General features: G+C 40.6%; 19 protein-coding genes and 1 non-coding gene across 26 annotated transcripts in view; 12 read left to right on the top strand and 8 right to left on the bottom strand.

Moving 5' to 3' along the window:
* LOC116259846 (RHOMBOID-like protein 2) overlaps window positions 1-2,317 on the bottom strand; it is a 4,610-nt gene extending 2,293 nt beyond the window's left edge. Inside the window, exons 1-2 of the mRNA XM_031637796.2 lie at window positions 1,940-2,317; window positions 499-662 (exon numbers count right to left, since the gene is read on the bottom strand). Coding sequence (XP_031493656.1) covers window positions 499-662; window positions 1,940-2,241 — 466 coding nt within the window. The 5' untranslated portion in view covers window positions 2,242-2,317. The remainder of the gene's footprint in view (window positions 1-498; window positions 663-1,939) is intronic.
* A 2,429-nt stretch (window positions 2,318-4,746) lies between these two features.
* On the bottom strand, window positions 4,747-8,450 carry LOC116259902 (60S ribosomal protein L24). Its single transcript, XM_031637890.2, has 5 exons — window positions 8,304-8,450; window positions 6,533-6,608; window positions 5,474-5,575; window positions 5,187-5,335; window positions 4,747-5,036 (listed from the first exon to the last, which is right to left on the bottom strand). The coding sequence occupies exons 1-5, from the start codon at window positions 8,312-8,314 to the stop codon at window positions 4,880-4,882; spliced, it is 495 nt and encodes a 164-aa protein (XP_031493750.1). The 5' UTR covers window positions 8,315-8,450; the 3' UTR covers window positions 4,747-4,879.
* A 9,622-nt stretch (window positions 8,451-18,072) lies between these two features.
* On the bottom strand, window positions 18,073-24,208 carry LOC116260372 (homeobox-leucine zipper protein ANTHOCYANINLESS 2-like). The gene is made up of 9 exons (XM_031638675.2): window positions 23,312-24,208; window positions 22,934-23,211; window positions 22,716-22,833; window positions 21,939-22,601; window positions 21,518-21,619; window positions 21,209-21,421; window positions 20,090-20,264; window positions 19,607-19,974; window positions 18,073-19,195 (listed from the first exon to the last, which is right to left on the bottom strand). The coding sequence occupies exons 1-9, from the start codon at window positions 23,477-23,479 to the stop codon at window positions 18,827-18,829; spliced, it is 2,454 nt and encodes an 817-aa protein (XP_031494535.1). The 5' UTR covers window positions 23,480-24,208; the 3' UTR covers window positions 18,073-18,826.
* A 12,637-nt stretch (window positions 24,209-36,845) lies between these two features.
* Window positions 36,846-39,899, bottom strand: LOC116261232 (protein ROOT PRIMORDIUM DEFECTIVE 1). The gene has a single exon (XM_031639899.2). The coding sequence runs from the start codon at window positions 39,511-39,513 to the stop codon at window positions 38,032-38,034; it is 1,482 nt and encodes a 493-aa protein (XP_031495759.1). The 5' UTR covers window positions 39,514-39,899; the 3' UTR covers window positions 36,846-38,031.
* Window positions 39,900-46,763: 6,864 nt separating this feature from the next.
* LOC116260306 (E3 ubiquitin-protein ligase XBAT33) lies at window positions 46,764-52,833 on the top strand. Its single transcript, XM_031638542.2, has 10 exons — window positions 46,764-47,833; window positions 47,945-48,004; window positions 48,605-48,676; window positions 48,812-48,987; window positions 49,347-49,507; window positions 49,600-49,658; window positions 49,804-49,850; window positions 49,944-50,087; window positions 51,161-51,252; window positions 52,040-52,833. Exons 1-10 carry the CDS (start codon window positions 47,657-47,659, stop codon window positions 52,579-52,581), a joined length of 1,530 nt encoding a protein of 509 aa, XP_031494402.1. The 5' UTR covers window positions 46,764-47,656; the 3' UTR covers window positions 52,582-52,833.
* Window positions 52,834-53,681: 848 nt separating this feature from the next.
* On the top strand, window positions 53,682-57,111 carry LOC116260308 (replication factor C subunit 2). The gene is made up of 7 exons (XM_031638543.2): window positions 53,682-53,974; window positions 54,595-54,701; window positions 54,783-54,884; window positions 55,071-55,266; window positions 56,249-56,377; window positions 56,463-56,657; window positions 56,746-57,111. The coding sequence occupies exons 1-7, from the start codon at window positions 53,840-53,842 to the stop codon at window positions 56,854-56,856; spliced, it is 975 nt and encodes a 324-aa protein (XP_031494403.1). The 5' UTR covers window positions 53,682-53,839; the 3' UTR covers window positions 56,857-57,111.
* Window positions 57,112-60,684: 3,573 nt separating this feature from the next.
* On the top strand, window positions 60,685-66,842 carry LOC116260373 (E3 ubiquitin-protein ligase At1g12760-like). Its single transcript, XM_031638676.2, has 5 exons — window positions 60,685-61,593; window positions 65,379-65,498; window positions 65,589-65,721; window positions 65,959-66,123; window positions 66,299-66,842. Exons 1-5 carry the CDS (start codon window positions 61,046-61,048, stop codon window positions 66,470-66,472), a joined length of 1,140 nt encoding a protein of 379 aa, XP_031494536.1. The 5' UTR covers window positions 60,685-61,045; the 3' UTR covers window positions 66,473-66,842.
* Window positions 66,843-68,729: 1,887 nt separating this feature from the next.
* On the top strand, window positions 68,730-70,002 carry LOC116261325 (TPD1 protein homolog 1-like). Of its 2 annotated transcripts, XM_031640029.2 has the most exons (3): window positions 68,730-68,847; window positions 68,944-68,994; window positions 69,522-70,002. In XM_031640029.2, the coding sequence occupies exons 1-3, from the start codon at window positions 68,751-68,753 to the stop codon at window positions 69,848-69,850; spliced, it is 477 nt and encodes a 158-aa protein (XP_031495889.2). In that variant the 5' UTR covers window positions 68,730-68,750; the 3' UTR covers window positions 69,851-70,002. The 2 variants fall into 2 exon arrangements, with proteins under 2 accessions (XP_031495889.2, XP_049935663.1); XM_050079706.1 differs by lacking the exon at window positions 68,944-68,994 and having other exon boundaries at window positions 68,747-68,847.
* A 3,190-nt stretch (window positions 70,003-73,192) lies between these two features.
* Window positions 73,193-73,979, top strand: LOC116261121 (BON1-associated protein 2-like). The gene has a single exon (XM_031639743.2). It carries the CDS (start codon window positions 73,303-73,305, stop codon window positions 73,819-73,821), a length of 519 nt encoding a protein of 172 aa, XP_031495603.1. The 5' UTR covers window positions 73,193-73,302; the 3' UTR covers window positions 73,822-73,979.
* Window positions 73,980-77,701: 3,722 nt separating this feature from the next.
* On the top strand, window positions 77,702-78,040 carry LOC116260689 (vacuolar iron transporter homolog 3-like). The gene has a single exon (XM_031639127.1). The coding sequence runs from the start codon at window positions 77,702-77,704 to the stop codon at window positions 78,038-78,040; it is 339 nt and encodes a 112-aa protein (XP_031494987.1).
* Window positions 78,041-78,640: 600 nt separating this feature from the next.
* Window positions 78,641-79,451, bottom strand: LOC116260128 (BON1-associated protein 2-like). The gene has a single exon (XM_031638222.2). It carries the CDS (start codon window positions 79,317-79,319, stop codon window positions 78,798-78,800), a length of 522 nt encoding a protein of 173 aa, XP_031494082.1. The 5' UTR covers window positions 79,320-79,451; the 3' UTR covers window positions 78,641-78,797.
* A 1,768-nt stretch (window positions 79,452-81,219) lies between these two features.
* On the top strand, window positions 81,220-81,861 carry LOC116260688 (BON1-associated protein 2-like). The gene has a single exon (XM_031639126.1). It carries the CDS (start codon window positions 81,220-81,222, stop codon window positions 81,859-81,861), a length of 642 nt encoding a protein of 213 aa, XP_031494986.1.
* A 981-nt stretch (window positions 81,862-82,842) lies between these two features.
* On the bottom strand, window positions 82,843-85,114 carry LOC116260127 (heat stress transcription factor B-2b-like). Its single transcript, XM_031638221.2, has 3 exons — window positions 84,623-85,114; window positions 84,043-84,369; window positions 82,843-83,954 (listed from the first exon to the last, which is right to left on the bottom strand). The coding sequence occupies exons 2-3, from the start codon at window positions 84,310-84,312 to the stop codon at window positions 83,247-83,249; spliced, it is 978 nt and encodes a 325-aa protein (XP_031494081.1). The 5' UTR covers window positions 84,313-84,369; window positions 84,623-85,114; the 3' UTR covers window positions 82,843-83,246.
* Window positions 85,115-87,025: 1,911 nt separating this feature from the next.
* LOC116261291 (cell division protein FtsY homolog, chloroplastic) lies at window positions 87,026-92,599 on the top strand. The gene is made up of 11 exons (XM_031639988.2): window positions 87,026-87,473; window positions 87,607-87,711; window positions 87,847-87,920; window positions 88,017-88,075; window positions 88,190-88,227; window positions 88,927-89,047; window positions 89,214-89,282; window positions 89,390-89,472; window positions 89,944-90,012; window positions 92,044-92,106; window positions 92,221-92,599. The coding sequence occupies exons 1-11, from the start codon at window positions 87,120-87,122 to the stop codon at window positions 92,332-92,334; spliced, it is 1,149 nt and encodes a 382-aa protein (XP_031495848.1). The 5' UTR covers window positions 87,026-87,119; the 3' UTR covers window positions 92,335-92,599.
* Window positions 92,600-93,024: 425 nt separating this feature from the next.
* Window positions 93,025-93,968, bottom strand: LOC116261060 (uncharacterized). The gene has a single exon (XM_031639663.2). The coding sequence runs from the start codon at window positions 93,878-93,880 to the stop codon at window positions 93,290-93,292; it is 591 nt and encodes a 196-aa protein (XP_031495523.1). The 5' UTR covers window positions 93,881-93,968; the 3' UTR covers window positions 93,025-93,289.
* Window positions 93,969-94,399: 431 nt separating this feature from the next.
* On the top strand, window positions 94,400-94,472 carry TRNAA-AGC (transfer RNA alanine (anticodon AGC)). Its single transcript has one exon. It is a non-coding gene; the product is annotated as a tRNA-Ala (tRNA).
* Window positions 94,473-96,273: 1,801 nt separating this feature from the next.
* Window positions 96,274-101,936, bottom strand: LOC116261356 (protein phosphatase inhibitor 2-like). Of its 3 annotated transcripts, XM_031640080.2 has the most exons (6): window positions 101,412-101,936; window positions 100,521-100,728; window positions 100,291-100,400; window positions 100,018-100,191; window positions 96,654-96,907; window positions 96,274-96,501 (listed from the first exon to the last, which is right to left on the bottom strand). In XM_031640080.2, coding segments are annotated over exons 2-6 (636 nt in total). In that variant the 5' UTR covers window positions 100,523-100,728; window positions 101,412-101,936; the 3' UTR covers window positions 96,274-96,405. The 3 variants fall into 3 exon arrangements, with proteins under 3 accessions (XP_031495940.1, XP_031495937.1, XP_031495941.1); XM_031640077.2 differs by lacking the exon at window positions 100,521-100,728 and having other exon boundaries at window positions 101,412-101,935; XM_031640081.2 differs by lacking the exon at window positions 100,521-100,728 and having other exon boundaries at window positions 101,417-101,932.
* Window positions 101,937-102,802: 866 nt separating this feature from the next.
* Window positions 102,803-105,941, top strand: LOC116260023 (60S ribosomal protein L10a-like). Its single transcript, XM_031638084.2, has 4 exons — window positions 102,803-102,962; window positions 104,413-104,632; window positions 104,769-105,140; window positions 105,566-105,941. Exons 1-4 carry the CDS (start codon window positions 102,958-102,960, stop codon window positions 105,617-105,619), a joined length of 651 nt encoding a protein of 216 aa, XP_031493944.1. The 5' UTR covers window positions 102,803-102,957; the 3' UTR covers window positions 105,620-105,941.
* A 3,324-nt stretch (window positions 105,942-109,265) lies between these two features.
* On the top strand, window positions 109,266-111,894 carry LOC116261580 (short-chain dehydrogenase TIC 32 B, chloroplastic-like). Of its 2 annotated transcripts, XM_031640409.2 has the most exons (8): window positions 109,739-109,874; window positions 110,000-110,231; window positions 110,335-110,414; window positions 110,516-110,672; window positions 110,782-110,881; window positions 110,948-111,035; window positions 111,146-111,192; window positions 111,285-111,886. In XM_031640409.2, the coding sequence occupies exons 1-8, from the start codon at window positions 109,748-109,750 to the stop codon at window positions 111,477-111,479; spliced, it is 1,026 nt and encodes a 341-aa protein (XP_031496269.1). In that variant the 5' UTR covers window positions 109,739-109,747; the 3' UTR covers window positions 111,480-111,886. The 2 variants fall into 2 exon arrangements, with proteins under 2 accessions (XP_031496270.1, XP_031496269.1); XM_031640410.2 differs by lacking the exon at window positions 111,146-111,192 and having other exon boundaries at window positions 109,266-109,874; window positions 111,285-111,894.
* A 1,493-nt stretch (window positions 111,895-113,387) lies between these two features.
* LOC116259858 (uncharacterized) lies at window positions 113,388-120,775 on the top strand. 3 transcript variants are annotated; one of them, XM_031637817.2, is made up of 13 exons: window positions 113,388-113,583; window positions 113,691-113,959; window positions 115,211-115,284; window positions 115,944-116,038; window positions 116,155-116,252; window positions 116,772-116,855; window positions 117,233-117,313; window positions 117,438-117,542; window positions 117,639-117,734; window positions 118,591-118,670; window positions 119,466-119,554; window positions 119,767-120,127; window positions 120,244-120,775. In XM_031637817.2, the coding sequence occupies exons 1-12, from the start codon at window positions 113,397-113,399 to the stop codon at window positions 120,090-120,092; spliced, it is 1,584 nt and encodes a 527-aa protein (XP_031493677.1). In that variant the 5' UTR covers window positions 113,388-113,396; the 3' UTR covers window positions 120,093-120,127; window positions 120,244-120,775. The 3 variants fall into 3 exon arrangements, with proteins under 3 accessions (XP_031493677.1, XP_031493675.1, XP_031493678.1); XM_031637815.2 differs by having other exon boundaries at window positions 119,767-120,775; XM_031637818.2 differs by having other exon boundaries at window positions 113,445-113,583; window positions 113,696-113,959; window positions 119,767-120,775.
* Window positions 120,776-123,576: the final 2,801 nt, after the last annotated feature.

The raw sequence follows: 123,576 nt of genomic DNA, 5'->3' as shown, positions 1-123,576 counted from the left end.
CTCTAATAAAGGAACAATGGATACTGAAAAGGACAGAATCTAAGCCCACGTGGACATGATGCAGAATTATGTGAGCGTGAACTGCCTATCCATTTGCAAGCTCAGAGAAAAGAAGAAGAAGAAGAAAAAAACCTAAGAACCATCAATGGACATTTCAGAATTCAAGGGGTTCAGGGGTTTGGATGCCGTCAAATTCTCAGTCAAGTTGCCTTTGCTCCAGCAGGTTAGATACAGCATAAGGTTGACAGCGTAACCAATGCATCTGCTTGTAGCATACAAAATATCACCAAGAGAAAAAAAAAAAATGAAAACTTATTCCCATTGTGGGAAACAAATAACATTAGGCTCCAGTTACTAGTTGTCTAATGCCGTGCTTCCTGTAAGTATTTGAAAGAAAAAGATACCGGTTGAACTCATTTAATGCACATATTCTTTTATGTGAAAAAACTAACTGATGCAATTGAACAAGATGGTTTAAGCTTGAAAAAGAGAACTTACTGAAGCCAAATTGCTGTTCTAGGCGGATACCAATGAAAAGAAGGCTCAACATATTTGCAATCAAATGGATGAGACCAGCATGCAACCAGATACAACTGCAAAGCCTCCACCCTTGGTGCTGATGGACCACTTTATTCCAATCAAGAGCTCCTAGTTTCAACAACCTGAAATGATTTCCAAGCCCATTTTTACACAAATCCATCTCACGAATCAAAAGATGTTTCTGGACAGAGATCAGCATGCCTCAAACCCATCTCATCAACGTTAAAAAAAAATGCCAACTTTCAGTCATTGAGCAACCAAGGGAGGCACTAATTTTCAAATATGACAATACTAGTTGAAAGATGGAACTCTGACACAGAGGGGTTGCTCATTTTGATTATCATCACGTCTCCATACAGACAAGTCATATTCTAAACTTAAATAAAATTTCTTGATAAAAAAAATCTAATACAGCATCTGGAAAAAGTGTATGAAAGATAATATTCAAACGTCAACAACTGCACTTTCATGTCCAGCATGATTCATAATTTCATACAGAAAGGGGCTCCCAGAACAGCGCATGGGAGGCTAATCTGACAAAAGTTTCTAGTTTAAACGTTGGCAAGCAGAAGAACACATTTCAAAATTTTTCTCTAATCCTCGAAAAAATACATATTTTCTAGAATAATGCAATAAAAAAAAATAACGAGGCAAAAGGTTGAACAGAAAAGAACAATCCACAAACTAGTGCGCCCTCGAAATAAAACTACAGATAGCCAGCAAACTCTGATGTCATCAAGCACATCAGTTTCACTTTTTTATTCAATAGGAATTTTTCTTCAGTGTTAAATTAGCCGCATCTATGACATCAGCAATTGAACATTTCAAGCCATGTAACGAACAGGAGGATCCACCTGCTCCTTTCCCACCAACCGAAATCTGCCCTTGTAGAATTCTAATCCAACCCTTGCCATAAGTCTATACAACCAATAACGACGTTCTGAAGGATTTACGCAAACAAAAATTGAGTACAAGAAATGCTACTATCACTAAAATTCAACATTTGAACACACAGAAGACGTAATTTCACCAAAAACTCAAAACGAAAAAAGGAAACTGAGCAAGACAAATTCTGTTCTTAAAAAAAAAAAGGTACACCATTAAATACTAATCTGACAACCTAACATCGCAACACGCACAGCCTAGCATAGTAGAAGTACCAACCTCCAAAATAGCATCAATTGACTACCTAAAAGAGTTGTGACACGAACTAGAAACAATTTAATCTGTTCATCAATAAATTCACAATAAAAAAGCAGAGTAATAGAGAAACAGAATACGTACGCGTACATAGAACTGACTGAAAGAAGAATTTTTACTTTAGATCAACAACTCTTAGTGAAATTTCACGGCCGACGAGGACAAGCAACCAAAAAGAGTCTTTAAGAAAAGAACTTACGTCGAGGAGGATGGTCCGAGGAGGGGGTTCTCCCTGAGCGGCTGGAACGAGAACGGACCAAGGAAGGAGGCGACGCAGCCGCCATTCTTGTGATGCTTCTTGGGGCAGTTGTTAATAAGCATAACCACGATGAACACTGCGATGTTGACGACAACGATCACGGGAATCAGCCACGACGTCCACTTCCTCTCCCTTTCCGACCCGTTCGTGTAGTAGAAGGCGTAGCCACCGCCCCTTTCGCCCTTATGGAGAGGGCGGTGACTTCCCGTGCTACTGTTGCTCTCGACGTCCACGTTCCTCATCTCTCTCCCTCTGTTCCCGCTCTCTCTCTCTCTGCTCGAGGTTCTTCCTCCCTCTGTGTTTGCGTGAGTTCATGCGACAGTATGTTTATAGGAAAAGGAAATTCCAATTCGGTGACCACCTTTTCATCTTAATATCAAATATAAGCTCACGTTCTTGACTTTTCTGAACTGTCAGATTACATTTTGAAGTGAAAAAAAAAATGACTATTACATCTTATTTTATAAAGAATGGAAAACTATTTTCAAAATTCAAAGGCCCTTTGTAAGTAGAAGGGTTTCCACATTATGCCGCCAACATCTAACCTGCTCCCCTTTATGAACAATCGAGGAGAAAGATGATAAAAACAAACCTTGTCGGCTGGAATAGTTACTTTGTTTTGTGAAATATCTTATTCTCTCCGTCTGTCTTAAAAAAAAAAATGTTGTTGAGACCGTTCGTTTTTAGCTGCTCTGATGGGGATCGCCGGGTAAAGGAAGAGGAAAAGATGACAGTAGCACTTTGGTTTTCCGACGACGACGGGCGTGCGTGTATGGGACGCAGATATGACATGCTTCCACCGTCGTCATGTACCTTTTCTTCCATTCTAGTAAGGATTAACACAGAAAATATAAGCATGGAATGGAAAGACCTAGCACAATCTAATGAAACTATTAAATTTTATTTAGACTTTAAAATTAGGACTCTGACTTTGGGAACAATAACATTATATTATTGTTTTATGTATTTACCTCAATTTTATAAGCTACTGTTTTCAAATAAACCATACAAATTTGATTCATACATTTGTTTTTGCGCTATCTTTTCATTATAAAAGGTTGGAAAACAGCACACATAACTTTGGAACGGCATATACATATATGTACATGTTTGATTGGGAGTTGATGAAGTAAGCCCATTTGAACTCTTTTCACCTACTCTCAATAATAGACGACGTCTCGGCTTTTGACCCTTTCAGGGAATGAATGCGTGTTTGAAGGTTTCAACGTAAATGGACATTTCAACAGTTAGTCGCTTTCAGGAAGAATGCTTCTTACGCACTTCATTATGGCGTCTTCAACAAACGCGCTGTTTGATTTTTTTTTTTTTTCCTTAGCGTTTGCCTCTCCGCTTTCTTTTCGCGCATCGTTACTTTGTGCAGAGCGGTTCTGATTTTGAGAAATTTGTCAATTTCTACTGTATCGCCGATTCGGCTTCTAATGCGTTTTGCTGTCCGGAACCGGATCCGTTTACTGGCCTGTATTTAGTTCTATCTCCATCTGTAGAGGAGCCGGAACAACTTGACCTTTCCTTCAAGAAGAGGGAGAATCAATCCGCAGCAATATCTTTATTGCTGGCATCGATAAGAAGTTGAGAAAATTCCCGGATCAATAGAGGTACCCATCTCTATCACCATGTTTAGACTGATTAACTACTTTCTCCACGAAGAAATTTTGTGTGAGCAAGCTGGGACGATGGTTTTCATAGCTACTCTTTGGATTTTAAGTGAGAAAAAAATGATCGGATTGGATTGGCAAAGAGAAAAAATGATCGGACTAGATTGGAAGTGAGAAAAAAATGGTCGAAACTTGGTTTTCTAATTTAGGTTTCAGTTTAAAAATAAAAAAAAGTAACAGTTTCATAAATCCGTTGACACAGGCTGTGTGATCTTTTACAAATCGACTGGTGATTATTTCTTCGCTTGACCACCACTTAATCGTGTATCTGTGTGCGTTTTTGCACGCATATGTGTGTGTGTGTGTGTGAGGCAGGTTTGCAAATTTTTCAAACGTTGCCTACAAAACAAGTTTACTTTGTCAAAAGTTTTTTTTTTCCTTTTCTAACAAAAACCAGGGCACGGAGATTTATCAAATTTAGAATTTGCAAGTGAACACACTTGTGTACAACTATAACATCATATTGAGTGTACTGGCGTTCTTATCCTTCTTCCCCTGAGGGAATACTCGACATGTGACACAATCAGGACTCTGAATAAACCAGTATGCGAATATACATGAAACAGATGAATAAGGAAGGCTTCTTTCCTTAACATGTGACACAATCTGGACTCTCTGAATAAACACTGCAAATATATATAAAACAGATTAATAACGAAGGCTTCTTTTCCTACCAGTCAGGAACACGCACGCAAAGAAAAAGCTTCATTTTTCGAAAATCATCGCCTCATCTTCGACCATCAAGAACACCAAGCGTCCTTTAAAACGCCTGCTATTTACAGATGACGTTGAAAACAACAAATTCCCTGTAGAAAATGCAGGGCTTCATGCTATGTCGGCATCTGATAAAGGCGGGAATTAGAGGCGGCCGAAAATTTGTAGGTAATATCTGGAACATTTGTGTTCCTTGACCATCGAGGGAAACAAAAACGAAGAACATTTGCTATTTCGCGCAATCAAACAAGGGAAAGCAAAAACCTAGAGAGATTGAAAGCTCGATAAAATCTCACCAAAACCAAGAGAAAAATAGAAGACAAATCAAGGGTATTGCCACAAGGCAACCAAAAAACAGAAAAAAAGAACATTCCGTTAGGTTTAAAGTTTTAAACAAAGTGTGCTTGGATTCTACCAAAAGCATCTACTACATTCTTTTCTCTTTTATACCAAAATCCAGATGACGCATCACTACAGTCATGTAATCGCCTCAGCGCTTCCCACCACCACCACCGAGTTTTGGGCCTTTAGGTACAGCACCCTTGGGTACGCCACCCTTCGGCTGCGACTTCTGTGTCTTGGCCATCACCTCCGCTTTCTTTGCCTTCTTCTCATCCTTAGTTTTCTTAATCCTCTCCTTTATCTCGCTGCATAGAATTTTACGTGAATGTTAGAGACGTCGAGAATGTTTTTTTCACCTTAAGGGAAGACGCAAAGGATGCATCCTCAAAAGAAGAATAGCACGTAATCAAATGGTAAATTAAAACATGAAAGTAGAATGGCAGCAAATGATATACCGGAGAGCGGCTTCTCTGGCAGCATCTCGAACTTCAGCTTTCTCAGTTCTTTTCTTTTGAATGACTTCAAGGGTGGCACCTACAATTGATCGAGAGTACGACTTTTTGGTGGTACGTCTCCTCTTTTTAACAGCCTCTGCGTGCATGTCCTACAAGGTAATAAAGACCAGGATTAGGTAACCAACTGGATTCAATCATGATTAAAAGAAAAAATAACAAAAAGGACGTTACATAAGACGCATTAGAAAACAATTTTGCTAGCAACAAGATATAGGAGATTCAACTACCTTCTTATGTTGTTTCCTGTACATAGCAGTCCAGGTAAGCTTTGATGGTTTCAGACGGTTGTGGAAGTACCTCTTGCATTTTGAATTGGCAAAAAGGAAAACCTGCGAGAAACGCCCAACAAGTAAAGACCTAGCATGCATCCTGAAATCCTGTATGTATTACGAGATGTATAGGTCCAACCGATGTCATTGCTAATCACCAAAGTGATGACGACCATATCCGCTAAATTGGTGTTATGTACAGACTAGAGTACACAGTACCAAGATCTAAGGAGTAAGGGCCGACCAGTTTAACACAGAGATCCCACAAATTCGATATATCCCAGACTCTTATGGAACCAATTTGAGTTGTTCAGCAATACAATGAGACAAGTGTTTGTATAAGGTGACGAGATACTTTTATGACATAAATAAGACCCAAAAAACCCGAGCTAATAGGGAGAAAAAAAAAAAGTGCCACCGACGCACAAAAGCCAACCCAAACCAAAAGGTAAATAACAAGATTAAAACCAGCAAGACAATGATACTCCCATAATGACAAAAAAGAAAGACTGTATCCAGGATGTCAATGATGACTAACACATGAATTATATTTTTTCTTTTCACTCCTTCAGCCTAACAAGGCATTACTAAATGGGATGCATCATGGCTTCATTCATATGTTAAAGATGACAGTTAAAAATTAAAATCACCGTCACAACCATCGTTTTCAATTTTTCTTGGGTATTAATCAACAAGTTTGTTTTTCTCAGAGAAATAGGGGATTCAAAAACCTCAAGAATTTTATTGAAGACACTGCTGATAGTGTAAAACAGACAACAACACGATATATTCATTTTGAATTTTTTTTTAAAATATCAACAATTCTGCTTTGCCTATGTTTTTATTTTTTAGGGAAAAAAACTGATATTTGCGACAACAGTTAATATACAGCAGAAATAATGCAGTTGACAACAAATCATGAAAAGCAATTGCCTGTAATATGAGAGAGCAAACAGTTACAACACAATTTTTGCATGTTCTAATGCATATCCAGCTTCTAGCAAGCAGTTACATTACCTGCGAATCAGAACGTATAAATCGGATACCCTTGCCCGGATATATCTTGGCACCACTGAACCGACACAGCTCAGTCCTGCAGTAAAAGGCAATAACAAGTGAAATTCCAGACAAAGTCAATCACGAGTCAAAGTTTTTGATATAAAAGTTCATATTTAATAACAATCCAGTATCTAAAGAATACCATGGCAGTGATTCCAGCACACAACATAGTGATGTGCGAAAAAAGCATAATGCAGACACATTAAACGATTCTGTGGGCAAAAATTCAAGCCAAGACAATGAATACACAAGTAAATGACACAAGAAAGCATTCTCCAAATTAAAGCAAAACAAAGAAAACATTCCTGAATCTGGGCATCTGTAACGACCATAAAAAATGTGTTTTATTTATTAATATGCTTCTCATGGAAAAATATCTAGCATTTACAGCATCAGACTTTGTGGTAGCCACATTTTAACTCATTCAGACAGGAAATATGCAAGTCAAAGTACAATGCTCAAATGAACAGTCACAGTTTAGCTCATTTGGATGATTTACCAGTCTCATCAATGTCTATTACCTTGGTATGCAGCCATGCAGGAAAGTACCAAACACAAAAATAGGAAGTAAGATTCAGATTAAACACACAAGAACTGCGATGGAATCGATATGCAGCCTTAGGCTACGACCCCAAACATCATGCTTGAAAGAATTCCACGGACATGAAAAATTTAACAACTTCACATTCCTAATCCTGGCACGGAATCAAAGCTAAAGTTGAGATGCAAAATGATTACCTACTACTTTACAGTTGTTTTATCATCATCGTGCTACTAAATGTGGTTACACATCAACATGAGAAAGCCGTGGTTATACATCAAAATGAGAAAACCTTAGGATAATGAGCCAATTATTTGTTCTTCTCTTTCATAAGTTAAATGTTAGCAAAATATAAGAGATCTAACCACCTTTGCAACAAAGCCCGACGCCACGATGGGTTTTTATTTTTATACCTTCCTGACTCTCGTTTTCCCCATACTGGACCATTGAATTCCAGTTATGGTGCTTAAAAATAAATTGATGGGGAGGGCAGGAAAGACCTCAAGGATCATAAAACTACAGTGAGGAGGACAATATGGGTGGCTAGAGCAACTTGTTTGCACACAAAACCTCATGCACTACTTCGATCCCAAGATAGGTTTGAAGAACCAGAAAAGCAGTACGCGACTATGCATTTGTACTCTAGAAGCAATCCAAATGCCAGATAACTCTATAACAACTCCACAGAAGAATAACCGAGAGCTTCAAACTTTCTTAGTACGAAGAACAGGCTGACGATTCCTTCTTCTCAAATACTAGAAGCGCCCAGTTCAACAGCTCAAGCAAACGAAAAGTGTAATCCCATAAACGTATCAGATCCAAAAACTCGGCCCTCCTCATCTGCTGAACGCATTAAAAAAACAATACATGTAACGACGATAATCGCCATCTTCAATATCCAACGGCTCCATAAAACATCTCAGATCAAAAAATCACGATTCGGACGACAAATAAAGCCATTGAGCACAAGGCAGGCACAAACAAGGTTCGGCACATTCTCATTCATGCAAATTCTCCCCAAATATCCGGACAACCAATCAATTTTCAACAGGACAAACCCAAAATGGAAGCCAATTGAGAAGAAAGATACTAAATACTACGGTGAATTACACAAACAACAATCAAGAAAAAAGAAGACATAGCAAATAAGCAAAACTGAGGAGGATTAAAAGGCGAGAAAAGACTTACTTGAGAACCATGGCCGCTCTCTGTGCCTCTCTTCCTCTCTCACTTTGTGCAAAGAGCCGCGGAAATGGGGAAGAGGAAAAGGATTACGACCAGAGGCAGCCACTCCAACCCTAACCCTAGTAGAAAAGCCAAGGCCGATGGACGTTTATGCCCTTCATCTTCTCGGAACAACAGGCCAATGCAGCATTCTGTCGGATCAAAGCGGGCCGACCCGATTGAAATCCATATCCAAAGATCTGGAATGAAATTCATAACAAAACCAAGCATTTGAGGATAAGGCTCCCTTCGTTTCGGATCCGACTCAAACATGTCACAGAGCTGAAGATATTACCAGGATGTTCAACTGTCTATTGATTTGATATGATCTTAAGGTCCTTAGATTTAGAGATGTATGGATTTATGATCGATCACTTTGGTGTTGGTCCGTGTATGATACTAAATACAGATCTTATGTCATATTTGAGATCTCTAGCTTGATAAACCACGAATCCTGGTGTGGATTTCTGACCAAATTCGCAAAGCAAACCGATATCCAATGAATGAATTGAAGATCTTTTAATGGTCAAACACGACCTATCTTCAGTTTAAAAAATTCTTGATGACCTGCTTAATGAACTTAAGAGGTAATCGTTGATGACGAGCAGAATCAGTGTTTCTGCTTATTTAACCGCAACAATGTCATGTATGTATGGCTAATTGAATTGATAAATGAAGAACAGTCAATTATCTGAAACGAAACTTTCGATCTTTGGAGATATTGCCACAGTAGAGCTTATATTAGCCAGTCATGAAGCGGGGCCTTTTGTTGGCAGCTCAAAATGGATTATCGACACGGCGCTAAAATAAGGTATAATATGCTTTTATTATTTATGTAATTAGGGGTGGAGTTAGAAATTTTTATCGCATGGGCCAAACTATAGTTTCAAAATTTAATAAAGGCCGAAATAAAAAATTTTATATATATATTAAACTAAATTTTTTTAGATTTACATATAAATTTTTAAAGTTTTTAAAATATGATAAGGCCGCCGCCCCTTTCCTCCACCCTTGTATGTAACCTAGCCAGGATATTGTTCACTGGCGCCCAGAGTGTGCCAATGCATCAAAACCTAGTGGCATCACATGTCCTGAATGACACAAACACTCTCACAAGTGAAACGCGGTGGCCGGCGCCATGGAAGGCACCTCTTCGATGGCGCAATGCTCCTCCCATGCCATTGAATATCATAAATCATGCAGTGGAGAGAGATCAAGGTTTAATTTCTTAGAATTAGAAGTCGACATTAGTATTATGTGAAGATTAAAGGAAAAACAGAAGAAACGCTCAAGTTAACGTGGTTCGGTTCAAGGAGAACCTACATCCACGAAGAATAAAATGATTTTTCTATTCAACCACACCCACTCTTACACGACTTGGGGTTTCCTTCCACAATACAACTATTTATAACAGATTTAGGATAAGAGGAATTAATTCTAAATTCCTTGGTATCTAAAACGTTTCTCTTGAAATCTAAAACGTCTTTCTTGATTTGTGAAACGTTTTTTCTTAGTTCCCAAGATGTCTTCATCCAAGATGTCTTCATTCTTTGCCTCTTCGTATTCTCCAATTTGCTTCTCCCCAAATCTGTGTAGCTCGAGATGATGATTCATCTCATCAAGTCTTTTACTCCCCATCAAACTGTGCCGACTGTTGAGGCCCAGTTTGCTCCTTAAGGTATGAAATTGAATCCTCGTTAGAGGCTTTGTGAAAATATCTGCAATTTGATGTTTTGAGGGAACAAATTTGGTGATCAAAGATCCTTCAGCTACCTTTTCTCTGATATAATGATAATCCACTTGAATATGTTTGGATCTGTTGTAAAAAATAGGATTGATGGTCATGTGTAACGCACTGCTATTGTCACAGTGAAGCACTGGTAGACTATTTAAATGAACTCCAAGATCTCTGAGAACAAAGGAGATCTAGGTTAACTCTGCAGCAGTGGATGCCATGGCTCTGTATTCTGCCTCTGTGCTTGATCTAGCGACTGTGCTCTGTTTTTTTTGCACTCCATGTAATACAATTATTTCCCAAAAAGGTACAAAAACCTGTAGTCGACCTTCTTGTCTCGTGACAGCCAACCCAATCAGCATCACAAAAAACATATAAGTCTAGAGAACTTTGAGCCATGATTCTCAGACCTGTCTCAAGAGTACCTTTTACATATCGGAGGATACGCTTCACCATTTCATAATGCTGAACCATAGGACTATGCATATGTTGGCTCACATAATTGACACTAAATGATAGTTGTGGCCTTGTTATGGTCAAATATTGTAAGGCACCAACTAAACTTCTGTAATGAGTTGGGTCTGAATAAGATTCATAAGAAGCTTCTTGAACTTTTTCAATCATGGGTGTAACGGCAGGCTTGGAATTATACATATTTGCTCGGTCAAGTAAATCCTTCGCATACTTTGTTTGTGAAAGAAAAAGTCCTTCATGAGTAGAATGAACTTCAATGCCTAAAAAATAATGTAATCGCCCAAGATCCTTGATGGCAAAGGTACTTGCAAGCTGCTTGGTGAATTGATCCAGCAATCGAGAGTTACTCTCCGTGAGGATCATGTCATCTACATAGATGAGAAGCACAATGATATCATGTTGATGCTTATAGATGAAAAGAGATGGATCGGCAGTGCTGGAAAAGAAACCATATTGCAAAAGAAAAGAGCTTAGCTTATCAAACCAGGCTCGAGAGGCTTGTCGAAGACCATAAAGTGCTTTTCGCAGACGACATACATGATTAGGAAAATGCCGATCTTCAAAACCCGGTGGTTGTTGCATGAAAATTGTCTCCTTAACTTGACCATGAAGAAAGACATTCTTCACATCGAGTTGGCGTATGCTCCATTGTCTAACAGTAGCAATAGAAAGAATAATTCTGATGCTACCAGGTTTCACAACAGGAGAAAAAGTTTCGACAAAATCAATTCCCTCAAATTGAGAGAATCCACGTGCAACTAAGCGAGCTTTCAGTCGCTCAAGAGTTCCATCAGCTTGCAGCTTTGCCTTGTAAACCCATTTTGATCCAACGATATTCATGTGTGATTGATGTGGTACTAGATCCCAAGTGTGATTCTCATGTAGTGCAGATATTTCTTCCTGCGTAGCGACCTTCCAACCTGGATGATTCAGCGCTTCTTTAATGTTTTTCGGCTCCTTGGGTATAGAAGCATATGTGGAAATATCATGAAGGTTAGCATATTTTGGGTTAGGCTTTGATATTCCAATCATGCTTCGAGTAATGATAGTGCGCTGCAATGGAATTTCAGGTTGTGGTGAGGCAATAATGGTAGGCCTGGCATCATTATTTTCTTATACTTCTTGTGACAAGGGATTTGCCATGTCATGAGATTCCATCTGCGGAACCTGCATATCCTGAAATTGTTCATGCGTGAGTTCACTAGTGTCATTTCGAGAATCTAAAACTGAAGTATCCATTTCTTGACTGGTATCAATATCATCATCGATAAGTGAAGTAAATTCTCCCTCAAATTGTTCTTGTCGATGAAGGCAAGTTGGATCCTTAAAAGGAAAATTTTCTTCATCAAACACAAGATGCAGTGACATGTATATTTGCCCGTTGGTGGATGAAGACATCTGTAACCCTTGAATTGTGTGTTATATCCAAGAAAAATGCATGGTAATGTTTTTGGATCAAATTTTGTTTCTTGATATCCACCTAGATAAGGAAAACATCGACAACCAAAAACTCTCAAAGATGCATAGTTTGGATGCTTTCCAAAAAACCAGAAAATAAGGAGAATCCATATTTAAACTCGATGATGGCAACCTATTTATCAAAAAAACGGCAGTGGAAAAAGCTTCTACCCAAAAATGTTTTGGTGTATTGGAATGAAACATCATCGTCAGCCCAAGTTCTGTCACATTTCTATGCTTTCGTTCAGCCGTGCCGTTTTACTCGGGTGTTTTGGGACATGACGTTTGTCGTTTTATTTCCATTTGATCAAGATAATGAATGAATTTTTGACTGCTATACTCTTCACCACCATTAGATTGAAAGATTTTTAATTTTTTGTCAAATTGTCGTTCAACATATCTATGAAAATGAACGAAAATTTTAAAGAAATCAGACTTTTTCTTCAATGAATAGAACCAAGTAAACTTTGTGCATTCATCAACAAAAATGACATAGAATCGAAATTTTTCTTTTGACAAAACAGGAGCAGGACCCCAAAGATCAGAATGAACTTTCATTAGGGGTTCACTATATGACTCCCCATAAAAAAACGGCAACTTACTAGATTTACCCATTTGACAACTAGAACAAATGGGGTTCTTGTTCTTCATGGATTCAACTGAGATCAAACTGTTTCTATTCAATAATCGAACTGTGTCAAAATGAGGGTGCCCCAACCGTTCATGCCATCGACCAAAATCTGCACGCCTAAATCTGGTTGAAAACAAGGCAGACTGAGAATTTTCAAGACCATAAAGACCTCCTCGTCTATTTCCGGTCGCCACTATTTTCTGCGTCACTTTGTCCTTAATCAAACAAGAAGTGGATGAGAACTCAACAATATAAGGCAAATCAGAAGTAAGTTGGCTTACCGAAAGTAAATCTTTTTTTATTTTAGGCACACATAACACATTTTTCAGAGGTATGTCAGTCAAGTGACTTTTGATCTTGGCATCACCTATGTGAGAAATAGACAACTTTTCTCCATTTCCAACAATAATAGTATCATTGCCAAAATAGGGTTGAGAATTATATAACTTACCAATATGGGCAGTGGCTCCCGTATCAACGAACCATTCATTATCTTGATTGTCGGCTGTTTTAACTGAAGCAAGAGCTTGTGGAATATCATTTGGCTGGAAAGAATGGTTGAAGCGATTGTAACATTTTAAAGCGGAGTGATTTTGTTTGCCACAGATTTGACATACAACCTTCGGTTTTCCTTTATTGTCAAAGGACTGATTTCGACTATTATTGTTCTGCCCAAATCTACGTCCTCTAGAATTGAAACATTGATAACCTCCTTGCTGCTTGTTTTGATATAGTTTTTTATTGTGTGCAACATAACTCATCTGAAGAGAAGATTCAAAATTGTCATTACGTGCTTCATAGCTTTGGAGTAACGGAACTACCTCCTTGTATTGCGGCACAGGTGGTCTAAGCATAGTGGTCACGAACGGTTGATATCCAGATCCTAGACCTTGCAGAAGCCAAAAAACTTTGTCTTTGTCTGAGACCACTTGCCCAATAGCACTTAGTTCATCACAAAAAGTCTTGAACTTTCCAACGTACTCATTGATGGAGTTTGAACCCTTCTTTAAGCTTGTGAGCTAAGATGGAACTCTCTCTCCTAAGAGCCCTGCAAATAGGCATCAAGCAACGATTTCCAGATGTCGGCTGATGTCTCCAAGCCGACAATTTGGCGAAGCACACTTTCCGATAGTGTGCTTGTAATCCATCCTCTCAACAAACGATCAGTTTTCTTCTAAGCAATATAAGTGGGATTTTGAACCTCTTTTAATCCCTCAATAAGAGTTTCTTGTGGTGCAGGAATGTCACCAGTAAGAAAACCATAAAGGTCTTGGCTTTCGACCATTGCCAAGACTTGAGTTTTCCATAAGAGAAAATTATCTTGAGTCAACTTCAACGATATGAAGTTGGAGATGTTGAGTGTATACGGATAAGGATACAACGATGAATGAGCAGGTGGCGTCGAGGATGAGGATGCCATGAGTACAGACTTAACTCTGCAACTCACACTAGCTCTGATACCATAAAGGAAAAACAGAAGAAACGCTCAAGTTAACGTGGTTCGGTTCAAGGAGAACCTACATCCACGAAGAATAAAATGATTTTTCTATTCAACCACACCCACTCTTACACGACTTGGGGTTTCCTTCCACAATACAACTATTTATAACAGATTTAGGATAAGAGGAATTAATTCTAAATTCCTTGGTATCTAAAACGTTTCTCTTGAAATCTAAAACGTCTTTCTTGATTTGTGAAACGTTTTTCTTGGTTCTCAAGATGTCTTCATCCAAGATGTCTTCATTCTTTGCCTCTTCTTATTCTCCAATTTGCTTCTCCCCAAATCTGCGTAGCTCGAGATGATGATTCTCATCAAGTCTTTTAGAGATGTGTTGTCGTGTTCCTGTCATTTTCTGCAAACATAGAAACAATATTTGCAATTTATAGTAGCATTGGATTGCACTCTTACTGCCAATTTATGTGCCGACGGGCGTAAATCAAAGGCTCAAACTGCAGCAATTAAGCTTATACAAATCATAACAAGAATAAATATGCATTGACATATATATATATATATATATATATATATATATATATATATATATATAGAGCTGAGTTTGAGTTCAAGCCCAAGTGAGCCCCTTCAAATCTCAGCTCGAGTACCATAATACGTAGCTTGGCTCGTGACTAGTTCAAACTCAGTTCAGCTCGAGCTTCTTAAGCTCCAACTTGTTCGGTTAAGCTGGAGCTGAGGCTAAAGTAGAGCTAACTGCAAAGCATAGCCGTTTGTTTAAGAAAAGTATTTTTCCTGTAAAAGTAGACGCTCGGATTTGAACCCTAAACCTCATACTTGGCAGGCACGAGGAAACCCATTAGTACAAACTGTCTTCGGCAATGTTGTTACAGAACGTCTTTCAACTCTGCAAGTTTAATTGAGTTTGATCAAGCCGAGCCTACCTAGTTTGAGTTCGACCTTTTTTTTTTTTTGAGCAAGTTCATTTTGTGCTTGAACTCGACTGGGTTCACTTATCAAACAAGTTGCACCTGAGCCAATTTTAGCTGTCCAAGTTCAAGTCGAGCCCAAGTTGTCTCAACTCCTTGAACACCCCTACATATTTACAAAAGAAGAAAAGGGACGATGCCCATTCTGCGTGAGTTTGGATTCTAGCTAAATCGAGTGTTAATTCAAGATTAGAGACTGAGGAAAGAAAGGTGGGAGACAACATGACGTTGTTCGGCTTAAAGGAACCCTTTCCTCCACCATTTTCTCTTCATACTCAAATAAGAAGAAAATTTCAGAAGTTGTTGTTCTGTTGCAATTTAGAATAGAATCCTTGCTTTTGAAGGTTAACTTTTTGCGCTACGTTAGCTGGACACATATTTATCCGATTTGGCAAGTGAGCTTGGTGTGAACATGGCCATCACAAAATGATCTTCTTTAGATATATATATATATATATATATATATATATATAGAGAGAGAGAGAGAGAGAGAGAGAGAGTATTTGTCTTGGTTGAAAGATTTTCAAAATATGTTGAGTGTAGTGGCTAGGTAGGTGAGAATGTCTGCCAATCGATTTTCATATGGACCATATTGGACTTCTAAGTTCGATTTGGCAAAGTAAACTCAGACAAATGTGCACATTGAAATCAATGCAAAGACTCTTGGCTTGAATTGTTGAGAAATTTCATGGCAAAATACAAAATAAGCATATCAGTCCTATTGATTTGGGGTAGAATCCTTCACAATCTTTATGCCAGATAAAAGAAGTCTCTCTCTGATGCGAACAATACGAACTGATCTAAAAAATACAGGTATGTGAACCACTACCATACATTTAAAGTGAATGAATGTATGGATCCAACTCATTAGTGCATCTAAAATGTATATACAGTTTCCACATATATGAAGTGACCTATACTCTCAGAAACGACAATTAGATTGATCACAGTTACGAGTCTATCTTTCAGACAGCATGCAATGTATAGATGTGATAATAATACACTTAGATTCCTACATGAATTACGGGGCCGTCAGATCGATAAACAACACCTAAATTATTGTACAAGGAAAGTGCAATTGCCATCTTTGAAGTTGTTTAAGAACGTGAGCCGTAGAGGACCATGAGGCAATTGCATGCCACATTCAATTTCTATCACATGGTCTAGTCATATGCCAAATCCGAGGCAAAAGGTTGAATATGATTTATGTAAGGAGTTACAAAGTATAAAGCTCAGATTTTACAAGAAAACAAGCTTTTCTCAACAAATTGGAACACAAAAACCAAAGTTTTTTTTTAGGAGGTGTTTGATGGCTTAGAATCTTGATTCAAAAAAGAAAATTACAAAATCATAATTTCTCTTCAAACTAGAATGAAATCAAAATTCCAGGTTTTGTTTCCTAATTCCATAAAACAAAATACCTCGTTTGTGTAATAATTCTAATTTCTTAAAAATTAAATATTTTGATTATAAAATTCCATGATCTTAGTATATCAATGGGATTTTTTTTTATTTGTGTAAAATGGGTTAATTTCATGAAAAAAAGTGGATTGATTTCACGTATTCTTATTTGTACTAGGAATCCAAGAATTTGATGTGGGTTGATACGACATGTTTTGTGGCAAAATATCCATGGTAAAATATATGATATTCACCTAAGATCCTCATTTAAAGTCCTTATTTTATCTTTGACCTAAGATCGAAACAAAGAGTTTTTGAACTTCTGGATCAAGAGTTTGAACTGAAATTTGCCGTTCTCAAATCCAAAGGATTTTAGATGCGAAGCAATCAAACACACACTTAAGAGTTTTAAAAAATGGCGTTGAAGTCACATCACCTTACTCACCGCACAGAATATGCACCATTACACATATCTGCCTCATCTCAATATTTTCTTATTGCAAAAATAAACTAAAACGCTTTAAGTTAGTTTAACCATTTATATAAGTACGTAAGTCTGCATCTGCCACAAACAGTAGCGGCCGATTAACAAAAAAATGCAGCGGTTTTCTTTTTCACGGCACTGGTAAGCTCTTCTTTTACAAAACCGATATCGACATGCAAATGATTTTGTTTTCATAGACTACATCCTCCGGATATCGATTGTCGACATGCAAATTGAAGCACAGCATATGCAAATATTGGAGCACAGCACATCAAATAGACCCTAAATAAAAGCTTCCACGCGGTGGGCGCCCACTTCATGCAGCGATACATTAATCACCGAATTCGGCAATAGCGACGGTCCAACTACACCTTTTATTAGCGACAACGAGCGCGCATGTGAGCACGTCCATGCCTGACACTGACGCCCACGTTGCATGAAACCGAACCCAAACAGGGGGTAACCCGAATTCTCCGTACCCGGGCCCACCCTGCCCTAGAGGTCAAAAAGTCAACGAGTCCTCCAACGAACTGAATGAGACACGGGACCCCCGTTTGTCCATATCCACGAAACCAAAGGACAAAATTGATAAGAGAATCAGCGACACGTGAGAAAGCTGGACAGTGTTCTGCAAGCTAAGGGCATCTTCGCTAGAAGCGATAACATCCGTCAATCAGGCGCCTGATATACGGTCTAGGGCTAAACACGCGTCAACTTCTCGTTGGACGATACTTGGTGACCACGAGAGCATTAAATGCCCCTGCCCGGAATGCAGGTGAGAATTAAATGGGGGCAGGCGAGAGACCGCCACCCCCACCGACAAGCTGCAGAAATGACCACACGGGCAGCGTAAATTACGGAACTGACATCTAATTACTCACCCGTTAAATGAAAAGAAGCCTTTTACGAAGCCCAACGCATTTGCGCGAATTCCTTTTCTCTCCGTCAAATCGCTCGACCCGCAGGAAACCCGATCCTATGGCGCAATTTCCTGAGAATCCAAACACGAGATTCTGCCTTCCGAACCGAAGGGACCGAGGGGCAGATCCGTCCGTTCAAGCGACTATAAGTTGACATTCAAGAACGCCAAAAAAAAAAGGAGATGTACTGAACAGGAGACGGTCAAAGCTTTCCATAATAGACGAAAAAGCCCTTTACAAGCGGACAACAAAGAAGGGTGAACTTTTTTCCCAAGAGTAAATCCAAAAGCAAAACCTACGTGAAAAGGAAGCTGTAGAGTGCAACCAACGCAACACGAAATGCCCCAAAATTAACAAAAGAACAAAAAATGAGACAATTGTTATACCATAGACGGAGGAAAACAAAAAACAAGAAAAAATAAAATAGGGAAAGAGAAACGCAAGAGGCTTACTAGAACAAACACCACGCTCGCTCACTTTGTCTTGTCACCATCACATTAGCGCCTACTGGACTAGGACCCTTGGAAAAGTAACATGAGAAACAAACACCCACCAAACGCAGAGGCTTGACGAGTCAATACCCGAACCACCACCACCATTGTTTCCGAAGTCAAACAAACAGAGCTTCAGCATTTTCTGCCGCAGAATCCTGGTTCTCACTACCTTGCATGGGAAACCTTTTCCAAAACAAGCGGTTCGTTCTTGACTCAGACCCTTCGTTTTCCATGGTTTTAGACGAAACAGCAGATAAAAAGCCCGAACACGAAGGCAAAAATGACTAAAACCACCCCAAACTCACACCATCGTCGACCATCGAAATTCAAGGTCGTTTTGGTCATTTCGCCTCCGCATACAGGAGTCCCCAGCACCCACTCTTATTTTTGTTTGCTCGTTTCTTTCGTTATCGAGAGAGAGAGACAGAGAGAGAGAGAGAGAGGAAGGTTAGTTCTCGCAATCGAGAGCAGCTTTGATCTTCTGAACAGTGCAGGAGATAAGGTTGTTAACGGTCTCGACAGATTCCACGGTGAGTTTGGCCGTCGGCAGGCTGTTCACCAGCACCTGGAACGCCACGGTCAGGAGCGAGCCACCCACCCTCCCCGGCGGCGGGCTTATTCCTCCACCGAGCTGGCTGGTGTGGCCGGGCAGTATGGCGAAGCCGGAAGGCAGCAGTGCGACGTAGGCCGAGTCGCCGCCGTTCATCACGACGTGCATGGCAGGCACATCCACCGGAGCGTACACCACGAGGCTTCCCGCAGCGTCGGTGCACGTCTCCTGCAGTATCAACATGCTGCTCTGGTTGGCGTTCAAGGCCTGCAACGCCGAAAGAGCACTCTGTCAGCAAACCGAATATGATAAACAAAAACAAAAAACTGCAGAATAATAAATGCACCAACCACGAAAATATCGTCGTTTCATGTAATACAGAACACCGGGCGCACGGGAACGTAAATGTTCTCGCTTCTCTCAAAAGTTTGAGAAATAATTGCGACACGGTCGCGATTGTGTGCGTGATTTCAGACCGGAATAAGAAAGGGTTTCTTCCGGAAAAAAGAGCGATCAGATTCCCATGCAATCTTCTTAGGAAAACGATAGTCATGTCCCCAACGTTGATAAATCAGAGTTGCAGGGAAACCAGACGCTCCGTCGACGGTAAAATGACGACGGGATTCGATTTATTATAAGGAGGGAAAGCAAGCAAGGATGGAGGAGAAAGGAACTCACGCTAGCACGAAGAAGGGAGACGCAGTTTCCGGGATCCTGGCCCTTGGCGATATGGGCCATCTCTTGCATCGGCCCCCCGTTGGATAGAATGTCCCATTCGCTCCTGAGCCGCTCATCCCGAAGGAAGTCGAAGAGTCTCTGCGGAGATATCGGCAGCCACACGGACGTCGCCGCGCTGAGCACCACCCCAGGCGGCTCGCCAGGATCGTCGATGCTCTTCCTTGTCATCACCCGGATGTCCTCGTCCACATTGCTCGCGCACAGCTTGTTCCACTTGTGTACAGTGGAGGCGCAGACGCCAGCGCAGAAATTGTCGGTCATCCGCTGCGCCAGCTTCAGCATGCTTCGCCGGCCGGCCGGCGTGATCGCTGCTACCAACATCGGTAAACGCAGCCATCTCTTCAGTTCTCGGTCTAGATCGAGCAAAAGGCCGAACCCAAATAGAAATGCTGCTTGAATGCAGCACACGAGAAGATGGCGTACCTGCACTGTCGCGGCTCGGCACGGTGGAGGACATGAGAATGGCGAGGCACTCACATTGCCTCTGCAGGGTTGCAACCCACTTGAGAGCTCCGAACCCCATGCCCGAGCTTAGCAACGGACGATACAGTTGATGAACCGCGCCATCGTCGTACTCAGCGTGTTCGACCCACACCACCTTCAAGAAAAGTCAGCCATGATATTAAATGCTAGGGTTTAGCTACTGAACATGAAATATGAATATAGAAAGATCCCTTGATAATATAACACATATACAAGTCTTCATACTAAGAATAGAGGTCCCTTAGAATAAAAGATATGGAGATACAGTAACAGAAGAAGACAACGGAAGATTGATTGGATTCCGGGAGAAATGGGAGAGACCCACATGAAGAAATTCTAACATAAATTATTAAGAAGTTGCATGTTCTATAAAGGAAAAAAAATAAAGACCACCAACAGGAAAACAGGGAGCCACTGTCGGTAGGAAGAGAAATGATTGACGAATAAACTGAACTTTTGAATAGCAGTGACGTATTTTTTGGGAAGCCCAAATCAAGGATTGCCATGGAAACCGCCATATTGAGATCTGAAATAAAAGATTTTAGCGTGTAATGGAGCGGAAGAGGACATCATTAGCAAAAAAAGAAAAGAGAAATCACAGTCTCCGAAAGGTGCTCGTGAGTAGAGGTCGCGAGAGAGAAGCGGCAGCAATGCTGCTGTACTCGAGAAGTCACATTTAATGTGTCCTCACTAGGGTCTCGAGGGCCCTGATAGTGAGGAGAAAATAATGACTAGAAAACGGAAAGCCAACTTAGGAAATGGAAACTAAACTGATACGATTGTATAAACTATGGAGAAGCATCTACGCACTAAATGAGCAAAAAATATGTCAAACATTATTAGATTATTACGACAAAAGGACCTAGGGAGGAGTTCAGAGAGGAAGGAGAAGTATCCATTCTCTACAAAATTACCTAGGGAGATGGCTTCGAGACATTAGAATATTAGCAGTAGAAATTGTCAACTGCTTCACCGTGAAAGAAGCGAGGAGTTTACCCTAATTTCAGGTCGAAAAATCTGCACCTATATGCGTGCGAGTTTATGTGATTGTCAGTTTACCTTCGAGTAGCCATTAGGCATATCTTGGACAACACACCCAGACGGAAGTCTCCTGCAGCTCATGTATCCAGCAGTAGTCGGGCTCTCTCTGATGCTGTCAATGGAGACGTCAACCACAGCCCAGACTCCCTCAGCATGCTGCTTGCAGAACCGGAGGAAGCGAACTTCACGGGTTGGCACGAGGGGAGAAAGAACTTGCAGCTCCGCATGCATCTGCGGGATATTAACAGAACAAGTTCTCAGACCATGAGAGAGCAAACTTGTTCACAAAATTCAAAAATGGCGTTCAAACAGTTGCAGAAAGATTACCAGTTGAAGAGCGCCATTTCGTGTCCCGCCTAGACCGCTTGAGATGACATCAGTAGTGGATGACCTTGCAATCATACATGGGAACATCTCTGTCCAACGATTCTGTAGGAAACGAGGAATAAACTGACCTTTTACTTCCCATTCTGCAGATTGTTCGACTATGGATGACTAATAGCAACACGCTAAAAGCAAGCTCTAGCATTTTGAAAGCCAAACTAGGACACTTGAGCAAGATAAAATCACCCAAATAAATACATACCAACAATTCATTTACACCAACGAACTAATCCAACATTCCTAACACCAGTACTAAAGAGAAACTGAAGCAAATTGCAGCACTTGCTTGACCATTTATCTAAGCGGAAACTAAGAAAAAGTTAAGCAGAAAACCCATTGAGAAGGAGCACATGAAGCTCATTACCGGATCCATGAGAGTCTCAACTAGTGCCACACTGTTTATAATAACCAGGCCGGTCTCCCTAGTCGCCTCCGTGACATATCCAACAGGCTTTGGCCCTATACAACGAGGGAATGCTCGTAGGTATTCCTCATAATTAAGGGTCTCCCTTCCACCTTCCGAATTGGGGATCCATAAAGGCCTGTCGGTGTTGGCCATTTTCACAAGTTCGTCCATGGCGACCAGTGCCAATTCCGCCAACATCGACCTTTCAACACTCATCACGTTAGGAGGCCTCGGCGCTACGACACCAAGAGCACCGGCGACACCAAAATCGGCTGCGCCAGCAGGAAGTGTGGTAGCCACGCTGCTCAATCCGCCGAAACCGTTGCTGCCCACACCAAGCTCAAGAGATGAACTTGGCATCGGTGGTACAGAAGACATGCCTGACACAGGCCTGCCCAAGAACTTGCTCGCAAGGGCGCAAACTCTATCCAATTCATCTTTTAGCCTAGCATTCTCAATCCTGAGGTGCTGCTCCTCCAATGAGATTTCCCCGAGAATAGCAGGCCCTCCACAGTTGCTGCAGATAGGATTTCTCATGGCATCTCGAATGGACATGTTCTCAGCTCGAAGCTTATCGTTCTCCTGCCTCAGTATGGAGTTCTCATGGCGCTCCAATTGTGTCTGGAAAAATGCATCCCGCGTTTCACATGAGAAACATACAATAAATAGAACGAAAATAAATCGAAAAGCAAAAAACAAGAAGGAACCACAAAATAAAAAATAAAAGAAAATTACCTTCATCTGGGTACGTCTATTCTGGAACCAGAATTTAACCTGTCTGCTCTCGAGATTCAGCCTTTTACTCAGTTCCATCCTTTGCTTCTCGTCGGGATGAGGGCATTCCTTGAAGAGCCTGTGAAAGAGAGGAAAAATCAGTTGAACTCATCGATATTAATCCTCCTCCACCCCACCTCAAAACACCCACAAAAAAAAAAGGAGAAACAAATTCTTACGATTCAAGTTCCTGAATCTGCTGGGGAGTGTGCCTGTGGTATCTTTTCTTCTTTGGAGGATTCTCGCCGTCTTGCTCATCACCAGACCCTCCTTCCAGATTATCACTACCCGATCTGCTTTCGTACTCATCATCTTTAGGCTTACTGGCCTCAAGCTCAGCAGAACCACCACCACCAACTACTCCGCCACCAACAACACCACCTCCGCCGCCGCCTCCTCCTACCGGACCACCACCAAGAATCTGGCCATCCATCTGTGCTCCACCGGCGCTGCTAGTCTGAAACAAAAGGCCACCAAGAATCCAGAGTTTAACAACATCAAAGTGAGAGAAAGCATCAAAAGACAGCAATTTTAGGGATTGGACAAAAGATATATACCAGTGTTAGAGATAAACCAGGAGAGTTAAACATCTTAGAGGATCTGGCCAGGACAGAGGGAGCAACAAGGCGAGGATGGGCGATTGCACCCACAGGCATGTTGTAAGGCAAATCAGTCACTACCCTTGCACCACCTGAGTTCCTATCTAGGAAATCCCCAAAACTCATCAAAACCCACCTTTTATCTTCCTTATATTGACTTGCAGTTCTTTTTTCTATATTTGAATAAAATCCATACTGAAAGCAGAAAGAGAAAAAGCAAAAAAATGAAAAAATGGAGAGAGAATAGAGGAGGCAGGAGCATACACACAGATATGGACTAATGCCTCCAGCTCTCTCTCTCCCTAGAAACTGAGAGAGAAAGAGTGAGAAAAAAGGCAAGCCAAAGCAAGGAAAGAAGTTCTCTTATTTCCTTCCTACCAAGCAGAGAACTCTTTCCCTGCTAGCTTATAGCTCTTCATTCTCACCCTGTCTCTCTTTCTCTATCTAACCCTTCAGAACCCCACCCCCACCCCCCCAACTTCCTTCCTGCATGCAAACCCCAAAGTACCACATAGAAGGAAAAAAACCAAGCTACTTTCCTTTCTCAGGGAAACACAGAAAAGAAGAGAAGAAGAAGAAGACCCAAATGTTCAAATCTACAGCAGCTAAAGATAATCAACCATGTGGACGCAACCAGACCTTACAAATACTAAAAAAAATATGGAAAGAAAACAAGAGAGAGAGAGAGAGAGAGAGAGAGAGAGGGGGGGATTAGTTGACTGCTCCGATCTCAAAATCTGCAGAGATAAAAACAAAAGAATGGGCAGAGCAGAAACCTTTGTAAAGATTGGTACTCATCTAAAAAAGAAAGTAGAAATTGCCCACTTTCTTCCCTCCTCTCTCACACTCTCTCTCCCTACCATCTTACTTTTTCACCTTCTACCCTTTACCACAGATGACGCAGTAAAAACCTGCTGCAGGTCCGTGGATCTACCTTTTCATCTCGTGCAGACTAATTCTTTGGGATCCGCAACACTCTTAACGCAGAAAGCAGGTGAAGAAGAAAAATGGTGTCTTACGAAGGAGGGGAGAGAACGGCAGGCCCCGCTTTGCTTGTGCTGACTTTGCTTACTTCCACTGTCACTCTCTCTCTCTCTTAAATTTTTTTCCCCTCTAGTGTATGTTTTTCCCGGGTCAATGTCCCTCTTCGTTTTCTTTCCTGGCTTTTTTTCCACTTTTTACAAGCTCTTTTACCATTCCTGCCGCTTTCTACATAGGGAGAAAGCAGAGTGCATTGTCAAACCGAAGAATCCAAAGCTCATAACCTAAACCAACCCCTCCTTTTCCTCCTCCTCCGACTCGGATCTCTATAATTCCTTTTTGTTATGACTCGGGCCGTTTCATCTGACATCTGCTGGTACATATTCGAATCCATTCATGGCAGCTGCTGGGTGAAGAGGACAGATATTTGTACTTATCGTATTTCCATCTGCTTAATATTAGAATAAAGATGAAAGAATTTTACTGAGTCTTTGTTTGAGCCCCATAGCAAGTTTGGGCTACAGTGTTAAATTACATGAACTATATATAAAATAGCCCCACAAGATTCCACCATTATCTTATGACCAATTGAAAATTTGTTAACTACATGTCTAAAACTTTTGGCTATACCCTTGCATCAAGATGTCATTTTCTTTACTCTCTTGATCAAAGAGTTTGAGACAAAAACACCAATGTTGCAAATATAGAAGAAATGTAGTTCGACTGGCCTGCCAATTTACTGAATGAACCGGTTCAATTACACGGCTGAATCGGTTTTGAATATATGCAAAAATACATTATTATTATTATACACATTTCAAATCATATAAAAAGCAATTAACTCTCACTCTGTCCCTCTCTCTAACGTTGTGTGAGACAACCACACATCAGAAAATGAAAAAGTAGCTGAAAGAGTTGGGGTTGGGGGACTGACAGCTCCGGCACCGTGCTTTATAAGGAAGCTTGTTCGAAAAAGGGTGCTACGAGCCTTACCAATTCCTGTTTTGTATTCACACCAGAATTGACAACTTCTTACGTGCTCAAAGCCGCAGTTGTCGATTTCAGGAACTGTGGACTTTCACTTTTACAAATCAGTAAGCTCACTCCATTCCAAACAGAGCCCGGGCACTCCCTGCTTTTGGTGGAAAGCTACACAGAAAGTTGGTATGAGCTTTTCCCCGTTTTCAAATCGTGAACAGCTCGAGAGAAATCAAAACTTCATCTCGAGTTGTGATCAGATGACCCACGTTTTCGTTTTTTCTTTCAACAACCGATGCAAGATCTCACTGTTCAACTATTTGGCTTCAACACGAACATTTAGACTTTAATATTTGTTTAAATGGAGGTGGCAGAGGCAGGTGTGGGTTAAGTGCGGGCAATTGTCCACACAGATTCCAGAAACTTTTTTATTTTTATATTGATATGTTTGAGCGAGCACTTCTTCTCGTTTAAAAATTTAAAAATTTTATGCATAGTGAATTTTGCACAAGTCATTTACTACACGATAGATAGAGCAACACCGGATTAACTTTTACCAAACTAGAGCATGGCAGACATTTACCAAACTATGGATCAACAATAGCTTTAAAATTGTTTGATAGCTTTCCTGTCTTTCTTTCGGAGCTTTTGTTCGAACTTGCGTCTTAAACTTAACTTGCAATGTATTTAAGAACCTGCGGGTGAAGATAAAAGCTTATACGTTGGGCAATATATTAGTCGAATCATCGCTAATGAAAGTGACGGAGCACCACAAATGTGCATTCTTCTTCGGCTCTTAGGGTTTCGTTTCCTCCTTGTCACTTCTCATTTGTCTTATCGTAAAAGGTTGGCCAAGTTTCTCTTCGTCAGTTCAGAATGACAAGTTCTTACTCATGTTCATCTAAGTTTCTCGTTCTCTTAATTTTCAATTTGTTTTTCCTCCCCAAGTAATTTATCTTTCCCTTCTCAGTCGGTGCAAAATAAGTTGGCATTTGAGATCATTTGGGATTTTAAATCCCCTCCTGCCCTTCTATTATTTTTATTTACTGGGAGCTTAATTAATCCTACTATTTGCATTCCTTCCACGAAAAATATGTCATGGGATATTTAATCTCTGGGGGTGTGGAGAGACGTCAATATATCTGATTCGTAACAGCTATTCAATCGAACCATTAGAACAAAAATCGGATATGAAAAAAAATTCTCATCCGCATAGAAACTGGACCAGATTATGGTTTAAGAAATTACATCTGATTGGAGGTGGATGCAGATTCAAATGTACATAAATATCAGTTCGGATATGGATTCATAACCGATTTAGTTTAAAATAAGTAACATAGATTCAATGCCTTTACATGTCAGCCATATTTGGTTTAAAATTTGGATCCAGGTCCACATGTGAATTCAATGTTTGAATTTGCATTGCATTCAGACTGTGAAATCGTATTTGGGATTCATATATGACTTTTCTTTGCTTGCATTCGAATCCAAATGTTTGGACATCCGAAAAAAAATGATGTAGTACGTTTGATTTGATTTGATTCTGATCCATTGGAAAAAAAAAACAAAAGGTATTTATGCCCCTTCCACTTTAACTTGTGTGCTTTTTTCCTCTCAATGGTCAATGAATGGCCTTTCATATTTTGTAGTCTATGCAAAACTGGGGTTAGGCAGGCCTTTATTAGCCATAGGTTAAAATATTCTGATTTTAGCTGTTTTGGGTTTAGTAACTACATATGGAGTGCATTATTTTGACAACAGAACTTCTAGTGAAACGTGTATATAATATATTAATATAGACTAGGCTTTAAAATGATTTAATACTTAAAATCAATGTGAGTTCCCATTGACTACCAAATAATGCATCACAAAAACCAAGCAATTTTCACAACTAAGACTCCCAAACACCACTCGATCTCTCCAAAGCTTAGCCTGCGTCAGTTTGCAAGCATCCCCATTTTGAGAAATTCCAAACAATCACATCTTCAATCTCTGGTACTCGTTATTGAGATATACAAACAGTCTGTCTCGGCATAGTCCACAGGCGTGCCTTGTGAATGTCATCAAGTTGAGGGGGCATATGGTTACCTTTGTTATGACAAGTTGTTCCATATTTGAGAGCCCTGTACAGTTGGTCACGATCTTCCGATTCAAACACGAGTGGCTTGCGACTGTGAGCACCGAGCCGATTCCTTTCGCAACAACCGATCCGGTTTTTTCCATCTGCCACCACTACGGCGCAGTTCGGGGAGGTAATTCGGAAAACCGAAAATCGGCTGTCAGAGGATAACCTTGGGAGGTAGTCATTAAATGGAAGGGAGTAAAAGACTCTTTTACCCCTAAAATCACTGACAACGCCCTCATTGTCCCGGAGATAAGAACGATAATGACGTTTTTGTCCATAAAGGGAGGCCGATGAGGAAAGGCGTCTTGCACAAGTCAAAATCTGCACATCCGCTTTACCTCTCGCAAGAGGACACCCCTGTCGTTGTCGACGGGGATGAGGACAATTACGTCATTAAGTCGATCCCAGAGCCCCTGCCTCCCGCTGAGGTTTTCATGGGTTCCCAAGTTGCCTCCTTCTCGCAACAGCTCGATTACCACATTACCCCTACCCCTTTCCCACAATACCATTCTCCAACCTAAGCCTTAGGAGAACCCCATATTTGGCTCAAAGCCCCAAATCGCCCACTACAATCTAAAGTCAAAACCCAGTGTTGTCATTTTCCCAACTCTGACCAGATGAAATCCAGAGAACTTCAGTACATTTCTCGATTTCATACCCTTAGGGTCAATTTGGTAATTTGCTGTATCCGCACCGGCGGTCACAGGGGCAGCTACTCGGCGTGAAACGCGGTCAGCGAAATGACAAAAAGGTCCTCCAAAACGGACTCGTTCTCCAGACCGGATCCCAGTTTTCCACCCTCGCTTTCTCGACTGAGCCATGGGGGACGCTGGAGAAGGGGTTTTGGGTAATTTTGGTGATGGTCGTTATCAAGCAGAATAAATGAGCGCGGCTGGCACATTAACGCCGAGTTGGCCGCTTCTCCTGTGGCGGTGGGCCCGCGGGCACCACCTACTGCGACCGCTTCGGCTCGTGGGAATCGAACCCGCGTCGCCGTCCACCTCAGTAATGGCACCGCTCCCTCGTCCGCCCGCACTAAAAAACCGAACCGAGCCCAGTCCAGTGGACGGACCTAGGGCTGCACAACGAGTCGAGCCAGCTCGGGCTCGACTCGAACTCGCCCGGTTAAACTCGGCTCGAGCTCGACTCGTTTATAAACGAGTCGAGTTCGAGCTTACAATGAAACTCGAATGAGTAAACGAGTCGAGTTCGAGTTTTAAGAACTCGACTCGTTTATACTTGACTCGACTCGTTTATATACATTATGTCCTATTTCCATTTTGTTAGTCATCAGCTTATGATTCTATAATAATTAATAATGAGAACAGTCTAATACCAAATGGTGTCTATTTGCAGCTCTAAACTGTTGGCAGGGTTGACTCGGTTGAGTGATTCACAAATTTCATCCCACGTCATGAAATTTACTAGATATTTTAAAATGAAGGATCATATTTTATTTAGACGAGCTAATCGAGTTAATCGAGTCCAGCTCGAGCTCGACTTTATTTAATCGAGTCGAGCTCGAGCTTGTGTTAGGTGACTCGGCTCGTGTGCAGCCCTAGACGGACCCACGCTCTTTCGCTTGACTTGACTCGAGTCGCCTCACCCACTCTGTTGACTTGTTGTGACTCCATCGCTTTGTTTTGGTCATGGAGAAACCAGTTTTAACTTCAATGTGGTCGTCCAAAATTTAGACCAAGTTGGTTAGACCTACTCAAATTCGGACCACGATCGAGTTTCCTCATTTATTTAGCCAAGACCGGTCCAGAAATCTTAGCTATAAGTGAGCGTAGCTGAGTGCTGACCCATTCAAGGTCACCTTTTCTCTTATGGAGCAGACAGGGCCTTGACCCAAAATGAAGAACTGGTCACGTAGAACCAGTTGTGTTCAAACACATGACATTTTTTCCGGTTCCAACATTTTGAAATGAATTGCGGTCTGTCACATGTGTTTCATGTAAATGCCTGTATTTGCGAATACAAAGTACTGTTTTTTTTTTCTATAAAGTAATGTTTTTTGAGTGTCCAACACTTAATTGCGAGAAATTTCACTAATAAACTGAAGATTACCATTTTTTTTGAAGGTTTATAAGAGGGTTAGCTAAATAATTAGTTGCCCAAGTTTATGTCTTTTTCGCATAACCAAAATTATTAAGAAACAAGTTCAGATCTATAAAATTATAAATCTGAACTCGGCTGAGAGTGAGCTGGGTTGTTACAAAGTGATTTTAAAGTAGTTACTAGAACTTGATATCCTAAGCAAAGGAAGCTCAACTTGTATATAGTCTTACTACAATTTCACATTATTACCGTGATGCACATGCATTACAAAAAAAATTGGAAACATAATGTAGGCAACTGAAATGTCACAATGTTGTCCAAATCTTCATTGTCAAATAAGAATGCTATATAAAGGAACATGACATACTTTTATGAAGGTAAAGGCCAATAAGTAAATAGCGGACCGGCTATCCGCTCAGGTTCCAAGCAGTTCTGGACCCTCGAAGCAGAGAAAGGGGATTAAGGCATCATTCTCTTCAAGGTATCAGTATGAGCTTTTGAGAGATTCCAATGCTGTATGGTCCGACATGATCTCATTCAGGAAAGGACCCCGCAGGTTTTGCCGGGAGAAAAGGCCACAAGTTTAGAAGCAGATCAGTCAAACACACAAGCCATGACATTCAAATCATCCCATTAAATACTTTTTATGAATGTCAACTAAGTTTCGTAAGTAAATTGACCACATGTATAAGTGTTCAATCATTTGACAACAACAGTAATTGGCCGATAAATTTATTACTCAAACTTCATACTCTTTTGATCGATCTCTTTCTTCAGACTAAAAAACATAACTAAGCATCCTCTTTTTCTATCATCAATTAAACCACTGTTGGTAACCATCAAGAGACGCCAGAGCAAATTCTATCAGTAGTTAGCCAGATCACTTTGATAGAATCACGGGAAAGATCCAAAACAAGCAATTTAATGAGAAAAGAGTGTGTTGGCAAGTGGGTTTACTGGTTTAGCCAGGGAGGGACCAGGCCAAGATCAGCAATCAACCCTCACAGTTAAATATTCAAATAGAGGATACCTGCATTCAATGTAATAATATGTCAGCTTGGAATAAAGTATGTCAGGCCATTATTTATACATTTAAGTAAACGAGGAACTTTTGGAAATCTCTTGGTGTTGTTTTCCGATGGTGTTTGCAAATGAATCATTCTTTCCTTATTTACTATGAGATCTTTATTATTACTTCATCCGCATCATTTTTGAACAAGGATTTAGTTATATAATTTGTTGGTTCTCATCCCTTGATCAGGAGTGAAGAACAAGAGTTCAAATCGACCTCAAGACTTGAGAAATGAAGCACAATATCCAATTTGAAGCCTCGAGATTCGACCAATTTATGTCGCAGCAACACCGACTTCGTGAATTACAAACATGAAATAAACTCTTTGGCAAAATGCGACATGATCATGCATCCGTTTAATCCATTGCATGTAAATCAATTCAAACAAAAAATGAGTGTAATGTAAAGATTAAAGTGAAAGTTTATTAAATCATGTTTGTGCATCATCACCGGAAGATACGATCGATGTGTAAATTAAACTCTAACCCATGAGACAGAATCAAGAACATCTGATTTTTTCCAAAAGCAGATATTGTTCTAGATGCATAAGAACAATTCGTTCATTATCTTCCACCAAAACGTACCGAATAAGAAAAATATTAACAAAACACTTGATTAGTCAACTTGTTCATTATTGTGAACAAAAATTCTTGCAAACAACCTCTTATGAAGTATATATACATATAGATATATGGTACTATAGATGAAGATATGTAATCTAACAAACAAAAACATAGCTCCTTGCATGTGCGGGACAGAGAATGGCTTGGCACAAGCTGGTTCCTTCTAGATCTGGATCTACAATGAAATCCAAACTAGACCGGGTGATATAAAGTGGAATGAACACCCAAAACAAGGGCGGAGATTTGTGGAGCATCTGTAGGGTACGGCCCATGAAGCCCAATCTGAAGCTTTAAATTTACATGTCGGACTTGGGTGAACATGAGTCTAGTTATATAAGGATGCTCCACAGGACCTGAGTCAATGCTCCAATGTCAATTGAAAATTTGTTAACTATATATTTAGTGTTCTATAAATTTCTGTCTCCACTCCCAAGGTATAGAAGATGAGAAACTTAGTGCACCAGTTTTTATCTTTATCCACCATTGTCTTGATAGATCTGATTCAAATCAGTTAATACCTTTTATTATATTAGATTTATCGGATGTTCACATATTTGGATTCAATTTCGAACGAGAATACGAATAAAGAAAAGTCCATACCATCTCTGAATCTGATTTTTAAGTTCACCATCCAAATTTGACTACCACCGAACCTAAGAAGATGAAACGTATATGTGAAGATATGAAGAAGAAACTGAGCTTTGAACAATCAGGTTTAAAGGGGGGGCGCTTGACATGGAAAATGAAGGGAGGAGGAGGGTGGGTTTGGAGTTAGCTAGGGTGGTCCTGGGAAGGAGACTGGAGACAATTGTTAAAAGAGATGAAAATGCGTCAAATGGCACGTCGCCTTCATTCCTCATATATTTTTCAACTTGACGTTTGTCCAAGGGCAAAGCTTTTATGAAGTTTTGATTCTTCCGCCCCTTTGGACGCATTCATTGCCTCAGCTCAGGCCTCGGTTTTGCTCTTTTTCTTTTTCAATGAATAAAATAAACAGTGACCCGACGACCACAATGCATGCACCGAAGCAGCGGAAGTGAATGAGCCGAGCTTGATAAAGAAACACTCTGCTGGTGGGGATTCAAAGTATTTAATTGGTTTCTTGCATTAATTTAACTAAACAGTGTTCATGAACAATCCATTGTCTACTGCCAAGGGTGAATTTTGTGATTCAGGAAAGCTAAGAGATCAAGAGGGTTTAGTTTTTAAAACCTTCTAGAATCTGATCAGATCTTTCGTAGTCTTTTCTGTCATGGAAATTGAAGGATTTAGGTTTGTGAACAGCAACACTTACAGAACTTAAGAATCATAAAACGCAAGATTAGTTAGAGACAGAGAAGAAAAGAGACGTTTGATTTGGATTCTGAACATGGATTACTGATAGGGCCGGCAAGCTCCTTTCATGGAAACAAAACTTTTGGCCGGCCTTCTCTACCCAACAGGAACGTTTTCTCTCAAAATTCAGGCTTGAGAAACAGAAATTTTCTTCGCATCAGTTCCCTTTTCATTTTCTGGAGGTTTAGAGCTGCTTTGAAATCTATGAGAAAAGTGGGATACCCGTCAACTAAAGTGTCGTGCATCTACCGTCCTCATTTTCTGGAGGTTTAGAGCTGCTTTGAAATCTAGGAAAAGAGTAGAATACCCATCAACTAAACTGTCGTGCATCTACTGTTCTCATTTTCTAGAGGTTTAAAAATGCTTTGAAATCTAGAAAAAGAGCGAGGATACCAATCAACAAAAGTGGTGTGCATCTACCGTCAAATTAATGGTTAAACTTTCACCAGTTATGCTATACTCAGCTTGTTGGTGGTGAGCAAAGTCCTGCGTTATACTAATTCTTTATCTTTGTTTTAACTTGAATCTTTGAAAACTGTAGCCACAAAAGCTTCGTACGCCTGATTTGGTGAGTCGGCTTTAAAACCACCAACTCGAGGTGGATCTGAAATTCATTACTTGCTTGAGGTGCATGTATCCTTTATTGCGATATTGGAGAAATTTTCTCAGTGCGTAGGCGTCAGGCAACTCTGATAAGTCTAATAAAAAGACTTGAAAAATCTCTCTGTCCCTCTTAAAAAGAGGAGGAGAAAAGCATGACGTCTTGTACAGTTTTGACGTCTACCGTGCCCTAAACTTGCAGACATCAACAGTTTGAATTTCTATTCTTTTTTAATTCGGTACCAAACTGTGGCGTCAATTTCTATTCTCTGAGATTTAGGCAGCATCCTTATCTACATAAAGCTTTGGGAGAGATCTTCCTCTGCTTTATATTTTATGCAACAACACCGACGTGAATAGATTATGAATGATATCTATTTGGATTCTCAGTCAAATATATAAAATGAAACTTCCCTAACTTTGAGATAACGGTGTCTTCCTTTTTCCTATTAAAACACGACGTGCCCTTTCACACTGATCGGAAAGTGGGATCCAAGAAGAGCCCAATAATTGTTGGTTGTGAAGATCTAGGGTCTCTTCTCTTCTCTTCTCTTCTCTCTAGAATGAACAATTCAACAGTGTGGCCCAGTGTTAACTCCCTCATTTTCTCTTTTCTTCTGTTTTAATATCTTGGAGCTGCCTTGAAGTAAACTCCAAGGGGGGGCATGGAGCCCCACACCCAGCTGAATAGAAGGGCACAACAGCGTTGAACATCATAATCAAAGTAACATCTTGTTGCCTGGCATGCACATGCATCGTCATTTTCTTGCTACCTTCAAAGGTAGAAGATTCAAGACCTACCAACAACCAATGGAGTTAATGGAGTCCACTCAATTCGGTGTACCATTTTCCCTTCAATTCTTTCTTTCAGCACTAAACTTTTAATTCTGAGTTGAGATTCGATAAATTGCTCGCCTTATCCACTTGACCACGCATCCGTGAAATAATATGCCGTCGTCTCTTTCTTATCTCTAGGGATGAGAAAAAAAAAATACAGAAAAATGGAGGTTTTTTTAGCATAATATGATGAAAGTCGACATTATCATACTTGGTTTCATGGGGACTGCATGTCCGAGACAAAATGTCTCTCTCAGATATTCTCCCTCTTACCATTTAAACACCATTGATGACAACAGGAGAGAGTTTGAAATGGCAGATTAAGACTTGATCTTAAACAGGAGCATTCACCTCATTCCTCTTGCGACTTAATTTTATTTTCACAACCTGCCGTTGGTGCAGCAAAGCTGATAGATATGTTTGAACTAACGTGCGTAATAAATAAATGTCATAAATTCAACTGAATATTAACCGATATTTATTTATTGCCGTAAGACGATAAATACTTCTCTCCTTCTGCACATCATGATCTCAGATCTTCGCCGACCCCTCTTTGCAAGTCTCATGGAGAATAATCTTTTAAGATGCTTCAACTTTATTATCCACCAGTCACATTGAATGCCACAAAAGGAATAAATAATAATTATACTCCATTTAAAAGAAGTTTGTCTAAGGAGAAAGTGAATTATTATGACATTTATACAACACCAGCGTAAATTTGTAAGACCAGTAGATATTATGACACTGCAAAAAGCTTACGTTGTTCGCGTTAAAGGGAATTGCTGGGAAAACGGAGACAGTCTCTTTCTTAAACTGCATTAAAATGCACCAGAAGAATTGAAGTTAAAATTATGAGGCAGATTAATGTCTACAAGTGGACCTTACTTGATAAGAGTAATTACATGAACTTGTTTACTATTATTCGATTTGTGAGATGTTCTCGTATTTGGATTCAAATTCAAATTTAAATAAAGTTAAGTTTATACCATATTCAAGTTCTATTTTTAAATTAACAATCAGAATCCGATCTAAACTGGCTTTATGATATGTTAAGCATTGACTTTTAAAAGGTATGGATATTGGATACTTATTTGAACTTGATGAATCCAATTGAATATTTATTTCAATTCGAATGAAAGATCCAAAACAGACATGATTTCTTGAAGCCGAACTCAATCTGGTTTCTCGATCCGGTGTTGGCTTTTTTTGATATCCGATCCGAATCCATTTCACATCTCTAAAGGAGAGGATTTGGAAAGGTATAGTCAAGTTGAACAATGAAGAAATATGAATCGAGTTTCAGCTTTGTCATTTTGGTTGCAACCAGAACTACGTTCCCCCTTCATGTGAAAAAGAGAGAAATTGTGCACATTAATATATTAAAACCATAAAATCAGGGACGAAAAAGTTTTGAGATTTAGAAAATCTACTCCAATAAAATGTCGTCTGGCTTCACGACTTCAATCGATCCAAAGAACTTAAAATTGCATAACTTTGCAAGTCCCTTCATCTGCATTTAATATCAGCCACTTTTGGGAGAACTAGTAAAAGTATGTACTGCATATTAAATATGAAATAAGGTCCACATACGTGAGCATCAGATTCCGATTTGCTAGTTCATATTTTACTTGGATTCAATGGGCATTTAGATCACTAGTATGAATTGAATCTATTTTTATCCAATTTGAAACCAGTTTAAATGTCAAATTAAGTAATGGGTGCTTGTTACCATGTGTGTATTTGCATGGCAGCTTGATCCCATCTAAATTTGGATTGGTAAAACCTTAGGAATCGGGGAAAAGATAAGGTAGATAAAGACAAAAAAAAAATAAAAAACACAGTTCTCCCATGTACAAGTAGTGCTGCGCTTTTGATCATGAGATCACAATCACCTGATGAACCCTGCAGATCAGGTGAATGCAAGATTCAGTTGTAAAATCTGAGTTCCAATTTGGTCCATGCACTTAAATCAAAGTGAATAAGTGAAGGCTCCTTAATCTCTATCTCTCTCTCTCTCTCTCTATATATATATATCTATATATATATATAGATATATATATATATAGAGAGAGAGAGAGAGAGATTAAGGAGTCTTCACTAATTCACTGATCGACCCCTTGAATAAAATTCATCTTCATAAACAGCAGAAAATTCGCGTGACCCTTTCAATCTGCAAATTCAACTTTTGCGTCAACGAAAACAGGACATGTTCTCACGTAATTTTCTTTCATTCTAAAGTTTCGAGACATTTTCTTTTCGTATGACAAAGTGTTGCCGAGATGAGCACATACATCAGAATGATCAAATTTCAGGTAAGGTTTGGAAAGGAAAAGATTGACGCAAGCAAGAAAAATGGCATTGGCTGTCTTTCTCATACGCGGAACCAACAACCAACGATGGATTAAAACCGTGAATGGCTTGATTAAAGATGCAATGACTAGTTCTTGCTTGGAGCCCAATTTTCCTTTGCCATTTTGCAGTCTGAGCTTTTTCATGGTTGAAATTATAACTTTCCTCTTAAGCAGGTAAATGCCCATTAAGTGGTTTGGTTCTCCAAGGTCACTCCATCATCCAAAAACAAGAAAAATGATTCATCTAGTAGTCCATTATGCGCTATAAAATGCTCAGACCATCTTGCTGAATATTTCCGATTCTGGATCAACTTAGATCCTAATTACTTTCAGGATTATGAAAAAGATGGACAGAAAAAAGAAGGGCGAGAAAGATTTATTCACCTCAGATCATCATCGCCCATTATGAGTTCGCCCTTTCTTCATGCTATCCAGTTCAACGTATAAATAAGTTGGTCAAATCAGAACGTACAAGATCACCAGACGAAAAATTTATCCGCAGGAGAATTCAGTGACAATTTTAAGTCTATGAAAGAGCCAACCAAGAATTCTTATTATTCGGCTTCAACGAGCTACAATCACAACTTCAGGTTAACTGTGATCTTCTTAATCAAACGATTTGATGATACTAAATTACTAACACATCAGAAACTACAATATGGTGCAAGCAAACATAGCAATAAGTTATCCGATGGTTCAAACCAAATTAAGAATATACACCTTTAACTGAGGAACTGTGGATAGGGAATGGATTGTGCAAACGCAAAAAGCAAGTAGCATTCGACTTAGCTTCAGTCTTTGCCAAGATCTTTGTTCAGATTGCTACTGTAGCTAACTGCTGTTTCGCTTCCCAAAACTTCTTCAGCAGTGTCCAACTTTTGGAGGCTTGTTCAGGAAAGAAGAGCGACCAATACAGCAAATACGATATGACATACCAATCGATTAGCAAAGAAAGGAAAAAATATATCAAGCTGACGCTGTTAACCGGTGCCTCCCAATTCAATGAAGTGCTGTCCTTCGGGTAAAATACCATCAAACTTTTGGCAGGAACAGGTCATTTCTTGCAAGAATTACAACCTTCAGCAGCAGACACAGTGTAGTCCCTACTTGAAGTTTATGATAAATCAACAAGACCATCGAAAGCAGTAAGTCAAAAACCTGCTACACACATCAAGTGAAGGCTATCAAAATGCTTCCTCGACGAAAAAGCTATCAGAACCTTTATGAAAAATGACTTTCGGCCAGCAATTCTGACTGCATACTCGGCGTGAAAGACCATTCCCATCAATGAGATATACATAGGAATCAGTACATTTAGCTTCCTGCTCTGAATTTTGCTTGGATTGTAACTGTATGTTAGCAAGCAATCTGTTAGTCCATCCTCATATAAATTTTCCCCAGACCAAGCCTTGAGCTTTTCTTTACAAGACTTCAATATTTAGGGCTTCTTGCTTCTATAGCAAGGCCAAAGTAAAGAGAAGACTTTACTCAGTGCCCAGAGAAAGTGCCTCTGAGTTTTACAACAGCATACGTGCAGCATATCCGACGCGTTAGGAAAGCCTCCAGGATTTTCCCGACCAATATTTCCGCCTTCTTCCGATGATTTTTTCCAATCCGTGTGGTGTCAAAGCGCGTCCCCACAAACAACGCACCAGTAGCAACTGTAGCAGGCGTTCTCAAGGTACATTTGATCTTCTGTCCGTAGTAGCACGACATTATTTACCATAGCTTCCATCATACGCCATTTCCTCGGCGGAATCCCCATCCTTACTGCTGTCACCATCTTCCCCATAATCACTGTCTTCAGAGCTCACATAATCTGACTCGCAGCCAGACTTCTCTTCACCACTCAATTCCAAATTCCCTTCTTCCTGAAAGCTCAAATGCATGTCTCCACCTTCTTCATCATTAACACATGTTTCACCGCCACTAAGAGCTACCCCACTTTCAAATCCAACTCGGGGAATCTCCTCTTCCAAATCCCGCCTACAACTATCGTCAATGTACCGTCTAAATCCATCGTCGTCCTCCCTATCCCTCCTGAAATGGCAGAGCTCTCTGTCCATTCTCGTCTTCCTTGGGCCCGCAAGGATCAAATCGATCAGACCCCTCCTGGCCATATACAAGTCGTTAGGCTCGATTAAATCTCCTCTGCGATACGCCTCACGGAGGAAGATCGTGTGAAGCTTGCCATGGTTCCCCCTCGTCGAGATGTAGAAGATCCCCTGATGCTGGAGTAGGAAATCCTTCAGTTTCTTTGGCAAATTGAACTCGTTCCTGAAATGGGCGATCCTCTCCAATGTGATCTTCTTCTCCACAGTGAGGCAGACCAGCTCGTGTATGGTGGCCACCGCCCGCTTCTCCATCCGCCGCTGCGCCTCGAGAGACCTCAGATCATAGCCGCTGACGTCCTCGTAAGGCGACCAGTACGGCAGTCGCTGCCATTTCCACACGGCGATCTTATAGTACTTGCTGATCTTGAACCCGGGAGGAAAATTGACGATGAAGGAGAAGCGGATGCTCTCCGCGTCCTTCCCCCGTTCACGGTACTCCCGCTCCCGCAGCCGCTCGATCTCGCAGCAGGCCAATTCAGGGTCCCGATCGACTATCTCGACAAACTTCGGGCCACCGGCGCTGCCGCAGACGCGGAAGAAGCTAGGGTTCGCGAGGATGGCCGACTGCTCGAAGTCGTCTGGGAGGCCGAGGTCATAGCGGGCGACGCGGATGTGGTCGAGGCGGAGGCGGCCGGTGCTCGACATCATGAGGAGCCTGCGGAGGCGGATGACGGCGTCGGGGAGCTGGGCGGCGAGGGCGGAGGACTCGGCGGCGATCTGACGAGAAGCAGAGCGGGTCAGACGGCACCACAGGTTGCGCTGGACGGGGTGCTCGTAGACGTCGAAGACGTGAGGGAATCGGAGGATGAAGGCGCCGGACTCGAACTGGCGGAAGCCGAGGCGGCGGGCGAGGGAGTCTAGGCGGGCAACGCAGATGCTGCGGCCGGGCTGGCTCTGGATGAGCTCCTGGAACTTGAGGACCTTCCGGACCTTCTTGTGTACCTCCATGTAATTGTCGAACCCATGATCGCGGACGCGATCCTGCTTCTTGAGGACGCCGCACGACTGCGAGAGGAGGCGGACCGCCGGGGACGCCGATCGCAGAGGCGAGGGACGGCGGAGGAGGTAGACGGGCCACGGCATACTGCCGCTTGACCGCGGAGCAGCGGCGGTGGAGATGCCCTCGATTCGGCGAGCAAGGGTTTAGGGTTTTAGGCAATCCGCGTTCTCCTCCATCGAGCGGGTAACGGCGGGCCGGGAGGGAACGACGTGCCGGAAAGGGGAGGGTTGAGCCCTTGCCCCTTGGCCTTCGCGGGACGCCGAAGCTCGAGACGGATCAGATAACCGTTTGGATCTTATCGGAAACGCATCGGCACTGGATTATACATCCAACCGAATCGCCAAATCACACGGTCTCGCTATGAAATGGAATAAAAAAAACACTCGAATTAAGAAATCAGATTAGATCCAGAGCTAACAGATTACATCCAGATGGATTGATTTAGATTGGGATATCATTTTACGTAAGTATCCGATTGAATTCAGACAAGTTTAAAGTGATGTCCTATATCTAACATTCATGAAATTGAAATTTTGATTACTAAAGTACCTTAATACTTCTAGGATTTGGTTGTGTATTTAATAGTCAGATTTGGATGGAAGAACAACCATCAGATTTAGATTAGATTCGAATTGTAAATTTAAAAATTAGATTTGGATATGATATAAGATTTCTTCATCTATATTCAATTTCAAATTCAAATTCCAATATATAAGCATCTGATAAACTGAATATGGTAACTGATACATTAGATTTGAATCCAATCTATTGACATCTTGAAATGAAATTAGGTCGGAATCAACATCTAGATTCCCAAAGTGTATAATAAAGGTGTAATCGATTACTCGCTTTCACAAATTCATAACATTTTAACTCAATCTTGATCCCAATCAGAACATAATATGAGTCTAGTGACTCAATTCAAGTGCCATTCAGCCAAAAATTCTTGACTCCAGCCAATCATGAAGCCAATCCCACCACACATTGATGCTGAGGCTCTACAACTAATCCCACATCTCCTTAAATCGACAATCGAGCTACACATTCGTGGATCCAAGTGAGCCTACTACTTGACAGCGAATCAAAGTTTCTACTCAATCTTTTATCCTCTTTTAAAAAGATACATAATCTGTTTGTGGTGTCTCGGGTTGCCGTCTCTTCATACATGACGTTGATGCCTCAGACACTTGAAATGAAAACTGACCACCTACTAACCCGTCTCAAATCATTACCCTAAACCCCTCCAAGACCAGCTTGATCGTTTTAGCAACCCTAAGCAGAAACTGTTCACATTACCTCTTACATGTACGCTTCTTTGGCGCCATTAATGACGGTGAAGCTCTGATGACCACAAAAACTCTGTGGATTTCTTGTGCGTACATGAAGCTTCAAATCATAGTGCGTCATACTGTCGATCCGGCTCCTGTTCTTACCTTCGGATTCTGCTCGAGGCACAAGAGGGGGCTATATGATATGTGACTTAACTGTCTGTGAAGAAATTAATTAGCCAAGTTCGTCATCTCATGACCACACAGCACAGAAAAGAAGGGATTTGGTAGAGTAGGCTCTGGCAGCTGTCCTGACTGTCGGCATCTTACAAAAGATAGATAGATTAATTTTAAAATATTTTTTTTGCTGCTGCTGCTCTCAGGAAGGAGTATTTTTCAAGGTATTCAGGAACAATACACTCACGGCGACGTGAGAGATGATTGAGTAAGTGAATTGAATTGAATTATCAAACAAATTTTTATCCCTTAAAACAATTACTAGTTGACGGAAGGCTCTACAATATTCGACAGGACCCCATTAAATGCATCACTCTACTGCAACTGGTGAAGAAGGGATCCCTCTGTAATCAATCTGATTAGTATAACTTCTTTGGATAAGAAATATTAGTAAGGAAACTAAAAGGGATTGGCAATTCTATGAAACCTAAAATATTTCATCATAGAAAGAAGCATTCTTTTGTTTGTATTTTGGAAGAAATGTTCTTTTTATTACTCAGATTTTCTCTTAAGAGGTGTTTGATGAGGCTGGAATCGCGGAATTTTAGAATGAAAATTCTTATTTTTGATGAAATGAGAATTGTGCTACCAAGTAAAGAAATTTGATTCCAGAATCAAAATTCAGGAAGATTCTGTCACAGAGGGTGGAATTGTGATTCAGAAGTATAGAATTTTTTCATCTCCCTATCACGACCCTTACAGTAGGTGGTCTCTTTGCGTAAGCAGTGGCGAAACCGCATTGCTGCTGCTGTGGGCAGTTCGTACACCAGCTCACAGAATTGGCTTCATTTACACATAGATATTTCATTAATTTTCAGTTTTTTTATTATGAGTTCTCCGTAAGTTTTAAAATTTAAAGTAATAGTGCTTCTTAGACAGAAATTTCTAGCTCTACCATCGTATGTATGCCGAAGCTTGGTCTACTTCTGAACTTGGGGAAGCAGCCAAGGGGTGTTACTGCTGCTCCCATGACAATTCAAGAGTGGATTTCTCTTCTGGTTCAGAAAAGGTAGGGATCTCTATCCATCCACTGTTCAACTGTGGAAGAATAGCCCCCTTTGGCAAGTGTAACAGCCCTGATATCGATCTTTCTATTCATAGAACGTACGCTTACACCTTATCGAAGCTGTACAGTCTGTTCAAAAGTGAGTGGTCATGAGTCTGATACTGTGCCTCTTTCTGTATCTGCTGCACAATACATCATAAACTTGTATCTTTAACACAATCTCCATGGACGATTTGAAACATTATTGTGTTTGATTCCCACGGATTTCAGGTCCAAGGGGATCTGAAATCAATGATAGCTGAAATCCACAGACTGAGCAGCAGCATCAACCCCCAGCGAAGGATTTGAGATCACAGCGGATCTCCAGTCTGTGGTAATCAAACGCAACCCGGTGATAAACAGTCAATTGGAAGGGGACGTCACTCTCGGAGAGAGCCAAGTCTACAATGGCATGAACGTTTCTCATACCGAATGAAAGGGACCTGCAACTAATGTGATAAGGGCATGAGTCCAAACCTTCACAGGGTTCAATCGCTTAAGAACAAAGTCAGGAATTTATCATTCACATAACTAATGCGCTAGTTGGTTGGTTCAATGAATACCAACCAAATTATGAGAAAGCAAAGATATTATTAAATGCGGTTCTTGTCTCACTATAACTGACAGTCCACTAGCATTAATTTTTTATAAGAGAAAAGATGCACCGGAAAGTATGCAGTTGGTATTTTAACGTAAAGTGGCTTACGCTAGTCCAGCACTCATGGTTGATGGTAGGCCACACATTTGATTAAAAAAAAAAAGTAAAAATAAATAAATATATCATGAACATGAAAGAAGATCTCTTGCTATGATCCTATTCAAGATCAAGCCTGAATGCACGTGTTTCTGAAGGTTGAATTATCGGACTCCTGATCTTGCGAGCCTTTCCACAAGAGTAAGCAATCATACATGGACTTCCATAATCAATTCTTCCATATCACATCGTAAGCGAATAACATAAATATATCTTCAAGATTAAAGATGAAAGAAGATAACATTGTCTAAAAGATTAAAAAAGAAACGCATCTAGCCCTTGATAGCAGATCCTTTGAATGGTGTAGACATCAAGGGCAAAGGGTAGGAAAGAAGGAAATAGTAAAGGGCAGTGGCAGAGCCAGGTTGTGGCTGGTGTGGGAAATTCTGCTGTGGGCAATTGCCCACACCAGCCCATAGAATTTGTTTTATTTATACATAGATACTTCATTAGTTTTCACTTTTTTTTGCATATAAGCACCCCTTTAAATTTGAAAATGTAACTAAGAGTGCCTCTTAGATAAAAATTTTAGCGTTGCCAAGGGTGAAGGCTGTTGATATGTAGAGCTTACTGTAGTGCCCAATCTGCAACTCTAGCGTTTCTTAGATGTTGTAAGAATAACATATGATGGTTCGGACTCGCTTGGGGTTTATCTCTGAATGGCAGGTTATCAAGTTGATATATATATATATATATATATATACACACTCGCGGGTGCACATATACAAGTGAACACAAGTAGGGATGAAGTTCTTCAAATTCATTTTGAAACTGGACTTTTCGCTCCTGTTCTCTCTCTCTTCAACACTCAAGGAGGCAATCGTTTCATCTTATCTTGCACCAATCTTTAATAGCTAGTCGGCCTGAGTGCAATACTAACAATTCATCATCAGTTTGATTTTCATGAGTACTACTCATTTATAAGGTAAATGGTGACATGAACGACACTCAAGTTGAAGGGTGTGTCACAGAACCGCCAAAATTATAAATGATAATCTTTAAGAATTATGATTGACATGAGAAGCTGAAGTGGGCCTCTACATAAAGGCATAAACCATCCTTATGGAGAGCTGGTAGAAAGTGAATGAGATGGTAGACTACCCTTCACTACTGAACTGTCATTTTAGTTTGCGGAAGGATGGCAGAATGTTTGATAAGATGAGCAACTCTGCAGTCAAGAATCTCATTTTGAACCGGCGATATTAATTGAAACTCCGGTGAAAACTAAATTATGATCCAAACAATTTCAGCAATCTTGAAAAGGTCAGGCAGAACGACGAATTAGCTGAAGTTTATAGGTGATATGGACCCCAAAGAGAGTAAGAACGAAGTCTAAACGATTCAGATCAAGTATCGAATGCACCAAATTCGAAGTTTCGAGTCCCTAAGAAATGATCTCCAGCTGACGTCCATGGCGTCATGCTACTGGAATGGCGGTAGGCAGAAGTTAGGTGAAACAGCCTACAGTAACGCAGAAGGAAGCCAGAAGGAACACGACTTTGCCCAAGGGAAGAGCATCGTCTCTGTGATTTCTTAGGTCTCAATTTCGTCATCCTTGGACTCTTTTCTGCATCCTGTGAAGGGCCTCATCCAGCTCTGGAAAAAAAGAAGGGAATCTTTTAAAATTAGTTTAGAATTCATGATATAGTGTCAACTTGGTAGATCCGTTAATGGACCTCTACTAAGAAAAGAAATTTGGCAGGTAGAATTAAGTTCCTTTCATCTAGCTTGATGTATTGAACGGAAAAAAATTTATTGTGAAATGGGTCTAATATTTCTGTTTTTATGCTTCATGCTTGATCTAGAACTCACTTCCAAGATCTCAATTTGGTTAAGAACATATGTTTTTAGATCACCTTGATGCTGACCTGCTTAACAAATTACTGGAAGACATCATAAGATGCAGCCTACACCTGTGAAACCCTAGGTCAGATTGTTAAACTGTGTTCTGATACCACTGTAACGATTCAATCCACTTTAAGCTCAGGGCCTTAGCTAGATGAATCTCAAACCACTCTCTAGAAGTATGAATAAGGACAATAAATCATTTAACAACTCATTTATAAAATCTTAAAAAGGTTTCACAATCTTTAATATAAGACTAAATTTTTGAAGGTATTACAATAATGCATGATTAAAAAGAACACATAAAATTGAAGACCGCTTTGTTGGGTAATCCCTTAATGTCTAACCTTTTAAGAGTCATCATTCAATCTCTCTCTCTCTCTCTCTCTCTCTATTTATATATATAAATAATGAGCAAAATCTAAAATTCATCAATCTTACAAGAGATTACAAGAGAAAAAAAAATGAAAAAGAAAAATGAGTGAACGAAAGTAAAATAGGGACCGAGAGAAAAAGGATTACCAGTCCTAAAGTGAGACAGTGTGCGTGAATTATTTAACAATGTCAACGAACTCTCAAACAATTATATAAAGAAAGATCGTGTGACCGACATATCTCTTAATGAAAAAAAAAAAGAAAAGCCGTATACTTATAACATACCTTTTTTAGCATAAAGGAAAGTCTCACATTATATTTGTCATTGTATTCACCTTTTCTTCTTTACGGCTTGAAAGTATTGAGACATAAATGGGCAACAGTCATACATTTAGAGTTCTGCATTCCCCTGTGTTCCAAAATTGACCAAATCCAATTTTCCATCTGTTCAGATTCTCCAAAATCACAACTGTCTCTACATCCCTACGCCGAAGCATGATTAGTGCTTTGGACTTCACACTCTTTCTCAACTTTGGATTCCCCGCTTGAGTTCCTCTCGCCGTCCCTTATGTCCCCACTTTCGGTTCCGTAGCCATGATTGCTGAAATTTACAACATTTTACTGCAGATTTTGAAAGTCACATGTTCCTTTCTGCGAGGAGTTCTGATACCGCTCGAAACGAGGACCGAAGGCCCCTCAATTCTTCCTGCATTTGAGGTCCTAGAATGCATCGGTGTCAGTGATAACAATAATGTATCATTTAATTTTGATACCGTGTCCTACCACCTTAAGACACATGAACATAACACTCACCAAAATCGAACTAGAGACTTATTTTTATACAAACTTCTGACCTGACCAGTTACAAAGGCTTAGTTCATCCTTTTTAGTAACTTAGAATCAATAGTATAGAATAGACCCACTACATCTTAGTCACTATTTTATGGTCATTAAAAATTTGTGAGCTACATATTTAGTGCCTTACAACAAAAAAAAAAAATCTGGCTTAATTCCCTGTTCATAGGTTGAGTAGGTAAGAATATCTTATATAGAATATAATAGAATGGATTTTCACCCAAACAGCTAGATCTTTGTTAGCCCCACCGAGTTGTTCTCCAATTATATAAAGCAAATGAGTCACGTTGCTGAATATTTGAATCAGACAAAACAACAAGCATAAATAAGACTGATAAAAGCCTTTGAATAATGAGGCAAGTAGGCTGTTCCAAATCATAAAAAATGCGTGGAAAAAATGTGTATTTTTTTTTTTTTTTGGTTGAACTGACAATAGCCCACCCAGTTTGGCAACTGGATTGCTCCCACACCAATCTATGGTTTTCCATTCGGCAGATTTCAACCTGCCTGCTCTACAAATGTTAAAAGAATCAAAACAATTAATCATTTAATCAACCATTCTATTTACCTTTAAAGATTTTCAATTATGTTTAATACGAAACTAAATTTTTTCATAGTAATATATACCTTAACCTTATATATCTATTTTTAAATATAAATCGGGTATGTCTCATTCCAATTCTAATTATAAACTTGGCCAACTGGCAAGCCAAAAAATTTCTTCTTAATTTGTTTGACCTTTATCATGTCGTCTTTATCATTGCCAATCGTCAATTTTGAACCAAAAGTGAATCCATTAATAATCAGTCGTAAAATTGCAGAAAGTATTACGTCTAATTTATGCCGTTGACATCTTATTGCAATTTTGAGAAATACGGAGGCCAGAATGTAATTTGGGGAACTCTCTATTTTGGGCAGCTTTTACCTTCCATTTCTATCAGAACTTCTTCATCCTATATTTCTCCGTGTGGCTTGGAAATTATAGGCGAGAGGAGAGAGGAAGGGCGAGGGGTGGCTCGGAGTTTTCGTGACAGTAAATCTTTCGGGCCTCGGCCACCTTCTTCCGTCCCATTGGTGACTAATTTTTGAAAAATTGTGCCACCACCACCCACAGAGAAAAGTGAGAGAGAGATAGAAGAGAGAGAGAGAGATGTCATTGACGAACGAACCCTAACGCCGGAGAGCGGCAATCGGGAGTTATACTTCTGATTCCAACTTTCTTTGTCGTCTTGGGTTCCGTTTGCATCATCTCCCCACGCATACAGGGTTTGACCTAGAGTTGCTAGACGCTGGACTCATTTCCTCCAGCCAAGAAGGTCCAAACCTACACGGAAGAAATAAATCTGGTTCCAGTTTTGGTCGGAACAGTCGTTTTCCTGTGATGGTCGTTTTCAAAGAGTCGATTGATGATGGGTTGGAATCTGTGGTTGAATGATTTGCGGTCGTTCTTGCATGTTCTCCTTCGTTGAAGTCGGATGTGGCCATTTTTTCATCTTGGGTTGGATGTTTTGGTGGAATTCTGAGATGGTTTTCTGGTTTCTTGGTCATTCTGTGGGAATTCGTGTCGGTCCGGGATGGGTTTGGTAAATCTGTCGTTATTCTGACGTGGATTGTTGTCTATTTTATGGTTTCGTGGCGAAGTTTGAGTTCATGGCATCAATGAGAACTGCTGTATAGAGTTTGGTTTTTGACGGAATTCTGTGGTGGGTCTTGCTTTAACTTGGTGATCCGCAGGAAGGCTTTATCAAATTGTGCTTGAGTTGATTGAAACAGTGCATGTCTGAGTTGCGTTTCTGGTGATTTTGACGATTGTGCGGCACTCGAGTCAGCCGGTTATAGTTTAGGTGATGGGGAATTCGTTTGGTTGTTCTGCATCTGGAGAGCGTTTGGTTTCTGCTGCTAGAGATGGCGATCTTATTGAAGCTCGCATGCTACTGGAATTCAACCCCTGTCTCGCTAAATACTCCACATTCGGTGGCCTCAATTCCCCACTCCATTTTGCTGCTGCGAAAGGCCACAATGAGGTTTCCTTTCTTTCTCTATCGACGTCATGATCGTCAACGTGATATAATCGTCATTCTTCTTTAGATGAAATGGATATGTTTTTCTTTCTTGTTTAATTATGTTTCCTGCAGATCGTGAACTTGTTGCTTGAACATGGAGCAGATGTTAACTCAAGGAACTATTGCGGTCAGGTGATCCCATCTTTCTGATTTCCCCTTGTTCGCTTTCTTTGTGGACTAAGCATTGATACAACAACTCCTCCAGATTCTGGAATGCATTAGGTTACTTTTAATTCCTATGTTATTCCGAGTAATGCTGTAAGCGCGACCTTTCTGCCATCAGACAAGATGATACAAACGCTTGTAAAGAATTTGATTTCCATTATACGTCTGTTGAAAGAGGATTTCTGATCCGCTGATAATACTGTCCAGGATAGGTTCCGTATTCACAGAGTTCTAATTTATGTATGTTATTTTGGTTATATGATGATTTTTTTTTTTTGGTAGAAAGAGTCCATGAAATTAACGATATAGTATTATATGGAAAATTAAGAGGTGATTGTAGAGTTATTGGGTAGTAAGACCAATTGCCATTTCTTATGCAATAATATTCAATGTTCTGCAAAACTAGAATTGACTTTCTCATCCATCCATGTTATTCAGAAATTTAGGAACAGAATAACTTGATTTATTGTGTGTATGTGTAGTCATTTGTTTTACCTGTAGAAATGACCTTAGTCTGTCGTTTTAATCTGTCTTTTTTTTTTGTTTTCGTTTTTTGGTATCATACAGACAGCGTTGATGCATGCTTGTCGATATGGGCACTGGGAAGTGGTCCAGACTCTTCTCTTATACAAATGCAATGTAACTACCGTCCGCACTTGGGTCTCTAGACCATCTGCTAGCCTGCTACGTTGAAGATTCTTGTTTTCTATCATCTATTTGTAGCCTCTTTTATATTTTTATTTATTTTCTAATCATAAACTTCTGTTCCTTCAGGTAACTAGAGCAGATTACCTTAGTGGTAGAACAGCATTGCACTTTGCTGCTGTTAATGGTCATGCCAGGTGTATAAGACTTGTTGTCTCTGACTATATTCCTAGTGAGCCCTATGATTTGATCACTTCTCCAGTATGCAGCGACAAAAGCTCAATGAAGCAAAAATATGATAAAAAGTATGTCATTCATGCTTGTCTATTTGGTATTTAGGCATACTTTCTTCCCTCTTTTGTCCCCAATAGCATTGTTATGAATCTATGCTGTTTGTCAATGATTTCACTGTTGCTTTTGCTGAATGGTTTGCTTGTTGGTGAAGCTTTTTTGGTCACTTCGCAAGATACTGTTTGTTCTTTTATTTGACAGTTTCAGGTGTATGCATAGCATATTAATATACACAAAAAATCGTAGTCTCTTCCTGTTTTTGATGTGTGTTTGTTTTACCTTCTCTTTTTTGTAATTTCAGTTTCCTGCTTACAGTACCTTATAAGTTCTGATGAATTTCTCAGTCTTCGTATATTCTCTTCATATGATGCAGTGCCCTTTCCAAATTTGTAAACAAGGCTGCTGATGGTGGTATAACAGCTCTTCATGTGGCTGCACTACATGGGTATTTTGATTGTGTGAAATTGTTACTTGATATAAATGCAAGTGTTTCAGCAGTGACATTCCACTATGGTACCTCGATGGATTTGATAGGTGTGGTTCAAGTGCAGTTACTGCATTACTAATTCATTGTCAGTTTTGCATTATGATCTTATCTTGTTTGCTAACAGTTCTCATTTTTTCAGGTGCTGGAAGTACTCCTTTACATTATGCTGCATGTGGGGGAAATCTGAAGTGTTGCCAGGTAAGGTTATCCTTTACTTCTTGATTTATTTATTTATTGCCAAATCAGTTCTCATCATTTTGAAGCAATGGCGATTCTTGTAGATATTCAATCTGGATATTCTTAGTTGTCTGAGATCTGTCCCATTTGACCTCCTGGCTTTTAGGTTCTTATTTCAAAAGGTGCTAGCCGAATTGCGTTGAACTGCAATGGGTAATTTCTTACACTTCTTCCATGGAATAAGAAGACAATTATCTATAATTATTCTAATCAACCATACCTACAATATGCTTGCTTTTCAAACAGGTGGCTACCAGTTGATGTTGCCAGATTATGGGGACGTCACTCTTTAGAGCCTCTGTTAGCACCCAACTCTGACGTGATTATTCCAACTTTTACTCCATCAAAATATCTAGCAGTACCTCTTTTGAGCATAATGATCATTGCAAGGTGGGTGTAACAAACCTTTAAGATGACTGGATTTTTTAAATTCCTTTACCTGTGGTTGGCAGCCTGCCATGATTGTGGTGTTGGTTTATGTTATTCAAATTCATTTGTAAGTCATTATATTTCAGTCATTCTCATAGATACTAGAGGCTTCTAACTAAAGGGTAAAGAGGAATTTTGCTTACCTGGAGGCATGACTATGAAGCGAGATACTCCATGCTTCCTTCCAAGGGGGAAGCTTGGATAAAATTTCTTGTTTGCAGGGGACTTGTTTCCTTTGGAATGGGGAGACCTACTTGACAATTTTTTTTTTTTTTGCACATTTTAGCTGATTCTCACATTCTTTTCATTATTTTCCTTGACCTCAATAAGGCTTTAAAATTGTCCACACAGCTTCATATGTTTCTATCTTAAATTTACAGATCTGTTCCTTATTGACTTTTCAATATTTCTTCATTTTCATGTTGTTTTTGGTTTGTTTGGATTTTTTATTCTTTCTTTCCAATGATATTCCTTTTTACACATGTAATTGTTTTATAAAAATATACTATTTCCTGCACCATATGATTTTTTTAATGCTTGCTTCCCTGCGTCCACTTTCCCTATTTATCTTTTATCCTACTTGATATTTTGAAAATGTTGCAATATTATTGCCCTTTTGAATCCAGCTGATAATATTGTCAAAACATTCTGATAATTTTCAAAACATTTCATAAGTTCTCTTTTTTCAAGTTTTAGGAGATTTAGAAGCTCGAAGATTTTTCAATCCCTTTTCTTTTTTCAGGGACATTTATCTCATTTTGTTAGAAGATAATAAACGAAGGTTTCCATGTGCAAGTCTAACCATAGCGATCAACATGGTATGAGTGTTTTAAATGATATTGTTTAATTCCTAAGTAGTCTCAAATTATCATCAGTGCCGGCTGGGAGACACGGTTCCCTGAATATTGTCTTAAAATGTGTCATATGTTCTCAAATTTGGTTTGGTCAGCCCTCACCATAAAGGCTGCATAATTATATCTATATGCATATACGCATTTGTGTGTGATGCACCATTGACCAGCTCATCAATGCAGAGAATATGGGTTGCAATCTGCAAGCGCCTCACAAGATGATGGTGATCTTTGTCCTGTCTGTTTGGAGAAAGCGTGTTCTGTGGCTGCTGAAGGTCAGTCTATCTGGTTCTCGATATCACAACTGTTTGTCTTTGAAGTATTTGCATGAGATGAGACGACTTCATTTTTCCAGAGTCACACTGAAGAGCTTGTTTTGTGTGAAATTTCTGTATCTGCTGTGATGTAAGATCCTGTGATCTACTGTATTGGTTACTCGTTTCAGAAAACTATGATTATGTTGAATTCTTTTCTTGGCAACCTTTATGGATTATTATTGCGGCACCATTGTTCCCCACTCAATGCTAGTTTTGGTTCACTACAAACTAGCTTACATGTTGCATTCTTACTGTTTTTTTATGAAACTAGTTAATCCTAGTTGCCACACACGTACACAGGTATTCAACTCCTCTTCTGTAATTTGAAACGGTTTTGCCATTTTTTTCCTCTATGGAGTTTTGTGATCATAGTGTGTGGTGAAACTGTGTAGGATGCAGTCATAGTCAGTAATTTAGCCCTTAGTTGTGTTCATTCCTTTCCAGATTTGTCCCGAAATGGTAAATGTGCCAAATTGTTATGTAATCATATAATTATGATTCTGATAGTGGCATGCATTGCGTGGTTTTTAGTTACCCTTTAACTATTCCTGATGCTTAAGTACAACTTAACTAATTCAGCTGATTTCAGTTTTTCATCTTTATTCTTCAAATTTTGTTGGCTCCCTTGGGTTTTGTTAGCTTGGGCTGATGACAGACGAGAAATAAAAAGAGAAGTTACTTTACCTTTGCTATTTAATTGATGACCGGTTGGAACTAACAAGAGCTCTTTCTCTCAAATTTTTAGGTTGCGGTCACGAATTTTGCGTCAAGTGTGCCCTTTATCTCTGCTCCACCAACAGCGTGGCATCTGATGCAGTTAGTCCCCCTGGTTCAATTCCTTGTCCCCTCTGCCGCAGTGGAATTGTTTCTTTCATCAAGTTACCCTGCTCTCCTACCAAGGACCTTCAGTTGAGCTCCTCTCTTGTTTTCTGTACACCATGCATGCTTCAGACTCATGGCTGTGCACCACAATCTGCCAACATTTGTAGATCTGAGTTCCGGAAGAATCGAGTTGCATCTGTTTCATCGGATATGTTTTGTACAGTCTCATGCAGCCCATTCCCATCTGTCACCATCCCATCTTGTGCATGCAACGATGGCCCTTGCTCTTCACTTGAGTGCCAGGAGGATGAAAATAGAGATGCATCTCAGCCTTCAGAAACCATTCCCGTGGAGCAGGACAAAATGGAAGGGCCAAGAATAGGGAGAACAGGTTGCTCAAAGCTCTTTCGGCACAGAAGAAGCTTTCAAAGAGAGCAGCAGTGTAATTCTGAGATAAATATATAATATATATTCTTTTTTTTGCTGTCTATGATTGGTTGCTGTTTGGAACTGTAGTGTAAACGTGTGTTTTGGGGCTCTTACTGCAGCGTCTCACTGCATCTTTTTCAACTCTGCTGTTATATCATTCTCAGCTTCGTGGTGGTTAGAAGGTTGGCCACACAAATTTATAGGAATCAGGAAAGAAGCATTGAATTGTTGCCTGTGGTGATTGTTTTCCTAATAAATGACTGAACGACTGATTTAATTTAACTTTTAGATGTCACTTGTTATATGTAAATCGTCCTGAACGAGGTCAGGTGTTAAATATCCAGACGTAAGATTCTCAAGCAATCACTGGGTTTGTTTTCTCCTTTCTTCCAAAATGCATTTCCAGGAGAAGTTGAGGTAGCAATAAGGTGGTGGGTGGGAAAAGAGACTGTAGATAGTACCACTGAAACAATTCGCTTCAAATTGGCTAATTCATGCTCCAAACTACAAATGGTAGTTGCGTGATATTTTAGTTGATGGTGTACTCCTCAACACAAGCTTTGAACTTGAACTCAGGGACATAGAGAAGGGGTGATTCCGCTGTCGCAGTGCCACCACTTAAAGCTGCTGTTGGAAAATGTCGATTTTTATGCTAAAGTAATACCTTTTGATAATATCTTTCTCTGTCTTTTGGCTAAGATCAAGTGTAAATACTTTTTAATATGTTCACGTTATCTTCATTTACTGTAATCACGGTCGAAATATTGACAATTAAGATTAAAAACAATAATGCATCTTCATTATTTTTCTTGTTATGGTCATTGCAAGGGCGGGTGCTGCGAGGTAAGGTGAGTTGAGATGAGGCGCTGCATGAATTGGCTGATTTGATTGGAATTGGTTCCAAACCTTTTTGGGGAGTTGCATGTTATCCGTTCATTTTTTTGTATAATTTTTTATGTTAAATTTTATTTGTTTTTGTGCTTTTTAATAAAACAGTGACATTTTTCATCGGTTCATAACTAATTCAGCTAAGCGGATCAGTGGCCAGGTTAATTTGATTCGTTTTCTGATCTTTTATAACACTCATAAATAATCAATTTGGATTTAGATCTGGATCTAAACCTGCCGCATGGGAGACCGGCGGGCTGTTTTCTCAATTTCTCTCTCTACTTTTCCCTCCAAAAATGGGCGGGAGGCTGCCTGGGTTGGGCTTTAGGGCTTGTGGGAGAAGGCAAACGGGCTGATTGGAGGACGAGGAGGGAAGGAAAACCGGAGACGAGAGAGGAAGGAGGAGATGGGTTCGTCGGAGATGCCCTGGGTGGAGAAGTATCGGCCGACGAAGGTGGCTGATGTGGTCGGAAACCAGGACGCCGTCTCCAGGCTGCAGGTCATCGCTCGTGAGGGCAATATGCCCAACATCATCCTCGCGGTATCTCTCTCTCTCTCTCTCTCTCTCTCTGGTCCATCAGGTTTTCTCCCATATCCTGATGTTGTTCGCGTCTTCTCGTAGTCAATCTCGATTTCTTCTCTTTCTTTGGTTTTCCTAGAAAATGGAATGGACTCTGTTTTTGTTCTGTGATGAATGCCTATTTCACTGTTCAAGAGGAAAATCGCATAAATTTCTAAAAAAATGCAGTTTGTCGTATATTCTTTGTTGGGCATTCTTTGTTTGTGATCGAAAAACAATGTTCTTGCCTTTGGTAGATGTTATCCGCGGGTTCATCTGTAATACCACCAAGTTGCATCTGATATAGTTCGCTTACTGAGCTTTTCTTTTGGGTTATCACGTTATTACACATGTTCATGATAACTTTGGGGTTGCCTCATGAAAGTTACTTCCTCGATACATGGACAGAACTTGGAGATATCAACATGGTTTCTTTAATAGTTGGCGTTGCATAATGCATTCCTCATTTATCGGAGGTTGGGAGTTTAATCCCTTTTGCTTGGAATTTTATTTCTATACGATAGTTGTTCCTTTCTTGAAGTATGTTGTCTATTATATTTATGTGGTTGTTCATTCTTTTATGTTTTATTATTGGTTGCTAGGGACCCCCTGGGACTGGAAAGACCACGAGTACTCTGGCTCTTGCTCATGAGCTTTTGGGTGAAAATTTTAAGGAAGCTGTTCTAGAGCTGAACGCATCAGATGATCGGTACTGTCTTGTCCACACACTGTCTGTTTTGCATTTTCTCTTGATTTGAATACATGTTTAGCAAATTCCATGCTTGTCTAGAGGTATCGATGTCGTCCGGAACAAGATCAAGATGTTTGCACAAAAGAAAGTAACATTACCGCCTGGTCGACATAAGATCATCATTTTGGACGAAGCAGACAGGTAAATACATGCATGTGGTGTTTGATTGGCTAATTTGGTTGCCAATAGGATCGAGTAAAGGTTCATAGTTTCAATAAAAAGTGTAGGTCCTGTAGGTGCATTGTATTCTTTTGTGTGTGTGTGTGTGTGTTTAGATGCAAAAATTTTCTGAAGCTAGTGGCGTCTTATGGATTGTCAAAATTTCAGCATGACATCAGGAGCACAACAGGCATTGCGTCGGACAATGGAAATTTACTCTAGTTCTACGAGGTTTGCCCTTGCATGCAACACATCTTCCAAGGTTATTGAACCCATCCAGAGCAGATGTGCAATTGTTCGTTTCACAAGGTTGTCAGACCAAGAGATTCTTGGGCGACTCATGGTAGTGGTTGAAGCTGAGAAGGTACAATGCATAAACCTTCTATTTATTTCTTATGTCTGTGGTACTATAGTAGGCAGTGTTATTACAATGATTCGATTCTGTTGCCGATTCAAGAGTGCTATATGTTGGTTTTAAATTATTTAAGTAACTTTCTTGTTTTCAATTAATTTTAATGTTTTTTAATCTTTTAATTAATTTTTTTATTATTTTTCACATATTCCAACTGATTCAGTAGAATTGGTGAATATACTGATTCACCGAATTGGCAGCCTCACTAGTTTGGCTCCTGAATTGATTCTGACAAGTGGCAACAATGATATTAGGCCTCCTTGTACCATCAAAGGTATTATGTAAAAGGCATCAAGTTTTATTTCTGGACTACTTTTAGTCCTTTTTGGCTTTTACCTAAATGGAACCAGTTTAAACTTCATACGTTGGCTTCTTTCCTTTCTTTTCCTTTTAGATGTGATTAATGGTCTTGGTGTGAGGTCGAACTTTTATCACAGCAATTCTGGTAATAGTAGTAATACTAATTTAATAATAATAAGAACAATAATAATAAAATGAAGCACAAAATTAGAAAAAGTATTTTGTTCATGTGTAAAATTCATGATGATAAACCAAAATTTAGTCTTACATCTTTATTCCAAGTGCAAGAAATTAGACTGTCTTTAGTATGGTACCAATAACAATATTAGTATGAAGGCAACATTGAAGATTTTTTTTTTGTTTTTGTGAATATTCATGATAACGAATGAAAATTTGAAGTATACCATCTCTAGTGTTAAATGACTTTTCATGATTAATGGAATTCAAGCCTGCCGCCTGCCTTTAACTGCAATGGGCTTGCTGTCTGAAGCAGCAGTTTAATTTCTCATCTGTCTGCTTTCTTCTTTTACTCACATGATGCTTTTATGTTTGAAGATGGCATTGATTTTATGACTGAAAAAAATATTGTGGACTAAGCATGTAGTTTTTGTGTTCCTGATTCCTGTCTGTCAAGGTACCTTATGTGCCAGAAGGACTTGAAGCTGTTATCTTTACAGCTGATGGTGATATGCGGCAGGCTTTGAACAATTTACAAGCTACATTCAGTGGATTCAGATTTGTCAATCAAGACAATGTTTTTAAGGTTTTCTATTTCTTATCGTATTCTTTAACTGATATTTCTATAACTTTCAATTTGTTGTGCTCAAGTTTTTGATGACTGGTTTCAGGTGTGTGATCAGCCTCATCCATTACATGTCAAGAACATGATAAAGAACATTCTGGATGGCAAATTTGATGAGGCTTGTTCTGGTTTGAAGCAACTTTATGATCTGGGTTATTCTCCTACTGATATCATCACCACAATTTTCCGTATAATAAAAAATTATGATATGGCCGAATATCTGAAATTAGAGTTCTTAAAGGTACTGCTGAAGCTACCCTCTCCTATTTAGCTAAAAGCTTGAACTTCAACATTTTTTTTCACATGGGCCTCTTGCTACTTGTTTACAGGAAACTGGGTTTGCACACATGAGAATTTGTGATGGTGTCGGTTCTTTACTTCAACTATGTGGTTTCTTAGCCAAGCTTGCAATGGTACGGGAAACTGCTAAGGCCAACTAAAAGGTTCTTTTTGCCTTTTATTGAGCAGAGGTGCTACTGTGGGATATTTTGTTCTGGCTTCCATTTCAATGCCTTACTGAGAGCAACTTTGAGCGGCGATATGGAGGTTGTTTACTTGAAGATGTATATATTACAATTGGCACAATTAGGATTCCTCACTTGAGTCCAGTTTGTTTGATTGTATTGGCTTTTGAGGAATGGCTGAACATGTACTTGCTAATTGTGACTTTCAAGTTTCAACTGCATTGTCTTTCCCACGCCTTCTCTTCTCCACTTCTATTTGAAGTGGTTTAGATTTTCTATGCTTGCTTGTAAATAAAATGGTCCTATGATGACGTTTGAGATTTAGGTGGAACACTGCAAGTGGGGCAAGCACTTGAAATTTTTAGTTGTTTCAAAACGCAAGTTATGCCTGTCTCTCTATGTCTGTCCGTCGCATTGTTAGCAGAAACTGGACGTTCTGTTTGGCCTATTTGGTTGTGGCAGATTGGAAGGCCCACGAGAAACTTCTGCCAAAAACGAAACTGTCATAGGCTCAATTTCCATGGGGACACGCCATGAGTTCTCTTTCCTGCTCAAAGGAGCCTTGAAACAGGAGAGAACTGAAGACATTCAGGGTGAAAAGAGAATTGGTTACATGTCACAACGATTCGATTTATGGAATAAACATCTTCAGGACGGGGAGTTATACTACCGATAGAAACTCGAGATATACGAGGCCCCAAAAGTATACGTTGAATCGCATCAAAGAGGGCTTGAAATAGACGAGGCGACTTTGTTCCTACTGATATAGGGGGTTGCTGTTCATGTGAATGCATAATGGGAGTTGCCAGACCCACTGGATGTTGCGAGTGGTTGGAGAGAATTTCCACCATCACAACCCAAGTGTCCTGGAAGCTTGCTGAACACGACAACAACTTGGAAGGGCTCTTTCCTAATCGGTGCAGAAACGGCGACAATAACGGATGGCGGCATATGGATAAGCCATTATGCTTCCAACCATGGTTTTTTTTGGCAAGGTCGCATCCCTTCTTGCACCGTTTGACAATGGCGACCCTTTTCGTCTTGTGAAAATTGCACTGCTTATCACTGGTTTGGCTCTAGGGAAGATGCGTACTGGAGGGCTTGGGGTGAGGTGCGTATCCCATGAGTTCTGCTTATGCTGCCTTTTATTAAAGGGACTATAGAAAACACAATTGAAGATCTACGAACTTCTTGTGGTGGAGGGAGCAGGCTTCATTCTTCTTCGGTTGATAATACTCAGGGATCATAATGTTGCTGGATAAGCGACAAGAATAACATTTTATATGTTCACGGTGCAGGGGTGACAACTAAAGAGAGGGAGATTGTCACGAGTTTACATTTGCAATTTCATGAGAGAAGCAAGGATAAGGGTGTTCACTTACATGCAAGAGAAGATCCCTTCCCTTTTTATTCCTGTTTGGGCCAGTATGAACGGAACCCAGTATGGGCGTTTAGTTCCTGAGCCGTTCAAACTGCATCCAGATGGGAGGCAGTTTGAACGGTAGGTGGGACACTTCATTTGAAAGTCATTACGCAATCGGTGCTATTAAATTTTCCGCGACAGCATCTGGACATGCTTGGGTTCACATAATTCTGGGCATCTCTGTATGAACTGAAAATGGTACGTCATATAGCAGATGATAAGATTCTGCAATAATCAACTGAAATTCAGACCTGGTTGCTTTCATATTGCTGGCTTTAGCGGGAGTCAGGGTCCATTCCTCGGTATATTTATAATGAGATTCCCTTTATATTATAAAAATTGACATCCAAACCATGGGAAATCAATGTTAATATAGTGATGGATTTAGTCAAAGCTCTTTCTACACTATTAGCACTCTTTAAGTATTAATAGATAAAATTTGACTGTGCATATGTTTATCATTTCGAAGTTAGAAAAACTTTAAAAAAGCACATTGTGAAGGGCGATCCTTATCAGTTAAACTATGTTTGAACAAAGCAAGTTAAGATACTGAAGTTCGTTCACATGACAGCAATTTGAAACTGTGGAAGTAGGTGGATCTTGGTCACGGCAAATAAATTGCTTTGCCTGCTTTGTTTCTGCATTTTCACTCACAAGGATCTTGAAGGAAGGGAACAACTGCACGTGGAGTTAACTTGACTGAAGAATACCGAGTACACTAGAAGAAAAGTCTCCATTCCCATAAGAAACTTTTTTGTGTGGTCTGGAAGTAGGAAATAGGGGCTCATCTCGTTCTCGCACTATGATATGGTCAGGTGATGAAATTCGATGAAAAAAGGGGACATTTTCATATTCCAAAGTTTTTTAAATATTTATTAAGGGAAAACTGCCTTTGGCGTAAAAACACCAAGGCCATTCTCTTATACCTCAAAAGTTTCGAATTACTTTGAGGCCTAGGTAGACTTAAGATACACATTTTTTTAACTTGAGTGTCGTGCTTGCAATGATTTATATACCTTTGAAAAAGAATACAACCAAGTCTGACAACAACAAGGACATTCGAACAACAAACCCCTTGAGTGTTAGCCTTCTTGCCATCCGGTAGCACAAACTTTACTAACAAAGTCATTTAATTCTTAGTTTGAACGGGATGGGATAAACTTACTCAATTGATATCCTAATAATAATATGTATGAAGCAGTCAAAACTATGCGCAGAATATACCCATTGACCGGATCCATTTTTTATGAAAAAACAAGGAAATTTTGGAGTTAAATATCTTGGTAGAACCGGTAAAACCCCTTGGATGAACTTTCATAACGGCGACTGCTCATTTAATAGTTGCAGCGGCTCCCTAGAATCATCTTCTTCCTGTCAGTTTCAAATACAAGTTTTCATTACAGGACTATTTTTTAAACATAATTTCAAAAATAAAGCATGCTTACTTAATTTTTCTGATTCGAGCCTCACTTTGGCTAATAATGATCAAACAACAATTTCTAGTTAAGTCATGATATGTTGGAAGAAAAGAAAGCTTCTATAGTTTGAGACTGCCCTTCAACTAGGCAGCTAAAAGTCCAAAGTAAAGATAAATCATCATTTGCCAGTAGTCAATAAAATTTGGTTCTTATAAGAAAAATAAGAAAATAAAGCCCTATGTTTGATACTATAACTGGAAAAGGTCCTCAATTGGAAATTTTAGGTTTTCTTTTTTGATTATCAAGATAAGAAAACAACTTGTGAGCAGAAGAACTGAGGGGATGTTCCATTACCTTGTATCCGCTTGAAGACAAGATGGTCAACATCGAAATCCATAAAAAATCTATGGATTTAAAGTCATAACCTTTCTCCTTCCACTCTACATTAGCCATTTTGTTCGACTTAAATGTTCTTTTTTAATGTGATGAAATGTTGATTTTTTTGGGCTCATTTGTAACATTATATATACATATATATAATTGAAATAATAAAAGAACTTCGAAGGTCAAGTAGCATTCAATTTTTTTTTTAGTGATGATGTTGCAACTTTCGTAATTTTTTCCCTAGTTTAGACGGTTGTTACTAAAGAGAAAACTTGTATTCTTTTTAAATTTTTTTATAGCGTCAAAATACATTTTTCAATACTTTTATAGGTGTTAAATTAAAAATTTTGAAAAGTATACCCACTGACTTTTTCCCAAAATCTAAGGGGGGGCAGCTAGCCCCCCTTGGACCATGAGATGAATCCACCGCTAGAAGGCTCTTCCACAAATGCAAAAACGAAAAACATCAAATTGCCCGAGAGATCCGGTTCGCTTATCGGGCGTCGTGGGATCCGACCCGGATCCGAACAGCGAAATAGATGGCATTTAAGCCAGAATCTGAAGTCCGTCGGTGCACGGTGTTGTCACCGCCAGAAAGCTGTCTGGGTTGCCCTCTCCCGCGAACACGCCCTTCCTCGACCCTTCTTCCTCCCGCCGAAAGGTTTCCTGGATTCGGATTTCTTTTCCCCTCCTCGGATTCCCACGGAATTCGAGAAACCCAAACTCTAGCATTGATCGTTCTTCCCATCATCGAGAAATCGCCAAGTTTGGCTCAGATTTTCGCTGGTGGGTAAGAGGTCGATCAATATCTAGGGTTTGATCGTTGCTTGTTCAGGAAGGGTTTGTTTTCTTTTCGATTTTAGGGAAATTTAAGGGTCCTGTCGTGGAGCGGATGGATTAGGGCTCGTTGTTGGAGAATCCAAGGGTTTTGGGTGGTTCAATGGAGCGGGGGAGGGGCGTTTCTTCTGCCAATTCTGCCCAGGATGATATCGTTGACACGACGCCTTTGCTTGGGAACTCGAACGGAATTGGAGGCGACGACCGGAACCGGCGAGGCCTGCGGCGGCCGAGCATCCGTGGAGCTGCGCGGTTCCTCAGGCGAGCGAGCAGCCGGCGGATGATGCGTGAGCCATCGATGCTTGTTCGGGAGACGGCCGCCGAGCAGCTGGAGGAGCGGCAGAGCGATTGGGCATATTCGAGACCTGTTGTGGTCCTTGATATAATATGGAATTTAGCGTTTGTCTTCGTGGCAGGGGCCGTGCTGCTTCTCAGCAGGGACGAGAATCCGACTATGCCGCTGAGGCTGTGGATTGTGGGGTACGCGCTGCAGTGCGTCCTGCATATGGTGTGCGTGTGCTCGGAGTATAGCCGGAGACATCGAGCCGTGCAGCAGGGCAGTGGTGAGAGTCCACGGTCAGGTGCCCAGCAGGAAACGGAGGAGGTTCCAGACTATGATTCGTTGAGTGATCAACCTGAGGAGAGAACCAGGTAACTTTCGTGTGTTTGGCGTTGTTTTAATTTGGCAATAATGCTGGGTGATTTAGTTAATGGAGCTGCTTCAGGAATTTGAGAGGCGATTCTATCTGTAAGGTTTGTAGGTGGTTTACGATTCAAACTCGGATCTGTTTGACAGGAAATTGAATTCCACCTCGTTGGACGACTTAGCGAACTGAGTTTCTAAGTGGTCTTTTGATCTGAATCATTTGATCATTTCCCATAATCATGTTCCTAATTTTAGTACCCTGTATTCAGAAGTCTGGTGAAAGGGAATCCTGGAGTTCTGTAGTTGCTTTTCCATTGCGACTATGATTAGCCTTATCATATGTTTAGTTCGTGGAGATATGTGGGACGTGATTGGTCTTGTTTAATGCATATGGTTTAATTATTTTGATTGTTCAGTTCGTCATGTTGCTGAGATTTATAGTTCTTATACTCTCATTTGAAAAATTAATCACATACCAGCTGGTACATGATGTGAAAATCTCTAGAAGCATCTCCGTTTTGAGAGAATTATTGCTTCCTTTTGTTAGTTCATTATCGGATGAATAGAAAATCAGGAATAAGGAAACAGGTCTGATAAAATATGCACAATAGCCTGCTTAGTGCTTATTGGCTGTTTCTTTCAAGCAATGCATAGGGGGCCTGAATAGTGAATGATTAAGGTTTCTCATATCATTTATTGGTTGTGCAATTGTACGTTTGATTTTAGGCATGGAGAAGTTTGCCGTGTCTGTGGGTGTTGTGTTGGAGAGTAGGTGGGAGTGGATGCATGCGCATGTGTGCATGCTGGGTGGGTGGGTTGATGGGTGCATGTGCATTGTGCAGTCTCACCTGCATAGGCTGAGCCCTGCTTGTGTTTGTTCTCCTGTCGAGTTGTGTTTTCTGTTTAGAAGTTACCAAACCACATAAAGGAATCCACCTGCATCCATGATGTTCAACTCATGCTACAATACATCAACACTTTCATTTTTGTATGGTTGCTAGCTATATATGTTGCAGAGGTAAACTGGAAGAGAGCCAGACCTTGTTTCTAGGGTGAGGGGAGATGTAAGTTGCTGTGGAAAGCTTTCCAAATAGCTTGTTGCTCTTTATGTGATGATCTTTAGGGGCCTGATTATGTTAGGTACCTCTTGTGTGCAAGTCATCTATGAGCGGCCAGCTGCCAATGTCATATCCTGAACATATGCATGACAAATGGTAGTATCTCTATGACTTCATGGAAGTAAATTGTCAACAGTTAGAGCAGCTCAATACCTTAGTGTTTACTGTTTACTAATGGAACGTTCACACAAAAAAATTGTAAGATGCTATGAAAAACTACATGATGGATGCACGTGGTACTCAAGGGAAAAAATCAGTCGACTGCTGGTTGCTCTTGTGTGCAAGTCATCTATAAGCGGTCAGCAGCCAATGTCATATCATGAACATATGCATGACAAATAGTAGCATCTCTAATGGCTTCATCGAAGTAAATTGTCAACAGTTAGAGTAGCTCAATACCTTAGAGTTTACTAATGGAATGTTCACACAAAAAAAAAGGTAAGATGCTATGAAAGACTACATGATGGATGCACATGGTACTCAAGGGAAAAAATCAGTCGATGTGCACAGCAACTTTGAAATAGTTTCTATCATTACTTGAAATTTATAGAAGTTGAGAGAAATGTCATCATCTATTCTTATACAGATAGACTTTTAGAAAAATATGATCTCCACACTATGGCATGACCAGGCTTCTAGTGACACAAGTGGGATCCATACATGATCATAGGCAAAATAACACATAGAGAAGTTACAACAGGCAGACAATAGTACATCTGTTTTTCCCCCTCTTTTTGTATGAGCAAATAAAACACTGAATTTATATGTATATCTGAGCTTAGCAGATCTTTGCAGTCAACACTGCTTGGCAGGTTATTTATTCAAAAAGCCTAGATGGAATCTAGCAGACTGAAAAGAAAAAATAACCAGTGGTAACTGGAGTTCGGTTCAGTATACTAATTGATTTCAGACTATTTATTCATCAAATAACTATCTTACTGCAACTGATTAGGTTACTGGAAAATGTCTCATGCTGCCTTTTTAAGCATAGACCTATGTTTTTGGCAATGACAAGGTTTAGGGGGTCGATGGTTGACCCTAGATCAACTACATGCACGTTATAACACTTTAAGCCAAGATGCTAAAAATGCTGGATAATGCATTTCATAACCCGTATTGATGGAGTACTCAAGAAGATGTGTATCATAATGTTATACAATGGAACTTTTCAGAAAAATTCAAAATTTTGTTAAATTAAACAATTTTCTCTAAAAAAATCAGAACTCAAGAGAAAATTGGATTTAATGTTATTATCTACAATATGAAATGTGCATAAAACTTTGAATGTAGTATAATTTTAAGAAATACCAAAGTCTGTATGCATATTTTCATTGGAAAATGGAAAGGATTAAAACTAACTACTTAATTAGTTAAATTACTCCCAATTTAAATGGATATGAAAGAAATAAGTTTTATCATGTGTAACTTTTAGCCTGCGGCTAACAAAGGTGGTTATAAGGAAAGGAAACCAGGCACACACCTTAATCCCAGATTAGGGTTCTCCCTCCTTGAAGGCCAAGTCACTCAAAATAGGCGATGATCCCCATTACAGCACCCTCCCCCTTATTTAGAACCATGCTTCGGTCAGTCTTATGGACCCGATCCATGTTTCCAAAATCCGGATACTAACAGTAACTTACTTTGTAAGATCCCGAACATTTTTATTTTGAGGGTTCAAAACATGCTTGTAGGGAAAGGAGACGCAGAAGCTGTAGTTTTGGTGAACGAAAATCAATCCTAGGCTTTATTTGTTTCCTTTTAAAGGAATGAGAATACCTCTCATGGCAAACTTATTATTCAGACTTAAGGAATTTATGTAATTTCATGCTTAAAAGGCAATGGTCAATCATTCATTTTTTTAAGGAAATATACAGCCTGCATTGTACATAACGTAAGGAACGAAGATGTATCATAAATTTCCTGATAAGGTACAGTGACACCCCTGAAACTTGATTCATGCACATTTTTTAATTTTATCCCTTGTCGTTACAAACTTACAATAGTATCATAATCCATCGTAAGACATCCTAATACTATTAAATATTAATTGCTAAGTTCCGCATAAAGATTGTTGAATTGTGGTTTGTCCTTTCGGCTTAGAAGGTCTTCCTCCAGGTATCATTCCTTAAGAAATGCCAACACATTGCAAATACTTGGCAACTGTGGAGAATGTCTTTTCTGAGCAAGATAACGAACAGCCTAGAACCCATTTGAATCTTCATATAAGCTCAAGAAACCTAGGATGTACCTATTTTACATTAACATCTTCCAGCTCTTTCTAATATGAAAGAAAATTGAACAGTTGAGATCTCGATATTCATGAGGGATGCTATGGTGCAAGGACCATTCTTCGTATCTGAAGGAAGAGTTCTTTATGAATGGGCTCTTTATTCTTTGAAAGTTATATAATAAAAGAAGTTCAATTTTTCTGGAACATACGGCCTTTTATTCTTTATGCGGAGAAAAACAAAATGAGTGACTACTTATCACATTAGGGAGTGAGTTCTCAATCTTCGACTACACTCTCTTTGATTTGTCCCATTTAGTTACTCATAATTTCATTATGGTACAAGTAAACATCTTGTCTGAGTTGATTCTAAAGATGAAAGTTATTGACTGTATGAGAAGTCTTTCCTTGTTCATCTGATTTGTCCATGTTTGTTCCTTGGCAGTCTTGCTAAGCATCTAGAGTCAGCAAATACAATGTTCTCATTCATATGGTGGATCATTGGATTTTATTGGGTGTCTGCTGGTGGTCAGAATTTGATCCGTGATGCTCCTCAGCTATACTGGTTGGTTCAAATACAATCATTTTGGTGCTCTTATTGGTTCAATTTCTCATCCTTTTGATTAATAGTTTTATATCTTCTTGTGTTTCACAGGCTATGTGTTGTCTTCCTTGCTTTTGACGTGTTCTTCGTTGTATTTTGTGTTGCATTGGCCTGCATTATTGGTATAGCAGTATGCTGTTGTCTGCCTTGTATCATTGCAATTCTGTATGCAGTGGCTGATCAGGTATCTCTCTTAAGGATTCCTGCATTGCCTTAAATTCCTTTGGTATTGTTACTTGATAGTTGATCCTAGTTATGGTCCAAGTTTTGCATGAACGTGTAAGAATTAGGTTATTTAGGTGGACAATCATATGCGGCAACATCTCACTTTCCTAGTTCCTGTTAGTGTTAATGCATGAACAAGTTGAAACCTTTTCGAGTTCTTTCATGTTTGGGTTGATGGGCACTTTTATTTAAGCAGGAAGGTGCATCTGAAGAGGACATCAGCCGACTCCCCAAGTACAAGTTTAGGTCAGTTGGGGCGATGGAGAAGCTTGATCTAGAGAAATCAGAGTCCTTTGGTGGAATAATGACATCGTGTGGTGGTGGGGCACCTGTTGAACGAGTCCTTCCTGCTGAGGATGCAGTAAGCTGTTTGCCGTGCTTCTTTCTTGTTACATACTTCTTCTTCCGACACTTTGATAGCATCATATAGGCTCCCTCTGGGGAATTGCGTCTAAGCTTAGTTGTGTTTTGGTACATTCAGAAATCTGCTGTCAGTTTTGTTCCTCATGATGCGTTGGTGTTCTTGTTGCTTACAGGAATGCTGCATTTGCCTCTCATCTTATGAGGATGGTGTGGAGCTTCGCGAGCTTCCCTGCGGGCACCATTTTCACTGTGCCTGTATAGACAAGTGGCTGTACATCAATGCTACTTGCCCGTTGTGCAAATATAACATCATAAAGAGCAGCGGTGATTCAAGAGAGGAAGTGTAGGATGTATACGCAGTTATTTTACTTGCAGAGTCTCTCTTCTATGGATCCCTTACGATAGTCGAACAGCTGACTTAACCAGTGGTTTAAGTTTGTGCATATGAACTACAGGAGGCGGCAAGTTCTTTGACGAAGTGCAAATGGTTTACCGATGGGTCTTGCGGTGGCCCTCTTGGTGCACCGTTCGTGCTTTCGCGCGTGCTTTTTTTTTTTTTTTTTTGTTATGTTGTGTTGTGCCCATAGTTTTCATACATGCAACATGTCCATACTCAGCTCAATGCTTGTGTTTGAGGATATTCGGTTGCTTCTAAATGTCCACGAAATGATCGGGATATTGTTCCGTCTAGGGCAATTAGATTCGATTGTGAACCAATTTCCTGCTTCTTGCCTTTGTCCTGGACTATCCATCATTTCTTTGTTGTTTTCTTGAGCGCAATTTTAGGAGTTCCATTTTTGTGTGCATTTATCAGAAAAATTGTTTTCTGAAATTCAAAATGTTAAAAGGTTTTACAAGACCCAAAAGCTATACCCTTATATCTTCAACGTTCTATACTATAAAAATACGTAAGAGAAGGTTTGTTTAGGATTTTGAATAGGTTGGGAATTTTTAGAGAAGGAGCCGAACAGAAGAGAATGGCGCGGTATTCTCTAAAATGTCGGGACACCTGCTTCAATGAGGCAGATTTAGACCAACGCGTGATGTACCAAGCTCCACCCAACCCTGCTCACGAAGCAAACGCGGTGAGGAACGCCTGCATATTCCTGCGTTCCCTTTGACCTTGCACTACTGGCAATTACCGTTTCGGCCAGCCACGAGGTGCAGGTAAGAAGCCTTTTCTTCCTTTCATAAAACCTTTCTGAAGTTGAGGCAGGCTACAGCCGTGGAGCAGCGGTACACATGGATCTAATGGTCGATCACTTGGTGACGATTCATATGTGAGAGGGTGAGCGCTGACGGTCCGGTCAACCATCCTGGCCATGGGACTTGCATGGGTCTAGATGTATAGATTAGGTTCTCGGCCCCTCTGGTTAGGAACTGGATTGAAGTATGGTTTTCCATACTAAGTTCTGGATCCCTGACTCTTCTTTTGGTCCAGAGTCCATGACCACCCATCTTAGAATGTGTAGGACGGGAGACATGAACCAGACAGAGAGAGAGAGAGGAATTACTTCATCTGGGCTGTTATGCAGCGAGCATCGTCTTTTGAAGTCGGAACGGCAGGGCGTGTCGGCGGCCATGCATTAAACCAAAAGGTATGATCGGAAAACGCGTCCTCCGCCAGTCTTTTTCTCTTCTCCAAAAGAATTTCTTACCATCCATCGGAGCACAGGCAGCCATTAATGCGCCACCCGCGCTTACCCTCTCTTTCTCTTTCTACACTCTCTCTGAGCAGCACCCGCCCATTAATGAATAGACGGCTAACCCACCAAGTGAAGCTGCAGAATGAATTCCCTTTCTTTAATGCCGAAACTAGCCAACCGCGGTGCCTCTCCTTCCCTGAAGCGAACAAGGCGGGAAGAAGTAAACAATTCGAAATTAATGGGTCGCGGCAATTATAGAGCAGTCGGACGTCGGTCACTAAAGATCTCGCCAGAGCTTTTCCCATGCTTGTCTACAAGCATATATCTGAAATCCCCTACGAAGTTTCTTTATTTCAAGAACAGAAATATTACTTTTCGAGTTCAGATCCTGGCCTCTGGTCTAGCCTGTTGGACACGTACTTCCCATCATCAATGCTCCACTAGTACTTCGAGACGAAGAATCTTTGAGTCTACGAACGGTCACTCGGACAGCAAGAAATTTGGACCTCCAAAAGGGGTTATGAGATTTTAAATCGTTGCTAGCCACCAACTAGGACCGGATTGTTCTAAGAACTTGAGTCCGTATATGCTGCGTACGCGGATGCTTCAATATACTAGCCAATCCTTTAATTAGGAGGATTATTACGTGGTAAAACACTGATGGCAGTAGAAAATGTTAAAACTTTTGTGATTTCTAGGTAAGTTTTCTCTTGATCTTTTTGTGAATTTCAATGAGGTTGACTTTATTGAAGGAGCTTGGTGGAAGGTATATCATGTGAAGCTGAAAAGCCCAACGAATGTGCGTTTTCAGTGAATGGTTCCGAGGCAAGGGGATGTGATTCGTTTCCTCTCACAGTCATTCTTTTCCATATTAAAGAAAGAAGCAACCTTATGCTGTTCGTGTGGTACGCAACGCTAGCTAGGAGGGCAGGGAGAGGGAGAGGGAGAATCATTTATATTCTCGCTGTTGATATTGACGATGATGATGGCTATCATGAAGACCGTCTTGTCTCTGTCTGTTATTCTTTTCCTTTCACATCACTCCATCAATTCCCCAGTGAACGCGTCGGCAGCAGGTCAAGTAACCTCTCTCTCTCTCTCTCTCTTTTTCTCTGTCTCTCTCTCTCACACACGCAAGGATCTTACCTTGAAGCCATGATTTACCGATACAGGAGTTAAATCTCGAAAGGTAGACAACCGAAGGGTGCTCATGGGTGATGCTGGTGAGTGTTTGTCTGTCCTTGTTACTTGGTGATGGGTTTATGGAATGGCTATCTCACTGTATGAGCACCTGTCTTGTTACTTGCCATGAATCTATCTGAAGTTCATTCGTAGCGATGTTTTTTCTCCGTAAAAATTAACTGGTTTAGAATCATATATTGGTTACCGAGAAGAAGATAAGACATCAGTTATTTTCTGAATTTTATGAGGTGAAAGAATATTCAAATTGAGCATTGAGCTGCATATTTTATTGGTCTCTCAAGACAACTGTGCTATTCACCAGTGAAAAATGAAGAGATTAAGCTACATGTTGTCTTGCAAAATCAAGAATTCATCTGAGCTTTTCGGTTTCAAATCCAGTCGCAGTTCTAAATTATGATTCCAAAATTTACTAATGGGAAATCAACCTTCAAACTGTTGGTGCATTATTTTTCTTGGTATCATGTGATATATGGTGATGATTTCATCATATTTATCAATATCGGCATTGTCAACATCGTTTCTTTGCTCACAATGATGCCGCCTTCAGAGGATTCATACGACTACTACAAGGAATGCAAGACGTCGGACATCGGCCTGGCGCAGTCGGCGGCCGGAACTTTGCCAAACGGTATCCCCACCTTTCTGGTTGAGATCTTTAACACCTGCGAGTCCTCCTGCGGCATCTCTGACGTCCATGTCTCCTGCGGTGCCTTCGCCTCCGTCAAGCTCGTCAACCCCAGGGTCTTCCAGAGGGTCGCCGTCGATGACTGCCTGGTGAACGACGGGCAACCTATCCGGTCCGGCCAGGCTTTCTCCTTCGTCTACGCCAACTCCTTCATGTACCCCATGAAGGTTTCGCGTGCCGATACTTGCTAGGCTAACATGTCCATGGAGGTCTAATGGAGGGGAGCTCTCCTCTCCATCTATTGCCGAGGAGAATAGACTATTTGTTGCAACAGCTGACTTTTGTATCTTGTGTTCATCTTCACAATGGATCTTCATCTTAACGTCTCTAAAGTTGGAACTATGACCCTGTGTATCTAGTTTGTTAAACATCTTTTTCTATGATTTCTTTTGTGAAGAAACTGACTCAACTTATGATACATTATTTTAGCTTTAGCATATCAGAATGGTATTCTTCACGGGTAGATTTTCAAAATATGAGAGGTTCAATGCTGAGAAAAACATTCTATGTTCTCCTTTTTGCCTGAATCATCGCTGCAATGCCAAATTGAAATCTAATATTTTCTGTGAGATACAACTGCTGAAAACTTAAAATTAAATCTCTAGTTGTAGAATAAAAAATAGAAATCTATTTATTAAAAACCGGGATTCCATGGCTGATTGTCTTTGTGGTCCATCTTTATCTTTTTTAGTTTAATTAGGAAACAATCCGGTGCATGCCTATTATTTACTTCATTTTCCATCTAAATGTGTTATCTTCATGTCACTCAACTTTGTGTTGCATGTGAGTTTGACCTCCTTCTCTTCCGCACGATCATTTCCGACAAGATACTTCTTAAGAACATGAACTCCTTGAAATATCAGGCTGGAGTCTAGAAGAGAATGTTTTCATCAAGGAGATCACTTGCATGAACGAAATGTGGACGACATTAATTTTATTACTTGACTTTTCTTATGTTGTCCTTAAGGCCACGTTTGATGCGCGCAGATATTACTGTGCATGGGATGAAATTTACCGTTTTTGTACGGTTTTTCACAAGCATATCAAACGCAGGAAATTTTCCTTTGCAAAAACAGTACGATAAGGGTAACTTTACCCCGGAAAAAAGTCGGACCTTCAGAGGTCCGACTTTTTTCCGTGGATTTTTTTCCTGCCCATTAGGAAGGGCGACGGAGAAAAAGGGCGCTGTGAAAAGCCGAGAGGGAGCGCAAGACCTCTTCCGATGGCAACGCTGGCACTGATGGATGCCAACACCAGCCGCATAAGGATAAGGGAGGGTGGAGGGAGGGCCGTATCCACTAATAGTGGAAGGGAGAGGAAAGAGGCAAGGGCCACTGCACGGCGGCCCACACTTCACTCATTCTTCCTCTTCTTCCTCCTCCCCTCTCCTACCATATGCACACTGGAGTTGGGAGAGCTCAACGCAGCCCATTCGGTTGTACTTACCTCCGGCAAGCAGGGATCTGGCGCAGACGCGTCCCATGACCAGCCATATCCATGGCTTGGCAGCAGTGATGGCGGTGAGTGCGGTGTGGCTGTAAGGGGAGGTGAGGGATGTCCGGCTTCACCTTCTCCCCTCACCAAGACGACAAACACTGAATTTTTTACCTCGAAAAAGATTTCCAGGCCATCAAACATGGCCTGAAAATGGAAGAAGGAAACTTTACCTTAGGTAAACTTACCCTGGATTTTTTCCCTTGAAAAAATCTTCCCTATGAAAAAATCCAGGCCATCAAACGTGGCCTAAGGGCAAATTTGATTGCCCGGAAATTAGTTTCGAACAATGTCTTCCCAATTTGGGTGTAATCAGCAGAAAACTAATTGGGTTCAGCGGCCACTGGGCAATTCATGATCTGCTGAGCACCAAATGGCAGCTTATCATAAATATCTTTTAATATTTTTATTTGTCCATTTAACTGTTCGTAAAATTAATAATAAATTTTTTTATCTGATCCACAATTTGACTTGTGCTGAAAGGTTTAACGAAATGTGATTTCATCATGTTTTAATGGACGTGGGTTGCACTACCATAGTTGCTAACTTTATAGAAAGAAAACTTCTATAAGAGCCGATATTAGCATAATTAGATCTTGAAGGTTGCGTGTGGAGGTCATTCAAACAACCAGGGAACGAATTTTGCCGACAAAATGAAATTTCATTAACAAAATTGAGTGACTATTAGTAACAAATAGCTAATGGTGTCTACAGATGCTGCCGTGTTTCTGATGCGCTCATCTCAAATTCTCCACTAGCAACTAATAAGCCACCACCGTATATTATGAGAGCGGAAAGGTAGAATGTGAAGGGGTGAAAATAAGGAACAAATGAATAGGAGAATAAAAAGCTAATCTGTAGTCGAACAATCGCTGATCAAGACAGAATTTAAGATGCATATCTTTGAACACTATGTTGTTAGCTGCTTTAAAATCTGCCATCAACGACTAATAAGCTACGAACATATATTATCAAAGTAAGAAGGTAGAGTGTGAAGTGACTCTTTTGATTCGAACAACAAAGGACACACTAGTTAGCCAAAACCAAAGCCGAGGTGTTGGGAGATGATAAAAAAGGTCAATCGGAGATACTTTAAGAATAATTGATCAATTTAGTACGTGGACTATTGAAAAATTTAGAGACTTTTTTTTTTATTTGGGGTTTTATTTTAAAAAATTATATTTTATTCTTTTATTATTTGAATGGACGAACTTTTTGATCCTTGGTCTAGCCGGCCAGCCAAAATGATCAGCTTGGGATCACCCAAAATTAGACGATTGGTTATAGTTTTATGAGATTTTTTTTTCAGAACTTAACGGTGCAGATGCAATCTTTATGTCTATAAGTTGAAATAAATCACTTTTTTGATGCATAAATGGAAACTTACAGGGTTGAACAGTTTTTGACAACAAAATTTTAAATATTTTCGATGTTCTACTCAATTGGAATAAATCTACATGTACGTTTTTGTCCATGTCAGTTTTTATGATCCGTTCTTGTGTTTATATTTTTCTTAAAGGTAAAGCGGCCTTTAACCTACTCCATGCCTTTTAGATCAACTAGTTGCTGTTAAGTGTTAAGGGAAAATAGAAAGATGGCTTTGAAAAAAATTAGAGAACAGCTTTATTTTCAAGTTTATTTTTATGCTTTCAATTTCGAAAGATACCGCATTTTGTGTTTCTTATCGGAAAAACTGTTAAATAAGTGCCTCAAGTGAGATTAGGTTATCTTAAAAAATAAAAAACAACAACTGCGACATTTTAAAATTATACGCAAAAGGTGGGCACGAAAATGGAAATTTTTAAAAAGCGAGGGAAATTGTGGAAAAACTTCTCCGGACAGAAGCTTCCAAGGACTCTCCTTCACGCGAAACAGGAAACTTCTTTTGTTTCGGGTACCGCTTTCCGAGAAAAAGATTTTCACTCGGAAATCGGTATCAACGGCAGCGACGAAACTTTCCGTCAGCTTCCCGGCAACCACCTCCAGAGCACTCCTTTCCCCTCAAGTTAAAAGAAGAGGCAAGGAACGAGGAGCAGGCAAACGCAGAGGAGGAAGAAAGAAACTAGGCAGAAGGCCAAAAAATAAGGTTGGGCTTTCTTTGTGAGTTGTGTAGGCAGACGCGCCGCCAGTTTTGGTGCCATTACGCCCCATGGAACACGCCACCAGTCTCGAGGTGAAGGTCATCTCGGCCGAAAGCCTCAGGTTTCCGACGGCCGCCACCCGAAAGAACGCGTTTGTCGTTGTTGGTACTGGCTCCTGCGACCGCCGAGCAACGGCCGTCGATCAGCGCGGTGGGGCGTTCCCCTCATGGAATGAGAAGTTAACGGTGCCGTTTCCGCCTCAAGTTCGGTCCATCGAGGTCGACGTCCGGTGCAAAACTGCTATGGGTGAGAAGTCGGTCGGCCGGTCGACGATTGCGGTGTCGGACTTCATCGGCGGGTATGACATTCCCTGCGGCTACTTGCATTTCCTCAGCTACCGTTTGCATGACAAGGAGGGGAAGAGAAACGGGATCATCAACTTGGCGGTGAAGGTGCTGACATGGCAGCCTCAGAGCTGCTTGAGACCGTCTGCGACATTCTTTCCGGTGCCGGCTGCTGTTGCTTCCGACGGAGCCTTAGTTGGCATAGCGATTCCGTATGCACAAACTAATCTTCCTTACCACTGATAGATACTAACTTCAGACTCAATCTAAGCAAGCAACGCTTCAAAGTTTCCATTGGCAGATCATTCAATACCCTTCTCATTGTGGGCTCTTGTTGATAAAAAATTCACATGTCATTTATAGTATTTTGAATGTACTTCACATGCTTTTGTGTTGCTGGACATTTTCTCGTGAAAATTGTCTTGGAATATTGGCAGTCTCTTGGTCCACGTTTGACAAGTTTAACCAGGTTTCGAAAAAGTCCCCTAATTTGGGAACAACATGCACACCAATACGGCTTATACAAGTAGGTTTCAAAAAACCCTCTTAATTTGGGAAGAAGGAAAAGAAAAATAACATGGACCCTCAAAGCAGGAAAATGGAAGACTAAAAGATTAGACGTAAATACTTTTAAATAAAAAAAAAAACACTCAACAAACTGACCAGATTCCGCAGAGAGAGCGAGGACTCTCCGCTTACTGCATCGTTTCCAAGATCGACCATGTTTCTTTGCAAGAGTTTTTGTATGATACTAGAAAAGCATAAAATGCGTTCACATAAAATAAACAAGCAACTTTGCCATCTTTCCCCATTGATCATCATCAGGATGCTATCCATCTCTCGCTCTGATGGCCGTTAAATGAGAAACATGAGTATATAATGACATAAATTTAAGGGCTTATGCACCTGGAGAGTTACAAGCATGGCAGCCCATCCCGGAACGACGACTCGAACTGTCGACTTTCTGGCCGGTGAGCCTCCGAGTTTAGCAGCTACCCAGGGAAAAAAAAGGCGAGAGCGCAAATGCAGGTGCCCACTAGCTGCGCTTCCTGAACGAAAAAAACACTTGTTCCTGAACGAACCAATTGCAGGAATATCAAACCATAACAATAAAGTTTGAAGTTTTGATCCACCGACAGATTATATATAATAGTCCAGCGACAAAAAAATTTGTCCACTATTAATGGTTTTCCTTAACGACAACTCGGTTGTTCAGATTATCAAACCATTATTAGCTGCACTTCGTGAACGAAAAATCACTTGTTCAGATTATCAAACCATTACAATAAGGGGTACCTGAAAATACTTGAAGGTGGACAAATTTTTCTGTTCAGGAAGTTCGGCTAGTGGGTACCTGAAAACACTTTTCAAGGAAGGAGGACATATTTTTGTTGTTCAGGAAGTTTAGCTGTTGGGCATTTGAAAATACGTTCGAAAGGAATGGGAGGGACTTCTTTTTTTTGGCTGTGAGAAGTTAGAGAGTTTCCAAAACATCACTTCAAAAGGAAAGTGATAGGGAAAGAGTGGAAATTTGGTTGCCGTATAAATTGGTTTATGTGTCGAGTCTGATCTTTGGGAATGAAAGCGAGAGCATCAGGTTTGTTTGTTTGTTTATGTGTGCGCATGCATGCTTAGAAACTGCAAAAGCAAACAGTGAAAGAGAAAAGATGGTTACTATTTAACTACGCTACACAATACACATAACATACTCACTCGATCGTTGTCACATTCAGGACAGGCTTCCTTCCACTCAAAGGCTGCCCGCCATCAAAATATGTTTCCACTTATCATCCATCCGTTTAGAGTTCAACTGAACTCTCTTCTATCTCTTTCTCTTGCATTTGATCCCTCAACTTCTCCAATCCTCATGGTTGACGAATCCTCTTGATCATGATCAAGAGGAGGTTTGATGATCACGAAGAACCTGATCTCGTTGCATGATGAGGCGGCAACATTTTGATATTCATTTAATCTTACTGATCCAGTAACTCTGGTGCATTAAAGCGAGCGTATAGCTAAAACTCATCCGATAAACGGACCGGAACGATTTTTCATTTTTTACAAAAAGATTAAATAGTTTTGTGCACAGTACGATATACGTAACCCAGCTTGGATTTCTTTTCCATGGCCCATATTTGTTGTGTTCACAGGCAATCTCTTAAGAGAGCTAAAAAAAAAGAGAAAAGAGATAAAAACTTTCAGTTCCCCGACCACTCTTCCTCCTTACCATCTTGACCTCCACCTTCTACCCCTTATTAAACTGAGTTTCCTCGGTTTCCCAGTATACTAGCTGGCAAAGGACTATATGCAGTCCCAAGCCAGCTCTAAGGAAATAGTACTCAACAAATTTTCGTCGCATGCATTTCTTCTTTGGTGGGAGGAGGTTCTTGGGGTGTCTGACTAATCCCTGATTGATTTTTGTGAGGCACTCTGTAGAATTGATGATGAAGAGAAAATGAGAGAGCAGTTACAGTGGCAAGGCCCATGACAATGGCCTCTTCTTATTGGCCACCGCAACTGAACGAAATGGGCATAAGTTGAAGAAGGGGAAGGAAGAGGATGAGAGGGAGAAGTTGTTTGCTTCTCCATTTTCGTTCCCCAAGAGCACATGGTAACAAAGGAAGCCGCTCGAGTGGCCGGAGGTGGTGGCGAGGTTCCGCCTAATCATCAAACCTCCTCTTGATCTTGATCATGACCAGTAGCAAGTAGCAGTTTGAAGATGGATGACAACAAAGCGTAGCCTTTCACTTGTTTTATAAATATAACTCAATGCTGGAGGCAGATTTATGAAGCAACTTAAAAAATGTTTTAAGAATGTGCCCCAACTTTTACGACAAATTCATGACCAAACAGTTTGATTTGACAAAGAGGCCCTTAACAATTCACTGTGCCATTATTTAAAGGGGCATCTTTTGTTTTTGTATTTTATGAATATACCTCAACTTTTACAACATATTTAAGAAACAGGTACAAACATTTTCATTTACCAAACAAATCATACTTCACTGTGCCATTATTTCAAGGGGCACCGTTTGTTCCTGACAAAGAAGAAATATGTGCTTTACTTTTCAAAATGGATTTCAGCAGCGGTAAGTTGGCATGGCACCTCGCCACCGCCTCCGGCTACCAGTGTTGATACTGCGTGCTCTTGAAGAACGGGAAAAGAGAAGCACGCAACTTCTCCCTCTCATCCTTCACCTTCGCACAACTTCTTCCTCTCATCCTCCTCCTTCCCCTTCTTCAGCATTATCCCATTTCGTTCGACTGCGGTGGCCAACAGGAGGAGGCCTTTGTCTTCGGCCTTGCCACTGTAATTGCTTTCTCCGTTTTTCTTCGTCATCAATTCCAATGCGTGCCTCTGAAAAATCAATCAAGAACTGGTCAGATGCCCCAATAACCTCCCCCGACCAAAGAAAAATATGTTGACTGCTACTTCTTAGAGTTGGCTTGGGAATACATTAGTCCTTTGCCAGCTAGTATACTGGGAAACTGAAGAAACTTAAGGGGTAGAAGGCGAAGCTCTGAGGTTGATCAAGATGGTAATGGTCGAGGGACTGAAAGTCTCTGTCTTTTTTCATTTTCTCCTTTCTTAAAAAAGGCAGCACACTTGGACGTTCGAACCTGGTTATATACACCATATAGTGCATGAAAATTTTGCATGGTTAATGAAAAAATCCACTGTTTGGATATAAGCTTTTTTTGTACAAACAAAAAATAAAATAAAATAATTGAAAATATGCAAAAGGATAGTTCTTTTTTCTATATAATTTTAAAAATGCCATGAAACCTACAATTGTTGCACGCACCGACCATTTAGTGCCCCATATAAAAAAAAAAAACGTTGCTTTACCATCAAGAGTTGCATGCACCGACCGGCACATGCAACTCAAACTCCACCCGTAGATCCTACTGCTCAGTTCTCTCGAACATTTTAATTTTTAAAGCTGAATTAAGGTAATCTCTGGCGTGTGAAGGAAACAAAAGAAATAAAAAAAATGTTGGGGACCTTTATTTGTTCCTTTTCTTCCCTCCTTTCGGTGGGTCGAGTCGATCGGAGGAAATGAAGGTCAATCCTCAGCCTTTCGGTGGGTCGATCGATCATCCGAGGAAATGAAGGTCAAACATGAGAACTGGAGAAGTAGAGCGACTGAACAACCAGTCGGTCAAGGCCATGGTTGTCTCCGCCCTAGCTGGCCTCATCGCCGGAGCGTTCACGGTGGCCATCAGCGAGTATGCCGCCGCGTCTTCCCAAGTCGACATCCAGTTCGCACAGATGGAGACAGCGAGGCGGTACGCCGACGCTGAAATGTTGACGGTGAAGGAGAAGCACAAGCTGCTCAGCCCTTTACAGGCGGCTGGCGTTCGGCATCAGTGCAGTAGCAGCGCATTCATCAAGCAACGATGGACCAGGGTGGGCGTGCTTTCTGGTGCCTCGACCTGCGGTTTCGCCTTTTTTGGCTAGGTAGCAGCTGAACTCGGAGGCTCACCGGCCAGAAAGACGGTTTGTGTCGTCGTTGCGGGATCGGCTGCCATGCTTGTAACTCTCCAGGTGCATAAGCCCTTAAATTTATCTCATTATATGCTCATGTATCTCATCTTACGGCCATCAACGCGGGAGATGGATAGCATCCTGATGATGATCAATGGGGAAAGATGGCAAAGTTGCTTGTTTATTTTATGTGAACGCATTTTATGCTTTCATAGTCTCATAAAAAAACTCTTGCAAAGAAACATGGTCCATCTTGGAAAACGATGCAGTAAGCAGAGAGTCCTCGCTCTCTCTGCGGAATCTGGTCAGTTTGTTGAGTGTATTTTTTTTTTTGTTTTATTTAAAAGTATTTACGTCTAATCTTTTACTCTTCCATTTTCCTGCTTTGAGGGTCGATGTTATTTTTCTTTTTCTTCTTCCCAAATTAAGAGGCTTTTTCAAAACCTAGTTGTATAAGTCGTATTGGTGTGCATGTTGTTCCCAAATTAGGGGACTTTTTCGGGACCTGGTTAAACTTTTGTCAAACCTGGACCAAGAGGCTGCCAATTTTCCAAGACAATTTTCACGAAAAAATGTCCAGCAACACAAAAGCATGTGAAGCACATTCAAAATACTATCAATGACAAGTGAATTTTTTCTCAACAAGAGCCCACAATGAAAAGGGTATTGAATGATCTGCGAATGGAAACTTTGAAGCCTTGCTTGCTTAGATTGAGTCTGAAGTTAGTATCTATGAGTGGTAAGGAAGATTAGTTTGTGCATACGGAATCGCTATGCCAACTAAGGCTCCGTCGGAAGCAACAGCAGCCGGCACCGGAAAGAGTGGCGCAGACGGTCTCAAGCAGCTCTGAGGCAGCCATGTCAGCACCTTCACCGCCAAGTTGATGATCCCGTTTCTCTTCCCCTCCTTGTCATGCAAACGGTAGCTGAGGAAATGCAAGTACCCGCACGGAATGTCATACCCACCGATGAAGTCCGACACCGCAATCGTCGACCGGCCGACCGACTTCTCCCCCATAGCCGTTTTGCACCGGACGTCGACCTCGATGGACCGAACTTGAGGCGGAAACGGCACCGTTAACTTCTCATTCCATGAGGGGAACGCCCCACCGCGCTGATCGACGGCCGTTGCTCGGCGGTCGCAGGAGCCAGTACCAACAACCACGAACGCGTTCTTTCGGGTGGTGGCCGTCGGAAACCTGAGGCTTTCGGCGGAGATGACGCTCACCTCGAGACTGGCGGCGTGTTCCATGGGGAGTAACGGCACCAAAACTGGCGGCGCGTCTGCCTACACAACTCACAAAGAAAGCCCAACCTTATTTTTTGGCCTTCTGCCTAGTTTCTTTCTTCCTCCTCTGCGTTTGCCTGCTCCTCGTTCCTTGCCTCTTCTTTTAACTTGAGGGGAAAGGAGTGCTCTGGAGGTGGTTGCCGGGAAGCTGACGGAAAGTTTCGTCGCTGCCGTTGATACCGATTTCCGAGTGAAAATCTTTTTCTCGGAAAGCGGTACCCGAAACAAAAGAAGTTTCCTGTTTCGCGTGAAGGAGAGTCCTTGGAAGCTTCTGTCCGGAGAAGTTTTTCCACAATTTCCCTCGCTTTTTAAAAATTTCCATTTTCGTGCCCACCTTTTGCGTATAATTTTAAAATGTCGCAGTTGTTGTTTTTTATTTTTTAAGATAACCTAATCTCACTTGAGGCACTTATTTAACAGTTTTTCCGATAAGAAACACAAAATGCGGTATCTTTCGAAATTGAAAGCATAAAAATGAACTTGAAAATAAAGCTGTTCTCTAATTTTTTCAAAGCCGTCTTTCCATTTTCCCTTAACACTTAACAGCAACTAGTTGATTGACCTAAAAAGCAGGGAGCATGTTAAAAAAATGTGACCGGAGGTGGGAACATTCAATTTTCATGACAAATTTGTAAAACATTACAAACAATTTCATTTGCCACTTGGCAATTCACTTCAAGGGAGGCATCTTGTGTTTTATAAATGTGCTCCAATTTTTATGACATATTAATAAAACAATTACAAACAATTGCATTTGCCAAATCACAGTTCACTATTGCCATTATTCAAAGGGGGCACCTTTGGTTCTTGACAAAGAAATATATGTTTTGCTTTTCAAAATGGATTTCACGAGTGGCACCTCGCCACCGCCTCCGGCCACCCGAGCGGCTTCCTTCGATACTACATGTTGTCGTGGAACGGAAACAGAGAAGAACGCAAGAATTGGTTCGGTTAGGGCAGTTGCCGACCCTGGCCCTTCAGGATTTTTTTTATTTTCAATTTAATATCTTTAAATATTTGATATATTTTGTATATGAATGCCCCCTTTACGTATGAATTTTTTTTTTAGCTCCGCTACTTAAAGAAAACGTGGGACACAGGGCTGGCTGGGGCCATGTTCCCCCGGCAATTTTTTTCAAAAAAAAAAAAAAACTACATGTATTTTTAAAAAGATACTTATTTAGACTATATAAAATTTTTTAAAAATTTATATTTTAACAAAATTTTAAAACTACAATTCGACTCTCTTAACTAAGAATTACTAGCTCCACCCCTGATCCAGTACTGGTATTTTCCGTGTAATTCACATGCTTTTGTCTCGCAAGTCAGCAAACACACATTTGCGTGGCGGATTGCTGGACATTTTCTCGTGAAACTTGTCTTAAAGATTGGCGTCTTCTTGGTCAGATTTTGACAGGGGACCTGTGAGGTAATCGTCATGCAATTTCTAGTGCTTGAAAGGAAATATATGTAATTGTCAAGATAAGACCGTGTTCCTTATTGATTGAGCTTCTTATTAAATTAATATTGCCGCGTCGATTGATCAATTGGACTAGAAAAGTACGGTTAAGGGTTAGCCAAATCCATTATAAAAAGGTTTATATATTATATAATATTTATTAAAAAACAATTTCTTGACCAAACTTAAAAGATTGGATTTGTGGAGCGCTCTGACATTGAATCGCAACCATTTCATCTATTTTTTTGACATTTGTCAGCTCAATCTTTGAACGCCCAGAATGGTATTGGAGAGCATTCAGCCAGGAATTTGGGGCAAGTCAAGTCAAGCCAAGCAAAATCCAGTCCCCGACGTTAAACTTTCTCATCCACGTGAAGCTTTCTCCGTTTAAGCAGAGGTGCCGCCATGAAATTTCTCCTCGCCTGCACCTATATAATTATGCTATTGTATGGAAGAACAATAAGAACAGCGAAGGAAGGAAACCCTGTATTCTTTGAGTATCCAGAGAGAGTTTGGTCCCTTATGAACACCCACGACGGTAGCCTTGAAGTGAACGTCATATCGGCCGAAGGCCTCAGTTTTCCGATCGGAACCATCGGAAGAAATGCCTTTGTCGTTGTTGGCACCGGCTCCTGCAGCCGTTGCTCCACCTCCACTGATCGCCAAGGTGGTGCGTACCCGTCATGGAACGAGAAGTTCTCGTTGCCATTTCGGCCGGAAACAAGGTCTCTTGACGTCGATGTCAGGTGCAAGACGGCCTTAGGGGAGAAGGCTGTCGGCAGGTGCACGATTCCGGCATCGGATATTTACGAAGTTCCGTTGGGATACTTGCATTTTCTCAGCTACCGATTGCATGACAAGGAGGGAAGGAGGAATGGGGTCATCAATCTGTCGGTGAAGGTTATCACACGGCTGCCGGAAAGATGCTTGCAGCCGTCAGCCCCACTGTTTCCCATGTGGGGGATGCCAAAGATGCCGGCCGGCTACTCTGATCATTCCTCCGCTAATATGGCGCTTCCACATGCACACCGTCCTTCTTACTGTTAACTTAGCATCAACAAGTCCCATATTTGTTATCGTTTAAATAGCAAGAAGAAAATTCTGGGTTTATGAGTGTCTGATTGTGCGGTGCGAGCGCGTGTACAGATTTTCATCCATGTGGTGCTCTTGAAGTGTATCAGTATTGAATTCTCTCTTCATGTATAGATATGCCACCCTCTCTTGATGTGCACGAAAGGAGTTTTTTGAAATGTAATGTGTAGCAGCTCAGGTTATTTGTGAGTAGGGCTGTTCAACGAGTCGACCTAACTCGAGGTCGACTCGAACTTGACTCGTTTATTAAACAAGGCGAATTCAAGTTAAGAAATAAACTCGACAACCTAAGTGAGTCGAGCTCAAGTTAAGTGGGCTCGGCTTGGTTAAACTCGGATAAGCTCGAGAAAGAAAATATATAGAACACATCTCATAAAATTTTTTAAAAAAAAATGCTCAAATGGCTACACATTCTAATTTTAAGAACTGGAGCCGAGTCGAGCTCGAGCTAATGAAATCGAACTCGAGTTTCATTCAAGACATGCAAGCCCAATTCGAGCTGACTCAACTCTGCTCGAACTTGCTCATGAACAGCCTTATTTGTGAGTGACCCTCTTAATGTGAAACACCCCAAAATAAACTCTGTTAGCTTTCCAATGGAGATTGACCTTAGACACTGGAAATCTAGACTGCAGTGCTAGATGAGCAACGTTTCCCTGTACCATTTGACAAACCTTCTCCATACAACAACCTATACTGCCGTTCGAATCAGTCCAAAAGGCAAACTTAAATATTGAACTGTTATCCTCCTTGAGCTTGAAGGCTCTGAACTTAATCTATTAGCCAGTTGCCAAGCCAAGTGGATGGCCATGCTGATTTTTCATTTAAAATAACAGTGACATAGAACCGATCTCATATATATCTACTTTTTGAGCAACATCGATGTTTGAAAATATCAGTTTATCCGGATATGCGATCGCGAAAACAAACGTGTATCTCCAAACTCAACGATATCGCACCAGCCCCCAACAGAGAGAGAGTCTCGCATTCCCTCACCACGAGAGTCGCCACCCAACCGTCTTCCTCCATCCTTCGCTTTCTTTCCGAACATGAGAGTAAGTAAACTTTTCGTTCGTTTGTTTCTCAGCTCCCAGTGGACAACCAATCCGTTTCTTTTTGTCTTGTGTTCGTGCCCAACTGCGAGACAACTACAACCATGGGATCATTCCCTATCTCGAAAGTGCCTAACCACACCATGCCCGACCTGTTCCCGACGTCAATCGCGAGAATCGACGGTCAAACATTTCCAGAAAAGTAAATATCCCATAATTTCCACTGCTTTCCGGATTTAATACGTCCATGAGATTTAAACGAGACGTGGCAGCTCAAATCTCTCGTCCTCAGTCTCCCGACCCTATCTTGAGGTGGTCCGATTGGCTGCCTTGAAAGCGGTACCGGAGCCACAGAGATAGCGAGGCGGGATCCAACGACTCGGATTTCATCCCGTCGTTCCGATTCGTTTCCTCCCTGACTCGCTTGCTCGTCCGTATCGAGACGCCGAATAGCCTCGGGCTCGCTTCGGCGCTTCTAGCCTCTTCCTCACGCTCCACGCTGTGTCCACGCACCACCTCCTCCTCCTGCTCCTCCTCCTCCTCCTCCTCCGCCTCCGTCTTCACTTCTCGACGGTCGGCCGGCGCTTCCGGTGAGATCACCGTCGGCCTACCGACGGTTGTGGACGCGAGTCCGTTTTCTGTCCGCTTGGCGTATTTTGTCATGAGCGCGAAAATGTTGTTGCACAGGCCCTTCATTTGGTTGATCTCCTGCCTCAGGTGGAAATTCTCCTTCCTCAGCTTCTCGTTCTCCTCCAGGAGCTCCGTTGCAGTGGCGCCGCTCCACGTGCACGCCACTGCTGCCGCCATCTCTGCTCCATTCGAAGTCGACGGAAACGGCTCCTCGCCGGAACTTGCCGACGATGCCGATACGTTAGCCGGTAAATTCGCCTGCAGCAGGGCTTTACGGCGGTGGATCCCGCATAGCATTCTTTTCTCGCCCTTCCGAAAGCAATCGTTCGCGAACTCCCACCGGTCAGGAACGATCTTCCGGAAACCCTAAAAGGCAAAAAAATAAAATCCGGAGAATTTAGAAGAAATTCATCCGTAGTACTGTGAAGCATATGAATCCACATACGATACTTACGTAAGTATTCAGTTGCCGGACGAAGCTAGAGAAGTTGTTGTGCTTGAAGTACTTCGGAAGGACATCGCGAGCGAACTCCGCCGGACGCCACACGACAAACGCCGAACCATCGTCGTTCCATGAGATCACGTCGTCGACTGAAGGATCGTCGACGAGCTGGTACGTCTTCGTCAGGAAGGGCGTTGGAAGAGTCTTGTTCGCGTCTCCGCAGGCAGCCGCGGCCGTCGGCGAGTCGCAGCTCTGCTCTACCGGAGGAACCATTGGCTCCATGCCGGAAAAAGAAATTTCCAGCTAAATCCCGCGGGAGAAAGTAAAAGTAGCCGCGCCCTGCGTCCATCCAGAAATCCAGTTACTGCTTCCGGAAATACATCTATCTCCAGAAAACATAAGGAAACGATGTTTTTCTGCGGCAAAAACCATCGTTACCTAATCTCAAGGAGATTTCGCGTTCTAAAACGACCGATCTCTCTTTTTTTTTTTTTTTTTTCCTCGAGAGAGAGAGAGAGAGAGAGAGAGAGAGAGACTCAAAACGGCAACAAAATTAGAAATCAAAGGAAGGCACAGTATCATGATCGCTTGCCTCAATATTACTAAACACGATCCTTCCTTTCTCAGAGCGTTCCCGTCTGGGAAATCGTAGAGAACCTCTCCGGCGCCGGACTTCCAGTTCCAGGCACAGCCGCTGGTTTCGGTTCAGACGGAAGAAGAGGTGGAGCACGCCCTTTCTGGTGATGCCGCCGAACTCTGTCTCCAACGCTCATGTCCGATAAGACGACCGGTGCACCAGTGGGAAGCGCGAGAAAGGCCAAAAAGCAAAGGAAAAGGGGGGATGAAAAAGGTGGTAGCAGACGAAGCACAGAGAAATCGAGAGACTAGGGCGAGAAACAGAGAGAGAGCGAGCGTAACAGAATCTCTTGTTGCTTTCCGACTTTCGAGAACTTTCAGTGGAAAAGGTTCGTCGCCTCTGAATGGTATGGCCCCGATAAGAGGCAAAATACCAAACGCATAGCAGGTATCGCCATTTACTACTGGGATAGCATCCACACCGCTCGCTCTCCCTTTTCACTGTTCCTGTCCGTGGATTGGTCGCCCAAACAACACAAGGCTCAGAAGCTTATGTCTTTCCATGTATTAACAAGGTCGATATCTGACCAATATGCACATATATATGATATGTTAGTTTGGGTGAGAGCCAACAATATGGTTTGGAAAAACAGAAAGGCAAGGGTTTCGTGGGGTGGGATCCAATTTAGAGGCGCAAATGAGGGCTTCACTTACCATGTTAATATGGACAAGTTCTGGAAGTGGGGTTTAGCTATCTGAATCGGATCCAAACTGTGGGCGAAGAAAGGAAAGGAAAGGATGAAGTCCCCGCCGCTGAAGTGAAGTTGCTTCCAGAAGGGCGATGCGGAATGAGGCCAAAGTGGGAGGTGGGGAGGCCACGGGTGGGCCTGATTTTGCAGACGATGGACTCCATCTCTCGGCCAGCTGTGCTGCTGCCACTTCCGAGCGCGCATCCTCTCATGTCCGGCCAACTTCGGTTAAAGCGGTGGGAAGCGCATGTCAGAGTGCTGGAAGCCGATTGCTCGAGCCCGAACTGGAGATGATGATGGCACAGACTCAGATCAGAATATTTGTATGCAGTTCAACAACTGAACCTCATGAGTCCAAATCAGGTACCCCGTTACATATAAATGTTGATGATCCATTTCGATTACTTCAAATCAAATTCGGTAAAGGCTGGACTCGATCTGGATCAGAACTCGACACGTTTCTAGCCTGGAGTTTTAGTTCTCTCTCACATGAAAAAAGAACTAACTCACATGACATCCACTGTGTTAACGAATGAAAGCAACCTTAATAGCTGATCGGAGCAGAGCAGGGACGTGTAGGTCATGGCATGTTCCAGCTCTCTCTTAGGCTACAAAAGTTCCAGCTCTCTCTGTCAAGCAGCTCGCCACCTGTCCAGAACCCCGGACACAAGAGAATGGAAAAGCTTTTCAACATCTTTTTCGAGCAGTAGAGTAGATTGATAACCTCCTCCTCCTCACTCGAAAGAACATTCACGCACCCGTAAAGTAAAATATTATTTTTTAATTTTTTTTTTGTATAAGATAAATAATTTTTAAAAAAATTTACATGTAAATTTAAAAAACAATTGAGGCCCCCTCTTGGCTCTGCTCATGCCCTTTCGTAAGTCATGAAAATTCTTCACAATTTTAGATCTAATACTAAACTTTCAGAATCTTAGAGATTGACATCAGACATCTAACCTGAGTTTTCTTCAAAAACGTCTAATATAGGCAAAAAGATAACATTCAATTAAAAAATCAGATCAAGTTCGGATTCCTATTTAGATTCGTTTTTTAACTAAACCTTCAGTCAAATTAACAAGCATCAATGCGGCCAGTTGCATTTTCCTATATGAAAGTCCATATATTTTGAAAATGGATCATGATGCAGTTTGGATTGGGTCGTGAATTTTAAAATCCAATTTAGATTTGGTTGTGAATTTAAGAGACAGATTATGATAAATTTGGATTTAGATTTAAATATCATATAATTTCCTTTCATTCATATTCCAATCCAAATTCAAATATATGAATATCTTGTAAATCAAATCTAGTAGAAGGTATATCCAGTTTGAGTCTGATCTAAGGGTGGTGAGGCAGGTTGATTTTAGATCTGATATGACACCTTAGGAAATCGTTCAAATGAACAAGCAGGTGGCTAAATTCGTATCTCAGCTGTCTTGGATCTCGATTGGACGATATCCAAACTTCTGAGTACGTTTTCCTACTGCCCCGCACAAACAACTAACAAGCAGGCTCTTAGAATTTATTGAAAAAAATGACCGCCAATGCTAATATCTTAAATCCCAACACGTTACATGTAAACTCTCCCAAGTATGCGCCCATCGCCAGGAAAAAGCAGACGGGGGAACGCCAATGTAATCGCCGACTAATTGGAGAACGACGTCCGAGGAATTGCCGATGAATTGAACATCATCCGTTCCCGGGCACAAGGGGAGCTCGTGGTTAGCTCGACAGATAGCAGAGCCAGAGGGGGCAACGACGATGGCGACCATCCAGCCGCCGGCGCTGTCCTCACTCAGCTCCTCTCAAAAACTAGAGAGGAAGCAGTTCCAGTCTCCATGCGCCTCTTTTCCTTTCCGTCTCCGTCGCACGAGCAGCTGCTGGCCGTCCGCCGTCGCTTCACCCCGGAGAATCGACGGATTCAGATGCTCCGCTGCGGCCGGGGCTGGGTTCTTCACTAGACTTGGCCGCCTTATCAAGGAGAAGGCGAAGAGCGACGTGGAGAAAATCTTCTCCGGCTTCTCGAAGACTAGAGACAACCTCGCCGTCATCGATGAGCTCCTCCTCTACTGGAACCTCGCCGACACCGATCGCGTTCTCGACGACCTCGAAGAGGTGCGCCCTCTTCTCCGACTAGGCTTGCAATTAAGGCTTCCGGTTCCTCATTCGTTGCTTTCTTCCTTCCTCCCTTTCACTCATTTGTAAAGGTTCACGAATTTTTCTAATGCCTGCAGTTGCTTTCTTTTAGGCGTTGCTGGTTTCCGATTTCGGGCCGAAAATCTCGATCAGAATAGTCGAAGGTCTGCGGAAAGACATATTATCGGGGAAGCTCAAGTCAGGAAGCGAGATTAAGGTATAGAGATCACGTAAAGAAAATATTGTTGCTGTTAGTGAGGTTAAGCATCACGATTGCTGCTAAAAACATAGGAGTTGAGTTGGGAAGTAATTTAGATTGGATTCGTCATAATTATTGCTTTTTTGTTGTCAGGACGCCCTGAAGAAGAGTGTGCTTGACTTGTTGACAAGCAAAGGAAAAAAGACGGACCTTCAATTAGGATACAGGTTTAGATGCTTGTTGAGTACTTGATTTTTGATCTGTTTCTTTTCCTGAAGTCCTTGTCCGGTATTGATCTTTTGTTTCATTATGGCATTTCTTAGGAGGCCGGGTGTGATCATGGTTGTTGGTGTCAATGGAGGAGGGAAGACGACGTCTCTGGGTATGATGCCGTGGACGCTGGTTTTTTGCTAGAATTCTACAGTAAGAAGTGAGCAGTTAGTATAGCTTTGACGACTCCTAACTCTACCTTCGTTTTGGCCGTTTAATTATGCAGGGAAGCTTGCTCACAGATTAAAGAAGGAAGGTGTAAAGGTCATATGATGCCCTTCTTCAGAAAATGAATCTACGTCCTGATATTTTAAATTTCATATTTGTGTTCCAGCATTATTTTGTAGAATAATTACTACAATAAGGGATATGTTGGAATCATACAGTGAGTGTTGGTGGATTTTGATGTCAGGAGATCTTAATGCGGCCAGCAGAACGCATTTAGAATTCATATTTGGATATTCTGACCTCTATGACATGTTCCCCATCAAAAGGATATGTTCTTTGCATAATGACTCTGTGCTGAATAAACATTATCAGTTCAAAGGAAATGTTGCAGTAGAAAAAGAAAAATTCAAAGACGTCAACATATGTTGCATTTTTATGTTAAAACTCTTAAGGGGGGAAAGTAAAAGAGAATGTGGTTGGTTCTCGATTCAAGTAATATTAATAGCATGTCGCTATACATTCAGCTTACATGTCGGTATAACCCATAATGACCAATCTCATGATATTTAATCATTTGCTTTGTGAGCTAATTAATTTAGCTCTGTTTTTCTTGGTTATAATCCTGAATATTTGTTGATTCTGTATGGAAATATTTCTCTCTAATGTGCTTCTTGTCAATGTGTAGGTGTTACAATGATCATTGCCAATGATAAACATGCGCTAAGAACTAATGTGACCTTTTGATCTTTAGATAATGTTGCGATATTTCTGAATACTGACTCATATTTGCTTTAGGTGCTAATGGCAGCAGGTGATACATTTCGAGCTGCTGCAACTGACCAACTGGAAGTTTGGGCTGAGAGGACTGGATCAGAGATAGTCATGGGTGAAGGAGAAAAGGTTAAAGCATCATCAGGTATGCAGATGAATTATGGTTATCGTTGAATTTTAATTACTGAAGTGAATTTGTAGACCTTCTGTTTTGTCTTTTCCTTTTAGAAACAGGGGAAAAACTCTGTATGACGTGTATTCAATATATCTTTATGCACCATATATGTTACTACTGAACTAGTTTTGGGCAGTTCTGGCTCAGGCTGTCAAGAAAGGGAAAGAGGAGGGTTTCGATGTTGTGCTATGTGACACTTCAGGACGTATGTACTGCAAAGTAGAGTTATTGTGCCTTTTCTTTGTGCGAATGATTCTTGCACGCATTAGGATGCTGGGATGAATTTCATCACTTAAACAATTGAATTCTCAGGTCTCCACACTAACTACAGCCTAATGGAAGAGTTGATCGCTTGCAAGAAGGCTGTCTCTAAAATTATCTCTGGTGCACCAAATGTATGTACCTTTAGTTTTTTCTTTTTAATATTATTCAGCAAATTTATGTTGTCAGAATTCCTTTATAGAATCTCATACTTGCAATAGCATACAGTTTATGGCTGTTGTATGACTAGATGACACAATGTCGATAAATTCTCTGGAAGTCTGTAATTGTAATGCTACTATCTTAGTCTAATAGACTCTGCTGGTTATCCTATGGGGTGGACAGATACCTAATATGGAGTGCCATTGGGTCGTCTGAGTTGTGACCATTGCAAGGTTGAAAAGGTAGTTGAGGACTTGATGCTATGCATGAATTAACTTGTCCACCTTATTGATCAGTTGGTTGGTTGATGGGCTTCCTTTAGTGGTTGAACAAGTTTGATGTGGCTCAACCTTAAATCTTCTTCGTCTCCCTTGTTACCTTCTAGTCTTGGCTTTTAATATTTGATATGGTATATGAGGCTACTAACCAGAAAATCATTACAGGAGATTTTGCTTGTATTGGATGGAACAACTGGTTTGAATATGCTGCCACAAGCAAGGGAATTCAATGAGGTACTGTCTCTAATTAGGTTTCATTTTCTAGACCACCAAGCGTGATGCCTCTGGATGATATGTACGTTGTTTTCCTTCTATTGTGGCACATTCTTAAAGTTTCTTTATTTGAAAGCGAAGTTTGAATATGTGATAGCTCAAGGTGAAAATGAAATTTATCACAATAACATCATGTGATAAATTTGCAGTACTGTTATGATATTATCTTGATAATTCAAAGTTGAAAAGAGCTCTTTTATTTTCAGTAAATTTCCTGCCAACAAAAAGGAAACATTTACGTCTTCCTAGCAATTGTCACCATATTATGGCATTAGTGATCTACGACCAAAACGTGCACTTCTCAGCCATACACAGACATACACATGTAATTGAGCATCAATATATTTTTGTATAAAACAGAATAAACAAGAAAAAATGTATTTCTCTATGTCTGGTATCTAGTTCTCTTACTTTGCCTCGCTCAGCTGTGTGTGGAAAAGAGTTTTGCCTGACCTTTCTTTGGAAAGGCCAGTAATGTTGGTAAGACACAATGTTGAAATTATACGTCCAGATCTGCAAACTAACTTTTCAACTTAGTGTGAAGACTTTTTTGCTCTTGGCGTAGGTACTAGAGACCACCACAATTTGTGAGAAATGCATATTCTAAACAAACAAAATGAACGACATTCAAATGGATGCATGCATGGAATTCTTATCAGAACATATTCCCTTAATTTTTTAAGACGATAGGATGGAGAATATTGTTCCATACAATGTAGATTGTTTATTCACTATGTTAGTTCTACTTAAAATAAAAACGAGTTGAGGCAGATGAATAGGAGCTAGGGATGAAGTAATTTATGTGGTTACTGACTTGGGAATATGACGACTCACTTAAGAAAGGGAGCTAGACACAGCAACTGACTGCCTTCTTCCTATGTTCACCATGAGATCAGATAAGGTAGGCTGGAACAGTGATCTACAGTGGTAATTATGATTGATTTTTTGTTATTGAATTCATCTCAGATCAGAGCACCTTAACATTATTGAAACATACAGGAAAGAAATATCTTCTATTAATAAAAAATAAAAAATTATTCTGGGATAATTCACCTACCGTTATAGTGAGGTTGATGTGGTTCTTCATAAAGACAAGAAAGTGAAGGCAGCTGATGGTAACCGGGTTATATCATGATGCCAACAAATTGTATTTTCTTTGCTGTTAGCGGTTGTCCATTTCAAAGGAAAACCATATTAAAAGTTCGAGTGGGTCTGGTGGTATTTGATATTTGTCCATTCTGACATTTATATATGGATGACAACTGTACATGCACTTAGTGGAACTTCACAGTTTCCCTTGTATCCATGTCAAGCAGTCAGCCCAGAGATTCCAGGTCAAGAGCAATATTGAGCTGTTGCAGACAGGCACTGTAACCTTGCCTGGCTTGGAGTTCAAAACTTGGATTGCACCATTGCAGTCTTTGATTAGATAAAAAGTTAAAAACGAGTTCAATGTTCAATTTTTTAGGTGTAGCATTTCAACACTTGTCTTCTAGGCAAGGATGGCGTCCGTTATTGTTTAATGATGTTTGAACATCCACACAAATGAAGTTTTGTGACATTGACAAGGTTTCATTTTTCTACTTCCTGCTCATCCAAACATTTAGCAAATGGTTCTATTGCTTCTTTGATTGACTAAGGCAGGCACCACTTATGTCCTGTGTCCTGAGGGTAGGTTATAGGCCATGTCATAAAAGGGATTTGCCTATTTTATGTGATAAAAGAAGACTAAGATTTGTTCCCTCAGCCTGTAAATTTCAAAACTTCCCATCTTGTGTTGCCCAACAAGGGGATAGCTGTTGATCATCCCTAAAAGTTCGTATGAGAAAGCTGACCACTCTCCAACTGCCGCAGAAGAGCATTTCTGCTTGACACTATATAAGCATTGGATTTATCATTTTTTCACATTGTATTGGTAATTCTTTTTATTCATTTTTCTGTTGTATGATACAAGTGTCTGTTTTAAAATTTCTAAGCATTCGACTGCTGCAGGTGGTTGGCATCACAGGTTTGATTCTGACTAAGCTTGATGGCTCTGCTCGAGGTGGCTGTGTGGTACGCCTTTTTATTAATTTAACTTTTTCATTCTTATAACATTACCAAGCATGTTCACAGCTTTTCGGCTGTCCATCGGCAACTCAAATCCCAAGTATCAACCGGTATTTTCAGGTCAGTGTGGTCGACGAACTAGGAATACCAGTAAAGTTCGTAGGCATTGGAGAGGGACTGGAAGATCTCCAGCCATTTGATGCAGAAGAATTTGTCAATGCCATATTCTCATGAGTCGTGACAGTTCAAGAGATAAGTCTTGCAGCCAATAGCAATTAGCAACCTCGCCAATCCGTGTACAGCGATCGTCTATCATAATTCTTGTCAATCTATTCGTTCTGTGTCTTATTCCCCCTTGGGCTGTATAACTATCCAGTTTCAGTTTTGTATTGTCATGATTTTGAACTCATCATGGCGGTTAATTAATGTTTAAGAGCAGAAAACCATGGACAACCCTGCCAATTTATAGGTTGAACTTTCTCAAGATGTTGTCCTTGCAGGGCCTGGCGTTCAGGAGTCATCCTTGTCAATGCAAAGTTTATTTTTAAACAAAACAGGATGATAATGCTGGTCGATTATATAACATGACTATCTTGATTTGTTAAAAAGATTCGTAATCAAATTGAATTCTTTTAGAAGGAACTTGCGGGAGGTATGCGAATTCCTTGGAAGCTTTATGAGAAACTCTAGGCCTTTGTGCGTTTCAAGTAAATTACATATTTTTTTTTAGGCTCCGTTATACTAGAATTAGCACAGTCTGATGAACCATGTGTTTCGGCTTTCTTTTTGAGATATAAGTGGTAAAATGGAAGACTTCTGCACTAAATATTGCATAAGCCTTCCCTTCATCTTCATCGGGGAATGGATAGCGAGGCGAAACTTAGCGATTTTGGGAATTGAGCCATTAACACTTGAATGCCAATATAAATAGTAAATCTCCAAAGTCCATTACCAAATGCACAAGTTTTGACGGTCCTTTCATCTGATCAGTTTCCACTATCATCAAGATTATGAAACCAAGATATTGTACCGAACGCCTAGCTACCAATTTCCGGAAAAGCCTTTCAGCTATTACTTTTCCATCACCAAGCTAGGAAAATCCTAGAATCACAGGGAAAGGGAGACGGACTTCATCCATCCAGGAAGCAAGAAGCAGCAAAATGGAAAGAAGACCTACATCTAGGGGCTCCTATTCTAGATTGGTATGACGTGACCTGATAACTTCAGGACTCTGTCCAAGCGCAGAAGCCAGTCGGAAAATCACCATCTCAAACAGGACAAACATGGCCCCCTCGTACAGACTACCCATAGGAAGCAGCCCGCCACCGCCACCGCCGCAGTCCTTCTGGTCATCGGCCATAGTCTGAGCAGGCAAGAACGCCACCCTATCCGCCAGGCGACTGGCGGAGCCCCCACGCTGGGCGGTGACCACTACGACGGTGGCACCGACTCGCTTGGCAGTCTGGCAGATGGCGTCGACGGTGGGGAACCCGCCCGGCCCGGCGCTGGCTATGAGGAGGTCCTTCGGGGAGACGGGCGGCGCAGACATGTCGCCGACGCAGTGAGTCCGCAGGCCCAGGTGGGCAAGGCGCATGCAGAGGGCCTTCATTATGAGGCCTTCGCGGCCGACGCCATGCACGATGATGCAGGCGTCCCTGGCCGCTACCGCTGCTATCTCCTCCACCAGCACGTCCAACGCCGCCTGGCTGGACGCAACAAACACACTGTTGATCTGATTGCAGATTCGCGCCGCCATTGCTGCTGCGGTGGTTTCCGCCATTCCGTTGCCTTCCGAGTTTCGAGGAGGAGAAAGGAACCGTATCCGTTGAGGCTCTCGATCGTTCTTATCCTCCGGCTTCTTTAACTATCCTCGCCTGCAGGCCACAACAAATATCGTCTTGAATAAAAATGTCCGACTTACGTATTCTTAGTGTCATTTGCTTCCAAGTCTACATGCATAGGCAATTTGTAGACAATTTCTACAGAAACAATAGTTATAATTCTTGATAAAGGTCATATTATTTTTTCCTCCTTAATTATTTAAAATGTGAAAATGGTTAATAATTTAGTTTTATACATCTACCATCAAAATTAAACATTTTATTTTAGGTAGAACATCTTGAAAACTTGACACAATGTTGGCGGTACATATCAGAGATCACAGGACATGTAAATCAGCTTGTTTTTAATGTGTAAACTACTCGCAAGGAGTAAAACGAAACAATCAAATAATTGAGTAAGACTTATTCTTCAAAGATTTTTTATATATAAAAAATATAAATAGTAAATAGCATAAATTGGGGATGTAGCTCAGATGGTAGAGCGCTCGCTTAGCATGCGAGAGGTACGGGGATCGATACCCCGCATCTCCACCTCTCTGCTCTTTCTTGCATATTATTTTTTCTTAATGCGTATAACAGACTACAGTTGTGGCTCTATGTATATAACGAACAGTATCAACGAGCTGACTGAAAGTTCCAAATTGTCATTCACAAAACCTCATATAACGATGGCGTATTTTTTCAATATTATCGGCATTGATTTGATTTCTGTAAGTGAAAGCGTAACAATCAACTTACAAATTATTTCTTTCAGTTGTACAAACAGGACCCAATGGTACTTATTCCTACTGCATTTAAAAATTGAAATCCCTTTGACTGGGTCACATAAAATACTGATAAGATAGAATTTTCGATCATGCTCTTTTTCTGCGATGAGCCTTGGAAGCAAGTGGAGGAAGCTAGTTTTCTACCTGGCATTAGGGAAACGTTGAATCTGATAGACCAAACTAAAAGATCACAGACTAGATTGAGATTTGTGTCTCCTAAGTCTACATGATTGAAATTTGTGACTTTGTCATGATTTCCTTGGTTATGTTCTATCAACGGCTTAAGAATTTTATATTCTTAAGTTGAAGGTGAAAACTCAACCACCAAGCTTACCAAGACAACACCACGGAATGCAACAACAGGACAAGGTTGGAGACTTTATCAGCGCCTTAAAAGTTCACATTCATCCCATCCTCCTCTTACCTGCTCACCACATATGGTGTTAAGGGCTTTGGAAGTTAGCAAATCTATAATCAAGCTGACAATTGAGTCCAACTTGCAAAGAAAAAGGTTAAAAATTTAAAACCAATGTGAACCACTCAGCCTACACAACTTGTTCAGCTCATCCAAGTCTTCCTAATGACTTAACCAGCCAACTCTGGATTTTTGTTTACGCAAGACCTGAATAGTACCTTGAAAGCTTGGTCGCCTTGCTCGAGTGCGCAGAAGCCACAAACCAGCTGCACTGCCCCAATTTTGGTAACTGAAGCACCTTTTTTTTAATAAAAAAGAAACCACTCTTGGAGCGAAAAGTCCAAGACTGACTGATTTTACCAGTCCTTCCTATAGTCACTTCCCAAGTTTAACCTCCAACACCTACCATCACCTCTCCAATAGTGTAAAACTCTACCTCCCCAAGAATCTTGACTCAGACAAGATGATATTCAAACAGTTACATTGAGATTTAAACCAAGCTACTTGTCAGCTACAAGATGGCACGTGTTTTCATGTACAATCAGTTATCAGAAATACAATCAATCTTGAGTCCACACCAAGTCCTTGTACGAATCCATGTTACGGTACCACTGTCAGTGTTCATCTGACATAGGCTGTTGTCATGGACCAGCTCGACAAGTGTCTGGGTTGGTTCGTTTTGGCCAAATATTAATTCAAATTAAACTCAGGGACAGTCCAGAAAGATTGTGAACCAAACCAGTGATGATTCGGTAGTTGGGAGAATTGGGCAGCATGTTTTTTTCATGAGTCCAGCTAGACTGAGCACAGAAAGGTTGAAGCCCTATAAAGGCCCAAAAAATGCCAGAACTGTCCAGGTTTTTGTGCAGTCCAATAGGCTCAACATTTCCAATTACACATCTTTCTGTAACCATTTCATTAAGAGATCGCACCTTACATTGATGTGCCGGCTTGTTATCCTCATTCCCCCACTCCACAGTTGCAGTAAGGAGGAACGATTACTTATATGTCCGTCCAGTCTTTGCTTGGAGATAATGCTTTCAGCTGTTGTTTGTGTGGTGCAGGTACAAGCTATGGGCGCAAAATGGTTCCAAATTCTATTATAACCCAAATCTTTGGAAATTTCATACACAGATCGAATAAATGCAGCTAAAAACCAAATTTTCATAGCCAAAATCTGATTGTTTACATCCCCAGTTGGAATCCCACCAGCAGTCAGTCGCAAAATGCGCAAGTCAGTTTTTCACATTACTAAAGAAGGATCAGCGCCGCCGGTTTATGCCTAGATGCTGTCTTTGTGAGACTCCATTCTATACAAACTTTTTTCCTTTTCTTCTGGCCTGCCACCACTATGGCAAGAATCGAGCGGACTATCAACCTGGAATGGAAGACCGGTTAATTTTACATCATCCAAAAAACTGCAATATTAAGATTATCATGAAAATATATACATTCGGACATTAAAGAACAGACTATATGTAATCAGCTAGCCAAAATAAAGAGGACCCCAAATGCAATAAGAAACCTTACTCTTCTGTAGTACCGCTCTCCACTATTTAGTTCGACTGGTTGGGCTGATTGTTTTGCCTCACTTCCTTCAATGTCTATTGCATTCATACCTCCGACTAAGGAAGACTCAGGGCTCTCTTCTTTCTTGTCCTTGGCAACATCATCAGCTTCGTCACTGAAAAGGCATCCTTTTTTCATCAGTTCTTTCATCTTTCGGTACTCGTCATAATGTGCTCTTCTGTGCTCCTTGAAATTCAATCTGCCCTGAGAAGTTTCTGAATATGTAATTTACAAAATAAGAGAAAGATATCAATGTTCTATCCAGATTAATAACATCTTTTAGAAAGCGGTGGAATTATGTCTGCTTGCATTACTTGAGATGACATATATGGAGACCAGAAAATATCAATTTAAGAAAGTTAAAAGCGATATTTTGGCTGCTGCCTAAGCAAATAAATGACTCCTCAGTGCTATAATCAGACACCTTTCGAAAAATGTTAAGAAAGAAGAAAGGACAAAATTAACTTCACACAGATAATTCGTAATGTGTTCTGCATGTGGGGATCAAAATAGCATTGAACTATTAAACTCAAACTAGCCAAATTCAACTTATTGAAACAACCATAATTAATGAAAATACAAATTATTTTAGGGGCCAATTTCACTTTTGAAGTTCCAATTTAGAAGCATCTTCTCTAGAATGGCAGTAAGATGGCGGTTCCTGGGTAACCTGGAGCTAGGGCAACAGTTGTACAACTCAGTCCACTACCCCTTAGTTCCTCTTTACCTGCAGGTAGGACTCACATTTCCTGTCAATTGTCAATCATCCTAGTGATTCAACACAACTTTTTAGGCTTAGTTGCCCCAACATGAACAAGAAACAAAAGACATGAAGAGACTGATATGATAGGCATCAAACTTACAACAATAGTCATCAAATCATGATTTCTGGTGTTCATAGCGCAGTTCTGGTGAGCAAGTCATTTTACTAGAACCCCTTATAAAAATGCTAGCTCTAGTTTCACAATCAGCAGATCAACCAGAATATTCAACATATTGTTTTATTTTCCGATATTTGCTTAATCTGCAGCCGGAATCCTTTGTTCTTGTGACAATGTTTTCCTTTTTTCCACCAGCTTCATGATTCTGAAACAACCTTTTCAAGTGGCAAAAAGTATCAAACACATTGAAAATTATGCTGCAAATATTGGACATGCAAAAGAATAGAAGAGTGGCCCTGGAAATCTAGGTGATACTAGTCAGTGCTTAGAAAGGGAAAACTAAAAAGCATTAGAACAAAAAGGAAGACTATCTGAATTTTCCAAGTCCAAGAATGATTTGCTATCACCCTCGACTGTACTATAGGAATTTTTCTTTTTGTAACTAGAAAAATATTTCATCCAGAAGTGGCTGAGAGAAAAGCATGTGAAAATGGAAATAGACTAACTGAAAGAAACAAAGCTTTCACAAGATAAATATGGTATATAAGAGAAAAAAAAATCAGTGCCTTTCTTTGTGGTATTATTCCAGATAGAACAAAGAAGAAAATACATGTGCTAGAGGGAGATAATCAACAATAGTCATCCCTTTGACAGTACAAGAAAAGCATGATAATAAGAAATTAAGTCCTATGCAAAAGTTATTGTAAAAGGTGTCAATTATGTGTCCCCTAATCTGATCTTCAAATTTCCATTTTCAGAACTTTTGTCTTTTCAGAATTCATTTGTGAAGGTTTTCTATATGCTGAGTCACTAATTCATAAAGACTATTCAGATTTTGGCTACTAGGATTGACAGGCAACACAATGCAATTGAGAATACTATGGATAAGCCTATTAAGATTGGAAAATAACAATTGACATTAGCCTGTCAGGCTATCAAGAGGGAAATGCTAAATAGGGGTCGTTTGGCTGCATGCTGAAAACAGCGTTTTAGAGGTAAAACACCATTTTGCCTCCAAAACATTGTTTTCAGCATGTTTGGGTGACGCCAAAACAGTGTTTCATTAAAACAAGGTTTTTTTAAAACATTGTTTTGCCTTGTGAATGAAAAGCCCGCATCCCCGCGTGCCACCTCCCCCCCCACCCCCCTCCCCACAAAAAAAAAAGAGAGAGAAAAAAAGGTTTCTCACTCAAAAACGAGGTTTTGTTGCTGCAAGTTTTCTTTGTTGTTGGATGAAATGGGCAGAGGACGTCCCACTTGAACATAAACACATTGTTGATAGTGGCGGTTCAACCAGGTTTCACTAGGCTTTCTCATCCATGATCCTTGATCCTAAAATCAAAATGTGAGGAAAAAATAATAAGCAAGTGTAGGCGACAAGAACGAACCCTGAAGCAATCTGTTGAATGAGGTTCGCTAGGTAGAGCTCGTGAATCGATTGTAAACTCATGACTTGCTTCTTTTACAACAAAGAAGAAATTGATTTCATATTGTCCATCATATTCGTTTCTTTTGTTAGAAATCCAATTGTCTCCTCTCTGTCTTGAAGAGCCTTTCTTTCAAGTACTAATGACATGTTAATTAATACTTCAGTTCTTATAAAAATATAAAGACAAATATGTTTATTTCGTAACAGTAAATTAACTACCATTCAGCTGAAATCAGTTTTTGAAGGCACCTTCTAATTTTTTGTCATCCAAACAAAAACCAGGTTTTCAAAAGTCAAAACCTGGTTTTTGTGGTAGTACACAAACCAGGTTTTCAAAACTCAATAAAAAAAATTAGTTTTCACAAAACCAGGTTTTCACATAACCCATTTTTCAAGATGTCATCCAAATGCTGCCTGAAAGAGATTGTAAATCCAGGATTGAGGAATACTTTCTCCTTATAACTGGACTTAAAAGTTTAATGGAATAAGTCTATGCTTCTCATTCTTCTTCTATCTCATTTCCTGTTCCCCCTTTCCCCAACACACAATCAAATATATGCATCAAACGTCAAACAGTCTAAATAAGTTGGAAAAAAACAAACCAAGGTTTAAAATTTGTGTTCTTTAATTCTCTGTGATGGAGGATGGTGATTCTGATTCAGCAGAGTAAGGAAAAGCTTCAGAAAGGTACAAAACTATTTGAATTTTTTAATACCCAATGCCTCCTATATTCTGCTGAAGTCTCAAGAACAAGAGAAGCCATAAAGAGCCCTTCACAAAGAATTTCCAAGTTCGAAGCATTAAGAATTAGCCCAGGATATTAAATCATGGAAATCTACTCCTAGTTCTGAAGTTAAATCCCTACATACTGAAATAACAAGCACTTGAGAGTGTCCATTGTAAGCTGCATCTTAGCAATTCTAGATTGTGAATGTTTGCTTTGTAGAACTAAAAGCAACAAGGTAGAGCATTAAGCAGTGAACTTTGGTTCATGAACTGTAATTGAGAGAACAACCTTCATCATCTTGCTCCATGGCATCTGACTCATCCTCAGAGGATGTCCAACCCCCAACTTTCCTAGACTGGTGAGTACTTGAGGAAGCAACATCACTGAAAGCAGACCAAATTGCATCCACCTGAATAGGGCAACCTATTCTTTCCTCGCCACCATGTATTGGTGACACAGAACCTGCAGAAGTTTACTCTAATTGTTAGCTTTCTTCAGGACCTTATGCATTAAGGTAATGTAAACAGGACATTCGGGAAAAGATATCTATAACTTACTCACCATCATCAACCATGGGATGGTATGGAGTCTTGGGCTCATCAATTTTTTGCCTTATTGGTTTGTTGGATTCTATTTCTATTAAGTTACCCTCATCCCACACCACACGACCCCTGGCACCAAATGAAATTTAGCAATCTGACGAAGACATGGACATAAAAAAGTGGAAGGAAAACGGAGGCAGCACCATTGAAATCATAATGACAACAAAGGGAAAACCAAAAGAATAGTACATTGAACTGTGAATGGCCACAAGACAACTTTCTTTGCAGATTATGATTCCTTCGTCACACTTCCCCTACAATAGAAAATTCTCACAACTAGCCATGGACGCTAACCAACTCCAGCATACAGTTCAATGGATCCGCTTATCCATACGAAGGCCAACAAATGCATCTATGAGTATTGAACTGAACGTACCCATATCAACCCAGCTATTTTCTGCAAACGAGCGCATTCAAATTTCAAACAGCCATATAGTCTTATGCCACATAAAGAAATTGAGACTAACTAAAGGATTTTGCTTGCAGTTTAGACTTGCCACCTCCTTCTTGAATTGTAACTGCCACAATTTTTTTTTTTAGAAGCACTACCTATATAGTCTATAGACAAATTCAATCCCAAGCAATCATCGTCCAAGATTCAGTTTTTTATCTTGTCCACGTGCACTGCTTCTTTCTTTCTCTTCCAAAAATAGTCCAAAGCCAGTATTATACTAGGAGCATACAACTCTTCAAAGCTACCCAAACTGCAATCAACAAATTAACACGGGGACTGTCCAAATTATAAAAATCAGCCCAAGGAAAAAGAAGTAAGACAAGAAAATGACACGCATAAAACAATATATCCTCCGCAAGAGGCTAGGGTATTGAGAACCTAATTCTCCTTTTGGTGTACCACCCTATGAGTATACAACATTAAAGCGACCACATTGATAAGCGGATGCCAGAAACAACACAAAAACAGATTGTGTTTTCCCTTTTCCAGCATCACAAGGCCAATTAATCACGCCAAAAAAAAAAAAAAACACAGACAGTATTTCAACAACAGGAGCGGCACCCTTTTTACACACGCGCGACGCAAGTAGATAGATAGATAGAGAGAGAGAGAGAGAGAGAGAGCACCTGACCCTTGACCCACGGCTCTTCTTCATCCGTAAACCTCTCCGAGTTTCTTCTTCTTTTATGAATTTCTCTCCGTAATTGGGGGGGAGAAGGGAAACCTGAAGAAGGGAGAAGACGATGGAAACTTATGCCTCAAGATTCTCTTCTTTGGCGTGGTGAAGGGGTTGAGAGATGGAGAGACTTCCCACTTCATACGTCCGACCGCGACATCCCTGAGAGCGCCTGATAGCTCTTATAGGACAACGCGGGGAAGACTTCGCATGCGACACTCTGTACGTGATATCACAGTTGGGGACCAGATTTGCAATTCCATTAGTCAGAGGTGATATCACTGGTCGGCGATGATTAATCTTGTCGCAAAGCACAGGCGAGGTCGGGCTCCCGACAATGATGTCCGGAACACCACATCCTTCTCTTGTTGTTGTTCTTCTCTCTGGAAGCCACGATTTGGATCGATACTCGAGCACATGGCATGGTTCCTCGACTCTCAGCTCCACCGCAGGCAGCACCTGCGCGCCAACCACCATCGTTGCCTTGGCCGAACAACTCGCACCCTCAGTTGATTGCGCCCAATTCAACTTAGAGCTCCAAACGGGTTTGGCTCATCGGCTCTAGTCACTCGCGGTAGGAACGGCTTTTGGCGCACCGGCTCCGGTCAAGGAAGTGGCTTTCAATTTTTATACTGTCAGGTAAACGACAACGTTTGCATCTTTGCAAAGTTTCTAAATTAATCTAAATCTTAATATCACAAGTTTCTTTTTCACTAAAAGCAGAATTATTATGATTCCAAGGACATCTTAATGTTCTTGATTTGATTTGATTTTCATGGGTATTACTCTTTTAAAATGCAAATACTTGAGTTAAAAAGTGTACTATAATCAGAAAAATGTACTATAAACAGCTCAATCCATAAGCGTGGCCTTTCCTTTATATTTTCTTATCGAAAATCGTTTGAGGTTATTGGATAATTTGGAGTATCTGCCACTACCCATTTTCCTTTGAAAAAAAAAATTAACACAAATGTTTTAAACTATTTCATAAATAAAAACTGCAGATCCGTATGGCCGGGAATCGTTTTGTTTTCCTGCCGAAAGGAGACAGACATTGACAACGTTTGAGTCCAATTTTGCTTGGGTGCAGATGGACCCGGATCTAGATCTGAATTGAATTCAAAAGCTCCATGGTCAGCTACGGGTCGAACCTTTACATGGTCCGAGCCGTTTTATGGACAAGAAGACGAAGATCAACCGTCCGATGACAAAATCCAACGGATCAGATTTCTCTCCTTCTTGCGCATCATAATTATTGGTCCCACCAATCTTTGGAACTGTACGGTCTAGATGACGAACTCATGTGGAGTATATGGGTGCGGCTTTCTTCTCTCCGTCTCCCGTCCACTCTTTAGGGTTTTGGCGCTAGAAAGGGTGGCGGGATTGCGGCTGCGTTCTCTCTTTTTTCTCGCCCTCTGCTCCGTTGTTGCTGGGCTGTCTTTCCTTCCCGTTTGATCAGGGACTGAACTAAGGATTATTGTGCTGAAGCCGCCAAGATGAGGTATTCTGATTTCCTTTCTCCACTTTTTCGTCGTTACAGGTGTTTGCTTGCGTTTGTACGCGTTATTTTCACCTGGAAATGCTTTTGGATCTTGCGTATGTTTTTGAAGATCTTATCACCTATTAATCAACAGCACTGTCAAGTGCCCAAGTGGTGAATGAACCTCTAACATATGGATCAAGTACTTTGTTGAATTGCACTAGTATTGTGAGGATAATATTGGTATGGTATGATAAATGTTTGTTTTCTCTGGATCGGGTGGGAGAAGTTTAGTTGCCGTGAAATCTATTGAGACGGGCGTTTTGACCTTTCCAAAATTTTAATGATAGCATCCCTATGTCACCCAGTTCAGGGCAATATCTTTTTTTTTTTGTTATCCTTGTTAGTGCACGTTCACGGTTAATTGGAGAAGCGATGCGCTCACCTTTGAAACTTGTTACAGCATATCATGATTTCCTTAACAATTCGTGTGCAACTATGGTTTAGGATCTTAGGTCATTGGCAAATGAGTTTTAACCATGAATGTAGCTTATGTGCTTGTCGGTTTTTTGTTTTCTAATGAACGTTATGCTGACTCACGTTGATATTTATGCTCATGTATGAACTACCTCTGGTGGGATGCTATCCCTGGCTGTTCACCAAGACGATAGCATTTTTGAGCTGCCTCAGGTTGTTATTGTTGAGATATTAATTTCGTAAGAACATCATAATATTCTTTCAATAACATAATGACTTTCGCAGTGGGTTTTTTCCAAAGCATTTAATTGTGTGCTTTCTATTCTTGGTGCTTTTTGTTTAACACTTTAGAACGGTGGACTGGTTCTTTGTATTCTGCAAGACAGATGCTAAGAAGCGTGTTATTTAATTTTGGTATTATTTTTTACATTTACAATTTTCAGAAAGTCTGAAGTGTCATAAAGTTTCTCACAAAAAGAAATCACTTTTAAGTAACATTACATGAAATTGGCTAAGAATAATATTGGTAATTATCCCGTTTGAATAGTGCTCTTGGTATTTTTTTTTTTTTCCTTTTTCTAATCCCAGGTAAGTGTGCACATGCCATTATAGGATCTAATTACTGGAGATCTGCAAGTCAGAATACAACTGCCAGCCAGTTGAATATGCCTCAGTATCGTGAGGCCCATAGAATCCATGCTTGAAATTTAGATTTACATCATCATATGAATTGGTGTATTGTTCTTACACATACATCCGCTGTCGCATCATATGCATTGAACCTCTGGTAAATTTTTTGGATGGCTACCATACTTCATCCGTGATTGCTTGCTTGGCATCCTTGCATGCCTCCACCTTTATCCTTCAAGTATATGATGCTTTCTTGGTTTTAGTAGGCTATCTTTGTATATTCTGAATTTCCTAAATTGTTAAGTGGACAAAGCATAGTAAACATAAGGTGTATAATTTGTCTTCTTGATTTAATAATTTGCAGCAAGCTCCAGAGTGATGCATTAAGAGAAGCTATTACCCAGGTGGTTGGTGAATCAAGAGATAAGAAACGCAAGTTTACTGAAACAATTGAACTTCAGATTGGTTTGAAAAATTATGATCCACAGAAGGACAAACGTTTCAGTGGCTCCGTTAAGCTACCTCATATTCCTCGCCCAAAAATGAAAGTTTGCATGCTTGGTGATGCTCAGCATGTTGAGGAGGTACACTGAATGATGATCTTCTAGTATGTCTTTTTAACTAAACTTGTTTTTGATAATATGGACTTGGTATATTGCACATTATTGTAGACATTTAGTCAAATCTGCTTATATGTTTGTAGTACGCGATTTTGTTCAGGCAGAGAAGATAGGGTTGGAGTACATGGATGTTGAAGGTTTGAAGAAGATGAACAAGAACAAGAAGTTGGTGAAAAAGCTCGCGAAAAAGTTTCATGCTTTTCTTGCATCAGAAGCCATCATTAAACAGATACCCAGGCTCCTTGGTCCAGGTCTTAACAAGGCTGGGAAGTTTCCAACTCTTGTTTCGCACCAGGAGTCACTTGAGTCAAAAGTAAATGAAACCAAAGCAATGGTTAAATTCCAGCTTAAGAAGGTGCTGTGCATGGGAGTTGCTGTCGGGAATTGTTCCATGGAGGAGAAGCAGATCTTCCAGAATGTACAGCTTAGCGTCAACTTTCTTGTTTCATTGTTGAAGAAGAACTGGCAAAATGTAAGGCTATGGTATATTTGTTTTTCTTTTGTTTTTTCACTCTTGTTTGTTGTGTTGTCTTTACACATTATAAACTAAAAGTGTTCATTAATGCACCAAAATGTTGACATTGCTTCAGCTTTTCTGCAGTCCTATGAATTAACTCTGTCATCATTGTTGCATCATTTGTGGATGTCTTATTGCTGTCATTTTTCTATTCAACACTGTTAGTACTTACAAATTGCAGTCGTGAATTGCATCCTTTCTTTGGCCATTCACAAGATCTAGAAATTGATGATCATATTAACTAATGCATGCACTGTTCTCTCTCATGTACTTTCCTTGTCTGCCCCACTAAATAGTGCTGATCCTTTTTGCTAAAGCTGCTTCTAGGATCCTTTATTTTTCACAGGAACTAAACTATATTCCTTTTTCTGGCCAATCAGGTGAGGTGCTTGTACCTGAAGAGTACCATGGGGAGGGCGATCAGAGTATTCTGAGTGTTGGGCTGTTTCTGCTGTTTAATTATGTTGGTGTGCAAAGAAAATATCGACCAGTGACTAGTAGAAGTCGCTGTCTAGTTTTTCCCTTTTCTTTCCTTTTTTTGTCTCCAGCCCCTTCTCTCTTTCTTACACTTCTCTCTTTCTTACACAGTAGGTCAATTGTTTGCTTTGCTATCCTTCTTTCAAGTGATTTTTCTTTGTATGGTGGATTATGTGAGTAGCTTAAATATCTTTTATATTGGATGAGTCAAAATGGATCTGAGCGCCTTGTTTCGGCATTATTGAGATGATATTTGCAAGATGTTGAAATTTTGTATTACTGTTTGCTGCAACTATGTGTTTCTCAAGTCCTGCTGATTATCGTCAGAAAAAGGATGACCAGAACTCTGTCGGCCTGGTTAGGCTTGGTCTTGCGACCTTCAGGTTGTTGGAGGTTAGAAGGTCAAGGGACGGTGTGCTTTCCTTGCCATAATTTTTCATGAGTCCGGGTAACTTCATCGAGCAGATTGTGGGGTCAAAAGAACGTCTTTTTTGTTCCCTCTCATTCAATTGCTTGCGACTGTCACGGTCTGGTCTGATGCCGTCCAATTTGATTAAGCGGATTGCTTTGGTTGCCCCTGATGTGTTAGTGTTCTGCGGAATTGGAAAGCCACCTAGACACTCTTTATGCCCAATCGTTCCAGTTAACGCTTGCATCATCTGTCTTATAGTAAGGGAAGAGGTTCTTACCAGTTGGGCTATCGCGATTCCTTTTAGAAAACAAAAAAACTGTTCTAATGGAAAGACTGGCCTTTATACTATTGATAGTGAACTTGATCAGTCATATTTCATTGCTGTTTGGGCGAAAACAGTATGCGACTGGCTGAGAATCAGAGTGCAAGCGCTTTCCCTCTCCTAACCATGCACATGATCTTCATTATTAAAAGAACAAGTGACTTTATGGGGAGAGCAGAAAGGGATAATGTGGAACGGGTCATTAAATCGAAGGCACATGATAGGTCTTGGAAGCACGCCTTGGTGTGCAAGGAAAAGAAGACGGCCCCCTTTCTTTTCTTTGTGAAGAAATGCCAAACTCCCAATCAACCCTCTCCTTTAGTTGGATCCAGTAATAGCTTTCTCGAAAGACCAGTTGTTCTAATTAAAACAAACAGCATTCATGTGATCTGCGTCTTGATTTGACAAGACTCAGCCTTTCAATCATGCTTTGTCATGTAAAGCGATCAAATTTGCCATCTTTTGTATATAAATATGATTTGAAAGGTTTCCAGCAATGGACTCCGACCACGGTCAGTCCACCTAAAGTACGTTGTTTGTTCTTCTATAAAATGTGCTGTCACTTTATAAAACATCTATCGCACTACCAAGATTAGATTAAAATTAGAAGGCCAAACTCCAAAGATAATCTTACTTGGTGGTATAAATCTTAGCCATGAAGACCACTCCCGTGTGGGACGAAGCCTATCGAGATGGAAATAACCATTAAAGTATATATCCACCAAGATGTTCCGACTTTAAATACAAAACTTAAATCAGGATGCGTAAACTGTAAATGCAAAATAAACAAAGCTGAAAAAAGGCAAAGAATTTGCATTTTTGATTAGTTTAAGCTTTTATGTGGATGGTTCGCGCCCTATAATATACAAAAGTAGCTTTCAATAAATTAAACAGTGGCGTATATTGGGATGAAAAGGCGATTATTTTTTGAATCAAAAGTCATGTCACTTTTAAGGTGACCTTGTTAGTTCAACCTTAATCGTATACAGGCACACCAAGAAGTTGAGGATTAAAATGTTCTCCATCATTCCTCCTTAAAAAAATCAACAAAACCATTCAAATTCTGGTGCATACATTAGTAAAGAACCCTTTTTTAGCACTAAAAGTGCATGGTATTGGATGAGTACTAGTAGCCATATGTTATCACTTTTAGCTGGATGCTTTGAAGTAAAATAATAGCCTAGTGGAAGATGATTAACCAGTTCCTCTCTCTCTCTCTCTCTCTCTTTATATATATATATATATATATCTTAAAAGTTATTGATTATGATTGGAAGATGATTAGCGACATTTAGGAGCGAGTTAGTAAAGAGGATTCTAAGAAGTATGGGACGCACATCCGGATTCTCAGATGGCATCCAAAAGAGCTTTTCAATCATTGTCCAATAACGCTACCAAAGTACCATTTGTCTCTGTTTCCCCTTTCCTCCTTTTGGCCGAGCAAACTAATCTTTATCCGCTCTAGCACTAGGAAGAACAAAAGGAGACAATGACTCACCCTTTCGGCCTTAACACAAGAAAGTTTCAACCCCCTTTCTAAGCCCATCTTATTCCGTGAGAATTGGTACTCTTTCGAAAAACTTCTTTTAAGTTGAAAAACCTTTCAGTTTATTCTCGATTAAGACAATGTTATGCACCAGACCGACTTCTTAACCTGGGTTAAGAGGTGCTAAAGGTGTGTTCCGCTTTGATAGTTAAGAAACTTGGGCTGTTGCCAAGAAATTCTAAGAAAGAAAAGGTTTGCAAGGTGGTGGGTCTTCCTCACTCACGTAAACGAGCCACACCTACCCTTAGCACTCAATTTAAACCAACCTTATCACAGCAATGGCGTTAGTTGTATACTTATTTATGTCAAATATAAGCAACATAATGCACCCACTTCAAACGTTATATTAAGGCCACGTATGAATACTTGGTATTTAAATGTCCAGCATTAAAATGTCGAAAACAAAAGTCTTCAAGTTTTGGTAGATGTGATGACTTGAAACTTTTGATGCATTTGTTTAGGTGAAACTCTAATGCTCGCGCTTTTTTATCTCAAAAGTTCCACTTATCTAACTAGAACTCTAATGCTGAATCAAAAATAAGACTGAACAAAAAAAAATTGAGATTAATCATGTTTGTTTCACCGTATAACTTTCTTGAATTTTTGAGTCTCAATTTCGCTTACATGGCCCAAGAAGGTCAAATAAAAAAAGAGCTTCAAAGTAAAAAATGTAACTTGCATCGACTATTCTAAAATTAATTCATACCATCGAGGGAACACGTTGGTCTTTGACTTTCATACCGGGCAGCCGTGGTGTTGGAAGCCGGGCCTATATCATCCACGAGACCGGGACAGGAGAGGTGCACAAAGGGGCAGGCTGCAGGGAGTCGGACTGTCGGAAGCTACAAAAGGGTCTGCTTGCAGGTGCGAACGTGCACCGCTCAACTTCACACGAAGAAGAAACAGAAGCGTTTGCTTCTCAGAACCAACTCGTGCATAAGGGAATGAGGACATGGGGGACGGAGCTCATTTAATGCGTGTTTGGCTCCTGTTCCCGTGTACAAACGGAATAGACCGACCATCTCTGATGCTACTCTCTCTCATTTCCATTTTCCGTTTGCCTCTCTATTTTCCCTGTACAATTGTTGTATCGCCCATTTGCAGGAAAAGGAAAAAAAAAGGAGTGTGAGCTCTCCTTATCAAATGCAAATGCATGGTAAGTACGACCATAATCCGGCAACCTTTTGGCCTGGCGGGCAGTAGTTGGCTCTGGGTAAGCTGCGTTTTATCTCAAATGCGTTCCAGTGAAGCGAGGAAGACGCCGTAGTCTGTATCCCCGAATTTGGCAATAGTTTAAGAGAACAAGTTGTCGAGTCAAAATGCTTAAACCTGGAGCACATTATTCGTTGGTTCACCAAAAAGTAAGCCTCGTTTTTTCTAAAATATTCAAATTCTGTTCGTTGAATAATCATTCAAATGGTGAAAACTGAAAAAAAAAAGCTTTGTGAGGGATAGATATCTGCTTTAGTTTGGATCAACATTGTGAACATGGGTTGCTGATGATATCAAAAACCTTTAGAAAAGAAGCATAAGCATCACATTCATCGGCTTCAACCTCAGAAAACTTCCGATTCATGAAAAATTCTCACCTGTTTGATTGACCAGGGAGGAAGGTTCTGGAGAATAAGAAACTCTTTATCTAAGAAAGGATTCTCCTTCCATTCCAGACCTCACGTGGGGTCCAAGTATGGGGTACCGGTTATCTGACGCCGCAGGCTTTACATATGGTTGTCCGATCGAAGCGGCCCTCCTCCGCCTGCAAAACTCTCCCTGCGTTCTGAAGAAAAAAGAGAAAGATAACCAGAATGCTGGAAGTAGTTAGATACCTTACCGGAGCGGTTGGTCCGAGCGGCTTTGGCTCCAAGTCTACAGCCGAGCAGGTAACGGAAGCAGGAGCGTACACCCTCCGAGGCATTACCGCGATCATCACAGGTGAGCCCAACCGAGAAGAGCAGAGTTAGAGAAACAACTCTGTGTTTGTTCACGGATTTTTCTCTGGGTTTTCGTTCTTCGGCTGAGCCGCTGAGAGATGCTTTCTGTTATTGATCATAATTAAGGAGCCACGTCCGGTATCGGCGCGGAGACTGCTCGGGTGCTGGCCAAGCGAGGGGCGCGGCTCGTCCTCCCGGCTCGGGATGTGAAAGCTGCGGAGGAGACGAAGAGCCGAATAGTAGAGGAATTCCCCGGAGCTGAAATCATCGTCATGGCTCTGGATCTAAGCTCCATGGCTTCCGTCAGGAGCTTCGTCTCCGAGTTCGAGCGGCTCGGCTTGCCCGTAAACATCCTCATGTAATTAGGACCGCCACTGGTCTCCTCTCCACGGTGTTGGTGTTGGTTATTTTCATTTTTTCAGGCTTCCGTTTTAACTTGTCCTTTTCTTGGAAAACTTCAGAAATAACGCCGGAAAGTTTTGCCACAAGCATGCCGTGTCAGAAGACGGAATCGAGATGTCGTTCGCAACGAATCATCTCGGTACGGACGTAATATCTTTTCCGCGATACTTTTTGCAATTTTTTCCCCTCAAACTCTGTTGCTGAGGATGACGATGATATCCGTGCATAGTTAAATTTCAGGGCATTTTTTGTTGACGAACCTATTGCTCAGCAAGATGATCGAGACGGCGGAGCTTTCCAGCAAAGAAGGACGGATAGTGAATGTCTCTTCCAGCATTCATGGCTGGTTCGACGGCGACCGCATATGTTACGAGCAACTGTTATGCGGGAAGAAAAAGTAAGGAGTGGGGCAAAGAAGAAGAAGACTCTCTTGTTTTTTTCTTTTTCCTTTTCTCAGTTACCGGATTTCACCGAGTTTTACCATTTAGCTGATGTCTCTTTCTCAGTCCTTCCTTTTACGGCGGCAAGTACGATCCTACTCGAGCTTATGCAGTCTCCAAACTGGCGAACGTTCTCCACAGCAAGGAATTATCGAAGAGGCTCAAGGTGAGAATCATGTTCGCGTTCTCGGTGACGTTTAACACTTGAATTAACTTTACGAAAAAATTGCAGACAATGAACGCGAATGTGACGGTGAACTCTGTTCATCCGGGGATAGTTCGGACTCGGCTCACCCGGGAACGTGAAGGACTACTGACAGGTACTCTTTTTCCTGTTTTTTATTAACATTTTCATTTTTTCCGATCATTTTGGAAGAGATCAACATCGACACATGAGGAATCTCACCGCTGCACCTTTTCTTCCGTCAAGATATTGCCTTCTTCTTGGCTTCCAAGTTCTTAAAGACGATCCCGCAGGTGACGATTCCCATCTCAACGGCGATGGCCGGAATTATTCTCGCATTCGTACAATTTTTTATTTCTGATCGACTTCCTCCTTCCCGTCTCAGGCCGCCGCGACGACGTGCTACGTAGCGACGCATCCAAGGGTAGGCGGCGTCTCCGGCCGTTACTTCGCGGACTGCAATGAGGCGCCGACGTCGAAATTAGGAGCAAGCGACAGAGAGGCGGCCCGGCTGTGGGAGACATCGGAGGACATGACGAAGAAGTGGCAGTTGAAGAGATCGGCCGTCCATCCCTCGTGAAGCGGATAAACAAATCGGCTGCCTTTTGCTCGTGTGCTCCGATCTGTGAGTTCTTTCTTCCGTCATCGGGATTGACGGAAAAGTACCGAAGGTTGCCCATGAAGATTCTTCAGGGTTAGATGCCAAATTTTTCAGCGGAAGCAGAAGGGGGAAAGAGGGAGGGGAAAAAAAAAAGAGTGGGAAATGGTGAGACAGCGCGTGGCTTTCCATGTACGTTTCGTTTTTGTACCGAGTGATTCCTGTACAAAAATAATCTTACATATGTGGAACACACTGCCTAATTATCATAGAAAATTACCATTGTCCGTCTTCTATGGATAATTATAAGGCATAGAAGTGTTCGGTTCATTCATGTAGATATTATGTTTTTAGATCATACAAAATGGGATAGTTCATCTCATTCAAGTCCTCCTAACACATTTAAAAGTAAAGAAAATTAAGGGTTTATGGGTTTTATTCAAACAATATGTTGTTAACCTCTTACTCACCCAAAAGTTTCACAAATAAACATCAGATTAAGAATAAGTTTGGCGAGGCCGCAATGAATGAGCCAAAAATTGAATGTCTATCATCTGCTTTAATGATGCCTTTTGACTAAGCAACTGAAAACAATTGCGGTGTTTACTTTATTGGCTTATGATTGAAGCATTTGGAACGATCCAATTCATCTAGAGGAGAAAGAAATTAATGCCTAAAAATCTTAGTGAGCAGGACTTTTGGGAAGGTTCACTGAATAATCTATGGCAGTGGATTAATTTAATGCGGATGCCAACGTCGGATTAGACACCGAAAAGGGTCAGGTAACTGATTGTTTATTTTATTTTATCTTAACTTCATTGCAGTGGTTCATGGAAATATAAAAGCTAATTAAAAAAGATCAAAGTGGTATTCGTACAAGCCTGGCTGCATGCAAGTTTTAAACTTGAGAATGCCAATTTCCATCTCAACCAAATTTCTGATCTGGTAAGCCGTTGTATGATTAAAGTTGATCCGATAATAAAAATATGAATGCAATACATAATGACAAAGTTAATGATTTAACGGCCAATCTACTCTCACACTGGGCTTAGGCTCTTGATTTGATGGATCTCAATCAGCTTTAGTTCATTCAATAAAAAGGATATGAGCTCGGACAATCTACCATTTAATGGACCCCTATAATTCACCATAAATTTTTCACAATCTTCAATAAGGGACTAGACTTTCATTACTCTACTCCTTCTTCAAGCACTTGTGGGATCTAAATCCAAGTGTTGAACTAACATATTGTAAGTAATCTTCAAGGTTGATTAAATGATTAAATGATAGATTGTCTTCATTCTTAGTCTTTTTCTGAGAGAAGAATCAAAGCTATTAGAGAGAAGAATCAAAGCCATAGCAAATATGGTATTTTGATCTTTACATTCATACTTTAGACTCTTTTAAATTGAAGGAAGTGAGAGTTTAATACAAGATATGCTAAAGAAAGTTAAGATGGCATTTATAAATATGTTTTAGGAACATATGTTTTAGAAAAGTACTATGCTTTTGTTTACAAAAGCATAACATGATTATGTACAGTATTTAATCATTAAATTCAATAACAGTTTTTACAAGCACATTATATTCCTTGAAAAGAACAGCATGATATTTTAGAAATATATATTCTAAAAACTTAGTATTCTTCTTAGGAACACATTGATGAGAACCACTTCCATATATATTTCGAAATAAATCTAAGATCTGCATTGCCTACTTATATAGTTACCATGATTATGGGATTTAATTTGGTCCATCATCTGCATTCAGAAAGACTTTGTGTGGCCAAACTGAGATGATAGAATATCTCCCAATTGATCGCATTCGGATTAGGTTCAACATTTAAACAAATCCGAACCATTTACATTTCTACACCCCTGTTTGCCGCCGTCAGCCGTCATGAAACTTAAAGGCCCAGAAAGGGGAGAGGAGGAGAAAGAGGAGGAAGAAATGGCGTCTGCGCTGGTTCCCGTGACGGTCGGGAAGCTCTGGACGGCCGAGGCGATTCGTTCTGCGGCAAAGCAGTCACTTGGGATCGAAGTCGTCCCTCATCGCCTTCGCAGAGCCATAAGGAAGTTTCTTGAAGGTAAATTATCGCTCTCGCTCTATCTCTGTGTGTGTGTGTGTGTGTTTTCTGTATGGTGGTCGTGTTGCTTTCGTGATGTTGTGAGATGAGGAGTCCACAATCCACAGAGCAGGAGCAGGATCATATGAGGAGGAAGGTCCTGAGATTGTCAGAGTCCTTCAACGACATCAAAGGCGTCAACATCCAGATTACAGCCGCGACGTCACGGGAGCTCGTCGAGGACCCCCTCATGGCGTCTAGCCAGCAGTCCAAGCGTTGGAAGATCAAGAGCGAATACGGCGACATAGGGCTCAAGTACACAGACAATGAGACCGCTGCGTATGTCGCTGCTCGGATGCCGGCTGTCTATTGTGCTTGCCACAGGGTATTGGCAGAGGTAGAAATATGCTCATTTTCCTTCCTTGATATGATCTTTTTTCAGTTTCTGTACTATTATGATTTTGGGACGAAGACGCCGTTACCTGTTTGTGAGTATGACTGTGAGAGCAATCTGGTAGTTTATAGGCTGCTCAACGTGCAGAATGAGGTACACGATAAGAATAATTAAACCTTTCGTTGGATTCCCCTTTTTGAGTTTTGTTATCGTTTCTTATTTATTGTCGATCTTGTAGCTGGCCTTCGTAGATGATGGAAAGGGTTAGTTCTCAATGGTGGCCTTCCTCTTGTGGAGTGTGGTTCACGCTTAGATATATGGAAATGCGAATATTTCAGAAAACATAAAACCAAATACTAGCTCACGAACATGTGCCCGTCGTGTACAAACAAATTGAAGGGTTTATGAACCTTCCCTTACTTTAGGATCGTGGTATATAATACCGAAATGCAGTAAGTTGTGCAATTTTCTTTAGTTAGTGTGGCTTCTCAGGAATGGGACTGTTGAATGTAGCTTAGTGGATGATGGGTAGGCCATGAAACATTTGAACTAATTTGTGTTTATCTTTTTTTTTTTGCTCTGCCTCTGATTTATTAGGCCACGTACAGTATCCCTTATCTTTGATATGATGGCTGTTGAGGTGAAATGGAAAATTGATGTGAATTATCTCCCTGTACAACGTACTCAGTGGTGGGTGTATATGACTGAAGCTTTCTGGTCTCTCACGCTTCTAACTGCGAGTAGAAAGTTGAATGTGCACCCAGTTCTACATTTTGAGTGTCTACAGAAGTAACGGATGCCGTTATGTCCTCTAGGAGTCAGAGGTTCAAAGTTGAACTCAAATCGAAAATGTAGGTGGCATCCTTGAAGATTGTCCATTGGTTGTGTGGTCCTTTGCTCTCATGTTGAGTGCTTGCTCACTCTTTATGCTTGTGAGTGTTATTTCTGCTAGTTGCACGACCTTTGGGGTACTTCACACCTGGACAGTACCAGGACCTTTGTGCCTGAGACTGCTCACGCAAAATCCTACATATAATGTATGTTCTTTGGGTATATTTCAGTTATCCAAAGTGGTGGGTAAAAGTAGATTTTCATGCATTTTACAGTGCACGCAGCATCTATCGGTATTCACATTTTAAATTCAGAGAATTTGTGATTGTTTGTATTTCTGCATGGTGCTTTTGATCTTAATTTTATAATCGGACTTAGTTCCATTAGCGGCATTTTAACTGCTCAAAGTTGTGTTTCATATAGGTCTCCAGGAGGCTGGTGGATTTTACTCCTAAGAAGGCCTTGGATTTTGGTTCTGGTTCAGGATCTGCAATATGGTGAGCAACTTTGATTATCAAGTTCCACTCTGCAAAGTCACAACGTTGAGAATTTTTGTCATAATCATAATGCAGTACCTGGCTACCTACTAGGCTACTATTTTCATTGACGCTGTGTGTTCTTCTCTATAACATGAATCAAGGTAGTTATGTTGTTCTGGGATTTAAAGCATGCGTTAGTTAAAATGGTAGTTGGTGGCACCAAGGTTGTTCACTCCCAAGATAATATGATAAATGCACAACAGCCATAGATATAAGAAAACGTAAATAAAGGGAAACAGATGAATATTGGTTTTAGCAAATATTGAGTGCTACACATGAACATCTAATAAGCTCCATGATACAATAGCAACATGTTCAAATTTTTGGGCAAGTCTTGGTTGCTCCCTGAGGTTGAACTAAAGATGTGGGGGATTTGAGAGGATGTTGGCAAGACCATAGTTCTGAGTCTTCTCAGCAGATTGAATTGACTGTTCCTCTTTTTCCTTTCCCTGTCTCTTAACTTTCGATGCAACTGAGCAGGAAAGTGTCCTGAGTTTTTCGGTAGTTAGTGAGGTGGTCTTTTGTTCTTTCCATATTGTAACTGATTAATCTTTTGGCTGCTGTTTCACAGTATGATTTCTTATGTAACTGTATACTCTTCTTTCAAAATCTGATAGGGCAATGCATAAACTGTGGCCACACTCTTTAGAGAGGATTAATTTGGTGGAGCCATCCAAATCAATGCTGCGTGCCAGTATTAGCCTTTTACATGGTACCAAACTGCTAGGGCCTTTGATATTACTATTTCATTTCTTTTACGATTGATGAAGTTCTGAATCTAGTGACTGATGAGTCCCTGACTGACTCTTTCTTTTTGGCCTTTGGGAGATGTGAAGGGTTTGCCCCTGATTCAGAACTATGAAAGCATTCAGGCATTGTCTCAAAAACTTGAAAAGCCTGAAAGAGAGCATGACCTTGTAGTTTGTGTAAGCTTGCTGATCTTGTCAATGCTACTTTAATTTCTTTTATGTACTGATTTAGTTTTTCAAGTAACAACTTTCTTTTTCTTCCATTTAAATTGGAACATGCATGTGAAGCTGTCAAGGGTATCTTTGGATATGGTTTGATAAAAATAGGAGTTGCTTAGTGTCTATAAATGATCTGTTGGTCATTTTTTCTTTTCTAGCGTCAGTGCTGTTTGTTTTGCTTGACTCATTCCAATGTCCATGTCAACTTGGTCATCTGACAATCTAAACATTTAGCTTTGGCAGAGATTTTGTTTATGAATGGTTCCTCTGTTTATGTCTCCTAATTGTTAACTATTTAACTCTGCCTATTAGAGGCTGCTTGCGTTTACATCTACCCTTGATTACTTCTTCTTCTCTTGCAATTTTCTCTCACTTTTGACTTCTGTAGTACTGCTTCTTCTGTTAGAGTTATAGTTTTCCTCTTTTGTTGTATTATATGCCATATTGTATGAATTTTTCCTCCTAAAATGAATGCAGTCTTATGTCCTTGGAGAGATTCCATCATTGAAGGATCGGATTACAACAGTTCGCCAACTTTGGGATCTTACACAGGATGTCCTGGTAGGCTGTATATCCTCAAGTATAATATATTATGCCTTTTATTTCCTGCAACTGTTTAAATTTTTACTGACATTTGGACATTACAGCCTTTGATCCTGATCAGATTTCATCTTCTTATTTTGGTGCATCTTAAGAACTCTTTTTTAATATTCCAATTCTGACCAAGGGCAACAACACTTTTATGGAATTTCCTTTAGTGAAATGAAGCTGCATTGTTTTTTTTTTTTTGGCATGGCATCTTACGTGCATCTTGTTCACGCTCTGGAATCCCTGTTTCCCATTGCAGCTCACACAGTGTAGAAGCTAGTTGGTGTATATATATATATATATATATATATATATAGATGTTCTTTGTTGCTTATCCTTAAGAATTACAGGTTTTGATCGAGCCTGGCACCCCCTTAGGGTTTAGCATCATATCTCAAATGCGGTCTCACATCCTATGGATGTCAAAAAGGGTATGAAATAATTCCTTTCTGAAAAACTTTATGTATTAACATCTGCTATTTGAGTTAAATTATTGCTTTTGCTTTAATAACTTCACGTTGACTAACTGAACGTTTTTTTTCATTAATATACTAGAGATCCAAGAAGTCCAGCCACATGCTTGATGAGGCTTCTAAGGAGCAGGTGGAATCTGCAAACAGTATGATGCCTTCCAAAACTGATGCTTTTGTAGTTGCACCTGTGAGTATTTGTGAATGTCATTAATTTTCTTGCCACAGCGAGCTTGAACGCTGTGTTTTTCTCAACCATGCCAACTTACTGCCTTCCTTTTCACAGTGCCCACATGATGGACCTTGTCCTTTGGAAAACACTGGAAAGTATTGTCATTTTGTTCAACGGTTGGAGAGAACGTCATCACAACGAGCATACAAGGTTATTCTGCAGTTCTGTGAATCATTCTTGGTTGCTATATTTTCCTCTTTGTGTAGCTAAAACATCGGTAGCTCTATGATTCTGCCATGTGTCTTTGTGATAGCTTCAATTATATATAAAACACATGAACTTAGTCCTTGATTAACTTGTCATTTACCTTAGTAAGGCTTCATGTCATTCTGCTTTGTTAAAAACCTTAAGACTGTTGTTACCAACTGCTGGCATAATCCAATTCCTTACATGTAAGCATGGGCATCGGGCCCGGGCCCGGGCCCGAAAAAATCAGCCTGGGCCGGCCCGATTTATTTTTTTTATATTATTTTTATTTAATAATGATATACATATTTTTATTTAAAATATATTTTATATTTAAAATTTTTTATTTTACATTAAAAAAATATTTTTTTTTATTTTAACAGGGCTGGGCCGAGGCAGGCCCTGTCTCAGATGTCAGGTATCTGGCCGGGCCTGGACTCGATTTTCGGGTGTCGGGCTGGGTCGGCCCGATGCTCAGGCCTGCTTACATGTGCTAGATGTATAATTTTGTGTTAGTCCATAATTGGTAAGTATATCTTCGCATGAAATTTTCATTTGTCCAAACAATTGGAGTGACAAGCTGCAAGACATGTTAGCTCTTGTGGGAACCTAACCCTTGACAAATATTAAAAAAAAGAAAAAATAGTTTCAGCTTGAGGAGATGAAAAATAGGCTTATAGAGATCAAACCTATCTTGTGCCTTGCAGGTTTGACTTTTTCTTCCATTTGGCAAGGGGTTGTCCGAATTATGTGTTTTCTATATTAGTCAAAGTGTGTTCATCGATTATTGAAATGTTATTATCTTGGCATTTTTTTGCAGAAAGAAAGAAATCATACACTGCGTGGCTTTGAGGATGAAAAATTCTGTTATGTTGTTATAAGACGTGGTGTGCGACCAAGGTGAGAGACTGTTCTTGCTCTATTCTAGAAAAATAGATGCTTGTTACTCTTTGAATGGGTGGCTTCTCTTTCAAACGAACTGCAATCTCTGTTCTTGTGGTCCCTGATATTTAAACTGTTCTGCACGATAGGCATTTTCTATAATAGGTAAGCGATGAAATTTTCTGTGTGAACTGTCAGTGTTTGTTACCATGGAAGCTGTTTGTGGTCCTAGGTTACATTGAATTCACATGCTGTAACAATAAGCCAATAACCATTATTTAACTAGTTTCTATAGCCGATTTTTTTTTTCTCCATTTCAGTGTTTGGCAATTTGAAGTTAAGCATGTGAGTGACCTCGCTTCAGTTTCATGATTGCAATCAAGGAAATGCTCTTAACATTTAATAGGAAAGGTACAGTTTCTGATAAGCATAAAGTGGAATACCTCAGGATCTTTATCCATTTGACCCTCTCTAGGTTTAAAGAATGACATTCTTCTTCCATCCTGTTGTCTTGCAAATGAACATGCATAAAAAATGCTTGTGCAAGCAGTTTATTTAACTATTAACTTCTTGACATTTAAAGGAATGTGAGGGTAACAAATTTCTGTTGGATATATTCACTGTTTGCAATTATGAAATTGCACATGCTTTCAGGCGCTTTTCTCATTATACTTTGTATTAATGACAAGCTTCTTTGTCTCAGCCTTTACTTCTGCATTTCTGACTTACCAAAGGCTTGATTTTGGTGGTACATCTGCACGTAGTTGTTGCCTCGATATTTACTTGTCTTCCTAATTAGAGCTGGTGTTACAGGTCGCCTTGGCCACTTCATGGTATGAGATTTGAGACTTTGAAAGAACAACATGCGAGACGGAATCCTGAAGATCTTGAGGTTGACTTTGGTGAGATACCGGATGCCTGTCCCCTTTTCTCTAATCAGTTTTAAGCTGTCAACTTTCAGTTTTTTCCCTATAAAAGAATGTGGTGCCCCGGGATTGTTGTTTCATGTTCTTTAATAACACAATAGACCTTATTAGTTTGTATTTTCATGCCCATGCTGGTTTTTTTCATATGTGGGGTTGGACTTGGTATTAACTATGAGTAAGTGGAACAGAGGATCAGCTTCTATCTGAGGATGCGGATATACCATATGAAGCAGATCCAGGAAGCGAAGTCTCCGATCTCACAGAAGTAGAACCAGATGCCGATCAGGGGGAAAAAATTGAAGAAACTGTTCCCGCTGACGTTGGAAGTGGATGGGGCCGCATTATCTTTACTCCTGTGAGGAGGGGTAAGCGCATAACCATGGACGTCTGCAGGTCAACAAAACATGATGGATCTGAGGGCTGCTTTGAACGCATTGTTGTCACACAACATAAGAATCCTACCTTACACCGACAGGCTCGCCGTTCTCTCTGGGGTGACTTGTGGCCTTTCTGAAGTGAACTGGGTGTAGCGGCTGTTGTGCTTTAGTGGTTCGGTTTCTATTCACTAATCTATACATATCAAGAATGAGAAGGGAAAGCAATTTAAGTTTCTTAGCAAAGAAGATGCACTCATCATCAGTGAATTGCTGTTGTTGATTTTTCAGCAAAAGAAAGGTTGAGCCAACCGAAGGGATGTGCTACAGCATGGGGATCAAAGATTCTGGTCACTCGGGGGTCGTTGCTTGGTTGGTGCATGGTAATGAGTTGGGAGTTAAGATTGCGCTGCATTTTGCTGCGCTACTGGTTTCAGGCTCTAAAATGGAATCGGTTCCAGCACCCAAAGAGGAGCTTTAGATTCTTGATCCCAGGCATGGATGCCAAGAGTGGAAGTTTCACGTCCTTTCCGTCTTGAGATGGAGGATGCAGGTGATGGTAAAATCTTTCGTTTGCTGTGGTGGTTTCTTGTTCTCAGTACTTCTATGACCCCATTTATTCGGCACGAAGGCACTTGTGCAAGTGATGTCTCACTCAGGAATCTCCTTCGTTAGTCGGCTTACTTCCACTTTTTGCACCGTGGAGTTCTCGTTCTGTGCCTGATTTTCCTCAGCTATCAGCGAATCATTCCAAAGAACAAATGTAGAAAATTCATGTATGAAATTCTCAAAAATAATTTACTTGGTTGTTATCTCTTTCCAATTTGGTCACCTTCTCTTCAGAATGGTTTAGTGTAGCTTTCGGATGAGACCCTCAAGAAAAGTCGGTTTACCAATGTGAGGTTTTATTAATATATGGTTTTATATTCAATTTTTGAAACTTGGTTTGCGTGTTTAGCCGACAGAACAAGAACAACGTTTTTTAAGTCACCTAAGCATGCCTTAAAACGGCGATCTGTTTTGGTGTTTTGCCTCCAGAACGCAGTGGTAAGGTTTCATTAAGATCATCAGATGCCTTATTACTTTATTACTCACTGGGTATATATATATATATATATACCTAGTGAGTAATAAAGCGTCTCTGATATATAATATACATCCACCTAGTAAGTAATAAGGCATCCGAATGAAATATTGCTCCGTCCCTGAGAGAGTCTGGATTACCATATTGCTTTGTAATATTTATTCAAGAAAACTGATTTCAGTGTAAAATCCAAGGTTATATCCTTGTGCCTTGAAGACTTGTTTATTTCAGGGTTTAGGTGGATTTATGATATATCCTTTGAATGCCATGACGCTGTGTTGGTTCCATACATTTTTTGTGAACAAGGCCATTTGGCTAAGGGGAAGAACAAAGCACAATTTCTTGTGTTTACACGGTGGCACCGCCCACTTTCACGAGCCACGGCATTTATATGGAAAAATCCCATGCCATCTCCCATCTACGTCGAGCTTTAATCTTGAATAGAAGAAACCTTTTCGTTTTTAAACTGTGTTCCACATTTTTTCTTGTCAAAATATTGAGAGTTGAGTGCAGTGAAACAACTGTGACACGAAATTAACTTGGCCAATTTTACCAAGTGTGATGAACTGACATCCCTACCAACGAAATCAGGGTTCTCCTCACATGGCCACTTAAGTGAATGCAGCACAAGATGAGTTTTCCTTTACCTTTTCTGAAAAGGAAAAGGCATACTGACTAATTAATGGATGCCCGAGCCTCTTCAACTCAGTTGTAGGTCCTGGCTTTGATGATGGTCTTAATTTACCCGATGATTCACAGGGTGAAATAATCCACAAGGTATCCCTTGTGGGTTGCAGAACAAAGATAGTGACCTGAGTTGATCCCTTTGATGTTTTTACAGCAGGCAATTCACATATTAAATATGAATGTGATTCGGGTAGGATATCATCGTTGCTTCCTGATCCATGAGCTTCAACCGTGTTCAGACTGCCTCAAACAGTAAATAATTCATTTTGGTGAGTAACTGCATTATTTTACTTTTTTTGCTGCTAAGTAGGAAGATGTTCTTTTCCTGAAAAATTCCTTGTCCCCACTTGTCCTGCTTTTTCTGTGTAAGTGGGTGCATCCACAAGCATTAAAGGCGAGAATTACAGTGTCACTTCCTGTATTTAGTAGGACCCAATGCCAACCCCTCCCATTCTTAGTATTATATAAAAACCCAAATGAGGTTCATGTGCATCTCTCTGTGAAATGGTTTCTGTTCAGATGGCCAGAGTGGGGACGCCGATTAATAAGGTGTCCGAGCCAACCAATAGAGGCTCGTACAAGGTTATGGAGAGCGGGGAAAAGGGTTATTAAGAGCAGTTGGTAAAAGTAACAGATTCATGAATTTATCCTAAAAATTGAGGCAGATTGATGAACAATTTGTTCTGCTGCCAAACACGCCTTAAGTCAGTCTCAAACCGGACACACCTGTGCTTATGCCCCTTTTGTCAGTCCCCTCGAAAGACTTGATATCATGACATTAGATTAGGATTGAAGTGCTAGTCATCTACAGTTCGTTTCATATCTGTTCATTCTGCAACGTCTGTTCAATTGGCGTTTCAACTAACACAAAGAAGGATTTTTCTGCTGTACCCAGTATGATCGTGTCAGATGCTCAATCTGTTTAATGTGGAACCCGAACACTTTATTTCTTACTTGTTTAAGAAATAAAATTGGCCGGTTTAAAGAAAGTTTTTCCTTTCATTTTCTGCTCTTCTTTTTCATTGATTCAAGAAACTAGTTGCCTCTCTTATTTTCTGTGGGTTCAAGCCCAATCACCGCTCTTGCTGAAAACGAGGTACTAGAAATGCAGAAGGTATGATGTTTAACGTGTTCTTAATGTAGCCTGCCACTGTATGGCATGAGAACCCTCTTTTTTGTCAGTAAGGAGGTCAGAAACTCAGAGCAATACTTGTAACAGAGAGAGAGAGAGAGAGAGAGAGAGAAAAGGACGACAAGCACCCCCCACTTAAACCATACAAGCACCTCTCAACCCAACTCAACTCTCATGAAATCGAAAAACGAACGTACTCATTATGTGCCTTCTCGACGAACGACGCTGCACTCTAATAAATGGCAGCGATTATTAGTGGGGGGGGGGGGGGGGGGAGTGAGAAGTGTAGTCTGTGAAACCAGGCGAGGTATACGCTTTGATTAGGCAGTCTAATATGACTGATGAATGGATATCCATTATTTAGGCTAAGCACGTCCCCGCATCCTCTTCCTAGTTCCTCTGGTTGGCTGTTGAAGATTGATTACTTACTCATTCTGGGAGCTGAACTACTTGTTGGTTGGGTGGGCCACTGCCCACGCCAGCCCATTAAAAATTTCATTATAATGAGTTAACTTTATATTGTTATAACTTTAAATTTATATGCAGTGGTCACACCAAAGTTGTGTCACTCACACAAGTGCCACACTGATAAAAAATCTTAGCTCCGCCACTTGTATTGCCCTGGCCAGTTGGTGTCCCTTATGCAGCTTAGAATCTGAATCCTCCTCCCATTTGTTTCTATCTTGCGCTAGAGCAAATAAAATCTAGAAATTTTGGTGCA

Source organism: Nymphaea colorata, chromosome 9, assembly GCF_008831285.2.
Source record: "Nymphaea colorata isolate Beijing-Zhang1983 chromosome 9, ASM883128v2, whole genome shotgun sequence".
Lineage (NCBI taxonomy): Eukaryota > Viridiplantae > Streptophyta > Magnoliopsida > Nymphaeales > Nymphaeaceae > Nymphaea > Nymphaea colorata.
Note: the sequence above shows the minus strand (reverse complement) of the source record. Positions and strands in the feature narration are given on the sequence as shown.

Excerpts from the sequence above, each read along its gene's own strand:
- LOC116260689 (XM_031639127.1), top strand. The coding sequence starts at position 77,702 with ATGAGAACTGGAGAAGTAGAGCGACTGAACAACCAGTCGGTCAAGGCC.
- LOC116260372 (XM_031638675.2), bottom strand. The coding sequence starts at position 23,479 with ATGAGTTTTGGGGATTTCCTAGATAGGAACTCAGGTGGTGCAAGGGTA. Across the intron at positions 21,422-21,517 it reads GAAATGGCGCTCTTCAACTG|ATGCATGCGGAGCTGCAAGT; the intron begins GTAATCTTTCTG and ends AATATCCCGCAG. Across the intron at positions 19,196-19,606 it reads TCTCCCTTCTTCGTGCTAGC|GCCTTGAACGCCAACCAGAG; the intron begins GTGAGTTCCTTT and ends TCGGCGTTGCAG.
- LOC116261356 (XM_031640077.2), bottom strand. The coding sequence starts at position 101,440 with ATGAAGAAGAGCCGTGGGTCAAGGGTCAG. Across the intron at positions 96,908-100,017 it reads CATGGAGCAAGATGATGAAG|AAACTTCTCAGGGCAGATTG; the intron begins GTTGTTCTCTCA and ends TTACATATTCAG. Across the intron at positions 96,502-96,653 it reads GAGAGCGGTACTACAGAAGA|GTTGATAGTCCGCTCGATTC; the intron begins GTAAGGTTTCTT and ends CTTCCATTCCAG.
- LOC116260308 (XM_031638543.2), top strand. The coding sequence starts at position 53,840 with ATGGGTTCGTCGGAGATGCCCTGGGTGGAGAAGTATCGGCCGACGAAG. Across the intron at positions 53,975-54,594 it reads TGCCCAACATCATCCTCGCG|GGACCCCCTGGGACTGGAAA; the intron begins GTATCTCTCTCT and ends ATTGGTTGCTAG. Across the intron at positions 56,658-56,745 it reads TGAAATTAGAGTTCTTAAAG|GAAACTGGGTTTGCACACAT; the intron begins GTACTGCTGAAG and ends ACTTGTTTACAG.
- LOC116261325 (XM_031640029.2), top strand. The coding sequence starts at position 68,751 with ATGATGATGGCTATCATGAAGACCGTCTTGTCTCTGTCTGTTATTCTT. Across the intron at positions 68,848-68,943 it reads AGTGAACGCGTCGGCAGCAG|GAGTTAAATCTCGAAAGGTA; the intron begins GTCAAGTAACCT and ends TTACCGATACAG. Across the intron at positions 68,995-69,521 it reads GGTGCTCATGGGTGATGCTG|AGGATTCATACGACTACTAC; the intron begins GTGAGTGTTTGT and ends TGCCGCCTTCAG.
- LOC116260688 (XM_031639126.1), top strand. The coding sequence starts at position 81,220 with ATGAAATTTCTCCTCGCCTGCACCTATATAATTATGCTATTGTATGGA.
- LOC116261060 (XM_031639663.2), bottom strand. The coding sequence starts at position 93,880 with ATGGCGGAAACCACCGCAGCAGCAATGGCGGCGCGAATCTGCAATCAG.
- LOC116261291 (XM_031639988.2), top strand. The coding sequence starts at position 87,120 with ATGGCGACCATCCAGCCGCCGGCGCTGTCCTCACTCAGCTCCTCTCAA. Across the intron at positions 87,712-87,846 it reads AGTCAGGAAGCGAGATTAAG|GACGCCCTGAAGAAGAGTGT; the intron begins GTATAGAGATCA and ends TTTTGTTGTCAG. Across the intron at positions 92,107-92,220 it reads CTGCTCGAGGTGGCTGTGTG|GTCAGTGTGGTCGACGAACT; the intron begins GTACGCCTTTTT and ends CGGTATTTTCAG.
- LOC116259858 (XM_031637817.2), top strand. The coding sequence starts at position 113,397 with ATGAAACTTAAAGGCCCAGAAAGGGGAGAGGAGGAGAAAGAGGAGGAA. Across the intron at positions 117,543-117,638 it reads ATGCTTTTGTAGTTGCACCT|TGCCCACATGATGGACCTTG; the intron begins GTGAGTATTTGT and ends TCCTTTTCACAG. Across the intron at positions 119,555-119,766 it reads AGATCTTGAGGTTGACTTTG|AGGATCAGCTTCTATCTGAG; the intron begins GTGAGATACCGG and ends TAAGTGGAACAG.
- LOC116260373 (XM_031638676.2), top strand. The coding sequence starts at position 61,046 with ATGGAGCGGGGGAGGGGCGTTTCTTCTGCCAATTCTGCCCAGGATGAT. Across the intron at positions 61,594-65,378 it reads CAACCTGAGGAGAGAACCAG|TCTTGCTAAGCATCTAGAGT; the intron begins GTAACTTTCGTG and ends GTTCCTTGGCAG. Across the intron at positions 65,499-65,588 it reads GATGCTCCTCAGCTATACTG|GCTATGTGTTGTCTTCCTTG; the intron begins GTTGGTTCAAAT and ends TGTGTTTCACAG.
- LOC116260023 (XM_031638084.2), top strand. Across the intron at positions 104,633-104,768 it reads ATGCTCAGCATGTTGAGGAG|GCAGAGAAGATAGGGTTGGA; the intron begins GTACACTGAATG and ends GATTTTGTTCAG. Across the intron at positions 105,141-105,565 it reads TGAAGAAGAACTGGCAAAAT|GTGAGGTGCTTGTACCTGAA; the intron begins GTAAGGCTATGG and ends CTGGCCAATCAG.
- LOC116261232 (XM_031639899.2), bottom strand. The coding sequence starts at position 39,513 with ATGCCGTGGCCCGTCTACCTCCTCCGCCGTCCCTCGCCTCTGCGATCG.
- LOC116260127 (XM_031638221.2), bottom strand. The coding sequence starts at position 84,312 with ATGGAGCCAATGGTTCCTCCGGTAGAGCAGAGCTGCGACTCGCCGACG. Across the intron at positions 83,955-84,042 it reads TCCGGCAACTGAATACTTAC|GGTTTCCGGAAGATCGTTCC; the intron begins GTAAGTATCGTA and ends TTTGCCTTTTAG.
- LOC116260306 (XM_031638542.2), top strand. The coding sequence starts at position 47,657 with ATGGGGAATTCGTTTGGTTGTTCTGCATCTGGAGAGCGTTTGGTTTCT. Across the intron at positions 49,508-49,599 it reads TACCTCGATGGATTTGATAG|GTGCTGGAAGTACTCCTTTA; the intron begins GTGTGGTTCAAG and ends TCATTTTTTCAG. Across the intron at positions 49,659-49,803 it reads GAAATCTGAAGTGTTGCCAG|GTTCTTATTTCAAAAGGTGC; the intron begins GTAAGGTTATCC and ends CCTGGCTTTTAG.
- LOC116261580 (XM_031640409.2), top strand. The coding sequence starts at position 109,748 with ATGCTGGAAGTAGTTAGATACCTTACCGGAGCGGTTGGTCCGAGCGGC. Across the intron at positions 110,673-110,781 it reads CTGTTATGCGGGAAGAAAAA|TCCTTCCTTTTACGGCGGCA; the intron begins GTAAGGAGTGGG and ends TCTCTTTCTCAG. Across the intron at positions 111,036-111,145 it reads ACGTGAAGGACTACTGACAG|ATATTGCCTTCTTCTTGGCT; the intron begins GTACTCTTTTTC and ends TCTTCCGTCAAG.
- LOC116260128 (XM_031638222.2), bottom strand. The coding sequence starts at position 79,319 with ATGGAACACGCCGCCAGTCTCGAGGTGAGCGTCATCTCCGCCGAAAGC.
- LOC116261121 (XM_031639743.2), top strand. The coding sequence starts at position 73,303 with ATGGAACACGCCACCAGTCTCGAGGTGAAGGTCATCTCGGCCGAAAGC.
- LOC116259902 (XM_031637890.2), bottom strand. Across the intron at positions 5,336-5,473 it reads ACAGGAAACAACATAAGAAG|GACATGCACGCAGAGGCTGT; the intron begins GTAGTTGAATCT and ends ATTACCTTGTAG. Across the intron at positions 5,037-5,186 it reads GCCAGAGAAGCCGCTCTCCG|CGAGATAAAGGAGAGGATTA; the intron begins GTATATCATTTG and ends AATTCTATGCAG.